The sequence below is a fragment of the Pan paniscus genome, chromosome 12 (genome assembly GCF_029289425.2).
Source record: "Pan paniscus chromosome 12, NHGRI_mPanPan1-v2.0_pri, whole genome shotgun sequence".
Lineage (NCBI taxonomy): Eukaryota > Metazoa > Chordata > Mammalia > Primates > Hominidae > Pan > Pan paniscus.
The window spans coordinates 61,312,983-61,452,587 of record NC_073261.2 but is presented as its reverse complement, the minus strand read 5'-3'; the positions used below and the strand labels follow the sequence as shown (position 1 = coordinate 61,452,587).

Here is a 139,605-nt window from a genome sequence, read left to right as displayed (position 1 = left end):
AGGGTCTTTTCTCCCTTTTTCTTGGAGGGCTGTGAACCCTTTTCAGGCTGCTGCTGTCTCCCCAGCATGGCCCATCTATCAGAGAGTTCAGATCCCGAGTGTGTGCCCGCTGGGTGAAAAGGTGGCTTCTGTGGTAACTGGGGAGTTTGGAGCTCCCAACAAACTCTCAGGCAGCCTCAAGTTGGCAGCACAGACATAATAAATTATCTGAACCGAATCTGCTCCTAAAAATATGCTGCATAGAACATTTTAGTGTGTTCATGAAGATCATGGCAAAAAAAAAAAAAAAAAAGAAAGAAAGAAAGAAAAAGAAAACTTTAGGATAACAAGCATCTATATTTCATTAAAATAGAGAAAAGGGGTGGGGTGTGGTGGCTCACACCTAGCCCATTAAACCCAGCACTTTGGGAGGCCAAGGTGGAAGAACTGCTTGAGAACAGGAGTTTGAGACCAGCCTGGACAACATATATTTGTATAAATTAAAATTTTAAAAAATAAAAAATGAAAAATAAATAAAATGGAGAAAATGATAATACATTGCCAACCTATCCAAACACTCCAATCAATATCCTCTTAATCACTAAAACACTCAAAACATTTATGTAAACATCCACCAAGGAGCTCTGAACAATAGAAATCAGTGTTTCCCAGAGTATGAACCTGGACCAGCAGCATCAGCATCACTTGGGAACTTGTAAAAAACTCAGATTATCAAGGGTGGGTATGGTGGCTCACACTTGTAATCCCAGCACTTTGGGAGGCCAAGGCAGGGGGATCATTTGAGCTCAGGAGTTCGAGATCAGCCTGGGCAACATGGTGAAATTTCATCTTTACAAAAAGTACAAAAAAATTAGCCAGGCATGGTGGCACATGCCTGTGGTCCCAGCTACTCGGGAGGCTGAGGTGGGAAGATGGGTGGAGCTGGAACCTGGGAGGCAGAGGTTGCAGTGAACCAAGATCTCACCACTGCACTCCAGCATGGGCAATGGAGCCAGAACTTTTCTCAAAAAAAAAAAAAAAAAAAAAAAAAAGCAAATTCTCAGACCCCATTCTAAACCTACTAAAGCAGGGGTTTACTCTGAGATGGGGTCCAGCAATCTGAGTTTTAGCAAAACCTCCAAGAGATTCTGATGCTTGCTGAGGTCTAAGAACCACTGATATGAAACACTGAACAATTACCTAATTATTTAACATTGGGTGAAGTCATCAGTGGGTACCTTTGTGTTCAAGACACTTTCATATTGGATTGAGTTATGAGATATGAACTACATTTTACTTCTTCATCACAAAAATATAAAAATAGTGACATCACTTATTAAGAATCCACAGTGAATGCATAGAGTGCACAGAAAGAATTGCACGTACACAGGACATGTGCATGCCTATGTTCATATCACATATGATTTTGCCTCTCACAATACACTTGATCACATTCAACATTTTTCTTTTTCTTTCTTTTGTGTGTGTGTGTGTGTGTGTGATGGAGTTTTGCTCTTGTTGCCCAGGCTGGAATGCAATGGCGCAATCTCTGCTCTCTGCAAACTCCGCCTCCCGGGTTCAAGCGATTCTGCTGCCTCAGCCTCCTGTGTAGCTGGGATTACAGGCACCCGCCATCATGCCTGGCTAATTTTTGTATTTTTAGTAGAGACGGGGTTTTACCATGTTGGTAAGGCTGGTCTCGAACTCCTGACCTCAGGTGATCCACCCACCTTGGGTTCCTAAAGTGCTGGGATTACAGGCATGAGCCACCACACCCGGCCTCAACTTTTCTTCTAATTTATGGGGGTTGTTTAGGCCTCTTAGTCTCAATTGCTTTATTCATAGGCTTTTCAACTTTCTTACAAGACATCTTCCCAATATGGCAGAACAACATAGACATGAGAAGCGCTTCTACCAGGAGGAGAGCTGAGATGTGCCTGTCGCACATCCTCCACCCTTCCACTAGGACCTGGAAGGTTGCTGGAGAGCAGATTATAATAGAATGTTTTGATTCATATAGCACATTTTTTTCTTTTCTTTTTTAAGCTACCAATTCTTGAGCCTGCATCACATAGCAAATTTTAAGTAAAAATGTTGCTAAGTCTCTATAACAAATGTTTGGAGAGTGAAAGTTCAGATGGTGGTTCTTACTCTTGGAGGAAATGCTGATGAATCAATGGATGCTGGCCTCAGTTCCCAACCTGTCTAGGCACAGCAGGGTGATTCAGGAGTGAATTCCCAGTCCCTGAGGGCTAATAGACATTCCCAGACTATTTGTTTACACAACTGTCCTGGGAGTTAACTTCAGCCTCATTTCAGATGCAAAATATCACAAGTGCTTTCTCTTTGCAGGTCCAGAAGGAAATGTCAGGCGAAGATTTTATCTGTTATCTTCATGTGAGGGCTCAAATGAAGAATCAGGAACCAAAAGAGATTAATTCGCCAAATTACTACGGAGGTCTGTCATGCCTGGGTGTGAGGAGGACAGAGATGATTAAAACAGGGGATGCTGACCTCTATGGGCTTACAATGTAGAGGAGTTGGAACTTGAGGTTGTAATGGAAACCGAAAATTCAAGTCTTTTATCTCCTGGGGAAGGCCGTACCCAGGGTAATGCTTCTCATTTATTTATGTGTTAAATAACGTATTTTATAAAATTGACCGGCTGGGTGCGGTGGCTCACGCCTGTAATCCTAACACTTCGGGAGGCCAAGGCAGGTGGATCACATGAGGTCAAGAGTTTGAAACCAGCCTGGCCAACATGGTGAAACCCCGTCTCTACTAAAAATATTAAAAAGTTAGCTGGGCGTGGTGGTATGTGCCTGTAATCCCAGCTACTTGGCAGGCTGAGGCAGGAGAATTGCTTGAACCTGGGAGGCAAAGTTTACAGTGAGCCGAGGTTGCACCACTGCACTCCAGCCTGGGTGACAGAGCAAGATTCTGTCTCAAAAAAAAAAAAAAAAAATGTGTTTAACAATAATGTATTGTACACTTAAAAATTTTTTGGGGTAGATCTTATGTTGTTTTCTTACCACAATAAATTTTTAAAAATAAAATAACTTAGTTAACATTGCATTCTTTTTGTCAAAAAATTCCTGTGATCACCATTTCCCATAGGAAGCTGCATAGCAAGGGGGTCTTCCACCTGACACTGCTGCTGTTGGCACAACCTCTGGGGATGAGGCGCTGTAGTGGGGTCTTCCTGTTCCAAGACGATGATGGGATCTGGGTGGATGCCTTCCTCTCCTTGCTGGGGTAGGAAACTGGGAGGTGTTGCAAATCAGTGGGTGTGGCAGCTTCTGATGAAGAAGTCAGTGGTGTCTGGTTTTCAAGGCCAACAAGGGGAATCATTAGTACCTACCTCTGTCCCCTCCCCCACTGTGCTATGTCACGTTAGTAGGAGCTTCACTTGCCTCATGGGACAATAAATGTTTTTTAAAGCCCAGTCTCAAACGTTGCAGAGGGATGAGGTAAGGCTAAAGATTAATGAGTGGGTATGACCTGTCCGAAGGGGAGACAGAGACTCTAGAGATAGGGGACCTAGGGGAGGAAGAGTGCCACAGAGGCAGAGACCTGCACACACCCCCTGCAGTGCCCCAGGGACCTTAAGGCCCATGGGGAGGTTCCCTGTGAGCCAGGGCAGCTGGGGCTGGGGAGCAACTGCACGGTTGGCTGTTTGCCTGCACCTAGGATCAGGTTCCTCACAGACTCTGGTTCCATGGAGATGGAGGCCTGCTCCAGGGATGGGGCTACACTGGGCTTCCCATCAGTTGGCAGGCAGGTGCTCACAGTTGGATGGTACAAAATTTTTTAAAAAGGAGAAATATGACATTTCTCATACCTGAATGTTGTGAAGCAAATTTATACCTGTTAGACTTGACTCTGGATAAACGCATCTCTGCAATCTCCTGGCAAGTGAGAGGCATTGAAGGATGCATCGAGAGTAGGGGCCTCTGGAGGGTTAGAAAACAAAGCCCTATGAGGGAGCCAAAGAGATTATCTCATTGGCCAAAAACTGACAAACAGGGAGTCGCATACAACAAAGGCAAAATGGAAAGGGCTCCCTTTACTACAAGAAAGTCTTCCAGTACCTTGTGGGGTCTGTGGGACCCAGAGGAAGTGGGGCAAGCAGTTGGGCTGTCGGCCAAGGCCTTATCGAGCACTTGTGGTCAAACACAGAGCATGCATTGTGCTCCCTTCAGAGCCGGAGCCCAAAGGAGGACTGGACTGGAGACAAAACACTACAGAAAGGACCCACATCTCCCGTCGCTGTGAAAATGGAGAATTTGGCCATACAGGAGGAGAGGAAGGGATCCTGACTTGTCTACTAACAATGCAATTCATATCACTGTGTATCTTTTTATGCTCGTCAAACGGAATGGAACTCTGTGCCAAGAGCTTCAGAGAAGAACATGATCTGGTTGAGTGTGATGAATGTTCCCAAATATTAAGGCACTGTTTGATGCTCATGCCCAGTCACTCCTCTCTCGGAATCCGCCATGTTTGTACCCCCAGGGAGGCCAGCTGACCCGGGACATGCCAATCAGCCTCGCTTTCCTGGGAATATGCGGTTAGGAGTGAGAGAGCATGCGTTCTTCTCAACATGGGAGTGTAACATGTTGAGTAAACTTGGAGCTAAGGAGAAAGCAGCAAGTATTTTCCACCCGGGGGACCAGGAAGAGAGAAACTAGGCTGCAATGAGAATGAAGACGAAGTCGAATTACAGAGAAAAGCCAAGACCAGGTAGAGTCCAAGTGGCCTTCCAGTTCCTAATTCTAGTCCTTCCTGAGACCTCTTAGCCTTCCTGCCCTGGGGTTCGGTGAGATACAACCCAGGATCCTTACAATTTACCTTTTTTTGTTCAAACTAGTTCTCACTGGTTCTGTAACTTGCAACCAATAAGTCTTAAGTAGCCCATCAAGAATAACACATCAGACAAACAAAGCAAGTGATTCACCATTTTGTGTTTATTTATATAGCACAATACACAGAACACTAACCATTTTTAAGTGTACGCTTCTGTGGCATTAAGTACATTCACATTAGTGTGAGTCATCACTAGCACGTATCTCCAGAACTTTTTTTTTTTTTTTTTTTTTTTTTTTCAGAAACAGGGTCTCACTCTATTGCCCAGGCTGGAGTGCAGTGGTGCAATCATGGCTGACTGCAATCTTGACTTCCTGGGCTCAAGTAATCCTCCTGCCTCAGTCTCCCAAGTAGCTGGAACTACAGATGCATGACCAACCATGCCTGGCTAATTTTTTTTTTTTTTTAAGAGAATGGTCTCACTATGTTGCCCAGGCTTTCAGAACTTCCTTATCCATTTTTAAAATCGGGGTCCTTCATGATGCCAGGGTTGGCTCATTGCAGTTTATGAGCATGAGCTATGGCAGAGACATATGCCAGCACTGTGAGATGCCTTTGGGATTTGTTGGTTTTAGTTACTGATCTTATTGTTGGGTGATTTGCTTCTTTCTGATAGTATTAGGGTTTAGGAAAAATTCATGGTTACTTCAAGGTTCCAGGCAAACCAGTGTTCATTATAAAAAATATGGCTGCTGTTCGATAAACTTTGTTGACAACCACTTTGACTTAACATTCTGTTGCTATACACCACAAAGAGCTTTACCCCTGGATCCACCCATGTAAGGTTTCCATTATTACATTTGAGAAGAGGAGGAGCTGCTTTTCCAAGGCAAGTGGGAGCCTCCCCAAGGGTCGCATGGCCTCTGCATGCTAGGCAGCATGTCAGTGAAGAATATAATCAGTCAAGGGCATGCCACAGTCATTAACATGCCCCCGCCAGCCTCACTGACTTACAATAAAGGTTCATTTTACACTCATGCCGTCTGTTCATCAAAGGTCAGCTTAGTTCTTCCCCATCTCATCTTCACTCCAGGATTCAAGATGATGGAGTAGCTTTCATCTGAATGTTGCCAACCAGATGGCAGGAGAAGAAGCACATCATGTGTCATGTACCAGCTTTTAAAGACACAAATCACTTCCATTCACAATTCATTGACCAAAGCAAGTACATGGCCGCTCTTGACTGCAACAAAATGTATTGCAGGGGAGGGTGCCATAAGGAGATACTGCAGTATGTGGCAGATAGTAATAAAACCTTTCCATAGCTAGCCTTCCACATTCAAATCAGATCATGCTACTAAAAAGGACATCATCTTCATTTCTTTAATAAGAAGTTATTGGGCATCTACTCTGTACCAGGCACTGTTCCAGCCACAGAAGATTCAGCAATGAACTAGACAAATAGCTCCCTTCCCTCATGGAGCTTATATTATAGTGAGGGGCATGGGTACTAAATAAGCAAACAAGTAAATACAAAGGATAATTATAAGTTGTAATTGATAAAGATTAAACTCATACGTTACGAAAGGGAGTATGAAGTTGTGATTTAGAGTACAGGCTCTGAAGTCACACTGCCTGGGTTCTTAACTAGGGTTACCAGATGAAATACAAGATATCCAGTTAAATGCAAATTTCAGATAAACAACGAATAATGTTTTTGCATAAGTAGGTTCCAAATATTGCATGGAACATATTTATACTAAAAAACTGTTTATCGGGCTGGGCACAGTGGTTCATGCCTGTAATCCCAGCACTTTGGGAGGCCCAGGCGGGCGGATCATGAGGTCAAGAGATCAAAACCATCCTGGCTAACACGGTGAAACCCCGTCTCAACCAAAAAAAAAAAAATACAAAAATTAGCTGGGCATGGTGGCACGCTCCTGTAGTCCTAGCTACTCAGGAGGCTGAGGCAGAATTGCTTGACCCCAGGAGGCAGAGGTTGCAGTGAGCCGAGATTGCCCCACTGCACTCCAGCCTGGCAACAGAGCGAGACTCCGTCTCAAAAAAAAAAAAAAAAAAAAACCTGTTTATCGAAAATATAAAATTAACTGGACATCTTGTAATTTTTATTTGCTAAGTCTACCAACTCTATTCCTAACCCAGTTCTGCCACTTTCCAGCTGTGTGATCTGGAACAAGTTATAGTTACTTAATCTCTCTGTGCCTCAGTCTCCTTATCTATGATATAGGACAGTAATACTACTTACCTCCCAGGATTATGTTAAAGATTAAAGTTAATATACATAAGGTACATAAATTAGTGTCTGGTACTTAGTAAACATGCAATAAATGACAGTTGGTGTTTATTATCTAATAATAAACCTAATGTTATCCAATAGAATGGTGAGCAATTATATGGAAAATAGAAAAAAAAAATTCAGTATTGCCAACTGATGAAAGAATCTCGCAGGGAATGAGAGAAAAAAATCAAGTTTTGCTTATTTTTCTACCTTTTTAATTAATAAATATTTATTGAGTACCTTCTATTGATAGAAGTTGTATCCTAAGTCTTGAGCAGGCATCAAGAATAAAAGATATATAGGATTATAGCAGACATGATTTACCATCTATTCAAAATCTATCTCACTTGTCTCTTCCTAATAGAATCTTAAGTTTGTTCAAAGCAGTAATATGGCCAAATAAATACTTGCTTACCCAGCCTCCCTTGCAGCTAGGGGTGGCCATGTGACATGGTTCTAGCCAATGAGATATAAGCATAATCTGGTGAGGTTTCTGGGAAAGCATATGCTTTCCCAATAAAATGGAACTGCAGCACTTTCTTCTTCCTTCCTTGAACGTGGATACAGCCATCATTTTGAAACCATGGGGGAAAGGCAAAGAGAATCACAGTGGTGTCAGTCCCAACACCACTGAGCTTCTGAACCAATACAAGCAGCCACTTACCTCCAGCCTTCTCATAAGATGAGAAAATTATGTCGTTATTTGTTCAGGCCACTGTTAGTCAGGTATACAGTTGTTTGCTGCCAATCTCATTCCTGTTATAAAGACATAACACCTTTCCTCAAGGAGTTTATAGGCAGTCCCTTAATTTTCTGCTCCTTAAAACTATACTGAAGTATAAAAAAATTGTGTATTTCCAAGGATTTCAAAATAATATACAAAAGGGGTATATTCCCAGAGATTTTAAAAGTATAATATTGCTTGCCTTTGGAACATCATTTTGAAGCTCTATTTCCACCATATGTGGTGGTTAATTTGTGTGTCAACTTGGCTGGGCCATAATGCCCAGATATGTATGTGATGGAAGATTTTCTGCATATTTCTGTGAGGGTGTTTTGGATGAGATTAACATTTAAGTAATTGGACTTTTTTTTTTTTTTAATGAACTCTCGCTCTGTCACCCAGACTGGAGTGCAGTGGTGCAATCTCGGCTCACTGCAACCTCCACCTCCTGGGTTCAAGTGATTTTCATGCCCCAGCCTCCTGAGTAGCTGGGATTACAGGCATGCACCACGACACCGGGCTAATTTTTGTATTTTCACTAGAAACAACGTTTCACCATGTTGGCCAGGCTGCTCTCAAACTCCTGACCTCAAATGATCCACCTGCCTTGGCTTCCCAAAATGCTGGGATTACAGGCTTGAGCCATCATGCCCGGCCAAGTCGGTGGACTTTGAGGAAAACAGATTGCCCTGAGTGATGTGGGTGAGCCTCATCCAATCAGTTGAGGCCTGAGTAAAACAAATCACTGACCTCCACTGAGTTAGAAGGAATTCTGTCAATAGGTGGCCTTTAGATTTGAAATGCAACACTGGTTCTTTCCTGGGTCTCCAGCCTGGTGGCCTTCAGACTGGACTGCAGATTTTGGACTTGCTGGCTCTCACAATCACATGAGCTAATTCCTTAAAATAAGTCTCTGCTGCTGTCTCAGGATACATATCTTGTTGGCTCTGATTCTCTGGAGAACCCTGACTATACATTATGTTCTATATATTTTGTTCACTTTATTCTTCCTTGTCACGGTTAAACACAAAAGTCACCCCTTATAAATAAAACAAACACCCAAATCAAGGTTCCATCCCTAACATTCAGCATGCCTAATGATCTCCATCTTTGCCTCAACTGCATCAAGTTTTATGAGGTCTTCATTCTTTTTGTCACCAGGATGAATATTTTCATTTTTCCACTTTACTTTTTTTTAATAAAACAATCACTGCAAATTTAATAAAGTATTTAAATAATTGTCCCCAAACTGCCATGCCAACGAAAGTGATGAAACCGTAGAACACAGCAGCTGGCTGGTAAGCAACTCTGCTGTGGGATAGCTGGGAATGTTCGTTTTTGCCAGCTGATGCTTGACAGCCTGAATTTGACATGTAACACTCAGTTTAGAAGTGTCAGTGTAGAGTGTGAAAAGGGTGCTTAGATCGTTTTAAAGCACAATCATTAAAGTTGAGGACTACCTATGCGATGCAGTAGTGGCCTATGAGAAGTCCACAAATGACTTTAAAGCCAGATTTGACAAGTGACTGAAAAGGAGATAATGAAAGGCAGAGAGAGGCTAGAGCAAAGACAAAGAATTTACATCCTTTTTTCCACCCTCCTGAGTTTTCAGCTATTCTGAGATAGACACAGGAGCTTGGCAGATGGAAATTACAATATCACTTTTATTATCTCTGAAGTTGTTAAAATAACAAGGCTAAGGTGTTCAGCCAACTGGGCTTATACAGGCTTAACTTACGAATTAGGCAGTCCCCAGTCCCAGGCCCAGCTGGGCGAATGCTTTGTACTGTACAGCAGAGACGTCAACCAGAGCATAGCCCATCTCAAAAGAAGGGAGGAAGGGGTTGGGCCAGCATGCCCAGATCGTTCTCTCAGACTCACCTACCAGATGTCACTTCTGAGAAGAAGATTGAGGGAGGTGGGGAGAAAGGCCAGTAGTAGAGTTCTAGGTAAAAGTTTCCACAGGAAACATAAGAAGTGGGGAACAAGCGTCCCCATAACAGCCTCCAGCTGTTTGTTCTCCCAATGCATTGGAGTCCTCTATCAAGTGTGCCACCAGCCAAGGATGTGGCAGCCCCCCTCAGGAAAGAAGAAATGGCAAACGACCTAGGAGGTGTTGCTCCCACCTTCTGACACTGAACGGCCTTGGAGTATCCTCCTGGGACTGCTGGCAGGCAGCATCCACTTTACCCCAAGAAGGCTCTTGGGGTCAGACGACCATAAAAATGAATGTGTTAGATGAAAACATTAGTTAAATGGGGCTGGGCCTGGTGGCTCATGCCTGTGACTCCAGCACTTTGGGAAGCTGAGGCAGGTGGATCTCTTGAGCCCAGGAGCTTGAGACCAGCTTGGGTAACATAGCAAGACCTCATCTCTACAAAAGAAGTTTTTAAATTAGCCAGGCATGGTGGCACGTGCCTGTAGTTCCAGCTTCTCAGGAGGCTGAGGTGGGAGAGTTGCTTGAGCCCAAGGGATCAAAGCTGCAGTGAAATGTGATTGCACCACTGCACTCTGGGTGACAGAGCAGGATCCTGTCTTAAAACGAAAATTAAATGGGCTGTGTTCCAGTTGTCTATTGCTGTATAATAAACTACACCAAATTTAGTGTCAGAAAAAGAATCTATGATTATTGTCTCTCACAGCTGTGGGGTTGACTGGGCTCGGCAGGCAGTTCTCACTTGGGGTCTCTCTGTCAGCGGCCAGGGCTGCAGTCAGTGTGATGCCTTCCTCACTCGCACGCCTGGCACGTGAACCAGGAAGACTCGCACAGCGGGGCTCCTTGGGCAGCTCTCTCTATCGCTATGTAACCGTCCCACATGGTCTTCCTGCAGGGTGGCTTCAGCTTGGCTCAGGGCTCCAAAGGTCCATGTTGAAATGAAGAGAGAACCAGGCAGGAGCCACGTCATCTTTCATGACTGGGTCTCAGAATCCACACAGTATCACTGCTACTGTCCTCTATTAGGAACAGAGACTCTTACTCCTAATGGGAGAGTGGCAAGGTTTTGGAAGAGCACGTGGGACTGGAAATATTGTTGTGGCTATTGTTTTCCTTTTTAAAATTGTGGTGAAATCTTCATGAAAGTTACCATTTTAACTATTTCTACCTGCACACTGCAGTAGCATTTAGTACATTTGCATTGCTGTGCACCATCACCACTCTCTCTCTCTCTCTCTCCAGAATTTCACCTGCCCAAGTTGAACTCTGTACCCATGCAGCAGTAACTCCCTATTCCCCCCGGCTCCAGCCCCTGGCAACCCCACTCTACTTTTTGTCTCTAGGAGTTTCGCTATTCTAGGTACCTCATAAAAGTGAAATCATACAGTGCTTGTCCTTTTGTGTCTGGCTTATTTCACCAAAGGCCAATTTCATAAAATACAATTTGCCACATGCTCTAAGGTCAAGTTGTACCAAAGCTTATTCTGTTTTTCATCTAAAATTACATCCAGCTGCACTATCTAATGCTGCCCATCATTGGTTCTGCAATGAATTAAATGACAACAAAAAGATGCTCCAATAATAAAATTCTAACAAATAGAGAGGGCCCAAATTTGAATATAAACATCCCTGCTGCTATCAAATGCCCAAGGAAAATTAAAGTCCTAAAAATTAACTTTTTAAATTCAGTCCAATGAACCCAAAGTCCAAAATTTTTAAGTTAATGTTTAATGGGAACTAGAGTCCAAAATAAAATTATCGGCCAGGCATGGTGGCTCACGCCTATAATCTCAGCACTTTGGGAGACCGAGGCGGGTGGATCACTTGAGCCCAGGAGTTCGAGACCAGCCTGGGTAACATGGCAAAACCCCATCTAAAAAAAAAAATACAAAAAAAATTAGCCAGGCGTGGTGGTGTGCGACTGTAGTCCCAGCTACTCAGGAGGCTGAGGTGGAAGGATCACTTGAGCCCAGGAGGCTGAGGTTGCAGTGAGCCAAGATTGCATCACTGCACTCCAGCCTGGGTGAGAGTGAGACCTTGCCTGAAAGTTATACACACACACACACACACACACACACACACACACATATATATATATCTTGCCCTATGAATTACAGTTTATATTTCTTTTCCTTTCCCCCCGCTTCCCCACTGAAAACTTTGTATTGGCCTTTTGGGTAGAAACGGGAACTTTTTTACCAGGAAGAATAATCCTATCACACTTCCGCTGGAACCAGCACATGGCCTCCTCTTTGCTGACTCTGTTTGTCCCCAGTGCAGTCTGTCCCACACTTCTTGTCTGCGATGCTAAAACCTCACCTATCCAGCACCACATTGAAGTCCAGGTCATAGATACCAGTGCTTGAGTCATATTTGATACCTATATCGGTGTGTTTCTGGATCCCAAAACCAAAGTTTCTAGTACCTGAGGGATTATTTTTTTCTTTTCTTAACTCATATTCCTGCACCTTTAGACCTTTCTCCAGGATTGTTTCTGCCTTGGCCCCTCAGAGTATGCAGTGGACAGCAATCTCTTCATTTCTCCTGATGCTGAAGGATCTGATGCTGTACTTGGCTTTGGAAAACACAGGGGTCTGGCCTGTGAGCTGCTCAGGTCAGTCTGTCTCTACCCTCCCCACACAGATATTGAGGCAAGTTTGTGGATGTGAAGTTCCCAAGTGGGGATCTTCTTTTCACCTTGATCCTGCACCATCATGGAGAATAGGAAGAGCCAAATTTCTTAAATAAAATTAAAATTTAAAGAAATCACTCCTGAATGTTAAATTCTGCTCAGAGTCCTTCAGAGAGGTCCTCGATACCTGGATAAATTTGGGGTTTCTTCAGTAACTTCAAGATCAGACATCTCTCCTAAGAATAAGTATGGTTCTTTCAGGACCTCAGAAATTAATAGGACACAGGAGATAATTACAACACCACCTATTAACACTTGGGGCTTTAAAAAATGTTCCCAGGCAAAACCATCTTCTCAGTACCCTGTATTTATAGAATTTAGACTCAAGTATTTTGTCAAAGCCTACAGGAGAAACAAGATGTTCTGAGGGAAGGAGGATAAACAAAGTGAAGGCCGTCTTGGATCAGCCTTGCCAGAGGACACTCAGTCTGTGGTGGGTGTCTGGAGCCTGCTCTCTGTGAATTTAAACTCAACTGGGAGAATTCTCTCACGAAAGGTCAATTATGGCACTTTAAAAAAAAATCCAGTACTCAGAGTAGTTCCAGAGGAGCAGAATCTTAGGATGATTTCTTTGAATTCGTTCTGGCTTATCTAGAATTGATTTTCTGATCTGATTAGATTTACAGGCATTAATGAGCCTATTTCCAGAGGTAAAGAGGGCACTGATACTTTATGGCCTGCAATGACAAGACAGTAATGTAAAATTATTACCTTTAGAGAAATGTAATCAAGTTTTATAGAAAGTTAGGCTCTAGGTTACTAAGCATTTGATGCTGTAGTTCCTTTTAATGAAAATAAGGAGGACATGCTTCTCATTGGGCTGGAGAATATAAGGAAAGAAAATGATGAGCTCAGGACTTCAAATTTCCAGCTCAAGGCTCACATTAAGAATCTGGAAGCTCCAATGACTACTTAAAGAAACGCTAATCTCCTGTAGCCACAGGGAAACTAAATCCAAAGTCTAATTTTGTGGGTGGCTGAATTACAAGGCAAATTGAATTTGCAGCCATGTAGTACCTCTTTTGTTAAACTAAGGGTACTGATTGGGAAGGAGAGGGGCCCTGAGAACTGGAAGGGGATATACGGGGAGATTCCAGTAAAGCTGGGAACTTGAACCCCAAGTTCTGCTGAATCTTCTTTGCTAATAGAAGCAACCCTTCCATCATCTGAGAGGACTGGTTCCCCCTTGTCTAAAGATCCTGTAATAATCCTCTGCAGAACCCATCCCCACCACCTCTCTCTTTCCTAGATTTATAACTAGACTCAAGTCCCCGAAAGCCCCAGAAGGTAAGGTACAAATTATGGATCATGAGGAAGTGTATTAGTCAGGGTTCTCTAGAAGGACAGAACTAATGGGATATATCTAGATATAAAAAGGAGTTTGTTGGGCCAGGCACAATGGCTCACACCTGTAATCCCAGCACTTCGGGAGGCTGAGGCGGGTGGATCACGAGGTCAGGAGTTTGAGACCAGCCTGGCCAACATGGTGAAACCCCATCTCTACTAAAAATAGAAAAATTAGCCGGGTTTGGTGGCAGGCACCTGTAATCCCAGCTACTCAGGAGGCTGAGGCAGGAGAATCGCTTGAAACCAGAAGGCAGAGGTTGCAGTGAGCCAAGATCGTGCCACTGCACTCCAGCCTCAGCAACAAGAGTGAAACTCCATCTCAAAAAAAAAAAAAAAAAAGAAAGAAAGAAAGAAAGAAAAGGAGTTTGTTAAGGAGAATTGACTCACATGATCACAAAGTGAAGTCCCACAACAGGACATCTATAAGCTGAGGAGCAAGGAAGCCAGCAGTGGCTCAGTCTGAGTCCCAAAACCTCAAAAGTTGGGAAGGTGACGGTGCAGACTTCAGTCTGTGGCCTAAGACCTGAGAGCCCCTGGCAAACCAATGGTCTAAGTCCAAGAGTCCAAAAGCCAAAAATCGTGGAGTCTGATGTTCGAAGGCAGGAAGCACCCAGCATGAGAAAAGATGAAGGCCGGAAGACTCGGCAGGTTAGCTCCTTCCACCTTCTGCTGCCTGCTTCTTCTTTTCTTTCTTTTTTTTTTTTTGATATATTTGTAATATATTTACAAATATAAAACTTTGACATCACCAGACATAGTACTGAATGTCATTTTCTTGAAAGCTTGCCAGTTTTTGTACATTTTTGCACAAATGTACAGAATTGTACATTTAGGCATCATAAGTAGTATCAACACCATAAAAGCATATATGAAATTTAAGATTAATATGCTTTCTGCCTGCTTTTTGTAGCCGTGCTGAAAGCCTATTGGATGATACCACCCACACTGAGGGTGAGTCTTCTTCTCCTGTCCACTGACTCAAATGTTAATCTCCTCTGGCAACACTCAGAAACACTCAGGTACACCCAGAAACAATACTTTACATCCTTCAATCCAATCAAGTTGACACTTAATATTAACCATCATGAGTCCACCCTTTGTCAACTTGAACCCATAAACACCTCCTGAAATCATACTTATCCTCCAAATAAAGACAATAATACGGTCATAATTATGTCTAACATAATACAGCTATTCTTTTACAACTGGAAACACACTAATCCTTAAATGCTATTACATAAAGTTAACAACACTTAAATGCAGATGTGAAGTCAATAAATTTCATGTCACATGATAAAGGAAAAAGAAAGGAAATAAAATGAAGATATTTTCTTAGTACAAGTGTATACATGCACAAACACGTTCTTAACACAATAAGGAGGAAATACTCATGACAATTACAGTTCTCGTTTCTGCAACTGGTCACGTGGTCGTAGCTGGTATTGATAACTACCTTCTTCTACTACCCACTCTGTATTCCCTTTGCCTTCAGCAAGCACCTCAGTGGGTTGTGGATTTTTACCTTGTGGACTGACTCAAACTTTCATTCCTGAAGGGTCTGGGCCATTTGTAGTCCTGTTTGGATTGGATTGTTGTAGTTTCCCGTTGACCTTAATTACAGACATTCCTGGGAGGAAGAGCTGCTGACTCAAGGGGTAAGGGCCTGGCAGTAGAAAGGGCATGCATGCAGCTACCGCATCCGTTTTACTCTGCCCTAGTGACACCCAGGTTCCCGCCTCTCAGAAAGCCTGGTCTTGTGACCTAGGGGACTTTGCTGGAGGTAAGGTGACTTGCTAAGTCACCAGCTCCTGGACTGACACGCTACAGCTCAGTTCCCGGCAATTATTAACAGTTGAGTCCCCAAGATGCAGGTGGTGATCAGCAGGCCCTAGGCAGCAGCCACTGGCCAGGGAAGCAGACTCAGAGCAGAAGAGGGAACAGGGACAGAGGGAGACACAATTCTGTCTGGCTCTAGAAGCCTCCACTAGATGGTGGTAGGAATGGATTTGCCCCATCCACTTTAGTTTGCAGGTGTTCATAAGCTCCCAGATAAGTTCTGCACATTAGCAGGAGTGGTTAAGAGTTTGTATTGGAGTCAGATGGGCTAGATTTAAATCCTGGCTCTGACATCTACTAGCTTTGTGATTTTCACAAGCTAATGATTCTCTCCAAGATACAGTTTTCTTCTCACATATAGAGTGATCTTAAAGGTGTCTATCCCATAAAATTGCTGGGGAAATTCAGCCATATAAAACGTGGTGCCTTGCACATGGTAAGCACCAGTGTAAGGCCCCAGTGTAAGGTAGTCATTATTATTATTAGCTTTGATATGTGGGACATATTTTAAAAGTGGCTAAAGGTTTGCTGTCAACATGCAATAAGGAATGTGATAAGATAATTAAGTAACAAAAAATAGGTTAAGATGAACCTTTATCCAAATCATCTTATATTATTACTAATAATAAGTGGATAATAGTTGAAACAATTTAAAAGATGGTTTCATAGAGATTCCTCAGAGGAGCTAAGAACCAAAACATCAATAATGGAATATAGAAACCTATTAGCTAGGCCAGGCATGGTGGCTCGCACCTGTAATCCCAGCACTTTGGGAGGCTGAGGCAGGCAGATCACTCGAGGTCAGAAGTTCAAGACCAGCCTGGCCAACATGGTGAAACCCCATCTCTACCAAAAAATACAAAAATTAGCCAGGCATGGTGGCATGTGCCTGTAGTCCCAGCTACTCAGGGAGGCTGAGGTGGGAGGATTGCTTGAACCTGGGAGCGGAGGTTGCAGTGAACCAAGATCTCGCCACTGCACTCCAGTTTGTGACAGGGTGAGATCCTGTCACAAACAAACATACCTATCAGCTAAAAATCCCATTGACATTTACAACTGCTAAGTAAAGAAATATAAGGCCTGGTCACCATAACACTCTGCTTGGAATTACATCCCATTACCAGAAAAGCCTGAATTACTAATGGTAACACATTAGATGACAGGAACAAAATATGAGGCTTTCTCTCTCTTCCTGCACTGAGTCCCCCACCACTGGACAGACTCCATTGACCTGGGCCAGGCAGCCACACAAGTGTCTGGAAGGCCCACAGAGCACAGAACACAGGGACGGAAGCCAGAACTTGACTAAGCCTCAACCCCAAACTAGACTGAACCCACTGATGTGTGGGATCACAAGCCCAACCCTAGCAAGCCTCCTTTGTCTCTTACTTGGAGGGGGATGTGATGTGAGACGTAATTTGGAAAACTGAGGTTTACTCCTTTTAAAGCCCTAAAGCTTAAAAATAAACTTATATCATTTTGGGAATGTCTTGCCTATTCTCTTGCCATCTTAAGTATACCATAAGAAACCCAGCACTTTGGGGGGCTGAGGCGGGCAGATCACCTGAGATCAGGAGTTCGAGACCAGCCTGGCCAACATGGTGAAACACCGTCTCTACTAAAAATACCAAAAATTAGCCGGGTGTAGTGGCGAGCACCTGTAATCCCAGCTACTCAGGAGACTGAGACAGAAGAATTGCTTGAACCCAGGAGGCAGAGGTTGCAGTGAGCCGAGATTGCGCCACTGCACTCTAGCCTGGGCAACAAGAGCGGAATTCCATCTCAAAAAAAGAAAAGAAACCTATTCAGCTCCTTTTTGATGTGGATGTATCATCACTTTGAATGTCCATGCCATAAATACAGCAGGCGAGAATGTAAGCCTATTTTCCCTGAAACTAAATGGCTCCAAAATACCATTTGTTCAGACATTCTTTCCTTTGTTTTTGCATACCGTTTTACTGTTTCCTCCTTTGCTGATATGCACCAGTTAATATTTTCTGCTTCTTTTAAGCAAACTGGCCAATATCCCTGGCTTTTACCCCATCGTGTGGCCATATTTCAATAAAATCATGACATCCTATTTATGCCTTTTCATTGTAGATGTATTTTCAGGACCACAACAGACCCTGCATCCTGATGCAGAAGGGAGGTTTGATTCCAATCCCACCCCCATAATCACAGCTGTGTGACAAGTGTTTTCAGCTGTTCAGTATTTACCTTTTTGTTTGGCAAGGTTTGACACAAAAGGGTATTTGGGGTTCTTAAATGTCATTTTTGCCTGAGTTGAAATTACATTCTTTCCCTACATTCATTTTCTATTGCTGCTGTAAAAAACTAACACTAAACTTACAGGCTTAAAACAACACAAATTTATTATCTTACAGTTTTAGATGTCAGAAGTCCAAAACAGGTCTCACTGAGCTAAAATCAAGGTGTGGGCAGGGCTGTGTTCCCTCTGGAGGCTCTAGAAAAGAATCCATCTGCTTATCTTTTGCAGCTCCTGGAGGTGCCCACACTTCTTGGCCTGTGGCCCCTTTCCAGCTTCAAAGCCAGCAGTGACCAGTGAAGTCTTCCTCCCGTTACATCGCTCTGACACTCACTCTTCTGCCTCCTTCTTCCTCATTTAAGGCCCTTGTGATTGCACTGACCTCACCTGGATGACCCAGGCTATGCTCCCCCTTTTAAGGTGAGCTGTCTGGCAACCTAGTTTCATCCACAGCCTTCATTCCCATTTGTCATATGAGCTAACATATTCACAGGTTCTTGGGATTAGGACTCAAACATATTTGGGGGACTACTATGCAGCCTACCATAGTCCCCTTTTTATGATAAGCATCTTAAAGTGTATTAATAAAAAACAACTAGAAAATACTGTGAAGCAGGCCAGGCACGATGGGTCATGCCTGTAACCCCAGGACTCTGGGAGGCCAGGGCAGGAGTATCACTTGAACCCAGGGGTTCAAGACCATCCTGGGCAACATAGGGAGACCTTGTCTCTACAAAGAACTTTTTTTAAGAAAAGGAAAATACAGTGAAGCAAAGTGGAAGGGAACAGTAATTTAACCTGCGTTAGAGCCTAGCTACACTCATTCTTTTAGGGGTCTGTGAAATCGTTTTGATTTCCATGAGGTGTATTTGCTGGCCATCTTTCAGAATGAACTTTAAAACAATGAGATACCCGTAAACCATTATACAGTAATTTGCTACTTTTATCGGAATGGTGCAAGTTAGGAAACCAGATCATTTATTTTGGACTCGTATCAAAACTTCGCATAACAAATATTTACACGATGCTCATCAAGTGTCAGGAACTGTCCTAAGAGCTTTTGTGTATCATTCCAATCCTCTCAGAACCTTCAGAGTATAGGTTTGCTAAGCTCCTTTTATAGATAAGGAAACCGAGGCTTGGACAGCTGCTGCTGCTAATTAGCATGGATTTCCTTTAAAGAATCAACAATCAAGGCAAAAAACACAAAAAACCCTCCTAGTTATCCCATTTAAATGAAGACCATAAGCCATAATATAACTGAAACACGACTTGAGAGAATTTGCAATTATATAACCCAGTAAAGTTTGGGGAGCGGTCCCATTGGCAAAAACTACTGGTTGCTTATCCAACAGCCCCAACCTCACTCTCACCTGGCACTTCCCTCCCAGCCACTTGGTTTTGTTCCCCTCCTCCCAGGCGCCATGTTCTGATGTTCCTTAAGTGAGGCAGAGGGTGGTTCTTGATTGGCTTGAGCCTATCACAGCTGTCTCATTCCTGGATTTCTGAGTGATGGTTTGGACAAACACTTGGATGTGAGTGGAGCAAATGAGATATGAGGGAAGTCTGCAAGAGGATTTGGGGGGAGAGTTTCCTCACTTTCAAAAGGGAACAGATGATAGACACAGTTCCTTTTTCTATGTGGGGATGCCATTCTATGAGTATGTGATGCTGCAGCCGTGTTATAACCAAGAGCCAATCACTGAACATGGCAGAGCAGAAAGATCGGGAGAACCAAGGTCCTTGATAGTATCACTGAACTTCTGAGCTAAGCCCAGGACTACCTTTACCCCCAGACTTCTTGTAATGAGAGACAGTAAAAATTCTTATCTTAAGCCAACCTGCAATGGGTTTTCTATTTCTTATGGTAAAAATGATCCTAACTGATACATTATTTAACTTGCCAAAACAAAGTTTTCTCTCAAGGGTAATTCTGAAAATTTTCTGACACAGAACAAAATGTTCTAAAACCAATCATTACCCAGAAAATTGGTGTGTTCTGATACCTGATGCTTCAAAATTAGGGAAGACCTAGATCCCAGCAAATTTATTTCAGGTTTAAAAGACTGAAAACATTTGTTTGGAGTGAGATGCAGGATTGGATACCCTGTATCCAGTGTGGCATCCGCAAATTCTTCCTTCAAACCCAAAGTCCCTGAGGATAGGACAAATGAAAGAGAAAGTGATGGCCGAAACTAAGGTGGAGGGAAGGCACAGAACAGCTCTGCCAAGGGAGGCTGAGGAGGACACTGCGTGTTAAAACACGAGACAGAGCCTCTGAGGGCTTTGTTTATTTTATGTATTCTTCTGCTTACTCAGAGATCACTTTATTATAAAATATTGACTACAAAGAGAAAAAAGAGTTGAGATCTGAGTGCTTATAGTAACTCTTCTTTTAAAACCAACAGGGAACAATATTGCTAACAAAAAGAATAGGTTAGTTTAATTTAAAAGTGTATCAATGAGGCTGGGCACGGTGGCTCACGTCTGTAATCTCAGCACTTTGGGAGGCTGAGGCGGGTGGATCACCTGAGGTCAAGAGTTGGAGACCAGCCTGACCAATATAATAAAACCCCGTCTCTACTAAAAATACAAAAATTAGCCAGACGTGGTGGTGGGCGCCTGTAGTCCCAGCTACTCAGGAGGCTGAGACAGGAGAATTGCTTGAACCCGGGAGGTGGAGGTTGCAGTGAGCCGAGACCACACCACTGCACTCCAGGCTGGGCAACAGAGTGAGACTCCATCTCAAAAAAAAAAGTATGTTAGTGAAATTGAGAGGTGACAGTGTGCTGGCAGTCCTCACAGCCCTCGCTCGCTCTCGGTGCCTCCTCTGCCTGGGCTCCCACTTTGGCGGCACTTGAGGAGCTCTTCAGTCCACCGTTGCACTGTGGGAGCCCCTTTCTGGGCTGGCCAAGGCCGGAGCCCACTCCCTCAGCTTGCAGGGAGGTGTGGAGGGAGAGGCGCGAGCGGGAACCGCGGGTGCAGGCGGCACTTGCGGGCCAGCTGGAGATACGGGTGGGCGTGGGCTTGGCGGGCCCCGCACTTGGAGCAGCCAGCCAGCCCTGCAGGCCCCGGACAATGAGGGGCTTAGCACCCAGGCCAGCAGCTGCAGAGGGTGTACTGGGTCCGCCAGCAGTGCCAGCCCACAGGCGCTGCGCTCGATTTCTCGCTGGGCCTTAGCTGCCTTCCCGCGGGGCAGGGCTCGGGACCTGCAGCCCGCCATGCCTGAGCCTTCCACCCCTCCATGGGCTCCTGTGCAGCCCCGGCCTCCCCAGTGAGCGCCGCCCCCCACTCCAAGGCGCCCAGTCCCATCGACCACCCAAGGACTGAGGAGTGCGGGCAAACGGCACGGGACTGGCAGGCAGCTCCACCAGCAGCCCCGGAGTGGGATCCACTGGGTGAAGCCAGCTGGGCTCCTGAGTCTGGTGGGGCCTTTATGTCTAGCTCAGGGATTGTAAATACACCAATCGGCACTCTGTCTCTAGCTCAAGGTTTGTAAATACACCAATCAGCACCCTGTGTCTAGCTCAGGGTTTGTGAGTGCACCAATGGACACTCTGTATCTAGCTACTCTGGTGAGCCTTGGACAACCTTTGTGTCTACACTCTGTATCTAGCTAATCTGGTGGGGACGTGGAGAACCTTTGTGTCTAGCTTCAGGGATTGTAAACGCACCAATCAGCACCCTGTCAAAACAGACCACTCGGCTCTACCAATCAGCAGGATGTGGGTGGGGCCAGATAAGAGAATAAAAGCAGGCTGCCCAAGCCAGCAGTGGCAACCCGCTCGGGTCCCTTTCCACAGTGTGGAAGCATTGTTCTTTCGCTCTGCAATAAATCTTGCTACTGCTCACTCTTTGGTTCCACAGTGCTTTTATGAGCTGTAACACTCACCGCGAAGGTCTGCAGCTTCACTCCTGAAGCCAGCGAGACCACGAGCCCATCGGGAGGAACGAACAACTCCAGAGGCGCCGCCTTAAGAGCTGTAACACTCACCGCGAAGGTCTGCAGCTTTGCTCCTGAGCCAGCGAGACCACGAACCCACCAGAAGGAAGAAACTCCGAACACATCCAAACATCAGAAGGAACAAACTCCAGAGGCGCCACCTTAAGAGCTGTAACACTCACCGCGAGGGTCCGCGGCTTCGTTCTTGAAGTCAGTGAGACCAAGAACCCACCAATTCCTGACACAAAATGATCCATCCAAAGGAATTCTATAAAGCCCCAAAGTAACAATATGGGTCTTTATATATTAATAGGGAAACACATGCAGATACATGTGAAATAAAAGTTGCAGAAGTATCTATAATGTAGGGGCAACAGATAGTCCAGGTTTTCTAGGGACTAACGGGGTTCCTGGGATATGGGACTCTAGTTTTGAGACCTGAAAAGCCCCATGCCAACACGGACAAACTGATCAACCTAGACAATGATATTTCACTTCTATAATGGTGACAAATATAGTCTATTGATTAAGATTTTTTCAGGTGCAAAACACAGAAAACCCTGGCTTATTTGACTTAAACAATGAGGATGATTGCCATCATGCCCTTAAAGAAGTCCATATTCAACATGTCAGCTTGGTTCTCTGGCTCACTCCCTCATAGACACAGATGGCTGTCATGGTTCTAAGTGTCCAGTTCAAATAAGGTGACATCCAGCAGAGGAAGACAGACCAGAATTGCATTGTGGGCCCTCTCTTAAGCCAGCCTTTGGCAAAGGAATTAGCTTGGATTTCCTGAACAAGATGGGGTTGTTTAGAAAAGAACAAAGGTAGATGTTATATAGACGCCAACGATGTCTTTTATGTATACATTTTTATATATCACATATATATATATGCATTGAAAAATTCTGCAAGAAAATAATTATTATTATGAGAAGGAACTTGTGCTAGTTGAGACATAAATGTTTGTGATGTTTTAATTTTTTTATAATAAGCTTGTATTATCTTGGTAAGTAACAGGCATTATTTTTTACATTTAAAAATGAAGTCAGCTGGGCATGGTGGCTCATGCCTATAATCCCAACACTTTGGGAGGCCGAGGCAGGAGGATTGCATGAGGCCAGGAGTTCAAGACCAGCCTGGGCAACAAAGCAAGACCCCTGTCTTAAAAAAAATTTTTTTAATTAGCTAGGCATGGCGATGCTTGCCTATACCCCTAGCAACTTGGGAGGCTGAGGTTGGGGGAGAGATCGCTTGAGCCCAGGTTCAAAGCTGCAGTGAGTTATGATCTCATCACTGCTCTCCAGCCTGGCCTGTGCACAGTGAGATACTTTCTCTTAAAAAAAAATATCATTTAGGATTGAGTGCAGGAAAGAGGATTAATTTCACTCCAGATGTGGATGAGTATAGACAGATAGAATAAAAACTGATGGTGGCAGGAAGAGGCCTTCATCTGTAAACCTAAGTCAGTACTGAGGTAAAGAAATACATTCCAAGATGCTATTTTTGTTCTCAGGTCAAATCATACACTGTTGAAACCATATGAGAATGCCAAAACAGTGAGGCAGATACTAAAAAGATTCAGGTGAACAAATTATCATTTTTGTTTTCAGAAGAGTTATCCAGAAAATGTACAATTGGTGCTACTTATCCATGTGGAATTTGGAAATGAAAATTAGTGGCCCTAAGTAGGATACAACAGGTTTGGTACTGAGATATATAAATAGGTTTTTCTTTTTTTTCTTTTTTTTTTTTTTTTGAGATGGAGACTCGCTCTGTCACCCAGGCTGGAGTGCAGTAATGCAATCTCGGCTCACTGCAACCTCCGCCTCCTGTGATCAAGTGATTCTCCTGCCTCAGCCTCCTGAGTAGCTGGGTCTACAGGCGCACACCACACCACCACGCCCAGCTAATTTTTGTATTTTTAGTAGAGAGGGGGTTTCACCATGTTGGCCAGGCATCTCAAACTCCTCACCTCAAGTGATCCACCTGCCTCGGCCTCCCAAAGTTCTGGGATTGCAGGCGTTGAGCCACTGCATACGGCCTATAAATAGATTTTAAATTTTAAAGTTAAATTAGATTTTTAAATTTAAGAGATTATTTAAAGAAATCTTTAAGTAAGTTTTGGCTGAAGTACAGTGGCGCGATCTCGGCTCACTGCAAGCTCCGCCTCCTGGGTTCACGCCATTCTCCTGCCTCAGCCTGCCAAATAGCTGGAACTACAGGCGCCTGCCACCATGCCCAGCTAATTTTTATTTTTTTTAATTTTTTTTTTATTTTTAGTAGAGACGGGGTTTCACCGTGTTAGCCAGGATGGTCTCGACCTCCTGACCTCGTGATCCGCCCGCCTCAGCCTCCCAAAGTGCTGGGATTACAGGCGTGAGCCACTGCACCCGGCCAGTTTTGGGTTTTCTTAATATAAAATACAGCTGTCATTTGGAATAGGTTATTTCTATGACTTAGGCTGGAGTTTCCTAATCTGTACTCTGAAGAAATTTAATACATGTTCCATGAAAATAACAGATGCCAATGCTATTTTTTCCTACCAAAATTTATTCTAGAATAGCACATATGTGAAAAATATTGTTATTTTAATTACGTAGTAGTCTGCCTATACCAGAAAGAGCTGGAACAATCCCCGCAGGACGTTTGCTCTGTACGCCAAGGACGGAGCAGTGTTTACCAAATGCCTTGTAAGCTGATGGCAGCAGGCCCTGAGAGGCACCTACACAGCATTCACTCTCTCTGCCTTCCTTTACAATAGAACCATGACTTTGTTCAAGGTACCCATGGGACCAGCTACAGGACTTGCTTTTTCTCAGCTCCTTTGCAGCTAGTAGTGGTCACGTAACAGCATTTAGGTCAGTGAGATGTAAGGGGACGTCTACTAAGTTGGCTTTCAGAGAAATGTTGTTTTTCTGGTGGATGAGAAAGGCACGTTTTGCCTCTTATCCTTGTCCTCCTTCCTCCTGCTTGAGATGCAGACTTGACACCTGGATGTGCAGTAGACAGCTGGTGACCATGAGGACAAAAGCCACACGCTAAGAATAGTCACCCAGGGATCCAGATGAAGCTGGGGTCATTGATGACATCATAGAGTTACTGCATCCGCCCTGGATTGCTCACCTCCAAATTGTTTATCATAGGAAAATAAACACCCCTATTTAGTTAAGCCATTGGTGTCAGATCCCTGTTACATGCAGCCAAATGCAATTCTAATGTATATGTACCTTGTCACATAATTTTAGCATGTGTTTTAGTATCTGTGATACTGAGCAATGCATATTGAGCACTAAACAAATATATGGCACTAACTTGTTCTCCTTAGATCTACGGCTAAAATAAGAAAGCTTTAGATGAAAAGAAGGATCTTCACTTGCTAGATGATATCTGAATCAAATGCAAATATAGAATACTTTAAAGTAGAGATGAGCAATTGAGCTTGAACTTTCTAAAAGGAAAAAAAATCTAGTTGTAAATTGCCCAAAATGAAACAATGAACAGCATTTGAAGTAGCCTAATTTAAGAGGGCACAAATATCACACAGCATGCAGCTCTCATCCTCGGTCCCTTGGCTGCAGTGTATCTGGGCAAAGTGGACTTTTCCCAACACACTGCACTGAAAGCGTAGATCCAAAGCTGTGCTTCATACACCTCTTAGCCACAATGATGCTGTTTCCAACATGGAGATAAGTGATTTCTAAAAGATAGAAAATATTTAAGAAATATATAAAAGACACAAAATAGATTTAAAAACTCATTTGAAAAGTTTTATAAGAACGTGTGAGATAAAAGATGTTTTGACTGAATTTTTTTCCTTAAGGAAATTCATCTAGGTGGCCCTTTTCCTAGCCTTCTTTAATACAAGTTTGCATTAGAGCATATGCATATCTGCTGTTGTTCTGTCAATATTGTATTATTTTTAATGTATTCTGTGGTCAAGGTTAAGTAAGTTTGGGAAACATCATTCTCAACTGACAGAACTCTAGTCTAGACCTAAAAAGAAATTTAAAAACCATAGTCCAAGAATAGGTAGCAGTGTGTCCAAGGAAATCTGCTAATTTTTTTTTTTTTTGATTTTTGGGGGCCCTGTGCTTCCCTCCCCACCCCTCCCCTCCCCTCCATTCCCTTTACTTTTCCTTTCCTTCCCTTTCCTTCTGACACGGTCTCACTCTGTCACCCAGGCTATAGTGCAGTGGCTTGATCGTGGCTCACTGCAGCCTCAGACTCCTGGGCTCAAGCCATCTTCCCACCTCCTCAGCCTACTGAGTAGCTGGGATTATAGACGTGTGCCACCATGCCTGGCTAATTTTTTATTTCTGTAGAGATGAGGTCTCCCTAAGTTGCCCAGGCTGGTCTCAAACTCCTGGGGTCAAGCAATCCTCGCACCTCAGCCTCCTAAAGTGCTGGGATTACAGGTGTGAGCTACCACACCCAATCCACGTTAACATTTATAAGGAGAATCTGCTCTTTCTCACTTGTATTTAGCTCTATGTTGTACCTTTTTTTTTCATAAAAAATCAGATTTTGAAAGTAGGTCATGTCCGTGGGAGAAAAATTCAAATATTATAGAAGTATCAAAAGCCCTTCCCTGCTGGACTCTAAACGCTGTGAGGGCAAGCGTGTGCCTTTCATTCTCCTCAATCTCTCCAGCCCCTAACCCTGCACACAGTAGGGGCTCAAAGTGGCAGCACCCCACCCCCACCCCCTTTCTACTTCCTGGAGACAACCTGGGTTAACAGGCTAAGGTGTATTGCAGACCTGTCTTATGCAAAGTTTTAAAAATAAACATTTTAATTTTAGAATCGTCTTAGACCTACATAAAAATTATGGCAATAATACAAAGAGCTTTCATATTCCCACACCCACTTTTCCCTATTATTAACATCTTATGTTAGCATGGTACATTTGTCACAATTAATGAACCAATACATTATTATTATTAACTAAAGTCCACACTTTATTCAGACTCCCTTAGTTTTTGCCTAATGTCCTTTTCTGTTCTAGGATCCCCTCCAGGAAGCTGTGCTACATCCGTCATCATGTCTCCTTAGGCTCCTCTTGGCTGTGACAGTTTCTCAGACATCCCTTGCTTTTGATGGCCCTGAGAGTTTTAAGGAGTGCCAGTCGTGTATTTTGTAGGGTGTCCCTCTATTGGGATTTGTCTGCTGTTTTTCTCATGAATAGACAGGGTGATGGGTTTTGAGGAGAAAAACCGCAGAAGTAAAGTGCCATTCTCATCACATCATTATCATGGTACATATTATCAACATGGCATCACTGTTGATGGTGATCTTGCCTCCTATGCAGACTTAACCATTCCTCATTCCTGCTAAATGAAGTCCTTTGCCTTTCATGTCAAGGTGGGGATCTTGTTACAGTTCCGATAGTCAGTCTCCCTAGTTAGCTTGGACACAGGCAGCCTAAACACGGGGATGACTCAAAAGAAAGACATGTGACCTTCACACTGGCCCTGGGCATGGGAGGAGGGTGTGGGGTGAAGAGGAGTCAGGATGACATGCCCACTTCTGCCACTTGCCAAACTCACAATGGATGCTTGCCAAGGGCCAAGATTGGCTGCCAAGCAGGGACGAATGCCCATTCCTTTTCCTGTTAACTAGTGATGACCTTTCATAGTGCCACTTGGATTTTTTAACTCCATCTCATCTACACGTGCCTTCTTGCAGATGGTGACTTACTCCCCAGCACTCAGCAACAGCAGCAAGAATCTAGGAAAGCTGCGCCAGAGTACAAGAGAAAGAAAAAAGAAAACAAGAATTTGATCTGAAAAATTCACCAGAAAATGCCTAACCTTCTCCCATGACACAGCAAGGTTTTGCTTGGATTCTTCCTTGCATTATTCAAACATATAGTGAACAAGAATTCAAATTCTTTTTCCTTAGATGGAAGTAGAACTTGGAGTGTGTTTTTTCTTTATTCTGACACATTAACTAATCAAAGTAACTGAACTAAACCACACACAACAATAACAAATTTTTTTACATAATTATTGTTTCAGTTAACGTTCATGAAGCATTTTATAATGTATCGGGAACCGTGCTAATTATTTTATGCACATCATTCATTTGATTCTCAGCAACACTATGATGTTGTTACCCCCATTTTATAGAGTATAAAGTGAGGCACAGAAAGATTAAGTAACTTGCCCAAGATCACAAGGCTCCTAAGTGACAAAAAAGACATATACACACGTCAGACTTCCCACTTCATACTGCAGAGCCGTTCAAAAAACTGCCATGCCATACTGCTATACCATTCAAATAAACCTGTACATCAGACTGATGCACCATTCAACAAACCACTACTCCATTCTGCTGCACCATTCAACAAACTATGCCATACCACTAAGCCACTCAGAAAACCCCTATAACATACTGCTGTACCATTCATTCAGCAAACCTCTGCACCATACTGCTACATCATTCAAGAAAACACTAAACCATACTGCTATGCCAGTCACACTACTCCATACTGCTGTCTCATTCAGCAAACCACTACTCTATACTGCTACACCATTCAAAAAACAACTGCACCACTGCTACACTGTTCAACAAACTTCTGTATCATACAGCAGTGTCTACAATGCTCCCAGCAACTTGCAAGGTGCTGAGGATAGCAGGGTAAATGAAACAGGGTCTGGGCAAAAAGGATCTCACTGTTGGTTCAGTTATCCCCAGAAGGGCCAGGGATCCGGAAGTTCCCACACAACCATGAGCACACTCAGGGGTGTGGGAGAGTTGGCTGTCTAGAGGAGTCCTCAAGTCAGGATAAAGAACTTCAGCATGTGCTAACTTTGAGACCAAAGGAAATGGCACAGAACATGATGACAATCCAAAATAACCAGTGATATTTAAAGTGTCTAGTAATTAGTTTGGTTCCAGCCAATCAGAAAAGACATCCATCCACCAGGATGAAGAACCAGACAATCTTTCAGTGACAGCTGTGGACAACTGGGAGGGCTGAACATTAGTCCTGAGGCAGCCCCCAGAGATGGAGCAGTAAGTGCCCGAGGGGCCTGTATCACCACAGGGTTACCTAGGTGCCTTCCCCATCCCATCATAAGGAGGATGGTTGGGTGGGTTTTCAGCATCCGTGGAGTGCTATTGTGTATGGAGAATGCTAGATGTTACTGTTTTCATTAATATCAAATTAGCTTATAAACTTATAAACCTCATCCCTCCCTCCCTCCCTCCCTCCCTTCCTTTCTTTTTACCCCTCCCTTCCCCTCCTCTCCTCACCTCCCCTCCCCTCTCCTATACCCTCCCCTCCTCTCCCCTCCCCTTCCCTCTCCTTCTGACATGGTCTCACTCTGCCACCCAGACTGTAGTGCAGTGGCTTGATCATTGTTCACTGCAGCCTCAAACTCCTGGGCTTAAGCCATCTTCCCACTGCACTCTAGCCTGGGTGACAGCGAAACTCTGTCTCAAAAATAAATAAATAAATAAATAAATAAAATAAAATAAAATAAATAAACAAAACAACCCAAAAACAAAGAGCTCTTGTTCCTTTTAGTAGAAAATAGAGATTGAAATCTAACTGCTATTGAGATCCATATCAGATTCTGCCCTATGAGTACAGGTAGAGGCAACATCACTACTGCACCACTTTGTTGACAAAGAAATGTGTATTTTTAAGAGGTTTCATTGGTCAGTGTCCAGTCAGGAAAACGGAAACCACACTAGGAATTTCCAACAGAAGAGATATGATATAGGTAATTGATTACAATGGTGTTAGGTATCTGGGGGAAAAAGCAAAAAGAGAATGCTGAGGCAAACCAGAGATTAATAACCGAAGGGAGAAGCTACCACCTCTAGGACTGGGGAGCGAAAGGGAAGAGGTGGTGTTACTAGAAACCAGGACTTCAGAGGGCTGATGCTCGGACACCTCCCCACACATCTGGTGCTCAGTCTTCCAACGAAGGGTGAAGCTCGGTGTGACCTTGGGCTCCTGAGGAAGGACTGTGTATAGATTGTTTTGTTTAATCATTCATCTGTCAGCAGATACCTGAGTTGCCTCTACTTTTTGGCTATTGCGGCTAATGCTGCTACGAACATGTGTGTACACTTCTCTTCTCTTTTATAATCTTTATGCAGCTTTTTGACCCCCATTCTACAGGAGTAGTTCTACGCCATGGGAGACCTAGCACCTTCTTTCATCCTAAAATGAAGTACTTAAGTAAAACAGCCTACCAACCACATAATTTCAAGAAAATCAATATAATAAAATTTGTTTCATTGTCAGTGCCCAGGAATGATCATGCAGGGCAATTTAACAAAAGAGCCAGGCCAGGAGCAGTGGCTGACGCTTGTAATCCCATCACTTTGGGAGGCTGAGGCAGGTGGATCACCTGAGGTCAGGAGTTCAAGACCAGCCTGACCAACATGGCGAAGCCCCCTCTCTACTAAAAAAAATACAAAAAGTAGCCGGGCGTGGTGGTGAGTGCCTGTAATCCCAGCTACTTGGGAGGCTGAGGCAGGAGAATTGCTTGAACCAGGGAGGCAGAGGTTGCAGTGAGCCAAGATTGTGCCAGTGCCCTCCAGCCTGGGCGACTGAGCGACTGATCGTGCTCCAGCCTGAGCGAGACTCTGTCTCAAAAAACAAACAAACAAATAAACAAAAAAGAGCCAGATGCTCCACATTGCATGTGGTGGCCACAGTCACAAATGCAGACTGTCCAGGCAGCACTGCATTGGTGACTCATACACCACAAGTAGTGATACTTACTGGCATGATTTCCTAAAATAGGTAACCAACACTTAATAAAGTTTCAAGCAAAGCACTCTTTTTTCAATATGCACAGCAATTACAATCTTAGAAATTCAGTGCATATTCATATTAAGCAAGAAATATTTGATGTTTCTATATAAAACAGAATCAGATTATTGGCTCAGATAATTTTCAACAGATTATTTTCCTTGTGGATTTCATACAGGATATTGGAAACCCGTGAAGGACAGATTTGCTGTGCAGGATGGTCCAGTGCATTGCAGGACATCTGACATCCCTGGCCTTCAAACATTATGACAGCTAAGAGACTCCCCCAGACACTTCCAAAATGTCCTTTAGGAGGCAGTACTGCTCATGTTAAGAAACTTCTACAGTAAGTAGTCTCTGCCTGTATCAGTTGTCTTCCCATAAATAATGCAGTGCAACTGTGGCAGCCATGAGAAAGACCTTGCAGACTAATTAGTCTAATTCACCAATTGGTGTGCTCTGAAATCCACTGCCATGTTTGTGTCAAGGCCATGCCTCCCACAGGCTGCTCCCAGCCAATGGCTGAATGCGGTGGGGATTCTGCTGTTCCTAGGAGGCTCAAGACTCCTCTGACAGCTGGCTTTCACTTGAGGTTCCCCAATAGCTTTGCTACACCTTCCTGAGATTGCAGGACAGTCTAGGACATTTCCATTCAACCTTCCTTCCCTCTTTCCTTCACCCGGGATCAGACTTGCATTGCCTTCTGACAGCATTCCTAGCTCACAGCTCCCTCTCTATTTTCTCTTACATAAGAAAGTCCCTAATAAAATCCCTTGTACATTTTATTCTATCTTCTTTTCTTTTCTTTCTTTCTTTTTTTTTTTGTAGAGATAAGGTCTCCCTGTGTTGTCCAGGCTGATCTCGAACTCCTGAGCTCAAGCAATCCTCCAGCCTCAGCCTATCAAAGTGCTGAAATTATAGGCAGGCATGAACCACTGCACCCAGCTGGCATCTGCTTCTTGGAGAACTTGGACCAATACATTAAAAAAAAAAAAAAATGAAACCTCTGGGGCATTCAGCAATAAGTGTTTCTTTCTCATGTTTCAGGAGGTGGGGTAAGAGGCAGAAACTAGACAGCTCTCCTGATCTTGGCTGGGTTTGCTGCCATATCCGCAGGCTGACTGGTTGGTCATTGGTCTGGAATGACCTCTACTATGATAGCTGGAGGACTCAGTCATGCTCCAGGTGACTCTCATCCTCCATCAGGCTAGTCCAGGCATGGTCTTATGGCAATGGCACAGGCACAAGAGAAAAGCTCAACATGTAAGCCCATTTCAAATCTCTGCTTGTCTCAGGTCAGCCATACCCACTGGCCAAAGGGAAGCACATGATTGAGCCCAGATTCAGAATTGGAGGGCCCTGAAAAGCAACATGACAAAGGGTCAGGACACAGGGAGAGGTTAAAAATGGGACTATTTTCATAATCTATCACAATATCCATGCATTTGTCTTACAAGTGAAGCACTCTTCTTTCTCAATTTTTAAAAAATTGTAACTGTCCTTACAACTTTCTATAATCACATCATTGTAGAGTCACTTGATAGAGAGGAAGTCTAAAACACTGTGTATTTACCAAACGACTCAGAATTATTCACATGAGGCTCTCTAAGCAGGAAAAGACTTCCTCTACATTCACTAGAGGGTTAAAGTCATTTTCTCTTCCATGCAATGACCCAGGGCCATGACTGCTTATGACAAAGATTAGATCAGTTACAGGTAGCAAAGGATCTAAATTTTCTTTGTACATTCAAATGATTTATTGTATTTCCAAACTTCTTCCACACAAATGTACAGAAGTTAAGACATTATTATTTTTTAAATGAATTTGAGTGAATTCAAAGTTATCCCTGTGATAACATCCTTTACTTGCAGGCCAACATTCTTCCTTAAGTGGAAAGAAAATCTGTTGTGTTACAGGCCGGTAGCCAGGAATTACCTCTAAACCTAGGTCCACCTATGGCTGTAGGCACTGTGTGTAAACATCATTTGTCATGTGTGCCCTTGGAGAAAACGAATGGCGAACCACAGTTCTGGGCCCCTGTGACGTCTCACTGCTCCGAGCTTCTGTGATACTTACCTTTCTACTAAAATTGCACAACTCTGCTGTGGAACAAAATCAAATGTGGAGTCTTTTGCTCTATCATTATTCTTTCCTGTAAAAACAATGTTTTATAATTTTGAAAATTTTGGGCCGGGAGCGGTGGCTCATGCCCATAATCCCAGCAGCACTTTGGGAGGCTGAGACGGGCGGATCACCTGAGTTCAGGAGTTCGAAACCAGCCTGACCAACATGGTAAAATCCTGTCTCTACTAAAAATACAAGAATTAGCCAGGTGTGGTGGTACGTGCCTGTAGTCCCAGCTACTCCGGAGGCTGAGGCAGGAGAATAGCTTGAACCCAGGAAGTGGAGGTTGTGGTGAGCTGAGATCGCACCACTGCACTCTAGCCTGGGTGACAGAGTGAGACTCCATCTCAAAGAATAATAATGAATAATAATAGTAATAATTTTGAAAACATTTAAATCTACTTAAAAGTTTCAAGAACAAAACAACACCCATATATCCTCATCCAGTTTTACCAGGTATTAACATCTTACCTCCCCCACTGCATCATTCTCTTTATATTTGTATACATTTCCTGTTTGCCAAGCCACCCAAAAATTGTGTGCAGACGCCATGACACTTCATCCCTAAATATTCCTTCATGGTCTGTCAAGAACGAGGCTATTGTCTTAATATCCAGAACACCATTGTCACCCCTTAAAAGAACTCAACATGAAGTTCAACATATAGTCCACACAAGATTTTCCTTAATTCCCTCAATATTGTACTTTTCTTTTAATCTAGATTCCATTGCATTTTGTTGTTATATCTCATTAATTTATTAACTGGAAGAATAAAATATATATAGATGTTTGGGTCCTATCCCAGAGCTACAGAAACAAAATTTCCAGGGTAGAGCCCTGGAATCTGGTCTTTTCAAATTCTTTCTAGGTGACTCTGATGACAGTTAACCCTGAGCTCTGAGCTCTACTTGTAAGATGAGTTATCTTTTTCAGGAGTCCATATCTTTTTCCCCAAATAGACTTTAGTCCACTCCAGTGAATTCTTACACCAAGCACAATAAATTCTTGTGAGAACTATAACTCATACTAACTGATACCCATTTCTTCTCCACCCTATCCAATCCCCCTCTCCTCTAATTCCACCAGCTTCTCACCTTATAGCATTGCACTTAGTTGGAAGGACTTGATTGGCAGGCTTTAAAGGCCTAACTCTAGATCTTATTTTGTTCTTTAATGCCGAATTCTGTTAATTCAATGCCCTTATAAATTATTCTTGATTGAATAATATGGTGGGGGAGGGATTGGCTTGTTGAAATGCAGGTTCCAAGGCCCTGCTCCAGGCTCAGGAATATGCATTTTATCAGCTGCTCTAGTAATTCTTACTCCCCAGTTTTGTATTCATTCTATGAGCCGTGCAGAGTGATTTATTCTTAGTGAGAAACTACATAAACATCTCATTGTGTTGTTGAATTAAATCCCTAGCCTTAGAACTGCCACCCACAAAACCCAGACACCAACCTAACTGGTGTTCCCATCTTCTAACTTGTCTTCTTCGGTGCTCTTATTTCACCAGACCCTTCTACAAAGAAAATGTCAGTTATTATATCTTTAGCTAGTCTCTAAAACCATGGAGACAGACACTTTACTTCAGTTTCATTCTGACTTTTACTCCCATTCTGACCAAATTCCTTTTTTAGTATTGACTCAAATTGTTTATCTGAGTCTGCACCTGACCTTTTGGTTCTAGGGGCATTTCTATGGCCCCTTTTTTCTCTTGTTTTCTTTTTGGTTTGTAGGGATGATACTGAGGGGAGCCTAGAAAAAGGATTACTGATTACAAAGTCATCAGTACTTTGATGCCAGTATGCCACTGTACACTAAGTTATTCACCACAGGAGAAAAAGAATTCATTTATTACTTTAGATTTTGTCTTTGCTTGCTCTGTTTGCTAAGTAGTCAGATCTATTTGGAGAGCAAATATTCTTTTTTTAAAAAAAAAATCACATCGTACTTCCCACAGAGTTGTGTTTTGCTGATATGGAAAGAACTAAACTGGCATTTAACCTTTTTAATATAATTGTTACTTAAACTATCTGGTATCTCTTAGGAAAAGTAAAAAGTACTCCAAAATCCAAATTTGCCTGTGATGAAGGATAAAATTTTCTTTTTTCAGTCCATTCATGGCAGAAAAATAACTCCTGCTCCATGATTTTGGTGATGTTCCTGGTGAATCTAGTGAAATAATGTGAAAAATATGTAAAGGTCATCAGATGTGAAGATAGAGCTGAGACAACCTCTTTGCTAGCAGAAGCCGGCGTGTGAGTACAATACACTATTCATGGGTACATAAGTATATTGGGAGTGGCAGTCACTTTGACAAGAAAGGAATAAAACTATTGTTATCACTCTGTAAGTAAAAAATCTATAGCCATTCTTTAATGAGGGAAACTGAGTCTCCTTCATGATGGATGATGCAGTCCTGGTTTTAAGAACATGACTAAATCATGACAAAATAACTTTCTTTTATTTTATAAAAAATTGTATGTATTTATGGTGTAAAACGTGATGTTTTGATATATGTATACATTGTGGAATGCCTAAACTATTTAACATACACATTTCTGCAAATACTTATTTTTTGTGGTAAGAACTCTTTAAAACTACTCTCTTAGCAACTTGCAAGTATACAATATATTGTTATTATCTACAGTCACCATCATGTACAATAGATCTCTTGAACTTATTCCTCCTAATTGAAATTTTGTTTCCTTTGACCAACATATCTCCAATCCCCCTAATCACCAGCCTCTAGTAACTACCTTTCTACTTTCTGTATCAGTGAGTTCTACTTTTGTATAATAAATTCCACATATAAATGAGATCATATGGTTTGTCTTTCTGTGCCTACCTTAACAAAATATCCTTCAGATTGATCCATGTGGTTGCAAATGACAGGATTTCCTTCTTTTTAAAGGCTGAATAGTATTCCATTGTGTTTATGTACCACATTCTCTTTATCCATTCATCCTTTGATACACAGGTTGTTTCCATATCTCAGCTACTGTGAATAGTGCAGCAATGAACATGGGAGTGCAGATATCTCTTCAACATACTGATTTCATATCCTTTGGATATACATCCAGGGATTGCTGTTTTCATTTCTAATTTTTTGAGGAACTTCCATACTGTTGTCCATAATGGCTATACTAATTTACATTCCCACCAACAGTGTGCAAGTGTTCTCCTTACTCCACATCCTCTATAACATTTGTTATCTTTCTTCTTTTTGTTAATGGCCACTCTGATACCTGTCAGGTGATATCTCATTGTGGTTTTAATTTGCATTTCCCTGATAATTAGTGATGTTGAACATTTTTTATATACTTATTGGCCATTTGTATGCCTTCTTTTGAGATATGTCTATTCAAGTCCTTTGCCCATTTTTTAATTGGGTTATTTGTTTTCTTTCTGTTGAATTGTTTGAGTTCCTTATATATTTTGGATATTAACCGCTTATCAGATGTCTGGTTTGCAAATATACTCTCCCACTCTGTAGGTTGTCTCTTCCTTCTGTTGATTGTTTCCTTTGCTCTGCAGAGCTTTTTAGTGTGACATAATCCCATTTTTCTGTTTCCCCTTTTGTTGCCTGTGCTTTGGGGTCATATTTTTAAAATATCATTTCCCATACCAATGCCATGATGCTTTTCTCATATTTCTCATATTTTCTTCTAGTAGTTTAACAGTTTCAGGTCTTAAATTTAAGTTTTTAATCCATTTTGAGTTGATTTTTGTATATGGTGTGAGATGAGGGTTTAATTGCATTCTTCTGCATATGGATATCCAGTTTTCCCAGCACCATTTATTGAGAGACTGTCCAAAGCAAATTTCTAGTAGAGTTGTCTAAAGAAACACCAGAGCTAGGGCAAGTAGTGACTTATGTGTACTGCGCTGGCCCACAAAACACGAGTATTTAAGCAGGAATGTTACTGTGGGTTGAAGATGGCTGCAAATTCTTAGTTATTCCCACCATGGAGTGATGGGATCTAATTCTCCTCCTTTGAATTTGGGCTGGCCTTAATGATTTGCTTGACTGACAGAATGAGAAAGAAGTAATGTTCTGGGACTTCTGAGGTTAGGTCAGAAGAAGTCTTGCAGCTTCTACCTACATTTCTTAAGACACTCACTTTGGGGGAAATCAATCACTACATAAGAGATTTGACTTCACCAAGATTGCCATACTGTGAGGAAACCCAAGCTACCCACACTGAGAGAGCAACAGATGCCCAGCTAGCCCCAGCAGATCCAAACCCACTAGCCAAGGTGCCAGTCGTGTGAATGAAAGAGGCATCTTGGACATCCCAGACTCAATAGATGCAATGTGGGAAAGAAATGAGGATCCTAATAGATAGCCAGAACCTAGGCCTCAGGCAGAGGACCCCAAGTGAGCTGTCCTAGCCATCTCTAGCCATTAAGCCACCCCAGCTTGGGGTTTCAGTCATTGTGAAACAGAAATGAGACCTCCTGTTATGCCCTGTCTGAATTTCTGGCCCATAAAATCATGAGCATAAAAAAATTGGTGGTTGTTTTATGCCACTCCTTTTTGAGATGGTTGTTGTTTTATGCCAGCGTGGTTTAGGCTGGTTCGTTATGCAGCAACAGATAACTGGAACAGATGCTGAAGTGAGCATTTGTATTACTCAATTATTGCTACAATAACGCAGTATAACACATGACTCCGGAACTCAGTGGGTTTCAATAAGCATTTATTTTTCTCACGCATGGGTCTGTGGGTTGACTGGGGTGTTCTTCTTTAGGCTGTGAGGCAGCTGGGTTTGATCAGGGCTGCAGGCTAAATTCAGGCACACTCCTGTCTTTGTTCTGGTGCCAGGCTGAAGGGGCAGCATCTACCCAAGGCATGCTGGGTCACACGTATGCAGGAGTCCACATGCGATTGTGTGAAAACATTTTGATGCCTCCGCTTGCATCACATCCACAAAGGCAATGGGGAAGGTAAACTCCTATCTAAGTGGAAGAAACAAGGGAATAAATTTTGGCTGAACAATACTTTAGCCTATCACGGGATCGGATGACAGTAGTGGTAACGCTGTCAGGCTGGATCACTTGTAAGGCGTTGCTATAATTCAGTACTTACGCATCCAGAAACCAGGGAAAACACATATAAGTACCGTGGGGGAAGGTGTCTAACACAGGAATCAACTTTTTTTTTGCACAAAATACCTACAAACAGGAGGCATGTAAAATTATCAAAAGACCAAAAAATGCAAAAGGAGAGGAAGAAAGAGGGAAAAAGGTGGCAGAAAGTGAACCCTTTCATAGAGAGATATAGTAATACCACCAAATGTTGCTGAGGCCAGAAGAGGACACCTGTTTCTTGGTTTGCCTCACAAGTAGGCAGAGTGGCTACAGTGCAGCCCTCTGGAGATAAAAGGCCCCAAGAGACCCTTTCGCTAATTCAATGACAGATATATGTAGCATAGTATAAGGCACCCCCAAACAGTGCTCTCATACTCAGCACCACATGATGTCTAGTAGTTCAGGGAGTTCTCCACTCCCAATTGAGGGTTGACTGACTGTTATTGCAGCTTTGGAGTGCACAGGTACAGCATAAAAAGCTGCAGGCAGCAAGCAGAGTTGGTGCAAAGAGGATTCAGAAAGGCTATGGGAGGAATGTGGTATCTGAACTGGGACTGGATGGAGAGGCAGAACAATGTGGAAGGAGCACACAGTGCCATTTTTGCAGGAGGCATAGAGGGCACATGGCTAGAGAGCAGGCTGAGGCCAGATCACGGTAGGCCTCGAATGCCAGGATGAGGAACACATTCTTAATTCACTGGGAGCCACTGAAAGCTTTTGAACAAGAAGTGATATGAAGGAGTTGTCCTCCAATATCATTTTTCTGTGTTTCCTTAGTAACAGAAACTCCAATTTTTTAACTGGGTGGATGCCTGTGTAAAACAAAAATTACATTCCCTAACGTTTCTTGCAGAAAAGTATGGTCATTTGACTAAATTCTTATCGATGAAATATAAGAGAAATAATGTGTATGACTTTTAGGAAGTTTTTTTAAAGAGAGAAGGCATGCCCTCATTGCTCTTTCTTTTCTGCTGGGTGAAAGCTGAACTTTATCCTAACATGTATATTATTCATTAGGAAGATTAGCCTGGGGCAAGGCAAAATACAGGATGGTTGGAACAAAAGGAGCATTGGAAGTGGGAAGACTAATTAGGAGAACATTTCAATAGCCCAGATAAGAAGTGAGGAAATAAGAACTGAGCCAGTGTGGTAGCAGTGGGAATAGATGGGATGGGCAGATGTGATAAATATTGTGAAAGGAATCTCTGTGGGACTTGGCAATTCATTAGATGAGAGAAGGCACCACAGAGGGAAGAATCAAAGTTCACTTTGAAGTTTCACACAGAGGTGACTGGGTCATCAATTATGTTTTAACCGAAGGGATGAGCAGGTTTGAGGAAGGCAACCATGAGTTTGGTTTTGAACATTTTAGTTGGGACGCCTGCAGGATATTCAGGTGAAGATGTAAAACAGGCAGCCGAAGACTCATTTCTGGAGCATGATTTGAGAGTCTTTTGCATAAACGTGGTAGTCAAAACAAAGGGAAGGGCTGATTGGCAAAACACAGTGTGTGTCTGTAGGAATTACTCTTTCTTCAGTGCACATAGAGAAATGAACTGCATTCTGGAAAACCAGATACAAATATGTGCAGCTCTTCATCTGACACTACCTCCCCCGCCCCCCCCCCCCACACACACACACAATCCTTACAAGTTCTAGCCAATAGCTGGCTGGCTCCAAGCAATAAAATACTCACTGTCTCAAAATTTGGACAGCTCCTTAAAGTTCCTTATGAAGGCATTTTGATTTGCACAAATATGTCATGACGTTTTAAGATGACTCCTTTTTAGCAAGAAATCTATAGTAAATTGCCTTCCTCCTTAATTGAGGTTAGCCACAATTAAGTCTTCCCTTGCCTGGCACAGTGGGTGGTGCCAGCTACCAAGGAGGATCCCATAAGCCCAGGAACTGGGAGACCAGCCTGGGCAACATAGCGAGACCTTGTCCCAGAAAGAGAGGAAAGAAAGGAAAGAAAGGGAAAGAAGGAAAGAAGGAAGGAAGGGAGGGAGGGAGGGAGGAAGGAAGGAAGGAAAGAAGGAAGGAAAAAGAAAAAACAAAAGACCACTCACGGAAGTCTTTAAAGAACAATTCACAAGCAGAATAAGAAAATATAAAAATATAATAACTGTGACACAGTAAAAAGACTCAGCAGAAGTTTCCCTTGTAACTCGCGTGGCCAAAGCAGATATCAAATAAAAGATGAAATAAACAGGAAATCCATAGAACGTGAACAATAAGGAACCGTTCAGGATGGTCAAACCGCCGTCTGCGCTGTTTTCTCGCCAGGGCTCAGGCCTGGGAACGGAAGAGGTTAAAATCCAGTGGCTTGTGTTTCAGCTTTGGTTACGTGGCAGAAACCAACTGGAAGTGGTGGCGTGAGAGCTCTGTTTCTTCTAGAAGAGCTTTGCGTCTTAAACGGCCATACCGCAGACAGCTGCCTGGCGGGCGACCCAGCCCCATCCTGATGGCCCCAGGACACAAGCCCAGGAGCGCCCCGGTGCGCGCGGTTCCGCGGCCCAGGGGCGCCGGGTTTGGTGGCACAGCGAGCCCCCTTTCTCTAGCGGTATGGCTGCGTTAGAGCCCTAATGAGCGCGTGCGAAGGCTCCCCTTATTCATCCATCCTCCGGTCCGTCCTTTGTCTCAAGGCCGGGGCCTTGCTGGGCACCATGGCGTGCTTTACCGCACAAGCCCCTGAGGACCCCTGGAACAAGGGATCTTCCGCAGGAGGGGACGCGGCGGCAGAACCGCCCCGGGCCCCCTCACCGCGCCCGGCCCCCTGGCGGGAGAGGCCGGCGAGCTCTGGAGAGGAGAGCGGGCCGCGCGGGGGCGAAAGCGCCACCCGGGAGAGAGGGACCCTCCCCTCTCCTCCCCTCTTCTCCCCTCCCCTCCCCTCCCACAGTCCTCAGGAGGAGGAACGCCGCTGCGTTCTAAGTTCTCCCGGGCCCTCTGGCCCCGAGGACTCAGATCCCGGCCGCGGGAGAGGGCCCGGCAGGTGCCAACGAGTCCGGGCGGTCCTTCAGCCCGCACTTCCCCGCGGTCGCCCGGAGCCGGCCTCCGTTAGCCGGGCGGGTAGGCGGCTATTGGCGCCAGGATTGGCCGGCGCCGCCCGCGCCCCCGCGGCCTCGGGTGGAGCCTCCCGCCCGGCCGCCCCCTGCGGCACCCGCGACACGGGTGGGGACCAGAGGCTCCCGGCGGCGGCTCCCGGGCTGTGATTGGCCAGCGCCGCAGGGGGCGGGACGGCGGGCGTGAAGTGGGCGGGCTGGGGCCGCTCGCGCTCCCTCCTACTTCCCCCTCTGCGTCCGCGTTCGCGGCTCCCGTTTGCATCATCTCCAGCCGGCGGCTGCTCCAGGGAGGCTGGGCGCGATCCTCTCCGCCCGCGGCTCCAACCCGCACTCTGCGCCTCTCCTCGCCTTTCTCGCACCTGCTCCTGCGCCAGGCCGGGAGACCCCCGGGGCGGCTTCCCAGAACCTGCGGAGCACAACTGGACGACCGACCCATTCATTGGGAACCCCGACTTTTGCCAGAGCCCACGTCCCCTGCCACCTCTAGCTCGGAGCGGCGTGTAGCGCCATGGAGAAGAGCAACGAGACCAACGGCTACCTTGACAGCGCTCAGGCGGGGCCTGCGGCCGGGCCCGGAGCTCCGGGGACCGCGGCGGGACGCGCACGGCGTTGCGCGGGCTTCCTGCGGCGCCAAGCGCTGGTGCTGCTCACCGTGTCCGGGGTGCTGGCGGGCGCGGGCCTGGGCGCGGCGTTGCGCGGGCTCAGCCTGAGCCGCACGCAGGTCACCTACCTGGCCTTCCCCGGCGAGATGCTGCTCCGCATGCTGCGCATGATCATCCTGCCGCTGGTGGTCTGCAGCCTGGTGTCGGGCGCCGCCTCCCTCGATGCCAGCTGCCTCGGGCGTCTGGGCGGCATCGCTGTCGCCTACTTTGGCCTCACCACACTGAGTGCCTCGGCGCTCGCCGTGGCCTTGGCGTTCATCATCAAGCCAGGATCCGGTGCGCAGACCCTTCAGTCCAGCGACCTGGGGCTGGAGGACTCGGGGCCTCCTCCTGTCCCCAAAGAGACGGTGGACTCTTTCCTCGACCTGGCCAGGTAACACTCTCCACCTCTCCCAGGGCCCAGTGGGAGACGCCAGCTCTCGGATGCCCTCCAGTTCATACACCCATATGCTTATACGCTCCTAAGAGTTAATTCTTAGCTGGCTGCTGGTGGCGTTTAACGTTTTAAAAATATCAAAATGACGTCTGGAGTCTTTGCGTGCTGACCACACCTTTGCAAACAGCTGGGGCGCACCGCACAATCGAAAGAGCAGGGCCGCATCTTTGAGCAAGAACCAGTCCCCACCGTTAGGTGGGCGTTTGTTAGGGAAGAGCCAGCCGCCCCGCCTGTTCTTTACTCCTTATACTCTCGCGCTGCTCTCCCCGGTAAAAATGTTCCGACCACGCCCCAATGGCTTCGCCTCATTTTCTCCCACATGGTGCCTAAAAGCTTCTGGGAGCATTGGTTAAGTTTTGCCTCTTGGGTCATCCGGCTTGCAATCTATGGCCTTCTCTGTTACAGTCCTTGGCTGCAAAGGAAGCTGGCAATTTTCTGCAGTTATCAGTGGACCCACGGATAATAGGGCTGGGGTTAGTTGAGTGAGACATATTGCCCAGAAATATGCCTCTCCTGAAGGCTTGGGGCTTGGGACAGGTTGCTGTCCACCCCAGTAAAGACCACGGCAGAGTGCTGTGTTTCAAAGGCCTTTCTTTGTGCGAAAGTGTTAGTTCTAGAGGGGAGGGAGAGAAGCATCTTCACTTAGTTTTGCCTGCTTTTTGTAATTCTTAGAAGTTGCATTTCATCCTTTGAGATGATGTAGTATCCTTTCTGTGACTTATCCAAAACCTTGGTCTCTCCTGGTTTCTCCATTAGCCCAAAGTTCACAAATGTGGAAACTGCAGCCTGGAGGCATTTACTGATCTAACCAGGTTCAGTTGAGTGAGGAGTCCAGCTGGCTCCTTCTCCAGATTTCTGATGATTTTGGATTCTGAGCCTTGGAGTTATTAATATATTTTGTCTTGAGTTATTGAGGCAAAGCTCCTCATTGCTGAGGTTGTGAAAAACAGCAAACCCTGGGCAAAATGACTTGCCTTTCCAACTGTTTCCATTTCTCCTTCTGGAAAATGTGATGGCTGTCTGCACTTAAGAGAGAGATTGTTCACTTAAAACAACAAAAATCTAGGACATCCGTATTTAAAAACAAACAAACAACAACAACAACAAAAAAAACACTCATGAGGGAGACCAAAAGTTCTTGCCAAAAGGGCAGATAGTGGTGGCCTATTAGGACTTTTAAGGGGATCACAGCTTTTTTTTTTTTTTTTTTTTTTTAAAGTCTGGGTCTTGCTCTTTTGCCCAGACTGGAGTGCAGTGTTGGGATCCTAGCTCACTGCATCCCCGAACTCCTAGGCTTCAGCGATCCTCCTGCCTCAGTCTCCAGAGTAGCTGAGATTACAGGTGCACACCACCACACCCAGCTAACTTTTTGTTTGTTTGTTTGTTTTTTGAGACGGAGTCTCGCTCTGTCACCCAGGCTGGAGTGCAGTGGTGCGATCTCGGCTCACTGCAAGCTCCGCCTCCTGGGTTCACGCCATTCTCCTGCCTCAGCCTCCCGAGTAGCTGGGATTACAGGCGCGTGCCACCACGCCCGGCTAATTTTTTGTATTTTTTAGTAGAGACGGGGTTTCACCATGTTAGCCAGGATGGTCTCGATCTCCTGACCTCGTGATCCACCCGCCTCGGCCTCCCAAAGTGCTGGGATTACAGGCGTGAGCCACCCCGCCCGGCCCCAGCTAACTGTTTAAATTTTTTTAGAGATGGGGTTTCACTATGCTGCCCACGCTGGTCTAGATCACAGCCTTTGTTCTGTGACTGGCAGCTTGATATTTGGAGTCCAGACACTTTTTAAGTTCGGAAACTAACTTTTAGGTGAGTGCTGAAAAGAAGTCTCCTGAGGTTGAGAGCACCTTTAGCCTATTACCTGTAGGAGGTCGGTCAGCTTTCTCAGGGAGGAAAGGCAATAATGGGGTTAAAGGATTATTCTTTGCAGGGATCTGTGGCCCAGGGAGGGAGAATGGATGTTCAGCTCTGCCCTGCTATGGTCCCGCACCGGGAGCCTCAATAGGATCTTTTAACTCCAGAAGAGGGGGCAGTGGTGGTAAGGGGTACCTCATTACCTCCAGCTCCAGAAGGGACTTCTTGTTTCCTGATCATGGTTTTCTAGTTTTAGACCCAAGCCCCTTCACCTCCTGCTTCTGACATGGATGGTGACCCAGCATCATAGCTTAGTAGTGTGGGTGCAACTTTTCAATGACTTGGGCTGCACCTGCATGGAGGGCTAAGAGAGGATTTGTTGTGGCTTGCTGGGGATAGGTAGTGCTTCACAATTCTTCCAACAGCCAACTTCATCTAATCCAGCAGCTCACGGATAAAGGTGGGGCAGGTGGTATATCCCATTTTATGACTGAGGAAACTGAGACAGAGATTAAGCGATTTGCTCAAGGTCATGGAGTGGCTTATAAAGAAGAGATTAGAAGGACTGTGGGTCTCCTACCCCACAGTGCAGGGTTCTCTCTATTTCTCCTAATCCCTCTTCCTCCAAGTTAACATGCTTTAGTAATGTCACCTGCCTAGTCTAGTGTGGCTATCTCAGAAATGCTTTCTCTGGGCCCAGAGAGGAACCAGGTAGGCGTATGACTGGGTAAAGACAAATGCCCCTTTCCTCCAGCCAGCGTGGAGGCTGAGCTCCTCAAGTGAAGGAAAGTATGTGTGCACCGCTGAGGTTTGGTCTCAGGCTGAGCAGCTTGTGAAAGGAAACTAAGTCCCAAGCCACCCGGAAACGCTTCCTGTGTCTGGAGAGTCTCTGACATCAAAATTAAAAAATTGCTTCCTTCAAGGAAACTTCATGGATGTGGATTTCATGTGACTCTGGGCATCTTCTTTGGAAAGGCAGTGCCCCATTCCTTTCTTCCTAGGGGCACGTGAATGAAATGAGACTCTGCCAGTAAACGCCTCAGTTATCCAGCAGGCCCTCTCGAGGTAGCTGCTGAGAACTTAAACACCTGGAAGAGTGGGAAAGGCCTCTGATGAGTCAGCATAGCTGCTGCTGAGGCTTTGTGCTAAAGTCCATGCCCTTTCCTGATGGTAAAGTGCCCCCAAATCCCCCAGGGTCTCTCTGTCATGATTTCTAATTTGGTTTTTAAAGCTGGAACTACAAGTCAGAAAGAGATGAAGCTAGTAGGTATTCATTACATGTGTATATGTTTTTTTTAAAATTCAGAATGTCATTGCTGAGTGGTTTGATTTCCCAGCACACAATGGATTAGAAATAACAATGTAGAATAGAGAATTGGGATGAGAAGGCTGGCGCTAGAAGCACTGAGAAGGGATGGCCAATAGTAGCTGGCAGGTGGAAGAATCATAGTCTTCCTGAGCAGCCCGGAGTTCTGTGCCTGGGAATCCAGAACAGTATAGGACTTTGAGAACCATGTGTGACCTAAGTGGTTGACTTGTGGCTTTTCATCCAAAATGAAATGGTTGGGCACCAAAGAGACAGAAACAGGTTATCAGGAAACTAGTCATTGTGGAACTTCTTGGTCCCTAACAATGCTTACTGGTTGTGGGACATGTCCATAACTTTTCCATTCCTTGGTTTCCTCATCTTTATCATGGGAATCATGATGGTACCCACCTCGCAGGATTGTTCTGAGGGTTAGCTGGGTTGTGTCTTAGAGCTCTAAAGCTCTTCTGGGTTCTAAAGCTGTTAGAACAGTGCTGGCCCAATACACCTGTGCTCTTGTTATAAATAGAGTGATTGGGTTTTCCAGTTCACCTGAGCTAATGGGGATGGCCCTCTTTCCGTAACCTGAAATAAATGAGGGTAGATGGGAAGAAGAGGAATGTTTAGGGGAACTCAAGATGACTTGAAGCTAATGTAGTCTTTAGGTGTATTGGGAACCACATGGCATCTGGAGGAGAAGTGAACAGTAACTGACTATGTTTTAGACTACTAATTAATAGAGTCACACTATGGAAAATTTGGAAAGGGAGAGAAGTCAAAACTAAACACAGAAGAGCCTTCCATTCTGAAATGGGACAGAAGTCCCCACAGATTCTCACTGACATTCCGGTTTCTTTTTCCCCTGCCTTACATGCTTATGATCTCCAGTTGACCTCTGCTATAAATTGAAGGGATTGAGGCAAATGGTTTCTAACATTCCTTTGGGCTCTAAAGTTTGTAGTTTTCAAATGGAGAACCAGGGTGTAACTGCCAAGGAGGCGGGTAGGGACAGAGCCTAGGCCCAGGGCTCTGGTCTGTGCTGGCAGCCAGAAGAATGGCCGAGGGCCACCATCTTGCAGTAGCATAGTAGGGTGTGGCCATGTATATGGTAAATACAATTAGGATTTTGTCTGTTGCCCAGTTTTCTAGGGTTTTTTTCACTGCTCGTGCTAATTTTCTTAATAGCAGACCATGCTCTGAGCCTTTCCCTTCACAGAGGGAGGTGTGCTGGACTTACCTCCTTCTCAAGGACTGGTGTGAATATGTATGATGCTTCTCAAGCTGCAAAGAACACATTACTTGAATAGGTGCAAAAAAAAAAAAACTATCAGAGACTGAGATTTAATATTAGCCCCCTGTGCTTGCCTTGGCAGCACATATACTAAAACTGGAACAATAGAGGAGACGAGCGTGGCCTCCGTGCAAGGATGACACACAACATGATGTCCCAATGTGAAGTGTTCCATATTTTTTAAATTAAAATAAATAGTAATATTAGCCACCAGATGGCAAAGTTGAGGAGTGAGTTGTGAACAATTTCTTTACATTATTGACTGTGGTGGGTTGTTGTAACTATGCCCATGTCTCTTCTATAGGCAAGATGAAGACAGCACATCTAACAAGGATCCAAATTAATGGCATTGTCTCAGCCTAACTAGTGATGAAAGGAAAATAATAGCAGCTTGTAATTTTTTTTAAAAAAAGGTTCTCACTCTTGACCATTTCTTTTACCACCCAGGAGGACACCTGAATAGTTTAGAGACAGAAAAAAGCATCAACCTAGGGAGGTGGGTAGTGATGAAGAGCAGACACTAAAGCCAACCACCTGGGTTTGAAGCCCAGCTCTATGACGTACTTGCTGTACGTGCACAAGTCATTTGTCCTCTCTGTGCCTGAGTGTCCTTATCTGTAAAATGAGACTAGTGAGACCTACAACCTAGAATGGTTGTGAGGATTAAATGAGTTAATATATGAGTGCTTTGCTAATATTCTAGTGTGTCCCACCCTCTCAGGGACAGCTGAGGGCTATTTGATATGAAGCATGAGTACTGCTCTTAACCTAATTTCCCCCAAAAGATCCCCACTCCAGGGGTTCAGCCTTACCCTTTCCAGCTGGAATCTAAAACTGGATGGAGGCCTTAAAGAGAGGATGGATTCACACCCCCATCATCAGAGTGCAAGTCCACCAGCCCCAGCCCTTCCTCAGCTCAGCCTTGTAGGGGGTACCAAGATCTGAAGGGTCACATCCCTGTTAACTGGCTCTGTTACAATAAATACTAGCGATAATAAATATTTATCAGGTGTACATACCATGTCATATCCTGTTCTGAAGAGTCTTTGAAATTTTAATAGATTTGGTAAAGAATTTTTGAACTTAAATAAAAGGAAATAATTCTGGAACAAAATATGCCCAAGCAAAAGTAAATTGTTTTACATTCTTTTCATATAGAACAGAGAAATGCATACCACCCTTGACAATAGGATCAGAAGAACAAACAGTATCAGATGTTACAGAAAGAACGTTTTTGAAGTTTTTCACTGTGTGAGCTGCATGGGTCTGCACAGCACCTCCCACAGTGGTTCTGCTTTGGCCAGTTCAACCTCATTTCATACCAGTTTTTCTGTTTGTTTTAAGTAATGTATTCAAAGAGTCTTATAGCGCTGGAAAAGCTTGTTCATTCATTATCTCCTGGCTTGGACTGACTTGGGCCTCTAGATTTCGTAGTGTAGCTTAGAGGTTTCACACACGTTTTTAATTTTGACCTACCATAAAAAGTACATTTTACATTATGGCATCCACACTATACCCGCCCCCCAACTCCCACATACTCAAACCAAAACACAGGTTCCACCAAACAATATTTTAAGTGTGATACATACTGATATTTTTGTCTAATGTATTTCATCTTTTATAAAATACTGGTTAAAGCCAATACATTGATTTAATGGTCTACTGATATTTGAGAAACTCCGGCCTAATACATATGTAATTCAAGTAGATCTCTCAGGATCAAACAACAGAAAAAGGAAATATTTGCAAACTTGAATAAGATGAGGAGCTCAGTGCTTAGAAGCCTCCTAACACCCACTGAAAGTGGGTGATGTGCAGAGGCGAACACAGGATGACCATTTGGTCCTCCTGACTTCTGGACTCTGGATTTCAGTACTCTACATCTGGGCTGTCCAATACAATAGACACTAGCCACATGTAGCTATTTAAAATTACTTCAAATGTAAATAAAACTTAAAAATCAGTTCCTTGGTGGCACTAGCTACATTTCAAGTGCTCTATAGTCCAACATGGCAGCACAAATGCAGGCATTTCAGTTGGACAGTGCTGGCCTAGATGGAGCAGAAATGGGAGATGCTCAGTGACTGGGCATTGGTGTCTCTATGTGCTAAATGAGGGGATAGAACTGGATCACCTCTAAAATCCCTTCCAGCTCAATGTCTCTGATTTCAAAAGCCCATGAAGCTACTGTGTGAACATGAGGAGTTGGGAAAAATGCCTGAAGACAGAGCTCTGGGAAGCAAAACTGTTTGCCAGAGAGGCAGCTGATCCCGGATTAGAAGAGAGCTCAGGAGTAAGAACCAGAGTTTACCGCAGCACCTGTGTCTGAAAGCCAAAGGAGAGAGGGAAAGTAGACGACAGAGAAACATGTTGCTTTATTCTGGCAGCCTCATCTCCTTGCCCTTGGTGACAGCAGGAGGGCACTGCTCCTGCTCCTGGTCTGTGGCAAGCAGAGGATGAAAGCGAAGGAAGATGCTTTCTATGGTGCTTCAGCTCACTGCCACCAGGAGAGCCCTTCCCAGAGATTGTTATCTGAGAAATGAGCTGTATAATCTAAAAAAAAGTTCAGCCCTCCCATTGAATGTACGTACTTTTTAGTTGGAAAATCTCTAACAGTTATTACCATACTTTTTTATATAAGTTTTTAAACAATTTCAAGGTATGATTTATATACAATAAATGCACCCACTTTAGAGGTACAGTTCAATGAGTTCTGACAAATGGATAACTCATGTGACCACCACCACAATCAAGATACTGAACTTTTCCATCACCTATGACTCTTCTCAGCAATCCCCATTCTCCACCCCTGGCCTCAGGCAGCTGACCTGCTTTTTATCACTATAAATTAGTTTGGCTTTTTCTAGAGTTTCATATCAACGGAATCATTCAGTATGCACTCTCCTTTGTCAGTCTTGTTTTGCTCAGCACAGTGTTGCTGAGATTATCCATGTTGTTGCGTATATCACTTGGCTCCTTTTTATTGCCAAGTGGTATTCCGTTGTATGGAGTTTTCATAATCTTTGTATCCCTTCATCTGTTGATGGACATTTGGGTTTTGGACTATTATGAATAACGCTGTTATGCATACGGTTCCCTTTTGCAGGCATATATTTTTATATTTCTTGGGTAAATATCTAGGAGTGGGCCGGGCATGGTGGCTCACGCCTATAATCCTAGCACTTTGAGAGGTCAAGGTGGGCAGATCACTTTAGGTCAGGAGTTTGAGACCAGCCTGGCCAACATAGTGAAACCCTGTCTGCATTAAAAATACAAAAATTGGCCAGGTGCAGTGGCTCACGCCTGTAATCCCAGCACTTTGGGAGGCTGAGGGGGGCAGATCACGAGGTCAGGAGATTGAGATCATCCTGGCTAACATGGTGAAACCCCGTCTCTACTAAAAATACAAAAACAAAATTAGCCAGGCGTGGTGGCGGGCGCCTGTAGTCCCAGCTACTCGAGAGACTGAGGCAGGAGAATGGTGTGAACCTCGGAGGCAGAGCTTGCAGTGAGCTGAGATCACGCCACTGCCCTCCAGCCTGGGAGACAGAGCGAGACTCCGTCTCAGAAAAATAAATAAATAAATAAATAAATTAGCCGGGCGTGGTGGTGCACACCTGTAGTCCCAACTATTTGGGAAGCTGAGGCAGGAGAATCTTTTGAACTCGGAGGCGGAGGCTGCAGTGAGCCGAGATCTGCCACTGCACTCCAGCCTGGGCAACAAAGTGAGACTCTGTTTCCAAAAAAAAAAAAAAAAAATTCTAGGAATGGAATTGGTGAGTCCTATGGTAAGTGTATGTTTAACTTTATCAGAAACTGTCAAAACACATCACATTTTTCTTAGGAACTTGATTTTTGGGGGGCAGAAGTTGCTCTTTTGCTTCTGGACCCCTCTGTTCCCATTGGATTTTGTAGACTAGATATTGTAGACAGTCTGAAAACAGGTCGGTGTGCCAGTGGCTGTTAGATGTAGAAGTTCTGGGTTAAAGACAGGGCCTGTTCTGGGTGAGATGTTACTGGGTTATTGCTTGTATGAAGAGATTGGGCAGGACAGATAGACAGAATAAACAAATAGTGTTGTGCTCTTTAGAAGAGAATGCATTCAAGGCTGTGGGAAAGGCTGTGCTTGTACCAATTGAGGAAACAGCTAATCCCTGAAGGATGTGAGGTATTTGCCGGGGGAAATTGTTTCCCATGAGGAAAGTGGAGGTCTTCTAACCCAACTCTTTTCTGAACTTCCCGGTCCTCATGGAGAGAGAAACTTAGAGCAGCTCAGTCTGTCAACAACTGAGGATTGTGTGGTGGATACAGAACAGAGAGACTTTGGCACAGGGCCCCTTGCTGCTTCTGACTAGGGCAGAAAATAGAAATGAAATGCCAAAGGTAGCCCCCAAGACTGAAATATGTAAGAAAGTTGCTTTGTAATGGAAATAATAACAAATGTAAGTTGTTATTCATCTATACTCTGAAAACTAGCCAATGTAAGTTGCTAGTCTGTTTCTACTTTTTAAAAAGTAAATATAGCTGTGATAAGAATCAAACTTCTGGTCACAGTTTTGCAACAATTTAATTCAGCTAAAGATTAATTTTTTCTGCTTAAATGCAGACATGTACTCTGGTATTCTCTAAATATGCTAAAAGCAACTCAGGTTCTATGGACAAGTTTGGGAAATGCTGTGTTGCAGGCTGTGTATGCTGGCCGTCCTGTGAGAGCACCCTAAGTGTTCTAATGCATTGATTTTTGCATCTTATTAACTTTGTTGGCTGATATGTTGCTGCATAACAAACTACTACACATTTAACACCTTAAACAGCTTAAAATCTCACATATTTACTATCCTACAGTCTCTCTGGGGTCAGGAATCTTGGGACAGTTTAGTTAGGTCCTCTGCTTCAGAGTCTCTTACAAGGCTGCAATCGGAGGTGTTGGTCAGGGCTAGGTTCTTACCCGCAGGTCCACCTGGGGAGAGATTCACCTCTGAGGTCATGTTGTTGTTGGCAGAATTCAGTTCCTTGAAGTTTGGACTGGGAGCCTCAGTCGGCTCTTGGCTGGAGACCACCTGCAGTTTCTAGTCTCGTGGGCCTTTCTAACATAGCAGCTTGCTTCATCAAAGTATGCAAGCAGAAGACAATAAGAAGAGTCAGCTAGCACAATGGAAGCTACAACCTTATGTAACCAAATCGTGGATGTGACATCCCATCACCTTTGCTGCATTTGTTCATTAGAAGCAAGTCGTAGGTCCACCCAGACTAAAGGGATTACCCAAAGGTGTGAATACCAGGAGGCCATCTTAGACTCTGCCTGCCACAGCTGGGTTGCAGCCAGACCTGCCTACCTCTGAAACCCAATGCACTGCAAATAGTTGCCTGGAGATCCTGGTGAGCAACCCAGCTTCTTACAGAAGTAAGAATTAGTGGATAAGTTTGACACAAATTGTTAAGAATGATCCAGAGTCTTTTGCTCTTCTAGACTTACTCTTCTTGCAGGAAGTGAGAACAAATGGACTGTCGGCTGGAATAGAATTTCTTGTATATCAAGACCAGCATCCTACACAGAGCCCTCAGTAAAACTACTTGCATGAACAGATTTTGGGCTCCATCAGCTCGATTGCCCTACTTTTATAACAAATGTTTATAATATCCTTAATTCTAAGATGAAATCCATAAATAAAATGTCCCTGCCCACGTAATTTCAAAATATCAATATGATGTAACTGTAATATACAAAACAAAAGGAAAATAATTATAACAAAAACAATGTGTCTCAATATATACATGCTCTAAAATAAAGTGGTTGAATGCTTACTCCTGAACTCAGAATCACTGCTAATGAGATAGTTATAAATGCAGACTGTTACTTGACACTGGGTGTGGAATTAGGGACTCAGATTCTACAATTTGCACTGGTGGTGTGATTTTCCAGGAAGACAAATAATATTTGGAAACATTCTGAACAAAGCAAAACAAAAACCACCCCATAATTTACAAGGAGTTACACTTCTGGAAAATTCAGTGTATGTTCAAATTGTGAAAAACAGAACCTTGTTTTGGAATTAGTTTAGTCTTGAGTAATTATAGGTAAGGTTTTTATCTACACGTATGTCATGCAAGACATTGGAGGGCCTTGAGATAATTCATTATACAGGACTCTACTGCATTTAACAGGACAAATGTGTGGGACCTGGCATTTCTCCCTACACACTCCCCCCAATTGGGGAATGCCTCAATTTTGCAACAACAAAAACGCCCTTGGATTTCACTAGTGAGCAGTGACACTTGACATTGCAAACCACTGCAATGGTGCCTAACCTCTAGGTGAGAGGAAAGCAATGCAGTTATAGACTTGGTTGGACACCATTAAGTTCAGATATCAAGGAGTACCATGAGAGAGATGGAAATGAAAATCAGTGGCTTCAAAGTATCTACTGTGGCCCAGCAGCACAGGCACAGTTACGGTGCTTAAATCAAGCAAAAGATGCAGTGTCAGCTAGGGGTGGAGAGAGAACACTGTGTTAGGGTTTTAGAAGTGGACATCTCAAAGCAGATACTTTACACACTGAATTTTAAGAATACTGATGAAGACAGGTACCATGGCTCACGCCTGTAGTCCCAAAACTTTGGGAGGCTGAGGCAGGAGGATCACTTGAGCCCAAAAGTTCAAGGCTGCAGTGAGCTGCAATCACACCACTGCACTCCAGCCTGGGCAACAGGGACCTCATCTCTAAAAAATTGTTTTAAAAGAATACTGACAGAATGCTTTCTTTTCCAACAGAAACCTGTTTCCCTCAAATCTTGTGGTTGCAGCTTTCCGTACGGTAAGGCTTGATACTTTGCTAAAAATATGAAACTTTGATGGAAGAAATGTATCAATTACTGCTATAGAGTTAGGTAAGGTAGAACAGGGAGAGATGGTGGTGTGAACAAAACTTGGTAAGATTGGCCTAAACTTTTATCAATGGGTACCTAGAGTTAAAAAACAACAACAATAAAATAAATAAATAAAGACTGAACAAACAAAACTTTCCAAAATGTCCCACTGGTTCCAAAATTTGTTTACATTACCTAAGAAATACCCTCAAATCACATTTTGGGGATGTCTTAAATATTGTACACTTTTAAAAAAAAATACACTTTTATCTTTTTTTCTGACTATAAAGATAATATGTGCTCACTGCAAAAAAAAAAAATAAAATACAAAGAAGTGTCAGAAAACAAAAATCATCCATAGTCACTGTCTAGAGCTACCCATTATTTTGGTATACCTCTTTCAGATATGTTTTTTCTATGCGTGTATACACATACATTTTAAAAATAAGCATACAGGCTGGGCGCAGTGGCTCATGCCTGTTATCCCAGCACTTTGGGAGGCCAAGGCGGGTGGATCACTTGAGGTCAGGAGTTCGAGACCAGCCTGGCCAACACGGTGAAACCCCGTCTCCATTAAAGATACAAAAATTAGCCAGGTGTGGTGGCGTGCACCTGTAACCCCAGCTACCCAGGAAGCTGAGGCTGCAGAATTGCTCGAACCTGGGAGTTGGAGGTTGCAGAGAGCCGAGATCACACCACTGTACTCCAGCCTGGGCAGCAGAGTGAGACTCCATCTCAAAATAAATAAATAAATAAATAAATAATAAAATAAAGATAAGCATACATAGTATGTACACACACTACACATGTTGCTTCATAGCCTGCTGTTTTTTTTTTAAGGCAGTATATTGTGAATATTTTCTCATGTCGGTAGCTACCCTTCTGCCTAACGCCACGGCTGTAGAGTATTCCATTGTAAGAGTATAACATAATTCTCCTCTACTAGTCCCCTACCGATAGATGTTCAGGTTGTTTCTGGTTTTCCCCTATTTTTTGGCAATGCTGCAAGTAACAGTCCTGTGACCATTCTTTTTTTTTTTTTTTTTTTTTTTTGAGACGGAGTCTCACTCTGTTGCCCAGGCTGGAGTGCAGTGGCGCGATCTTGGCTCACTGCCAGCTCCGCCTCCCGGGTTCACGCCATTCTCCTGCCTCAGCCTTCCAAGTAGCTGGGACTACAGGCGCCTGCCACCACACCCGGCTAATTTTTTGTATTTTTTAGTAGAGATGGGGTTTCACCGTGTTAGCCAGGATGGTCTCGATCTCCTGACCTTGTGATCCGCCCACCTCGGCCTCCCAAAGTGCTGGGATTACAGGCGTGAGCCACTGCGCCTGGTCTCCTATGACCATTCTTTACACAGAGAAGGAATATAAAGGCCTAGATTATATGGTCTAATCTGATTGCTTTTTACAATGAAAGACTTTTCTGTTTCTACTTAAACCTCTCATTTTTGTTTTGTTTTGTTTTTTGATCTGCATATAAGCACAGGAGTGACTTGTATATATAATGTGAGGTAGGAAAAAAATATAGGTATATGGGCCTTTTTTTAGTGCCTGTCACAGAGGAGGCGTGTGGGTTTGTTTGAACACCTCTGCCTTTCTGTAACACTGATAAAGCTGAGAGAAACCAGAGCCCAGCAAGGGCAGGCAGAAAGCAGGCCTTCAAGTCTATACTTCCTAATTGCCTCCTCCTGACAGTTCAAGGACCAGGTGCCCTTCGAAGGGGCCAGGAAGGACTGTACTGACAGATTCCACTTGTTAGTACATACTGCCACAGGCAGACACCTATGTAATTCCACTTGTTAGTACATACTGCCACAGGCAGACACCTATGTGCACCATGCAGAAGCATGTGAAATCAACCAGGGGACCAAAGCTAGAGAGACGTCTCACTTCTGATAACTGAATCCCCCTGAAGACTCAGTTAGATGATGCCATCTTGCCTCACATCCCTGGCTTTCAAGAGTGGAGGCTCAAGCCAGATTAGAAAGAGACGGTAGAAGCAGTCATGCTCAAATAAGTTCTAGAACAAAGTGGGGCATAAATAAATGAATGGAAATAAAATGATACAATGAAAAATGAACTTTGGCATTATGGAGTTAATGCCAAGGTTATTCAAATAATATGACATATAAGGCTGAGGAAATATCAAATTATCAGCATAAAATTGTGCAGCCCTCCTTCTCCAAACCATTGCCCAAAGAACATAAGGAAATTCTCCCTGTTTCCTTGGGACACTAAGCAACCCAGGGACCTCTTGAAGTATCTGCTGACTTGGTCCTAATGTAGCTTTTTCACAGTTCTCAGAGGCTCTTGTCAGGCCAGCCAAGTGAGGAATGCCCAGGACACTCAGTGTGAACAGTGACAGAAGTAGCGAGAGTGCAGCAGTGCCCTTGGTTCCTCTAGGTCGGTCTTCATCTGTGCACTAACAGTGGGTTTTTTTTCCTCTTGATCACAGTATGCAACCGATTATAAAGTCGTGACCCAGAACAGCAGCTCTGGAAATGTAACCCATGAAAAGGTAAAGCTTTTTATAAGGTCACTTGTAAAAATATGTCTAAAACAAATCTTATTTCTTCTTTGAAGGAGCATACAAGACGTGGGCTGAAAACTTTGGGGTTTGAATGGGCTATTGGAGCGAACAGGTTAGGTTTGCTCCTTTGGTTATTTACCAACATGGCCAAATACCATGTTGCTCTCAAAGCACTACAATCCTCGGAGGATCCGTAAAACATTTTGTTTGTTGATTTATTTGTTGTTTGTTTGTTTGTTTGAAACAGGGTCTCGCTCTGTTGCCCAGGCTGGAGTGCAGTGGTGTGATCATGGCTCACTGCACTGAACTCTTGGCCTCAAGTGATTCTCCTGCCTCAGTCTCCCAAGTAGCTGGGACTACAGACGTGTGCCACCATGCTCGGCTAATATTTTATTTTTTATTTTTTATTTTTATTTTTTATGTTTTGTAGAGACGAGAGTTTCACCATGTTGTCAAGGCTGGCCTTGAACTCCTGGCTTCACATAATCCTCCCACCTTTGCCTCCCAAAGTGCTGGGATTGTAAGTGTGAGCCTGTGCCTGGCCCCAGAAAACATTTTATAAAACCTTTTCTACCATCTAGAAATGTAATTAATAAGTGATTTAAACTACCCCTATACCTATTACATTTTTTAAAAATCAATATAAGGGCGAAATAAAAATAATTTCTAATAAAATAATCCATATTTTACCATGTAAATATACAACTATACTAGAAGACATAATGAAGTTTACAGATACTTGCATTTACTTAGAATAAATAAATTGAGATTTAAAAGCAGTGAGATAGAAGTCAACTAAATATTGTAGGCATATTTTTTGCTATTTTTCTGCACATTTTGAAATACATGCTAAATAAATATTTTTGTATATGTATACAGAATTACCCCAGACGCAACAGCTACAAGTGCAGACCAACATTATGTCTCATACTAGTGACCTGGGTATTATTCTAAAATGGCAAATAACACTTGTTGAAGTTCGGAACAAAATAAAGTCTTCCTTCAGTTTACATCCACTTGATATTCTTGGAAAATCCAGTGAATACTAAAACTATGCAGAAAAAATATTTATGGGTAAAATGGAGTTAATCCTAGCTCAGTGCATTTTAAACAGCTTTTTCTCCCTATATGACTGTCCGATAGGATGCTCTGAGGCCTGGGGGATGTAGGAAAGTCTGCATTTGGTTGCCTGAACATTTCAGAACGGATGGCATTCTTAGTACCCTGCCTACTATTTCCCAGTAAGACACCACAATCATTATGACAACCAAAGTGCCCACACACATTCCAACAGTCCCCTAGTGAATGATATCCCCCTGTTCATAAATGTGAATCCAGTCAGTGGCTCCTGATTTTAAAAAATGGAGGTCACTTCACTCTGTCTGGCCAGAGGACGTGGCTGGACGTCCAACTGGGCCCCTTCTGACAGGCCCTGGATTCCACAGCTGGGCTCACTGGGATGTGGGTGTCAGCTAGGCCTGCTTTCCAGGTAAGTGGCTCACTTCTGCATGCCACCCTCTTGGCACAGACACTTTCCGACGTTATTTCATTTGAGCCTTAGGACAACCTGATCAGGTAGGATTTAGTACCCCCACTATAAATTACTTGAAATGATGGTCTTCCAAGGTTGATCAAGGCCATTTTGACCAGTTTAAAAAAAACTAATTGTTGCCCAGGTGCAGTGGCTTACGCCTATAATCCAAGCACTTTGGGAGGCCAAGAAGGGAGGACTGCTTGAGCCCAGGAGTTCATGACCAGCCTGGGCAACACAGCGAGACCCCATCGCTACAAAAACTAAAAATTAAATAAAAGTTCGCCAGGCATGGTGGCACATGTCCATAGTCTCAGCTACTTGGGAGGCCAAGGTAGGAGGATTGCTTGACCCTGGGAGGTCAATGCTGTGGTGAGTCACGATCGTGCCACTGCACTCCAGCCTGGGCAACAGAGCAAAATTATGTCTAAATAAATAAATAGAAAGAAAGCAAGGGTGATGAGTAAATGCTAGAACACTAATTGTCTCTTCAATAACTTTAAGTTTTGGCAAATATGGCTGCTGTGACTTCTCCACTGGAAATACTGGTTACCTGTGAGCATCCACCTCAGCTGACATACACTTGCCTTCACTGTAAATTTCACCCAGGCATTTAAGGAGTCAGGCTTTAAGAAAGAGGCTGGTGCAGTGGTTCACACCTGTAATCCCAGCACTTTGGGAGGCCAAGGCAGGCAGATCACCTGAAGTCAGGAGTTCCAGACCAGCCTGGCCAACACGGTGAAACCCCGTCTCTACTAAGAATATAAAAATTAGCCAGGCGTGGTGGTGGGCACCTGTAATCCCAGCTACTTGGGAGGCTGAGGCAGGAGAATCACTTGAACACAGGAGGAGGAGGTTGCAGTGAGCCGAGATTCTGCCACTGCACTCCAGCCTGGGCAACAGAGCGAGACTCTGTCTCAAAAAAATAAATAAAAGAAAAAAAGAAAGAAAGAGAAGCAGTGTGTCCTCGCTGGTTCCAGGCTTTCCTAAACCCTGTGGCGAGAAGACTGTGTAAAGGCATAGCAGGTGTGGGCCTTGTCCCCAAGGTTGGGATATTGGTGACAGAATGAAAAGTCAAGGACCTAGCCAGGCATGGTGACTCACGCTTGTAATCTCAATGACTCAGAGGCTGAGGTGGGAGGATTGCTTGAAGCCAGAAATTTGAGACCAGCCTGGGCAACATAGATACGTATCTAAAAAAAAGTTTTTTTTTCTATACTAGCCAAGTATGGTGGCGTGTGCCTGTAGTACCAGCTACTTGGGAGGCTGAAGTAGGAGGATCCCTTGAGCCAAGGAGTTTAAGATTACTGTACTCTAGAGAGCAACAGAGGGAGACTGTCTCTAAAAAGAATTAAATCAATCAAGGACCCAGAGGCTTAAGGACACTTGGAAGGGTGCCTCTGACCCGTGGCTCTGTCTTCCATGGCCACTTTGATCCCACGTAATAACTTGCCACAGACACACTCCTCCTAGGCTTTAGTTGAATCATTAATTCATTAAACAGTGATTTATTTGGCAACAGCCAGGTGCCCTTCCCAGGTGCTGGACTCCAGTAGTGCTCGATACAGTCAAAGCCCTGCTCTTACAAAGCTCATGTTCTAGTGGAGGGAATCATGTAATAAATAAGTATATGTCAGCCAGTGATAGGCACCAAGAAGAACATTAAAGCAGGGCAAATAGATAGGAAGAGTGTGTTTGTGTTTGTGTGTGTGTGTCTGTGGTGATGGGTACTATTTTAGCAGGGTGGTCAGGGAGGTCTTCTGATCAGGTGAGGGAGGAGCTATGGGGAGATGTGGGGGAAAAGTGATGTAGGCAGCAGGAACAGAATCTGCAAAATCCCAGGGAGACTGGCCAGGATGTAACTCTGGTTGTTTGTAGTCCCCTAGCCCCATTCAATGCTAAGTTTGCCCAGGTGTGCAGCCAGCATACCTTGCTCCAAACCCACCTGCCACCAGCCTCCTCTACAGAAAGGGAGTCATTTCATTGGAAAAATTATTGTAATTGTCCTCAAATCTGAGAGTTGGTTCGAAAGCTGGAACTACCTGACCTCAAACACCACACTTTAGAATTGCAGACCTGCTAAAACCAGCTCTCTTAATTGTTAAAACAATTTTCTTACTGATTTAAGAAATTGAATAATAAATGTGCATAGTTTGGGGGTACATGTGATAATGTAATACATTAATATAATTTGTAAAGATCAAATCAGTGTACTTGGGATGTCCATCACCTTAAACATTTGTCTTTTCTTTGTGATAGAAATATTACAATTATTCTAGCTATTTTGAAATGTACAGTAAATTATTGTAAAATATAGTCACCCTACTGAACTATCAAACACTAAGTGTATTTCTTCTATCAACCTGTACATTTATATCCATTAATCAACTTCTCTTTGTCCCCTTTCCCCCCTACACCTCCTGGCCTCTAGTAACCACCAATCTACTCTTTGTCTACATGAGATCCACTTTTTTAGCTCCCACATATGAGAACATGTGATATTAAAACCAACTTTCAAATAATAATTGAATTTTCTGGTTTAATTGAATCTTGACCCTTAATTCCAGTTAGGACTTGGGACATTATCAAAAAGCGTGAGTTGACAGCCCCAAGATCATCACCAGGTGTTAGCCATCCAGCTCATAGAATCCTAGTAGGCCAGTAGCAGAGCCAGCAATAAATCCCCCAAATCATCTCTCTCCCCCAGCTTTCAGCTATACCCACCGCACCCAGCTTCAATAAGTCAAGTCCCAGGAGAGAGTAGTGATAGTCAGAAGTCTTGGCCAGGTGCAGTGGCTCACACCTGTAATAATAACACTTTGAGAGACTGAATTGGGAGAATCACTTAAGCCCAGGAGTTTGAGACCGGTTTGGGCAATTTAGGGAGATCCCATCTCTACAAAATAAATAAATAAACCTAGCCTGGCATGGTGGCACATGCTTGTAGTCCCAGCTACTCAGGAGGCTGAGGTAAGAGGATTGCTTAGACCCTGGAGATCAAGGCTGCAGTGAGCCGTGTTCATGCCACTGCACTTCAGCCTGGATGACAGGGTATAACCCTGTCTCCAAAAAAATAAATAAATAAAAACAGTCGTCTTATTGTCTATGGAATTAAAATAACATTTTAAGAGGAAGACACTCCAGACAGAGTGAGCCTAGAATGATATCCAAGATATTCCATTAACATAATAATAGTTCTTGTTGGTTTTCATTTGCCTGACACAGTCTAAGTACTTTACATATATTAACATATTTAATCTTCATAGCAACTTTACATATTAGCTATTGTGACTATCTCCATTTTATAAATGGGGAACTGAGTCACAAAGAGGTTAAGTAACTTGCCTAGACTCCCACAACTAGGAAGTAGTGAAAGTCAGGCTCCAAAGCCAATGCTCCTTAATTACTATTGCCGCTGCTCCTCTATAAGTGATATCTATCAACATAAACAAAAGCGCCCTATAAGGTGATCATTGTCCTCACAATGAAAAGTTGGAAGAAAGGCCAGGCATGGTGGCTCACGCCTGTAAACTCAGCACTTTGGAAGTGCTGAGGCGGGCAGATCACCTGAGGTCGGGAGTTCCAGACCAGCCTGACCAACATGGAGAAACCCACATGGAGAAACCCCTTCTCTACTAAAAATAACAAAATTAGCTGGGCATGGTGGCACATGCCTGTAATCCCAGGTACTTGGGAGGCTGAGGCAGGAGAATCACTTGAACCCAGGAGGTGGAGGTTGTGGTGAGCTGAGATCACCCCATTGCACTCCAGCCTGGGGAACAAGAGCGAAACTCTGTCTCAAAAAAAAAAAAAAAAGAAAGAAAGAAAGAAAGAAAGGAAGGAAAAAGAAAAGTTGGAAGGAAATGAAAAGCTACTCCATCACAATATTTATGATATATATGAATCCATGGCTTTTGGTACATTTCATGTGAATCACACCAGCCACCTACATGTCTCCAGTTAATGTGGAAATTAGAAAAGTATTTAGAAAGAAATTTGTGATGATTTTGAGTACCTATCATTTGCCAGACACTTGGGCTAGGGCCCAGCCTTTGCGCTCAAGCTGCAAGGGCTAGGGAACACCAACGATTATTTCATAACATGTGTTGGTGGGATAAAATGTTTGTCTAATATATGCTTGCAGTAAGGAGATTCAGCATTGCTGGAAAAAATTAAGAATACAGTATGTCTATGCATTTTAAGTCAGTCATTTGGGAAAGAGTATCCTGAAAAAGTCCATGTTGATCATGAAAATCTTCTGTGAAGTTTGTCGGCTAGGAGGTCACTGTAAGAGCCTCACAACAAAACTCTGTGGACATTTAGGAGTCAAAGTTACAGTCACTGATTTGTTATCTGAGGGAAATTTTTTTTTTTTTTTTTTGAGCCGGAGTCTCGCTCTGTCGCCCAGGCTGGAGTGCAATGGCATGATCTCAGCTCACTGCAACCTCTGCCTCCTGGGTTCAAGTGATTCTCCTGCCTCAGCCTCCCAAGTAGCTGGGATTACAGGCACCTGCCACCATGCCCAGCTAATTTTTGTGTTTTTAGTATAGACAGGGTTTCACCATGTTGGTCAGGCTGGTCTCAAACTTGTGACTTCAGGTGATCCACTCGCCTTGGCCTCCCAAAGTGCTGGGATTACAGGTGTGAGCCACCACGACCAGCCTGAAGGAACTTTTGACTAACCAGCTCTTCTTTTAAAAGCAGCCCTTTGAGGTGGCTGTCCAACCCCTACTTGAATATATCCCCATGACAGGGAGCCCACTACCTTCCACTTTAACCTATGCCATTTTGGGCAGCTTTCAGAGTTAACTAGAAGAAATTTTTGCTTGTTGGCTTTCTGTATCCTCAGACTACATCTCCCCTTAAGTTTCCTACCCCTTTATTTGCAGAATTGCTAATTGTTTAAAGAAAATATGAGCTTTTTCTCGTTCTGGGTACAGTGTTTCAGTCTGGTGGGGACACCAAGCAAATACATCTTTAATTCTCACTCATCTGTTGTAAACTTGTTCTATCCTCTCTGATCCTGCAGATCCCCATAGGCACTGAGATAGAAGGGATGAACATTTTAGGATTGGTCCTGTTTGCTCTGGTGTTAGGAGTGGCCTTAAAGAAACTAGGCTCCGAAGGAGAAGACCTCATCCGTTTCTTCAATTCCCTCAATGAGGCAACGATGGTGCTGGTGTCCTGGATTATGTGGTGAGTGCTGCTTTGCTGCCTACTCTCTCTCTCCTTCCTCCTGCCATCCAGAAAAGAGTCCACCTTGCTGTTCTAGGTACCTGTGTGGGACCACCTGGCACAATGCTGTGTATGTGGTTGATGCACCACGAGCCAGGCTTGGTACAGGGGATGATGGAAGTGGAGACAGTTTCTCCTCTTGTCCAGGACCTCAGAGAGCCAGGCATGCACCACACTTACCAGTCACTTCCTCAGTGTCCACACTGACCCCTTGGTGTTTCCATCACCGGGATCTGTTTACGGGTTCCTACCACCACCCAGTTCATGTGGGTTGCCCATGTCATCTTGTGGGAAAGTGAATTCCATTAGTTTGCTATCTGTTGCATGAAATAAGGTTCATTTATCTGAAAATGATAGACTTGAAGCTTCAAAGGGACCCTTTACTATAGTAGTTCACAGCATAGAGGACAAGGACAAGTCCATTTTCACCCCATGCATATATAAAGTTGGAATGCTCTTCTTTTATGTAGGCTTTTTTTCTGAAACAGAGTTTTGCTCTTATTGCCCAGGATGGAGTACAGCGGCGCGATCTCGGCTCCCTGCAACCTCTACCTTCTGGGTTCAAGTGATTCTCCTGCCTCAGCCTCCCGAGAAGCTGGGATTACAGGCGTCCGCCACCATACCCAGCTAATTTTTTTTTTTTTTAGTAGAGATGGGGTTTCACCATGTTGGCCAAGCTGGTCTCAAACTCCTGACCTCAGGTGATCTACCCACCTCAGCCTCCCAAACTGCTGGAATTACAGGTGTGAGCCACTGCGCCTGGCCCTTTTATGTAGGCTTTTAATTTGTAAATGTTTCTTTGTGTGATATCAATGAAAGCATGATTGTTAAGTAACAATTCTTAGATTATTTGCTGAAAGGTAAAAATTTGACCAGCTCCCTCACTCCAAAATCATACCAATTCCAGTATCAATCTCTCATAAGCTTTATCCTGCTGTTTTACCCAAACCAGACCTCTGTGGCTTCTACCTAATGTTTTTCTTTGAGACGGAGCCTCTCTCTGTTGCCCAGGCTAGAGTGCAGTGATGTGATCTCGGTTCACTACAACCTCCGCCTCCTGGGTTCAAGCAATTCTCCTGCCTCAGCCTCCCGAGTAGCTGGGATTACAGGCACCTGCCACCATGCCCGGCTAATTTTTGTATTTTTAGTAGAGACAGGGTTTCACCATGTTGGCCAGGCTGGTCTCTAACTCCTGACCTCAGGCGATCCGCCTGCCTCAGCCTCCCAAAGTGCTGAGATTACAGGCATGAGCCACTGCACCCAGCCGCTTCTACTTGTTTTTTTGTTTTGTTTTTTTGAGACAGAGTCTTGCTCTGTCACCCAGGCTGGAGTGCAGTGGTGCGATCTCGGCTCACTGCAAGCTCCACCTCCCGGGTTCAAGCCATTCTCCTGCCCCAGCCTCCTGAGTAGCTGGGATTACAGATGACCGCCACCACGCCCAGCTAATTTTTTGTATTTTTAGTAGAGACAGGGTTTCACCATGTTGGCCAGGCTGGTCTCTAACTCCTGACCTCAGGCGATCCGCCTGCCTCAGCCTCCCAAAGTGCTGAGATTACAGGCATGAGCCACTGCACCCAGCCGCTTCTACTTGTTTTTTTGTTTTGTTTTTTTGAGACAGAGTCTTGCTCTGTCACCCAGGCTGGAGTGCAGTGGTGCGATCTCGGCTCACTGCAAGCTCCACCTCCCGGGTTCAAGCCATTCTCCTGCCTCAGCCTCCTGAGTAGCTGGGATTACAGATGACCGCCACCACGCCCAGCTAATTTTTTGTATTTTTAGTAGAGACAGGGTTTCACCGTGTTAGCCACGATGGTCTCCATCTCCTGACCTCGTGATCTGCCCGCCTCAGCCTCCCAAAGTGCTGGGATTACAGGCATGAGCCACCGCGCCCAGCCTACTTAATTGTTAAGAACTAGTTTCTCCTTCCATGCACAAAGCATTTTCCTTATTTTCAACCCTGAAAGATCCCAGAACTTCTCTCTCTCAGGTAGTGCTGGATGACAGCTGGACTGATTTTAGAAGTTTGAAATTGAATGGGAGGCTAAGTTTAGACCCCCTACCAGTGATATTTCTCTTGTTCAATCTGAAAATTCCAGAGCCTGACTCTATCACTGCCAATGCCATTTCATGTGATTGTTGTTCTAGGGAGAGAACTGATATTTTCAGAAAAGAAAAGGTATTTAGATGTCAAGTTCTTTTCTTGGCTTTTGTTAAGTCTAAAATATTAATATTTTCCAAAGTTTAGACTAAAAAAAAGAAATTGGGGCAGGCGCAGTGGCTCATGCCTGTAATCCCAGCACTTTGGGAGGCCAAGGCCAGAGTATTGCTTGAGCTCAGGAGTTCAAGACCAGCCTGGGCAACAAAGTGAGGCCCTATCTCTACAAAATATAAACAATTAAATTAAAAAGTAAAAAAACTGATTGTAATAGTCCGTTCTCACACTGCTATGAAGAAATACCTGAAACTGGGTAATTTATAATGAAGAGAGGTCTAATTGGCTCACAGTTCTACAGGCTATACAGGAGGCATGGCTGGGAAGGCCTCAGGAAACTTACAAGCATGGCAGAAGGTGAAGGGGAAGCAGGCATGTCTTCACATGGCCAGAGCAGGAGGAAGAAAGACAGGGGGAAGGTGGGGGATTACAATTCAATATGAGATTTGGGTGAGGACATAAATCCAAACCATATCACTGATACGTCCATGTTAGGACATTTGCATTTTGTTTTGTTTTGTTTGTTTTTGAGACGGAGTTTCACTCTTGTTGCCCAGGCTGCAGTGCAATGGCACAAGTTCGGCTCACCGCAACCTCCGCCTCCCAAGTTCAAGCGATTCTCCTGCCTCAGCCTCCCGAGAAGCTGGGATTACAGGCATGCGCCACCACGTCCAGCTAATTTTGTATTTTTAGTAGAGACAGGGTTTCTCCATGTTGGTCAGGCTGGTCCCAAACTCCCGACCTCAGGTGATCCGCCCACCTTGGCCTCCCAAAGTGCTAGGATTACAGGCATGAGCCATAGCGCCCGGCCGGACATTTGCTTTTAATCTGGAAACCAGTTTAGTCATTCCTTCAATTTGATGTACCAGTCACATAAGCAGGTATTCAGTAAGGCAGATCCTGCTGAATGTCTAACTGCAGCAAGAGCGCGAGAGACCTGTTGCTCAGAAATGCATATTACACAGAATTGAAGTTTAAAATGCCTTAACTAGTTAAGGGATCTCAACCAAGTATGGGAGGCATTGTCAGTATTACCGCTTTCTGCAATCTTTCTTTTACTAACTACCCACTCCAAAACCCTAGTACCTGCCTACCCTACACTATTCACAGAAATAACTTTCAGATGTATTAAACCCAGAGTCAGCCAACTTTGCAAGCCACATGCTCTCTATTGCAACTACCCAACTCTGCCACTGTAGGAGAAAAGTACCTATTCACAATTTGTAAATGAAAGAGCATGACTGTGTTCCAACAAAACTTTATTTACAAAAACTCACGCTGCTAACTCCTGGATTAAACTGACCAGGGAGAAAGGAAGAAAAGAAGGAAAGAAAGAGAGGAGTCTTCTAAAAATATCAGAAGAAAATATAGAGGCAGGGAAAGTCTTCCTAAACAAGATATAAAAAGCAAAAGCCATAAAAAGCTGCTAAACTTAACCACATCAAAATATAAAAAGTCTGCATGCAAAAGATACTTTGAACAAAGTTAAAAGTCAAGACATTCATTTCTAAAAATTGATATATATATTTGCATACTGCATATATAGAAAAAAAGAGTTCTGATTACTGAAAAAGAAAAATCACTGAACAAACCATCAGAAAATAGACAAAGTATGTGAAACCTGAATTACCAGTAAACATTTTAAGGGATGCTCAACCTCATTAGAAATAAGGGAAATGAAAACTTGGTTTTATCAGGCATTGATAATGGTGAGGGTGAGGTTTCTCAACCATGACACTATTGACATTTTGGGCTGATCAGTCTTCGTGGGAGGCTGTCTCATGACTGTAGGATGTTTAGCACCATCCTGGCCCCCACCTGCATGATGCCACTAGCACCATGCCCCAAAAGTTATGACAACCAAACTGTCTTCCAGACAAAATCATCCCTGGTTAAGAACCACTGTTGCAGAGGGAAGATTATTCTCCTGGACTGCTGGTGGGAATGTGATATGGAATAACCACTTTGGAGAACAAAGTGGCAGTATCTACTGAAATTTAAAATATGCACATCCTATAACTTAGCAGTTCACTTCTTAGCATCTCTACCTAGAGAACAAAGGCATGTGGTTACCACAAGGTATGTTTGCAGTGTCGTTTGTAACGATAAACCTGGGAACAACTTAAACATCCACCAACAGGACGATGACAAAATAACCTACGGTATTTCCATTCTGAAGATAATATTTAAAGACAATGAGGTAAAGGTGGAAACAACCCAAATGTCCATCATTGGATGAATGGATAAACAAAATGAGATAGAGACATACAACAGAATATTATTCAGCCTTAGAAAGGAGTACAATTCTAGCTCATGCTCCAATGTGGATGAAGCCTGAAGACATCATAAGTGGAATAACCTAGACACAAAAGGACAAACACTGTATGATTCCACCTTTGTGTACCTAGAATAGTCAAATTCAGAGAGACAAGAAGTAGAACAGTGATTCTCAGGAACTGTGAGGAGGGGAAAGTAGGCTGTTATGTTTAATGATTTCAAAGTTTGGGATGATGGAAAAGTTCTGGATTTGGATAGTGATGATAGTTGCACAAGAATGTGAATGAACTTCATGCCACTGAACTCTACACTTAAAAATGGTTAAGATGGTAAATTTTATGTATATTTTACCACATTAAAAAATGAATGGGGTAGATTTCTATGTATTGATATGAAAAGATTTCAAAGATGTAATATAGGGTGAAAAAGAAAAAAACACATAGATTTAAATACATACCTATGTATCTAATTGCATAGGAGGTAGGAGTGGCTATTTCAGGAGGATCCTGGCTTGAGGATGGTACTTAAAGAGGATTTTGGTGTCATCTACGTTTTAATTTTTTGAAAGGAGAATGTATTCATGTATTACTATCGGGTTTTTAATTAATAATTACTGCTTAGAATATCTCTAGAAAGAAAACTCAAGAAACCAGTGACATTGTCTCCAGGGAGGGGAAATCTGGGTGCTTGGGAGAGAGATGAGAGGGAGACTTCACTCTGTTCACTCTTTTGTACCCCTTGAAATTTGAACTATGTGACATTATTACCTACGCAATTAAAATTTACAAATAAAGTCAGCAGTTAGAAAATTCTTCCTGAATTTATATTAATTCAAAACAACTGACTTTTGTTCTTTGTAGCTCCCACAGTCCATTCCTTCTCATCCTGCCTTTAAAAAACTCTCACGCTCCAGGCGTGTTCCCAGAGTGTCATTGTTAATGACTTTTTCCCACGGAATCATGTTGTCTAAGCCACAAAGAATTTAAAACTTCACAAAAGTCCTAGCTTTGGCTCAATTTTCTATCACAGCCACTCTGTGAAATAGGTGTTAGTCTTTTGTGTTTCTAAGTTCTCAGAACAAGCCTGAGCAAAGCCAAAAGTCAGGCTCACAGTCCTGGAGGCTTTGATCTCGATTTCCTTGCCTTTCCTCCTGGGAATCCCTGTGACTGGTAGCATCCTTCTGTTAAGGAAATACTGTATCCAAGGGGAAAGACGTCTGGGTTCTGGTCCTGACTCTGTTACCCTTGGTGAGTGGTCATCCTCATTTTACCCAGTCTCACAGGCTGTAAAATGGGGATGGTATAACCCTGACTGTTTCGGTTCCTCGGGGTTATCCTAGGGAGAGATGAAGACGGCCTGGTTGAAAGTCCCTGCATTCTGCCTCAGGAGGGACCTGCATCTCTCACCCCAGCTTTATCCCCCACTGATGAGTACCCTGTGCTTGTGCCCTAGGTACGTACCTGTGGGCATCATGTTCCTTGTTGGAAGCAAGATCGTGGAAATGAAAGACATCATCGTGCTGGTGACCAGCCTGGGGAAATACATCTTCGCATCTATATTGGGCCATGTTATTCATGGAGGAATTGTTCTGCCACTTATTTATTTTGTTTTCACACGAAAAAACCCATTCAGATTCCTCCTGGGCCTCCTCGCCCCATTTGCGACAGCATTTGCTACCTGCTCCAGGTGAGTGGGTTTTGGGTCTCTTCACTGCTCTGAGCCATGTTAACATGGAACCAGGTGAGCCCAGTGGTAGATGCACAACCAGTGTCTTGACATACTTTAATTCCTGGAAAACTCTATATTGGTCTTCTGTGATTTTTCTGTTTTTTCTTCTTTAAGAGACAGGATCTTCCCGTGATTGCCCAGGCTGGTCTCGAACTCCTGGGCTCAAGTGATCCTCCCACCTCGGCCTTCCAAATAGCTGGGATTACAGGCATGCACAGCCACACCAAGCCTCACATGATTTCTTAAACTGACCAGCCCCAAAGCTTTTCTGTATTCCCCTGGGGTGGGTTTCTGTTTCATTTACTATTCTACTGAAGTTACCTCATTCTCTTCTCCCTCTTGCTCCTTAGAGGTCAGCAGATCATTAGTTAGCCCAGCTGCGGGTCCCTCACCCTAATTAGGAAGACCTTTCCCTGAGTAAAAGAAGGCAGCCCACCTAACTCAAAATGCATTGCAGGGAAGTTTCTAGAATGGTTCCTGCCCAATTCTCCCTTTCTGGATATGTGAATTAGAAAACGAGTCTGAGGCACCGTGGTGAGGGATGGATGCTTAGCCCTCTAGGAGTCCACAATAGTGTGGGATTGTCTAATTTGGCACAAGAGATGCATCCTGTCATTCACTGGAAAACCTTAAAAAAAAAAAAAAACACTGGGTTTTCCAAATATGTTAAAACTTTCAAAGGATGGCAGCACGTCGTTTCATTCACACATTTAGTTTTGCCTCTACTGCTCACTTCCTCCCAATCTGGATGGCTATTTATATAACACAGAGGTGGGAGTAAAAAAAAAAAAAAAATTAGGGAAGGAAGTTCCTCTGGCCTAGACAAAAACCTGTTTCTCAGCTGCACCAACTAACCTCTGCAGAGCCCGCAGAGCCAGCTAGAGGGAGCAGGTACTGTTCTTATGGTTATCTACTTAGTTATTCTTTCCAAGCTCACAGAGCCATTTCTGGATTTTGGCCTAAAAGAAAAAAAAATCATAGTTTACCATTTACTTTTGGGAGGGGAGCACTCAAGAGAGGAGATGCACATGTAGAGAAACTAGTTGTTTGTTCTCTTGGGAACGTTTTGCACCGGGAGGCAATGTGCAGTTCTTAAGAAACTTGGAACACGTGAATCCAAGTAAATGACAGAATAGGTAAATGAAGGCAGTCATATTTTAAGTATCTTGGGAGTTGCCAAAGCCTCGTGTTGTGACGGAAGTTTTAAAGTGATTCTGTTTTTTCCCTTATTTCAAGAGAAGAAAGCCAGAAATGAAGATGGTGCTAATTGCTCTGTTCTGGGGTCTGAGACAAGACACATGTTAGCCTGCCTCGGACTGTTGTCATGTCTGGCGGTTTGTTTTTCCCATTTCTAGCTCAGCGACCCTTCCCTCTATGATGAAGTGCATTGAAGAGAACAATGGTGTGGACAAGAGGATCAGCAGGTTTATTCTCCCCATCGGGGCCACCGTGAACATGGACGGAGCAGCCATCTTCCAGTGTGTCGCCGCTGTGTTCATTGCACAACTCAACAACGTAGAGCTCAACGCAGGACAGATTTTCACCATTCTGTAAGTTTCTCATTCTTTCCCTGGCTCAAAACTGAAGGCCTTTCTTGTGATTTCCTTTGAAAAACCAATCTCACCACAACTTGGTGTCTCGCTCATAAAATGAGGACAGTGGGGATTCATTACTTGAAGAGCGTGTGTTGACTCTCAAGGGCGTAGCCAGCAGAGCCTATGGTGGGGCGGTTTTTAGTTTCCAGCCACATTGCAGCTGCATGGTCTGCATTTCTCTGTGTCCACTCCACGCTCTATGTTAATGGCTGGCCCTGCTCTGCCGTCCCTTAGAGTGACTGCCACAGCGTCCAGTGTTGGAGCAGCAGGCGTGCCAGCTGGAGGGGTCCTCACCATTGCCATTATCCTGGAGGCCATTGGGCTGCCTACTCATGACCTGCCTCTGATCCTGGCTGTGGACTGGATTGTGTAAGTAACGAGTCCTGAGAACACCAAAAAGAGTCTGCACTGAGTTCCCTAGGAGCTTAGCACTGCTGGGCCTGGGCCATGAAGAGAAACTTCAGACACACTCCAGCCTTGTGAAGGAGGCTACAGTGGAGCTAAAAGGGCAAGATTTAGAGCTAGGAAAAATTAAACAATATGAGAGTCACATGCCCCCAAACATCCAGGAATGACCATGAGATGTCATTACCAAGAACTTGCTTATAGCATCCAGTAAAGCAGGGGTCCACAGCTGAGGCCCTCAGCGCAGGCCCAAGGGACACAAGAGTCTATGGAGTTGTTGACTGCATAGGAGTAATAAGTCGATGGAGCAGTGATCCTTTGGGAATGATTGTCCCTGGCCTGGAAAATTCTAAGGAGTGATTTCTGTGAGGGGAGGGAGGATGAACCATGCTGATGTGAGTGACTTGGGCTTGGGCTCAGCAGAGGAGGAGGTAGGGAAGAAGGTGTGATCCAGACCACATCTCTGGGGCTGCTGTGAAGACACAAAACAGTTTCTGTGCATGGATTCCTTGAGTCACATGATACCTTTTGCAGGCATGAATAATATCTATTTTATAGGGAAGGCTGGCTGAGGTACTAAAGTTGAGACAGTAGAGCCTGTGGGTAAGAAAATGAGCCCTGGAGCCCAGGTGCCTGGATTGAAATCCCAGATTTGCCATCTAGTAGTTGTGTAATGTGCACTGTGTGTGCTTTGGTCTGCTCATCTGTAAAATGGGAATGATCATAGCACTCACACCAGGGTTGTGGGGAAGATTGAGCGAGTTAGCACGGGAACAGCACACAGAATAATGAACACGAGGTAAAACATTCAATTCATGTCAGCAAAGAAAGACACTCCAGACCAGGTTCGTCACAGGCAGGGCCTGGCACTGGGCTCGCGGACTGGCCTGCTGCAGGTGGGAATGGTGGTTTTTCCAACTTGAAGGGGCTTCTCAGAGCAATGAGGGTAAAATCTGCAAAAGAGACCTGCATTGCGCAGACACCTCATCAGAGGGAACTCCGTCCCTGAGCTGGCCAGCTGGACAGGACCAGAGCTGACCGAGGCCCCCTCTCCTTCCTCACCCAGCCACCTCCTGTGCGTGGAGAAGAGGCATCAAAGAGGTGCTTGGCCAGGAACAGGGAAACAGGGCACCAAGCCGGCTGCCCAGTGGAGACCTGAAGTCACACAGGCCTGCCAGCCACCCCATCCCCTCTGATTCTGCAGACAGCAGGACGGCACTCTGCATGGAGTCAGCTCCCCAGTGCCCTCAGGGAAGATCACATTTTTCCCTCTCTTCAAAATGTGCACAATACTTCCTCTGAGCTCCAGGGACAGGGGAATGGTATTGGCTAATCTATAACACAACAAGCCAGCTTCTGGAAAGGATAGTGATATTTTCTTTGAGATGGTATTTATATTTGCCGATGGCAATGGAACACATATGAAGATTAACATCCGCAGTAAAGTAGCGTTGAAATGAGAAAAAGAAGGGAAACTCCCACAGTGTATTATTCAGTGGAAGTAAAGCTAGACACAAAACCGTATCCACACTATTATCCCAATATGTTTGTTTATTTGTTTACTTATTAGAGTCAGGGTCTTACTCTGTGGTCCAGGCTGGAGTGCAATGGCATCATCATAGCTCACTGAAGCTTTGAACTCCTGGACTCAAGCAATCCCCCCACCTCAGCCTCCTGAGTAGCTAGGATTACAGGCACACTCTACCATGCCCAGCTAATTTGTTTATTTTTTGCAGAGATAGGATCTCACTATGTTGCCCAGGCTGGTCTCAAACTCCTGGCCTTAAACAGTCCTCCCACCTCAGCCTCCCAAATTGCTGGGATTACAGGCATGAGCCACTGTGCCTGGCTTATGTGTGATTTTTAATTATGGTGTCTAATACATATAAAATACATGTATAGAAAGGTGACTGGAAGGAAATAGATTAAAATGGGCATACAGATTCACTCAGTTGTGGACTAGGGGTGAGTGGCTTGTTTGCTTCTTTATGCTCTTTTTTATTCTTTCTATAAAAATAAAAAAGTGTTTAAAGAAAATTAATTTAGAATAAGGTAAAGCCAATGCCTTAGAAGCATGCTCTCCAGGAAGCAACAGGGCCCCTCACAATCATGACTTTCCCTCGGCATCCAGGCTGCCTGTGACAGGACCCGATCGCCCAGCAGTAGATATAATAGCTGCCTCTTCTTTTCCCACCAGGGACCGGACCACCACGGTGGTGAATGTGGAAGGGGATGCCCTGGGTGCGGGCATTCTCCACCACCTGAATCAGAAGGCAACAAAGAAAGGCGAGCAGGAACTTGCTGAGGTGAAAGTGGAAGCCATCCCCAACTGCAAGTCTGAGGAGGAGACATCGCCCCTGGTGACACACCAGAACCCCGCTGGCCCCGTGGCCAGTGCCCCAGAACTGGAATCCAAGGAGTCGGTTCTGTGATGGGGCTGGGCTTTGGGCTTGCCTGCCAGCAGTGATGTCCCACCCTGTTCACCCAGCCGCCAGTCATGGACACAGGGCACTGCCCTTGCCAACTTTTACCCTCCCAAGCAATGCTTTGGCCCAGTCACTGGCCTGAGGCTTACCTCTCGGCACTGGCATTGGGCTCCCCAGCCGGAACTGGTTACCAAGGACAAGGACACTCTGACATTCGGCTTGATCCATGTCCAGGTGCAACTGTGTGTACACCAGGGATCTGTTTGGAAACAACCCCTTGAGCTGCCAGGCTCAAGAAATCATGGACTCACAGGGTCCTGTGTGGTTACATCTTGGAAAAAATGCAGATGTATTTCACTCTCCCCGGTCAGCTCTGCATCAGGTGTTTTCTGAGCAAACCAAGGGGGTTTATAGTCATCTGTCGCATTGCCTCGAGTTGCAGTAATTGAAAAAATGCTCAAATTCTTAGCCATGGCTGGCCTTTGCTGAGCTGGGACTCAGGTGTTTAAAGAGTTTGTGCTATAGCTAGGTGTGGATAGCTTCTGATCCCTGGGTTCTGGGAGACTGCAGGTGCCGCACATTGTCAAGTTAGAAATACTCCAGGTGGGTGTTAGCACTGTGGGGGTCTCTGGTCCACAGCCTTAGGTAAACAACTTAGATTCTGAGGTCAAAGAAAAAAGGAGAGGGAATGCAGCCTTGTGGGGGTGAAGCGGGGCAGAGGGTTCTCTAATCTAATCAGGACAGGACAGGTTTCACACACAATTGTCCCAGTTCGCATCCCAGCCCTGGGGCACTTTTCTGCTTCCTTCCAGAGGCCTGGGCCTCTGATAACACTTTAGCTTTTTCTCCATTCACGCTGATTTGGCAAAAGGCCAGAGATGGGCCTCCTTCCCTGGGGAGGTGTGATGTAGTTATCACATTCAGGACCCTTGTTGATTTATCATCTATTATTTGAATTCAACTGGACACTCTGTAAAATGCTGCACTGCAGCAAAAACAAAACCACCACCACCCCAGAGAAAACCATGTACTAATTGGAGTGGGGTACCCCCATTCACAGGTTCCCAGGTCCCCTGGCTTTGGCTGATTTCAAAATATAGAGCCCTTTCTTGCCAGTACATCCAAGTTTAAAATTATCAGCGAAATGGTCCATGTTTTTCCAATTACCTGCTGACACGGTTCTAAGCTAAGTGAGGGGGAAGATCTGAGAGCGTGCTGTTTGTGGCTGTTGATGCATATTCGTGATGTAACAGGTCCTGGGGCCTCACTTTACCCCATTTGTAAAATGGGGCTAATGTCACCTGCCTCTTACCTACCTCAGAGGGATTTGGTGAGGCAAACTGTTAATCTTCGAAAACGACCATTTCACTTCTTGGATATCAAGTGCTAACCCAGTATGTTCTTCTTTTTTATGTAAGGGACAGCTTTCTCCACAGAGTCCTTCTGCTGGTGAGGACAGCATTTCTGAGCAGGGCTTTGTTCTCTATGTGCATTAGGACTTTATCATGCCCTTGTTCTGTGTGTAGTTACTTGACAGCATCAAATGCAGCCTCTTCCTAATGTCCTTCCAGTTTTCATGAACTAGCAACCCCACCTTCCACCATGGTTCTGGGCGCCTGATTTTGCTGTGACTCCCAGACCCAGCCACTGTTTCTGCCACCCTGTAACAGGCCATTAAAGCTCCCCAGTGTTCAGCCTCCTTCACTCCCTTGTTTTCCCTGTTGCTATGTGTCACCTGGGCCCTACAGACAGGGGCACATGCTTATGGATGTGTGTACCATTGAGATGAGAATGGGTAGATGGAACGGAGACCATCAAGCCACACCCCCTTCTTAAAACTGGGGACATGAGCCTGAGCAGAAAGGGTGAAGAAGAGCCATGGGACACAGAGTTGACCCAGCCAGGGGGAAAGCCCAGCTCTCTTTAAACCAGCTAAGCCATTCCAGTCTCCTGTGAAGCCAAAAGGGACCAGGAACCGTGCAAAGGAAACTGGAAACTTTTCCCCGCTGGGTAGAGCATGTTGCTGATACTCTTCTGTTTTCAAGGGAAACAATCACATTGTTTGATTCCAAATGGTAAATGAACACTCACTATTTTTCAGGCTTCAGTAAATCTTTTTTTCTTCCTTCATATATATATACACAACACACACACACATATGTATATCTATACACACATATGTGTGTTGTGTGTGTTGTGTATATGCATGTGTGTGTGTGTGTGTATAGTTTTAGCTCCAAGCCAAGCAAGTTTGTGTTTGGATAGAGGGGAACTTAACTATTAACTACAAGTTGTATGTCTGTGGTATCTTGATTTTCCCATTTCTAAAGATGAATTTCACAAAGCCATAAAGCATGAAATTAGAGCTGGACTTAAGACTCATTGGCCGACCATCCTGTGTCCTGGCCTGGCCCTGCAGTAAGAAGCGTGTCTGGGTCTGGAGAAGGGTGCTTCCGAGAGTGTGCAGGTGGCCCTTCCCCTTGGAGGCGAGAAGAGAGAATGTGCTGTGTATCTTCCTGGTTTTCAGTCCACAGAGTCGGTAGACCAGGGGTTACCTGACTGGGGAAAATCTCACATCTCCTTGTCTGAAAACATTTCCCCTGCTGTTCTCCTTCTAACATGTTGCGGTAAATCTGTTCAGATACTGTTCATCTGACTGTTTTGTACGTGTGACAATTGCCTTAAAACCTAGCACAGTCCTCAGAAATGAATACCGTGTTTCCACTGGAATCTGCAGTTCCTTTATTCCCTTCTCGTGTGTTGAAGCGGCACTTGCTGATGGAGGAGCTGTTGCTCTTCTAGGAGATGGGCTTTGGGTGACTAAAGGGATTTGTTTTCCTTGCTCCATTCATCAGGCACGAGCCCCTAAGTCAGGGCAGGCATGCTCAGGGGGCAGTGCTACCACCGGAGCTGCTGTCGCTGATCCTTTTGCGGCCACCTGCTTGCAACTGGGAAGCGTCAAGCTGCTCAGGGGCTTCCCACTCCACACCAGCAGGGCTCTTGTAAAAAGTGTGTGGTTTTGCCACATACCTCCATAAAGTTATGTCTTGTCAGAACGACTAGGTCAACAGGCCCTAACTGAGCATCTACTGTAAGGCAAGCATTAAGTAGGAACAACAGGAAGAAAGCCCCAGGCCCTAGAATTCTGGGAAAGTCCCTGAAAGAGAGCAGTTGTCCATGCCTCTACTATGGCACCACCACACCTCACCCATGCTTTTATATAATCTTGTTTTCAATGACACCACATTCCAGCAACATTAGGGAATCTAGACACCTCTTATAATAGGAATTATCCTGCAAACAGAGTGGAAGCCTCTGAAGAAACAGATCCCCTCTCTGACCTGAACATTTCCAGCTCTTCATATAATACAGGAACCGGTTTTCATTTCTGGGCAATCCCCAAAGGATGAGGAGAGAGTTCACACCGATCAGGGGCCTGATGGGGCCTGCTAGGAGTAACGATTTGGATTCTTACCCTGGAGTGTGGTTGCCTTGACTCTCTGTTGTGGAGAGTGTTTGGAGGTTGGGATTAGTACTTGATGAGTCAGTTTTCTGATGTAACCAGACCAAGAGGAGCAAATCTACACTCAAACCATCTCTTCCCTGGGGATCAGGAGCGCTGATCTGATGAGCCACTTGAACCTGTTCACGGGAACTGTAAATTGTGTCTGAATAGCACAGGCGATGTAGCAGGGAGGACCATGGGCTGTCTGGGTTCCACTCCCAGCTCTGCTGCTTGCTTGCTGCATGACCCTGGGCATGATAACCTCTCCATGGCTTAGTCTCATATTTAAAATTGGGAGACCGAGTGCAGTGGCTCACACCGTCATCCCAGCACTTTGGGAGTTCAAGGCAGGAGGATTGCTTGAGGCCAAGAGTTTGAGACCAGCCTGGGCAGCAAAACAAGACCCTGTCACTATAAAAAAAATTTAAAAATTAGCTGTGCATAAAAAATTAGCTGCACACCTATACTCCCAACTACTCCAGAGGTTGGGGTAGGAGGATCACTTGAACCTGGGAGGTCAAAGCTGCAGCGAGCCATGATCATGCCATTGCAGTCTAGACTGGGTGACAGTGAGAGTCTGTTTCAAAAAATATATATATATATATTTTTTTAAGTTTTTTTTTAAAAAAAGAAAAGCCTTGGCTGGGCGCGGTGGCTCACACCTATAATCCCAGCACTTTGGGAGGCCAGGGTGGGCAGATCACTTGAGGTCAAGAGTTCAAGACCAGCCCGGCCAACATGGTGAAACCCCATCTCTACTAAAAATTAAAAAATTTAGCCAGGTGGGGTGGCACGTGCCTGTAATCCCAACTACTTGGGAGGCTGAGGCAGGAGAATCACTGGAACCCGGGAGGCGGAGGTCTCAAAAAAAAAAAAAAAAAAAGAGCCTTTTACCCAAACATGTATAACTGATGAAGTTCAACATTGTAAGTTAAAGTGTGGTCTGAATCTAGGCAACTGATTCTGTTTACATTGGCGGGGCTGCCTCAGCATGCAGTTCCGCAGGGCACCATTCATGTATTCTGTGCGAATGGAGCTTGCAGGAGTTGTGCGGTACATAGCCTTCCTGGCCATAACATGGCAGCCCTGAACTGTGGGGTCAGTTGCAGTTAAAAGCTTTGATTCTCAACTCGAACGTAAAGCATGTTGAATCTGTCTTCCCTATAAATTGTTTCGCTTTTAATAGTTATGGGCCAATCAGTTTCAAAGCAATAGGGTTGCAGTCTAGAGGAACTTCCTTAATCAGCTTCACTAGTCATGATTTTTCCATTTGTGGTGTTCCTCTAACAAAGCATCTGTGTTTGTGGCTATGCACTTTGTGGTATCAATGAACCTTTTCTCTCTCTAGTCCTCAGAGCACCCTGGGTTGGCTAGCTGGATTGCTCACATGCCTTCCTCACCTCCAAGCCCCTCTAAGACAACCAATCTCATGACAAAAGCATGGCCCTGAGATCTTGTGAGTGGTAGCCCACTCCATTCAGTCCTTCCAGAAACACAGTACAACAATGGTCAGGCCTGAAAGAGCCCCGATGCTAAAGAGCACAGTGTTATAAACCCAACAAACTGATCTATAGGGGAGAAGTCAGTTTCGTAGTTTCCTTTAGGTGCGGGGAGAGCAGCCTGTGGAAGTGCTGGGAATGCTCTATTTCTTGATCTGGATGGGTGTTTGCTTTGTGATAATTCATTAAGCTATACACTTATGTGGCTTGTTTGCTTTTGGGGGATGGAGTCTCGCTCTCTCACCCAGGCTGGAGTACAGAGGTGCCCTCTCGGTTCACTGCAACCTCCACCTCCCAGGCTCAAGTAATTCTCCCGCCTCAGCCTCCCGAGGAGCTGGGATTACAGGCTTGCTCCACCACACTCGGCTAATTTTTGTATTTTTTTTAGTATAGACGGGGTTTCGCCATGTTGGCCAGGGCTGGTCTAGAACTCCTAACCTCAAGTGATCTGCCCGCCTTGGCCTCCCAAAGTGCTGGGATTACAAGCCATTTATGTTTAATAAGTGTACGCTTTTACTTTTCACAAAGTGAGAAGAAAAAACCAGGGGTGTAGGAGCGGGGTGGTAATTAGGGCCCAATGGAAGACTCTCTGTAGCGGTTACCAGTCACTTTGGATGACCATGTCTTTTCTTGGCTGTCCTGTGAGCCATCAGAAATTCTCTCAGCTAATTACACCTTGGTCATCTAGAGCAACGGTCAGCAAACTATGGCTCACAGGCCAAAGCCAGCCCACTGCCTGTTTCTGTACGGCCCGTGGGTAGTGCCCCAGCACATTAGCAGCATGAGCCACAGAGGCCAAGCGTGGGTGTTTTCCTCCACCCCTGTCAGGGCTGACTTGCCCATGAGGCACAGGACTCGCAGGACCTGAGGCCCACAATGCTTTTAGGGGCCCACAAAATTTTCTTTATTATTATTATTTTTTTGAAACAAGGTGTCGCTCTGTTGCCCAGGCTGGAGTACGGTAGCGTGATCACAGCTCACTGCAGCCTCCACCTTCTGGGCTAAAGCGATTGTCCTACCTTAGCCTCCCAAAGTGCTGAGATTACAGGCATGAGCCGCTGCTGCAGCCCTACAAAAATATTTTCATTTGCTTTTAAATCAGAAAAATGTCCCCAGGACATTGGGATGACATACGTGAACAGGTGCCTTGACACTCATAGCAGGGACGCATGGATGATTTTCCTATTATTATTTTTGGTCTGCAACAAAATGAGGTACTGAAATTCTGGCAAGTCTTTGCCGAGCCCTAGGATGACTTGGGCTTGTAGGGCTCCCCAGGGGAGCAGCCCCCATTAGCAGAACCTCCCCCCACACCCCACACCCCACACCCCTACACACAGAGAAAGTGGGCATAGCAGGGTCTCTTCCTCAATAAAGTGCTAGCTGAGGAGTCACTTGTCCAGGAATCCCTGATCTCACCCATTTCCACTTCACTAAAGCACACTGAAAAGCATTAGCCTGATACATACAAGATACCTGATGTATACATATCCATGGAGATTTAAGAAAGAAAGCAACCATCAACTGCTAAAATACTTCCCTGGAAGCTCAGCTCTTCCATCAAAACCCAAATCCAGTCTGTCCCTAAGAGTGAGAGTCAAGTACAAAAGCACACCCATTTTTAGTAAATCCGTGGCCTGCTGGGAACGTGAGTCATTGCCCCTGGGTACCCAGCACCACTTTATAAATATAGAAGATAGTATGAAGTGACAAATGGATGAAGAACTTTAAAAATCTTTAGAGGACTGAATCGTTATCATTCCTTATTTCTAATGTTTTACTGTAGCGTTTTCCTTCAGATAAAATTCCCTGTGTTCCACAGTAGGCCGCATGATGGGAGCAGGACCATGAGAGAGTGAGCCGGATGCGCTCTGGGGCTGACTTGGTAGTAGCCGTGTGTCCTTGGGCCGGCCACTTCCCCTTCCTGGCCTTGTTTTCCTCATCTGTGAACTGCGGGGTTGGACTAGATGGTCCCTGAGTTCTAAGTCTCTTCTACTCCACTGCTGATAGAATGTGAAGGAAAATTGGAAAGGAAGACTTTCCAAGAGGGACAGCAGACCAGGAATAAGAGTCCACAGTGGCACTTTTCTTGCCTGTGGTTCCCAATCTGGATGCATATTACACTACTCTGGGAACCCTGAAAAATCCCATGCCCAGGCCATACCCGAAAGCAAATAACCAAAATTTCTGGGGGTGGGACCCAAGCACCAGTATTTTCAAAGCTGCCCAGGGGTTTCAGCCAAGGCTGACAACTGCCGGGTGAGCAGCACTGTGGGCAGCCTAGGAATTCTGCATTTAACAAGCTCCTGGCAAATACTTGGGCATGTGAGTGTTTGAGAATCACAGACCTAGTACCCTCAGCATCTGTGGGCACCCTGGTTCATGGTCTTTTCTGGAAAACTCCATTCTAGGTAATTTCCCAAAAGCCCCTAACTACAGTGGCCATGGATGACCTCATTTGAGGGGAAATCTACTCTTGTTTACACCCTGTCAGCCAAGGAGATGATCTTTCCCCAGACAAAACTGAAATGCAGGCCAGGCATAGTGGCTCACGCCTGTAATCCCAGCACTTTGGGAGGCTGAGGCAGGTGGATCACCTGAGGTCAGGAGTTCAAGGCCAGCCTGACCAACATGGTGAAACCCCATCTCTACAAAAATTAGCCAGGTGTGGTGGCGCACGCTTGTAGTCCCAGCTACTCAGGAGGCTGAGACAGGAGAATTGCTTGAACCCAGGAGGCAGAGGTTGCAGTGAGCTGAGATCACACCATTGCACTCCAGCCTGGGCAATAGAGCGAGACTCTGTAAGTGCCTCTATTGGTGTCTTGCAATACAATGTCTCAAAAACAAAAAACAAACAAAAAAACTGCAATGCAATTCATACTCTGGTTGTTGTAACATGGACAATTACAGAATCATCATTTCCATTTTTCATCTTGCTGACTACCTGTGGTTCCATTAAGAATCAAGAATTCTTTTTTTTTTTTTTTTTTTTGAGATGGAGTCTCGCTCTGTTGCCCAGGATGGAGTGGAGTGGCTCGATCTCAGCTCACTGCAACCTCCGCCTCCCAGGTTCAAGCAATTCTTTTGCCTCAGCCTCCTGAGTAGCTGTAACAACAGGCGTGCACCACCACACCCAGCTAATTTTTCTATTTTTAGTAGAGAAGAGGTTTCACCATATTGGCCAGGCTGGTCTCAAACTCCGGACCTCATGATATGCCCGCCTTGGCCTCCCAAAGTGCTGGGATTACAGGTGTGACCCACCAAGCCTGGCCAAGAATCAAGAATTCTTTAAGAAGAGACAGTCTTTGAATGGGAAGCTGGCCTCCAGCCACAAATGCTACTTACTACAAAAACCCACGAGGTTACTTATTTGAAAGCCTCAGACAATGCCTGTGGAAAGAGGAAGAAAAGCCACATTCACAAGGATAAATAGGGCAGAGTAGAAACCCTATCCACTGGTTCTCAATGTTGAAAGCTCATTAGATTCATCCACGCTAAAAAAAAAAAAAAAAAAAACCAACCCACCAGCACTCCACCCACAAAGATTCTGATTAAAATGGTTTGGGTTTGTGCCTGAATACTGGGATTTTCTTTTCTTTTTAAATTTTTATAAAGGGGAAAGTGGCCTGGTATGGTGGCTCGCTCCTGTAATCCCAGCACTTTGGGAGGCCAAGGCAGTAGAATCACTTGAGCCCAGGCGTTCGAGACTAGCCTGGGTAACATAGTGAGACTCTATCTCTACAAAAAAATTTTAAAAATTAGCCAGGTGTGGTGGCACGTGCCTGTGGTCTCAGCTACTCGGGAGGCTGAGGTGGGATGATCATTTGAACCCAGGAGGTTAAGGCTGCAGTGACCCACATTCATGCTGCTGCACTTCAGCCTAGGAAACAGTGAGACCTTGTCTTAAAAAAGCCAATACACCACTAGGGTCAGTAAGGTGAGTGGAATCCTGGGGTCCTCCAAACTTCCCTGGCCTTCTCCCCACTTTCCTCTTTATTTTTGTTTTGTTTTTTGCCATATATTGGCATTTTTAAAAAGAGCCCAGGCCGTGTGCAGTGGCTCACACCTGTAATCCCAGCACTTTGAGAGGCTGAGGCAGGCGGATCACCTGAGGTCAGGAGTTCAAGACCAGCCTGGCCAACATGGTGAAGCCCCACCTCTACTAAAGATAAAAAAAAAAAAATTAGCCAGGCATGGTGGCACTCGCCTGTAATCCCAGCTACTCAGGAGGCTGAGGCAGGAAAATCGCTTGAACCCTGGAGGCAGAGGTTGCAGTGAGCTGAGATTGCGCCACTGCGCTCCAGCCTGGGCAAGAGAGAGACTCCGTCTCTAAATGAATAAATAAATAAATATTTTTTAAAAGAGCCCAGGCGATTCTATAGTAACACACAAACAAGGCTGCAAATCCTGGACTGGCCGCTTCACGTCCCTTTCTTAGCACAGGTGCCTTCTCTTCCTAGTTAGTGCTATTTACATGAAGCATTTCCAGGTGACTTTCAACTTCCCTATATTCAAACGTCCTGCCATCTGCTCTTTTGCATAATAAAAGTACATATGCCACACTGAGTATTGTTCTGTGTAAAGCTGATGGTGCTGTTCACATCAGAAATTGCAGCACTGAAGAACAGAGTTCATGCAGATTTTTACAACATGCATCAGCTACAGTGAGTATTCTTGCATGCTTTTGGCCAATGCAAGCTCTCATGGCACGCTGTACTGTAAGCTCCAGGTCGGTGTGCATTTCTGTTTTGTTCCTGCATTTCAAGCCATGAGAATTGACATGTTTTCTTCCCCAAGGCATTTGTTTGTTGATGGTACCAGCTGTCAAAAACCAAGCAAGTGGCAGTGCTAGAGGTGCCACAAAAGTGCAAAGGAAGTGTCAGGCTGGATGTCAAAATGAACACCTTGGAGAACTGGATGATGGAACAGACGGTAAAAATCAGCTAAACATCAGAGAAAATGGAGGAAGAGGTCAAAACTGTGAACAGGAACTAGAAGAAAGTGTAGCAGAAAAAGACTTGTCACAAACTTCGAGAGATTTGGAGAAAATGATGTCAAAACACATCTTCCTCAAGCCCATGCTGAGTATCTCTGATTTGGTTAATTTCTTGGTAAGTGTTCCAAGTACAGACAACAAAGCAGAAAAGCACTGATTACAGGGAAGAATTAAAGAATGTACAGAATTTCTGGGACGTATAGGGAAACAGGTGGGTGGCTAATAGCCAGGAACAATGTAGTTAAGAGTGCTGAGTTTCCACAGCAGGTGCTTGCCCACACCTGTGACATTAGGAACCGGGCAGTGGAGCCTCCCTCAGAGCTACCCCAATCAGATCTCCCAGAAAGCTCTACCCCATACGGCCCATGCCCACCTTCCCAGCTGCAGCTTCTGAGTTTCACACAGGTGCTCTGCTTGGCAGACCTGCAAGGAAGTCTGAAAAAGCAGTTTGTGGTTTTCCGTCTGTGCAGCTCAGGAAGGTACACCTGATGGGAGTTAGCTGGGCTTTGGCTAGCCAACCTGCAGGGTCTTGAACTGCTTCTGTTGGCAGGACGCATCCCCCTATTCCAGACAAGCTCTGGATTCCCCTAAGTGCCTATTACATGACAAAGGCAGGCTTTGTGAATGAACGAATACATCAAACCCTCTCATGGTGCTGCTGCCTACCAGCCAGTGGGTCTGTTTCTGTGCTGCCACCAACTTTGTTGAGCATTATTTGTCTTACAGCTATTTTGAGTATTTTATTGCACTGCCTTTGTTCTTTTATTCCACCCCTCTTCCTCTCTCTCTAAGTGAAAGAAGTGAAGTAATGATATTTGTGATAAGAAGTGTAGGTCTCATACATTTTATGAAACTGAAACAATTAAAATTACCAGTAGTATCCGAAGCAGCCTATCTATATCCTCAATGAGACCTCAGTGGGAAAAAAGATCTACTGCCTCTTCACCTGTAAATAACACGTGAAACTGCTAAGACCGTGTTATTGAAGAATGTGGCTAGTGGGCAAAGTGCCATTTGGAATTTTATAGTCGTCATTATCTTTCTGGGAGTGGAACCTCCCTTATAACGTGGAAGGCTATTTTCAACTTTTGCATGTTTTTACTTGGATGCCTTTTCCAGACTCTGTTAACGTTTAGAATTGGGTTTCACTCTACAGAGAAAGAGAAGCAGGAGGACAGGTGTAGAGGGGAGGAGAGGGAGGACCGTGGGTCGCAGATTGGGCCTATTCCCCTGCACTCACCACTTTGTCTGTCACTGCCAGCCCGCTCCCCCCTTTTCAGATAGCAACACCAGGCCAGGGGTGACAGCCCAGGAAGGTGGCATCCACAGCCTTCAGCCCTCTGTCCTTGTCATTCACTCCTACCAGTCCTCAGCCCTCTTATCTGTCTGGGAGTGAGACGAAGGGCAGCTGGAAGCGGGAGGAAAGGTCCTCTCCTCTCCACTACAGTGACAAGAGGTTTGGAGGAGCTTCTGGGTGAGGCTTAGGGGGTGACCCTCCTGTGCAGAGCGGCATGGGCTACAAAAGAGTGGATGTTTGTCCTGTGTGTGGGTCCCTCCTGGGGGCTAAAATGAAATCTCCTTTCATTTTCTCACATCATGTCATCTCCGACTTACAAACCTACTTTCCTGTGCCATTTCTATCTAAGACAACAGTCGCTTCTAACAGAGCCAGAGTCCTACATTACTGAGGAAACCACCACCATATCCCATGCATGAAAGGGCCGGCCTGTTGTGAATAACAAACTAGTGGCCTTAGAGCTACATTTAAAGACAGAAAGGTTGGGGGGGGGGGTGGGGGGAGTGGGGAGAGAGAGAGAGAGAGAGGCCGGGCACAGTGGCTCACGTCTGTAATCCCAACACTTTGGGAGGCTGAGGGGGGCAGATCGCTTGAGGTCAGGAGTTCAAAACCAGCCTGGCCAACATGGCAAACCCCGTCTCTACTAAAAATACCAAAAAAAAAAAAAAAAAAAAAATTACCCAGGCATGGTGGTGCACGCCTGTAATCCCAGCTACTTGGGAGGCTGAGGCACGAGAATCGCTTGAACCTGGGAGGAGGAGGTTGCAGTGAGGCTGAGATCGCACCACTGCACTCCAGCCTGAGCAACAGAGTGAGACTCTGTCTCAAACAAACAAACAAGCAAAAAAAAAAAAAAAAGAGAGAGAGAGAAATGGCTTGGAAGTTCTCCAAATAACAAAAGGTGTTTTAATGCGGTGGGAGTGGGGGCTATGGAGTAATTATTGGAGCTAGGGGGCCACCCTGTGGCTAAGTATCAAAAAATAAAGTTCAGAGTTTTTTTCCCCAAACCCATCTGCAATTAATCTTTTCACCCAGAGAGGCAGAAAGGAATACCAGGCCAAAATCTGTCAAATTTCTCCTCAGAATGGCCAGTTGGCCTAGAATCATTAAGCCAAAGTGTATGCCTGACCAGCATCACCTAGAAACCTGTTAGAAATGTAAATTTTTCTGGAGGTAAGGCCCAGCCATCTGAGTTTTAACAAGCCCTGCAGATGATTCTGATACCAGGTAAAGTCTGAGAACCACGGGTTTACACCAGTTGGTAAAAGAGCATCTCTCTGGGCAGGGCTAGCATATAGCTGGTACTAACTGTAATTGATTATAATTATCATAAAATTCATTAATTCACTTAGCAACCATTGTATTCCATTCATACAAGAAATATTTATTTATTTATTTATTTTTTGAGACAGAGTTTCACTCTTGTTGCCCAGGCTGGAGTGCAATGGTGCGATCTTGGCTCACTGCAACCTCTGCCTCTCGGATTCAAGCAATTCTCCTGCCTCAGCCTCCTGAGTAACTGGGATTATGGGCACCAGCCACCAGGCCCAGCTAATTTTTGTATTTTTAATAGAGACAGGGTTTCACCACGTTGGCCAGGCTGGTCTCTAACTCCTGACCTCAGGTGATCCACCTGCCTCAGCCTCCCAAAATGCTAGGATTACAGGCGTGAGCCACCACACCCAGCCAAGAAATATTTCTTGTGTGTTTAAAGAGCAGAAAGAAGGCTTATGTGACGGGTAGAGTGGCTGAGGGGAGCATGCAGGAATAAGTCCTGAGAGGTAGGAAGGGCCAGAGGGCATGATGAGGACTTGTGTATCACAAGAGCCACTGGAAGATACTGAGCAGGAAGAGATGTGATGAGACCGTCTACTTATAAACAGTTGCTCCAGCTACTGGATACAGAACAGACAGTGATGGAAGCACGAGATCAGCTAAGAGGCTAATAAAAAGAGAGTGGTGACTTGGATCGGGGTGTAGCAGTGGAAGTATTGAGATGGCTGGATTCTGGATAGATTTTGAAGGCAGAGCTAACAGGATTTACAGACAGATAGGATGTGAGATGAGGCCCAGAGGAACCTAGGATGACTCCAAGGTTTTATGCCTGAGCAAAACTCTATTTAGTGAGAAATAATTAACTGCCCACTAAGGATGCACTTAAGATGTATCTCATAGTTCAACTTCAGTAGTTTTTGTAACATAGTTAAAATGTGTCAGTAGGAAAGACCAATAAAATTAAGATTATGGGTCAATTTTGCTTCCACCCAATTTACCTGTTTCTGTGTTTTAAATATGTCACCTTCGTTTATAAAAATGTGCTTGTATTTCAGCAAATAGCTTTGAATTTCATAAACAATCCTTTTTTTTTTTTGAGATGGGAGTCTCGCTCTGTCACCCAGGCTGGAGTGCAGTGGCATAATCTCGGCTCACTGCAATCTCTGCCTCCCAGATTCAAGCAATTCTCCTGCCTCAGCCTCCCAAGTAGCTGGGTTTACAGGCATGCACCACCATGCCTGGCTATTTTTTGTATTTTTAGTAGAGACGGGGTTTGCCATTGTTGGCCAGGCTGCTCTCAAACTCCTGACCTCAGGTGATCCACTCACACCCCTCACCTCAGCCTCCCAAAGTGCTAGGATTACAGGCGTGAGCCACTGTGCCTGGCCTCGACAATACTTTTATATCCTGGTATACTACAGTGAAGGTAGGGGTTGTACTTAAGGTAATCAAGGGCTATTGTCTTTTAAATTGATATATAATAGTTGTACATGTATGGGGGGTAAGTAGTCTTCATTATAGAAGTAGAAATAGGTCTTCTTTATCAATTTGCTACTTTTATTCTTCCTGTGGTACAAATTAGCAGCAATTATGTGTGCCTGCAAAGACATATTTTCATGTATAATAGAGCCATACACCCCGCTTAATTCAGCAGCCAAGATCCCTGACAACCTCAACCATTTGGAACTCAGGTATGATTTCCCAAACTATACTCAGGAGCATAAGGGATGTGTCTAAAATTAAAGTTAATGAGTTAACAAGCTTAATTATTTTGTTTCCTCTGGCAAACTTCCAGTCTTCCTGGGTTTAATCCAATAGAAGAAATGGTTATTGAGTGCCTACTTGTACAGGGCACCGTGTTAGGCTGTGAGAGGGGTACAGGGAGAGCTGAGAACAGATCATAATTCCATGGGAAGAGAGGAAGCAGACATGCTGACCGCAGCAAGATGGAAGGAAACAGAATGATCGCCAGCTAGAAAAGAATAAAAGCCTCTGAGCTCTCGAATTAGCACTAATAACACCAGAAAATCAAATAGCCCCCAAGGCTGGAGTACAGCCACGACAGTGCCTGGGGTTTCATAACAATGACTGAGTCGGAAAATTAAAAGAACAGAAAAAGTTAAGATGTTACTAACTCAATTTCCTATGGCACAGAATGATATCAGACATTTTAGAAAAAAGTCTAATCAAAACAATTGGCATTTAATTTCAAGGGGTCATTTTAAATTGCCTGAATAATTACTTACATCCAGACTATCTTCTTTTTTTTTCTTTTTGAGACAAAGTCTCGCTCTTGTCCCCCAGTCTGGAATGCAATGGCGCGATCTTGGCTCACTGCAACCTCTGCCTCCCAGGTTCAAGTGATTCTCCTGCCTCAGCCTCCCGAGTAGCTGGGATTATAGGCACTCACCATCACATGCAGCTAATTTTTTGTATTTTTAGTAGAGACAGGGTTTCACCATGTTGGCCGGGCTGGTCTCAAACTCCTGACTTTAAGTGATCTGCCCGCCTCAGCCACCCAAAGTGCTGGGATTACCGGCATGAGCCACCGTGCCCAGCCCAGTGAATAATCTTTTAAGATAGAGGGAGAAAACTGATAAATTTTATATATTCATTATTCATATATATATATATCTATATCTCTAGTTAGCATAGAGGCAGAGAAATAATTTACACCAGTAAATGAGTAGACATCAGTATACCAGAATACTCACAGCCCTGTCTGGTTCATAAACAAGGGTTGCAGAGAAGTTTCCAACAGAGGGCTTATCAAGTAGGCAAAAAACTTAAATACACACGAAGTAACTTGAAAACCATTTTTTTTTTTTTTTGAGACAGTCTCTCTCTGTCACTCAGGCTGGAGTGCAGTGGTGCAATCTCTGCTCACTCTAACCTCCTGGGTTCAAGCGATTCTCCTGCTTCAGCCTCCCGAGTAGCTGGGATTACAGGCACGTGCCATCACGCCCGGCTAATTTTTGTATTTTTAGTAGAGGTGGGGTTTCACCATGTTGGCCAGGCTGGTCTCGAACTCCTAACCTCGAATGATCCACCTGCCTCAGCCTCTCAAAATGCTGGGATTACAGGCAAGAGCCACAGTACCCAGCCTTGAAAACCATTTTTAAAAGCTGTCTAATACGTGGGGGGAGAAAACTGTATAGATTAACAATATAAATGATAACTTGGAATAAATGAGAAATCAAAGCAGGCATATCACGAAACTCATTTTGGGGTTGTAAATTCTTTGGGCACAAAACCATACTCCATCTTTGTCCATTTGTTGCTGTTCTTTCTTTTATGTGTATGGTGTTTTATAGCAGAATCTCTTTCTGCCTGCCATCTACTGCGGCTGGTCCCTACCCTGGGGTGGGTGGAACAGGTTCTAGAGAAAGGGAAATGACTGGGGGGCTGGGATGGCACCCCAGAAGGCATCTGCCCCAGGCCTTAAAATTCTTTGGATTCTAGTTATTCACATGCTTCTTTTCTCCATTCTTGTAGGCTGCTAGCAAGTTTAGGCAGGCCCTAGCACACCCATCCCTGTGTGCTCCCCCAACCTCAGCCTAGCTAATGAACCAGGTAAGCATCTGACTCAAAGGAAGCCAATTAAACTTCTGTTGGAATTTGCCTTTTAGACCCAGAGATGCTGGGTGGCCTCTGGCCGCTGACCTCCTGATTGCCATCCCTCCCCCATCACCACAACTCAATAATCAAACCAGCAACTGAGGAGTTACTCTACACTCTTCTTTACCTCCCAACCACCCCGTTCCAGCTGCTAATCATCATGCTGATTCTACCTGTAAAATACAGCTCGATTTGTTTGGTTTTCTCCATCTCCACAGCTGGCACCCTCTCTACGTCTCTGCCATCTGTCACCTAGACAACACAGCATCTTCCAAATGAGTGCCTCTATTTCCAGGGTGATCTTAAAACAGAAATCAGGTTTTCACCCCTGCTGAATATCCTTCAGGGTCTCTTCTCTGCACCCAGCTGGAATCCAAACACTGGTCCAGGAAGCCCCGCCTGCCTCTCCTGCCTCACCCAGATGGCTCTACCCTTTGCCCACCTCACTTCAGCCACAGTGGCCTCATCTAAGTGCCTCCACATTTGGTATCTATTCATTCTCTAGCCAGTGCACCTCAGAATGCCTGGAATTCAGCTGGGCATGGTGGCCCATTCCTGTAATTCCAGCACTTTGTGAGGCCAAGGTGGGTGGATCACTTGAGGTCAGGAGTTCGAGACCAGCCTGACCAACATAGGGAACCCCCGTCTCTACCGAAAATACAAAAATTAGTTGGGCATAGTGGTGCGTGCCTGTAATCCCAGCCACTCTGGAGGCTGAGGTAGGAGAATTGCTTGAACCTGGAGGTGGAGGTTGCAGTGAGCCAAGATTGTGCCACTGCACTCCAGCCTGGGCGACACAGCAAGATTCTGTCTCAAACAAACAAACAAACAAACAAATAAAAAGAATGCCTGGAATTCCTGTCCTTTCCCATCACTTGTTGTCTCTTTCTCATCTTTTCAGCCTCAGCTTAAATGTCACCTCCTCAGGGGAGCCTTCCCTGGTCACATGATCTTTAATAGGTCACCCATGTTTTTCTTCCCTCAGCACCTCATTTGTTTCCTTCCCAGTACTTAATGTAATAGATCATTATTCTTTGTGTATTTAATTGTCTCCCCATGGTGGGTGCAGTGGCTCATGCCTGTAATCCCAGTACTTTGGGAGGCTGAGGCAGGAGGATTACTTGTGTCCAGGAGTTTGAGACCAGCCTGGGCAACATAGTGAGATCCTGTCTCTATAAAAAAAATTACAAATTAGCCAAGTGTGGTGGTGCAGACCTGCAGTCCCAGTTACTCGGGAGGCTAAGGCGGGAGGATCACTTGAGCCTGGGAGGTCGAGGCTAAAGTGAGCTGAGATGGTGCCACTGAACTCCAGCTTGGGTGTCAGAGTGAGACCCTAAAAAAGAAAAAGTTAAATTAAATAATTGTTTCCCCAACTACACTATAATCTCCATCTTGGGAACTACACCATCTTGTTGGCCATCATGTTGTATCCTCTTGGGGGAATAAGGACAAGCTTCAAAGAAAGAGATGGCACTTGGGAAGAAGGTGCTGAATTTTCTCCTTCTTCCAGTTAGCACTGCTGCATCTTGATTCTGTTCTGGGGGAACCACCCTTTGCCTATTTCAGTCATGGGGTTTGGCTTGAAATGACCCACCCTTGGCACCAAGAAAGTCTCTTATTAGTTTAGGCAGATTACAACTGAGGCCAAAAATAATCAAGATGTTTGCTGGGGCCAGGCACAGTGGCTCACGCCTGTAATCCCAGCACTTCGAGAGGCTGAGACGGGCAGATCACTTGAGGTCAGGAGTTCAAAACCAGCCTGGCCAACATGGTGAAATCCCGTCTCTACTAATAATAGAAAAAAATCAGCTGGGCGTGGTGGCGTGCACCTGTAATCCCAGCTACTCAGGAGACTGAGGCAGGAAAATGGCTTGAACCTGGAGGGGGAGGTTGCAGAGAGCTGAGATCACACCACTGCACTCCAGCCTGGACGACAGAGCAAGGCTCCGTCTCAAAAAAATAAAATAAAATAAAAAAGAATTTAAAAGTTGTTTGCCGGGCAAGAAGCGTACTCTCTTTCCTGTTAAAATGGCCACAGAAGAGAACCTCTTTCTCCCGCCTTTCTACCACTGAGCAGTGTAGTGTGAAGATGTGTGATTCGGGATTGCTATATCAGTCAAGGTCCCAGCAGGAAGCAGATGGCACACTCAAACTGGACAATTTGAGGAGCAATTAGTAAGTGGACTGTTGGCGGTGCACACCTGTAATCCCAGCTACTTAGGAGGCTGAGGCGGGAGGATCTCTTGAACCCAGGAGTTCGAGGCCACAGTGAACTATGATCTCCAGCCTGGGTGACAGAGTGAGACCCTATCTCTATTTAAAAAAAAAAAAAAAAAAAAAAAAAAAAAACATGGACAGTTTGCAAAAGTGTGAGCATGTGTAGGGAAAACTTAAGGAATAATGAAATATCTTGGGGCCATTACCACCCTAGGCCTACAGAGGGTGGTTGCTGGAATGCAGAGATAGAGATATGGAGACTGTCACCTCATAGATGAGGGATGAAGGCAGCCTGTGCTGTGCACCATGGAAGACAGAGATTTAATTAATAGCCCAGCCATCCGTGGAGCCCATGCTGGTGCTCCTCACTGGCCAAACCCAAGTGGAAGACAGAAGGCAAGGAAGCCCGCAAATCTAAGCCAGGTCATCCTCCAAGGGCACTGAGCAGGGAGGAGAAGAATAGAGACGTTAAGAAGCAGAAGGAAGATACGGAGCACACCTACCTGCTAGGGGAGGACTGAAAGAGCCACTAGGGGTTCTGAACGCAAACCGACACAGCAAAAGGCAGAAGACAAAAATGGAGTAAAACCAAGTCACCTGTGGTGCTGTCCAAGCTGCTGAACAGACGTCACCTGAAGCTAACTAGATACCTCGGTATTTCTCAGTATAGGAGCCAATAGAGTCCCTTTATTGTCCAGGTGTTACTTGAAACATAAAGAGCCCTCACAGATGTAACGAGTTCTTCGAGTATTACTGAGGTTTCAATAAGCAGAAATGGAGAAATCACTTTCCAGAAACAGGGAACAGAACAAGCAAAGGGCAAGGTGAAAATGAGGGGCATTTTTGGGGATCCGTGAGTAGGCAGTTGACTGGAGCCTATGGGCCAAGTAGAAAAGTATTAGGAGAAGATTCCAGAAAGGTAAGTGGGGTCTCATAGACTGGAAGTCCCAGAACTGAAAGTCAAGGAGTTGGGAGCTCATCCAACTGGCAATGGAGAACCACCAAAAGGTGAACTGTTGTGCTTGTGATTATTTTCTTCATGGTTTCTTTGGGGTCCTGGGAGTGTGTGGTGGCTGTTATGTGTAACTGTGATTAACTTTACATCGTGAAAAGTCAGTCACCAAAAGGCAGAAGAGGCTAGATGGGACTCGCCTGCAGAACTGGACCGAGGGCTCTGCGGCTGCCACCGAATCTGCTCCAGGATCTGCCCAGTCTCCTCCCACGCAGTTGGTAAACCATTTCCACTTACTACGGACTCCACCTTGTGGTCATGCTTGAGAACTGCACCACTGCCTCCGCAGTCCTTACCCACAAGGGCAACAGGATCACCACCCTCTCTTTCCTTGTCCCTATCATACCTTTAGGTCTCTTAAAAAAAAATGAAAGCAGCAGTGTACAGAAAGAAGTATAAAGGAAAAATTATTTCAAAGTTAAAATTAAAAAAATAAAAGCATACCAAGATAAAGTCCATTTCGTGAGATTTCATGCATCTTAAACAAATGGATCTCAAACCAAATATATTCTTTAACCCTCTGTACATCCTCTTCTATTAGTATTATCTGTTTTCATTAATTTCTTCAAAGTCCCAATGGGCCAGGCGGTTAAAGGCATTTTCACACTTATGGCCGGGCACTGTGGGAGGCCAAGGGGGGAGGATCGCTTGAGGCCAGGAGTTCAAGACCAGCATGGCCAACATGGTGAAACCCCGTCTCTACTGAAAATTCATAAATCATCTGGGCGTGGTAGTGCATTCCTGTAGTGCCAGCTATTTGGGAGGCTGAGGCAGGGGAATTGCTTGAATCCAGGAGGTGGAGGCTGCAGTGAGCCGAGATCATGCTACTGCACTGCAGCCTGGGCGACAGAGCAGGACTCTGTCTCAAAAAAAAAAAAAAAAAATTCACATTTAATCCTTACAGTTCTTTGGTAGGCATAAACGCTACTATCCTCATTTCACAAATAAGGAAATCTAGGCATATGCGCTCAGAGAGTTTTAACAACCTGCCCAAGGCCATGCAGCTAATTAGTTGGGACAGTTGGAATTTGAACTTGGTCAGTTAGATCCAAAACACAGGCATTTCCCACCAAGCCACATTGCCTCTTAGTTGATAGGATTTTCATCTACTCGATTTTCAACTGGAAATTAGTAAGGGGATCTTGATTGTTGCCTCCCCTTCACTTCTTCACCCATATGCAGAGATGGGTTATTGATAGCACCTCCTGAATGATACGGGATTTTATCCCTTTCTCTCTCCCCATGGCCATAATCTCAATCTGGCCCTTCCTCGCATTTCATATGAAATATTGCAACTGCTTCCTATGAGGTTTCCAGTGTTTCCCCCATCCCACCCCACTGAAGAGAGGGTTCTAGTTTTAAAATCCAAACCTGAAAAGACTCAATCAGTTTAGGCCATACATGTGGCATTTAAGCCACATGTATCAAGATGCTTAAAAATGTCTATACCCTTTCAATCAGTAGTTCTACTTCTGTGAATCTATCTTTAAAAAAAAATTCCTGTATATAAAAAAGTTATATGTACAAAGATGGTCAGGCAGTATTATTGATGTAGTATAGCTATTCCTTACAAAATTTTTTAATTTCCATTACGAGGCTGGGAATGGTAGCTCCCATCTGTAATCCCAGGCCTGTGGGAGGCCAAGGAGGGAGGACTGCTTGAGGCCAGAAGTCTAAGATCAACCTGGGCAACATAGTAAGACCCCATGTCTAAAAAAAAAAAAAAAAAAATTAAATTAAATTATAATAGCCAGGCATGGTGGCATACACCTGTAGTCCTAAGCTAAGGCAGAAGGATCGCTTGAGCCCAGGAGTTTGAAGCTGCAGTGAGCTATCATCATGCCACTGCACTCCAGCCTGGGACAGAGCAAGACCCCCTCTCTAAACAAAACAAATAATAAGACCGGGCGTGGTGGCTCATGCCTGTAATCCCAGCACTTTGGGAGGCCGAGGCGGGTGGATCACAAGGTCAGGAGTTTGAGACCAGCCTGGCCAACATGGTGAAACCCCGTCTCTACTAAAAACACAAAAATTAGCCAGGCGTGGTGGCGCGCACCTGTAATCCCAGCTACTCAGAAGGCTGATGCAGGAGAATTACTTGAACCCAGGCGGCAGAGGCTGCAGTGAGCAGAGATCGCACCACTGCACTCCAGCCTGGGCAACAGACTGAGACTCTGCCTCAAAAAAAAGGAAAAAAGAAAAACAAATAATAATAATAATAAATTTAAACCAACTTAATTTCTACTCCAAACCCAACAGGATTTTCTACTTCAGGCCATCCTTCAAGGTCCTAGGAAGACCCTGCAGTTATAGATCATTACTGGTCACTGTCAAGGCCACCAGGGCCCAATTTATCTGGTTCCCTCAGTTCTAACAGCCCACTAGCTTTCACGCCACCCTTGGGACATATGGATATTTGGTGAGGCTGGGAGCCCTGTAACTGTTCCTCTCTGAGATCTGACCACTCCCCTGGGGTGTTGTCAGAGGGCAGGGCACAGGTCCCAGCTATTGCAGGACCCTGGACCCCTCCCCTGGCTTGGAGCAATCTTTTACCCTGGGGGAAATCCACCACTGCCTGCTAGGGTTTCCGTCAGAGCTGCTTCCTGTCTCCTCTCCCTCCAGTACACTGTACACTCAGACACATCAGGGGACTTAGGCTTTTGAAAACAAAGCCAGGAAAAGAAGTGTTTTGCAGGCAATTTCTGCCTTCAGCCTGCCAGCTCCTGAGGAAAGTAAAATGAAGCCTGCCTGAGGAGGAAAAGTGGGGAAATACAAGAGGAAATTCCACATTTGTAGCTCAAAAAGTTATCCTACCTCAAGATGCTTAACAATAAGACAATGTCATAAGATGTGAATGTTGGACATGAAGTCTGTGGGTTGCACATAGATGTTGATGCAGCCTGCACCATACAGTTGGCAAATCTAATTCACTTCACCTACTCATTCCAGATGCAAGTTTCCAAAGTTCTGGTGAAAACGGTTGAAGGAATAGTGTTACAGCAACTGCCCTTGGCTTTTCCAGCTTTACACTTCCATGCCTATGGAAATCTCTTCCCTGTCTGTAGCTTTAAGCATTATATCTATATGATCGACCATCCCATCTTCATCTCCATCCTTGACTTCCTAACTTGAGCTCCATGTCTCCAACAAGAGAAAAGGCAGGGCCGGGCGCGGTGCTCATGCCTGTAATCCCAGCACTTTGGGAGGCCAAGGCTGGCAGATCACGAGGTCAGGAGATTGAGACCATCCTGGCTAACACGGTGAAACCCAGCCTCTACTAAAAATACAAAAAATTAGCTGGGTGTAGTGGTGCTCACCTGTAGTCTCAGCTACTCGGGAGGCTGAGGCAGGAGAATCACTTAAACCCTGTAGGTGGAGATTGCAGTGAACCGAGAACATGCCACTGCTCTCCAGCCTCGGTGACAGAGCAAGACTCCGTCTCAAAAAATAAAAATTAAAAAAAGACAAAAGGCAGCACCATCTGGGAATCTTACTTTCACTTTCATGCCCCAAATCAACTCATTGTCTTTACCCCAAATCAGCTTCCTCTGCAGATGTCTCATTCCATCAGTGAGGCAGGAGGGTAAGGTCCCAGCCAAGTTCTTTCCTCTACACTGCTGTTAGAAATGCTTGTTCCCCAGTGCCACGAAGAAACAGCACTCAAACATAAATTTAATTTTCTCAGCAAGGCAATTTTTACTTCTATAGAAGAGTGTAACTCGCGAATGGAGTAATGGCAACAGCACACCTGGACAGGGAAGGGGAAGGAGTTCTTATTCCTGAGGCAGGTAGCCCCTACTGCTGTGTTGTTTCCCTATTGGCTAGGGTTGGACCGCACAGTCTAAGCTAATTCCAACTGGCTATTTTAAAGAGAGCAAAGGTATGAGCCAGAGTGGCAGGGTGAGTAGTGTGGCAGGAAGGATGGTTAGGAACAGGTAACTAAAGGTGACTTAGGTCACAGCAGGTGACCAGGATGAGTCAGGATGGAGCAGGTGACCAGGGGAACAGATGTGAACTACTGATTAGGACTGGCGAGAAAGTTGTTTACTGAAACTAGAAGCAAAGGGGTGAAGAGAACCAGGAAGTTAAACTTTAAAATGGAGAATCAAAGAATAAGAGAACTGAACATACTGACATACTGATTCTTTGAAGAGAAACTTGGGGTTTACTATATTTAACAATCCCCCTTCTTGAATTTTTATAGTTCTTTCTCTTCAAACTTCCTCAACATGTCTTGGCTTAGCTGTTCTGTTTGATTCTCTAAAAGAAAAAGCTTCTCTGAATAAGGTGGAGGAGAATTAAGGGAGGTTTTAGTAAGTGCTGCCTGTATGAGTTTGTACACCAGCCCACAGATGCATGGTATGACACAACACCCAACAAGAATGAGTACACCTACTACGGCTGCGAGAGAAGTAAGAATCGAGGCTATGATTCCTTTCCATTTACCAAACCATTTTTCTAGCCACCTTGTAAAGGGATCATTTACCCCTGGGTTTTTGGCTAACTCACTAGACAGAGCGGTTAGACCTTGCAATGCCTTTGTTATATGTCCATCAGGGGCGGTGGTGTTTGGGATGAAGGTACAACCTTGAGTTTTAATCATGACGCAAACTCCTCTTTCTGCTAATATCATGTCTAAGGCTCTTCTATTTTCCCAAGCCATCTGGCTAGTAGCCCCTAATTGCTCACCTATTCCTTTAACAGCATCTCTAATGTAGTTAATAAACCGCTGTTGGTTGTAATAAATGTAATTTACCTAATCTATGTTCTTATTAATTGTCACCCATCAAAATATTGACTTAAATTCTGCAGCTATTTGATCTCGGGCTTTAAATTCATCTGGTACTCCTCGTGGAGGTCTAATAGCAGTTATATAAACATGGGAGTCAAAGGACCCATGTGAGGCACTTCTTTTTTTTACGCTTTTCTCTTTTTTTTTTTTCGTGTTGACGGAATGCTAGGGTAAAAGGGATGGCCAGTTGGACTAGGGCACAAGTGCTGCTCTAATTACTTGGCAGAGCAGAGTACCCAGCAATAGTTCCTTGCAATACCACCACACATCTGCTTGGAGATGAACAAGGGCAGACTGATTGGTAAGCTCTTGAACAGGCTTGGTTTCACTGCACCCTGTTAAGTCTTCAAGGAATGCTAACTCCCCCCCCCACCCCCTGCAGAGAAAGGCAGGAGGTGAAGTTAACATCAGGGGCTGGTGGCAGCATGGCCCTCGGGGGCTGACCCACAGGGCTTTTAACCTCAGTGAACCGCAGAGAAAGAGTCTTGCATGACTCATCGCCCCAGGCTGTGGGGTTGTGGAAGAGAGCTACCATACAGCTCATGCCCAGTCCATGAGAGGACCACCCAACTGGAAAGCGGACAAGCTGGGTCTCTGGCCTGCCTGTCGCATAAGGGTTAACAGTCGCTTTTGTTAAGCGTGCGAACAGAATATTTAATCCATTCCAGCCAAGCATTTGCATCCCGATACTCTGTTTCAGTTGCTACAGTTTGTTTTAAATCTTTAACCTCTACAACTACTTTGGTTTCATCATTGGGTAGATAACAAGAGGTTTGGTTAGCAGAGAAGTTAGGAGAGGGAGAAGGGGGTGCAGGAGGTGACAAGGCAATGAAGTGCATTTCAAAGGATCCTGAGACTTCTGCTCCTATGCCATAGAAGAACTCTGGGGAGCAGGGATGGTCATCTGTCCTCAGTTACATTGGTCTAGCTGACAATGGGGAGGGGTAACTCCTTTAGTAAAATGAATATATAGTTTTAAGAAACTGCAAGTACTAGTTGGGGCAGCCGATCCTTGCTCTTTAATATTTTATAGAGCATTGGACCAACTTTGGCAGAGAAGCTCTGCTCTAGGAGGACAAGATTTCCAGTTTATACTGGAATCTTCGTCAAACTCTTCTCAAACTAATTTATCCCAGTTAACAGATTTTTAGTCTGCAGAGTGCTAGGAAGGATACTTTCCTGAAGTGGAGAGTTGCCTCTGACTTGGCAAGTCTCCATAGGGTATAACAAGGCAAGCATCAAATGTAATAGTTTGAGGCAAAATTGACTTGGTTACATTAATAACTAGGTGGTCAGCAATAGAGCGAGGAAAGAAGTCATAATCAAATGGATGAAAGAGAGTTAAATTTTTCTTAGCTTCAGTTTGGGAGGGTTTTCCCCTGGGACCGTGGCCCATGACTCTGGAGGGGGTGGCACTTTCCTGACTCGGGTGTGATGGGTCAATCCTTTTTCTGCTGTCCAGACTGCAGTTTCAGTAGTTAGGATCACTAGGTAAGGTCCTTCCCAGGCCGGTTCGAGCTTTTACTTCTCTCCAACTCGAGAGCTATTTCTTTGCAGCACCAGGGAACAAGCGTTTCTAACACTGCCCCCTTATAAAAGCCTCAAAATGCCTGTACAAGTCCATGACTTAGGGGTCTTAGGGGCTCCTCTGTGGAAGTTTCTCTGTTTGTTACCACCCCGCAGGTAAATAAACAGATTGGATGGAGCCTGGCCCCAAGGGCATCCAAGCTATTGGCCAATCCAGACCTTCTGACGTAGCCTAGAGTGAAAATCCAGACCAACAAGAACACCCTCTATTAAACAGTGACCAGCCAAACCATCAGATCATCTCTCTTGGGGCTTTAAAGAGACACAGACAGAGGGGGTTGTTATTGGCAGGAGGGTAAAAACGGAGACAGGAAGAGTCAGTAGTTGAGCTACCCTAATGAGTCTCCAGGCAAGTAAACTAGGTCATCAGGAACTCTGCTGATCTGATTCTCTCCTAAGCAGGGGAGGTTTCTGGGCAGTTGGGAGTAGAGGAGTAGAACAAAGTATAGCAGATGTTTCTCTTCTTTTCACTTTCTCCCCCCTCTTTTCCTTCTTTTTCTTTTCTTATCCACCGTCCCCGCCCCCCACCTTTTTTTTCTTTTCTTTTTTTTTTTTTTACATCTACTCAGTGTCTGAATACCTCCCTATTTGAGAGACAGGGCCACAATTCTCACTATGGAAGCTGAGAGGGTCAGGTACTTTCTGGCCTCACACCTTGGAAGCTGGAGCTTGGGCACATGATCCTGCTAGTGAACCAGAGACTCAGAATCAATTGAGAAATAACTTACTGCTGCAGCATCAAATGTTAGCATGACAGCACGTAGTATGCAGTGGCCATGGTGCCAACAGCAGTGTGTTCACCTGTCAGCACATAAAACTGCAAATCTACACAAAAGTTGAAAGATTACAATGGATATAACCTTTACCTAGTGAATTAGTTATCTATTGCTGCAAAACAAATTACTCTAAAACATAGCTTCATAGGAAAAAACATTTATCATGCCAGTTGCCATGGGTCAGGAGTGCAGGCACTGCTTACCTGACTCTTCTGGCTTGGGGTCTGTCACAAGCTACAAATCAAAGTGTCAAGTGGGCTGCAGTCTCACATGAAGGCTTCACTGGGGAAGGACCTGCTTCCAAGCTCATTCATATGGTTGTCAGCAGGATTCAGTTCCTCATAGGCTATTGGACTGAGGGTCTCAGTTCTTCACTGGCTGTTTTCTGGAGGCCTCCCTCAGTTCCTCACATGTGAGCCTCTTCCCCATGGGGCAGCTCACAACATGGCAGCCCATTTCCATCTGAGCAATTGAAGGAGAGAGAATTCAATTACAGAAGGAACCTCCCACATGCTATTTGCTAGAAGCCAGTCTCTAAACCCAGCCCCTACTCAAGGGAAAGGGATTACACAAGGTGTGAATTCCAGGAGGGAAGGTCAGAATTCACTGAGTGCCAACTTAGAGTCTGCCAACCACAGATTCATCAGTTACTAACATTTTATCACATTTGCACGTGCTCCCCCTTGGATAGATAGCTACAAATACAGATATACAGTTTTGTTTGTTAAACAACCAAAATTAAGTTAAAGATTGATATGGCTTGGCTGTGTCCCCACCCAAATCTCATCTTGAATTCCCACATGTTGTGGGAAGAACCTGTGGGAGGTAATTGAATCATGGGGGCAGGTTTTTCCCATGCTGTTCTTGTGGTAGTGAATACGTCTCACAAGATCTGATGGTTTTAAAGAGGGGAGTTTCCCTGCACAAGTTCTCTCCTCTTGTCTGCTGCCATGTGAGACGTGCCTTTCACCTTCCACCATGATTGTGAGGCCTCCCCAGCCACGTGGAACTGTAAGTCCATTAAACTTCTTTCTTTTGTAAATTACCCAGTCTCAGGTATGTCTGTATCAGCAGTGTGAAAACAGACTAATACAAAGATATTATAACATTTCACCTCTAATTACTTCAGCATGTATCTCCTAAGAATAAAAATATTTTTCCACATAACCACAATGTCATCACCGCCCCTCAAATTTAACAATTGTGCTATAATATCATCTAATATCAGCCCAAATTCAGCTCTCTCCAGTTATCCCCCAAATACCTTTTATAGCTCTTTTTTTTCCTGCTCCAGTATCCACTCAAGTTTCCTGTATTGTTTTTGGTTATTATCTATTTAGTCTCTTTTAATCTAGAACCATTCCTTCCAATACCATTTATTACTGGGTATTTTTTTCCATACTGTTGACATTTTTTAAGAGTTCAGGCCAATTGTTTTGTATAACTGTTGCCCACACAACAGGTGGGCTAGGTCACTTGGTAAGTGACAACCAATGGCCACAACCAAGGAGGATTTAACAAGAGGATTTTATTACTTACAACTAGTAAAAAGAACACTGGGTATAGATAGCTCCCAAAGCAATGCCTCCCTGAGCTCCAGGCTGTGTCAGGTTTTATAAGCATAGGGTAATGAGGCATGATCTGACTGGATCTTGCAATGAGGTAATGCCAGGAGGCATGATCTCACTGGATCCTGCTAATGAGTGATGCCAGAGCTCAATCTGATTGCATCGTAGATCCAGCCATGCAGTGTCAACTTCCTAATTCAGTCCCTGCTCCTCTGAGCACTTAGGTTCCCCCCTGTGGCTACACACTTGGTTCACCTGGGCCTGCTCAGGTTACATGACCTGAGGCTCCATTAGCAACTGAAAAACAACTCATAACTTTTGTTACGTAAAAGTTGAACCAAACTGGTCTGGTGCAGCTACATAATATCCCATATTCTGGAGATGATTACTTCCTAATGGTGTTCATCTTATACCAGTATCTACTGTATTTCCTGTAAGCAGGAAGTTAGGTTAAATATTTTTGGAAAGAATTCTACTTAGGAGGCACATGTCTGGTAGTCCCATTATTGGTGATGTTTGATCACTTGGTTATGGTGGTAACTGCTTGATCTTTCCATTATAAATGCATAATTTCCCTTTTGTAATTAGTAAATAATCAGTGGGGCAATACTTGGGAGTCTGTGTGAATACCTTGTTCCCAGAAACTTTTTTCCCAATCGTTTTAGCATTCATTAGTAATCCTTACCTTGGTTAATTGGTTAATTATTACATTTGAGTTTCCAAAAGGGTAAATGTCTAATCTAACATTCCTCTTACAGTTATCACTCTGTAAAGATGAGCTTTTCTTTTTCTCTGTTTTCTTATGTTTTGTTTGAGATTGACTATGGACCATGATTTTCAAAAAATTATTATATTATAATCAATTATAATTATAGATTACAAATATTTATTTTACATTAACATTTAATACATTTATTATATATTTATATATGTTAAACATATTTATTATATAGTACTATATATTAATATACTTGTTAATATATTTAATATATAAACATATTTTAAATATAATCATATATTAAGCATATATACTTAACTATATACCTAATTATGTTGAAGTTAATTATACATTTAAGTATATAATTATCTCAAATATACTTACATACAAGTATACTTAAAATGTAATTAAATCGTAATTAACATTATTTTTTATTTGCAGATTGTCCCAAATTTGGCCAATGAAAAAGTCCTTCAAGGCCAGGTGTGGTAGCTCATGCCTGTAATCCCAGCATTTTGGGAGGCTGAGGCAGATGGATCACCAGAGGTCAAGAGTTTGAGACCAGCCTGGCCAACATGGTGAAACCCTGTCTCTACTGGAAAAAAAAAAAAAAAAAAATTAGCCGGGTGTGGTGGCAAGTACCTATAACTCAGCAGGCTGAGGCAGGAGAATCACTTGAACCTGGGAGGCAGAGGTTGCAGTCAGCTGAGATCATGCCACTGCACTCCAGCCTGGGAGAAAGAGCAAGACTCTGTTTCAAAAAGAAAAAAAAGAAAAGAAAAAAAAAGTCCTTCAAGTTGACTTCTATATCTTTTTTAAAAAAAAAACAGCTTTATTGAGATCTAATTTCCCTACCATACAGTTCACCCATTTACAGTACACAGTTCTATGGTTTTAGTTTATTCACAGAGTTGTGCAAGCATCATCACAGTCAATTTTAGAACAATCAAATTTAGTTCATTACCCCTAAAAGAAACTGTTACCCATTAGTGGTCACTTCCTATTCCCCTCAACTCTTGCAGCCCTAGGTAACTGCTAATCCACCATCTCCATAGAATTGCCTATTCTGGATGTGTCATACGAATGGAATCATCTATGTGGTCTTCTGTGACTGGCTTCTTTCACTTGGCATGTTTTCATGGTTCACCCACATTGTATAAAAATGTCCGTCTACATTCTGTAGCATTGATTTTACTGCCATTTTAACATTCCATATTATGGATATACTGTATTTTACTTACCCATTCATCAGTTGATGGGTATTTGGGTTGTTTCCACTTTTTGGCTCTTGTGAATAATGCTGCAATAACCAATCATGTACAAGTTTTTGTATGAACATACGTTTTAATTTATCTTGCATACATATATAGGAATGGAACTACTGGGTCATATGGTAACTTTATGCTTAATCTTTTGAGAAACTTCCAGACTGCTTTCCAAAGGGGCTGTATTATTTGACATACTTTTTCTTTTTCCTTTCTTTTGAGACAAGGTCTCACCCTGTTGCTCAAGCTGGAGTGCAGTGGCACGATCACAGCTCACTGCAACCTTGACCTGCTGGGCCCTAGCGATCCTACCATGTTAGCCTCCCAAAGAGTTGGAATTACAGGTGTGAGCCACTGTGCCCAGCCTCCATTTGACATTCTTACCAGCCATGTATGAGAGTTCCAGTTTCTCCACATCTTCATCAACACGTTACCTTTTTTATTATAGCCATCCTAGTGGCTATAATTGTGGTTTTGATTTGCATTTCACTGAGGCTAATGATACTGAGTCAGTTTTTCTCAAGGTACCTTTGGTCCCAAAAATTCATGTTTTATTTTATATCCAGAAAACTATCTTCAGTTATAGCTTTGTTTCATTGTTATGTTTCTTTTCTTTGGAGACTTCAATGATGCATATGTTAACTTCTGTCTATCTTCTATATCTCTCACTTTTTTTCTAATATTTTTCCTTCTTTTCCAAATTTGTTTTGGGTTCTCTTGGCTGTTTTAAATTTATTTTCAATGTTCCTTCTTGACTTTTAAGGCTAACCTATTTTCCCGTGGACACAATGTAATTTAGTTTCCATATCTCAAGATTATTTTGGCTTTTTCTTCTACTTCTTTCCTGAATTTCATCAGTTCTCATTTTATAGTTTTCTGCTTTGTGTCCATTTCTATTTTGAATTTTTTAATGTCTGATTTTTGGTATTCTTTATAGCTGCAGCTGCTTACTAAATGATATTTAATTCATATGAAGAGTACTGTTAGTTTTCCTCTGCTTTTTGGCTGTTGGACGGAATTGTGGTTGGTGGGAAGAATTTTCATTAGTTAAAACGGTTTTTAATTTTTTTCTTGTAGTTACTTTATATGGATGTTGGTTGCTGTTCTGTTTAGTTCAAAATACCTCGGATCTGACCAGGTGTGGTGGCTCACACCTGTAATCCCAGCAATTTGGGAGACCAAGGCAGGTGGATCAACTGAGGTCAGGAGTTCAAGAACAGCCTTACCAACATGATGAAACCATCTCTTCTAAAAATACAAAAATTAGCCAGGCGTGGTGGTGGGTGACTCTAATCCCAGGTACTTGGGAGGCTGAAGCAGGAGAATCCCTTGAACCTGGGAGGTGGAGGTTGCAGTGGGCCAAGATCGCGCTACTGCACTCCAGCCCCAGCTGGGTGACAGAGTGAGACACTGTCTCAAAAACAAAACAAAAACAAAAACAAAACCAAAACAACCTGTCAATATCACTGGGGAAAGAGTTTGTCAAACTCCAAGGCAATTTTCAGTGAGAATGACACTAAGTTTCAGACTTCAGGGCAATAGGAATGATGTCAGACTTCAATTACATTCCCCATGAAGAACCAGACAGCTAGAGTGTCGCTATGTACTTTTAAAAGATGACTGAGGATGGAGACAAGTGAGTTGGCAGACAGTGGCAACCTCTGGAAGACGGAATCTTCTCTGCTGGTTCCCAGGCTGCTGCTCTGAAAGTCCCAAAACACGCACCTGGCCTCTCCTGCATTCCCACTGGCTGCGCCTTGCTCCTGCCCAGAATGAAATCTGGCTCCTGGCCACCAAGCAAGAAGCCACCAGCTGACCAAAAATTTTAATTAAAAAAAAAAAATTAGTTCAAGTGCCCACTGGGAGACAAAACTCTGAACCAATGACCAATAGTTTCTTCCACAGCAGAATATCATTGCTGGTAACAATGGGTGTGATATTTCTCAAATCATACCTAATGATTCTTCTCAAAATTTATACTTTGCTTTTCCTCAAACTAGCTGGTTTAGATATTTTAGTACAATGCTTTAACCAGAACCTACAACAATGGTTCCTATTAACTGAGAACTGAAATTGATGTGGTCTCCTCATGCCACAGGTCACATGTTGTTTGGTGACTGATTTTGACTCTCAGGAGGAAGTGGGGTTGCTGTTACACCACGGAGGCAAGAGGAGCAGTAATAGAACACAGGAGATCTCCTGAGGCACCTCATCACTCTCATGCCAGGGCACAAGTTGATGGCAATGTACTGTACCACCTACAGACAAACTACAGACAACCTACCTACAGGCAACCTCCTCAAGAACAAAAGCTTGCTTAACCCAACCAGGCAAAGAATCCTGGCCAGCTGAGGGGTTGCGTGAAGGAAAGAGGGACCTGGAATGGTTAGCGGAGAAGGAAAATTGTAAATGACAATAAAGCTTCATTACCAGTTACAAAAATGAAGATCGTAACCTCTAACAGTATTTCCCTTCTTGCTGTATTATATATAAATGGAGTTTTTAGCTATTGTCCTTTTCTTTCATTTCCTTTCTTTTCACAATTGTATCTAAAGTCTATCAGTGATGCTTAACTTTACAATTTAGTCTACACATTACAACGATGGGATGGGATGATGATGAAACTGAAAGGAAGAATGGAACATCACCTACAGAAGTTGGACTTGGGCCAAATACAGTAAATGAGGAGATTTTGAGATGCCCTGCTTTGGGGAAGGGATAAGTAAATTTTGTTATAGGAGAGATGCTCGCATTTTGTTGGATGGCAGCATTTTCATTTACCTTTGAAAGCACTTCTGTGAATGTTGGGCAGCCTAAGAGACGGACTATAGTGAAGCAACTTTTGGCAACCCAGCGTCTCATTCTTCTTATTTGAGGGGAGGCCCCCACACACTGAGTCTTGGTATGAGGCTAGGCCTCCCAGACTAGAAGCCACAGTAGAAATCAGAACTCTCTTTGCCTATTGGCAATTAGAACACAGACACATAACCTAGACTAGGCCAAGTAAATGGTCCTTCCCAAAACTTGAATCTTAAGTGAGAAGAGTTGAAAAATAATTCATGTCACCACCAAAGGAGCTGGTACGCACCCTAATCAGAGTACCAAAGCAGGATGGCTTAGCTGGTTCCTAACATTTCCAGGCCTGGTTCTCCAGCATTGCTGGTGCAAGGAGTATAACTACAGACAGCTCTGGGCCTACTTTTCCCACGCTCAGAAACACCAAAAGAAAGAGCCTCTTTCTCCCAGCCTCATTCTCTAAAATCCCCGACAAGGGCTCAGATCATCTCAGGTTTGGTCATGTGCGCATCCCTGGGGAAATCTGAAAACAAGAGGAGGGAGACTATAGCTGGCCAGGCCTGGGTTCCACACCTCCCCTTCTCCACACCCATCCTGCCTTGGGAGACCAGAGAAGTGTGGTGCTAAAGAACCATCTGACCCAGCGGACTGCAGACAATTCCCCAAAGGAAAGTTTTCCCGTCAGGCAAAAACAAAAGCTGCTCACAACACAAAATTACAGAACATCAGAACCAAAAGGAACCTTGAGACTCCTTCATCCTATCCCCTCTCTTTATAGATGAGGAAACCATACAGGATATGTACGCCTGTTTGGACTTTGTACAGTTCTCTGTCCAGCAGGGGTGACTTGGCTGTGGGATTAGGTGACTCCACTGGAGGTCTTCTGTGTATAGAAAAGATCAAGGGTCACAAACACAAATGCCTTCAGGTAGGCAGCAAATGTGTGAAGGCTGGCTGTTACTTAATGGACCAGTGGTGTTGGTGGGATTCAAATTCTTATTAAAAAACAAAAGCAAACAAACAAAGAAAAGCTATGCGATGCCCAAATAAAACCATCTGTGGGCTAGCTGCTGCTGTTGTCAAAAGTTTGTGGCCCCTGGGTTAGACAAAACCTCTGAGCTGTCCTGACAGGTCTGGGAAAACCAAACAAGTCCTTGTCTCCTAAACTACCTGGGACTCAAGAGCTCTGTAGGAAAAAATTTGTACCCTGCACCCAGCTGGGGTTGACATTTACAGACGCCTGTTTTATGAACTGGGGAGATATTCAGTTGAAGCCAGATTGCTGAAAGTGCTGCTGAGAGAAAATCATCAGAAGGGAGGGCCCCTTCCCCACGCCACCCTGGTGGTAGTTCCTCTATGCCTCCGGATTCTAATAAGCAGTAAAAGCTAAAGGGCAGTGTCATTAAGCTCCTAGGGGATGGGATGCAGTGGCTCACACCTGTAATTCCAGCACTTTGGGAGGCCGAGGCGGGAGGATCGTCTGAGTCCAGGAGTTCAAGCCCAGCCTGGGCAACACAGCAAGACCCCATCTTTGCAAAATAGATAGATAGATAGAGATGTATGAAAGTTACTAGGTCCCATGCTGGCAGGGGAGAGAGTGAGCATCCTGGCCTCCCAGAAGCTGCCTCCGACTTCCCTCCGACTCCATCACCGATTTCCCATCAGAGCAGGCTGCTCAGAGTCGCTAAGCAGCTACCAGTTCATTTTCCACACCCTTCCCATTCTCCACGAGCCAGAGCTCCACCTCCCCCCAGAAGCTGTCTTCAACCACCCGGCCTGGGGAGCTCCCCTCAGCACTGGCTCCCCGCCCCTCCTCGCAGCACCTGTTCGGGCCTCGGTCGCGCCGCCGGGTCTTGCAGACGCGAATGTAAACAGAAACACAGTGAAAGGCGTTCGGAGAGCCTCGTGACTGCGGCGCGGCGGCAAGCCGGGAACATCAGTGCGTCCAGAGCAAAATGAACGAATGTACGCATGACTCCTGGAGCGATCTTCACGCGGGAAAGCGCGCCCCCCGGCACCCACCCCTAAGCGCCCCAAAATGACCCGCCTTTACACAACCCAGCTCGCAGGCGAAGCTGAGGTCGGAGCTCCAAAAGCGAGGGAGGACAGCCGCTGAAGAAGTCCCGGCTTCCCATAGGCCAGGACGAAGTAGGGGGCGGGCTCATCTTGCAGAAACGTCCACGTATTGGTGGAGCCGCGGACTTAGGGCTGCGATTCGCTGCGCGAAATTGCCGAAAGCCCTCCCGCGGAGGGAGAAGGGGCGGGAAGAAGGGCGTGGTCAGCGCGGCCGAAGGGCGTGGTTGGCGCTCGGTCCTGCCCTGCGCGTTTTGGGCTCCGGTTGGAGGGCCGCAGTTGCAGTCAGGGTTCGCAAGCTCGGGGCCAGCGCATGGGGCTGCTGAGACCGCTCCGGACGTGCGAAGCGTTCGCGGTGCGGTAGGTAGGCAGTGTCCCGCGTGCGGGTGCTGGTGTCGGGGGTGCCCGCGGCGCTGGGGGCGGTGGCCCGGGCTAGATCCGCGCGCGCGGCCCGGCCCCCTCCCCCGCGTCTCTTCGGTGCCTGCGGAGCCCTTGCGGTGCGGGCCGTCTGGCCTCGCGTCCCCGCCGGCAAGGGCACAAAGGCTCCCTGGGGGGCGGGGGCGCCTCGTGCCTTCGCCTCCATCTTGCGAGCGGAACGGCGTGTGCTGTGGCGGCCGAGGGGTCGGGGCCGAGGCGGGCGGCTGGGCTTGGGAATGCCCGGGCGCGGCGAGGGAGCGCGCGAGTCCGCGCATCTGGCGGCCGAGCAGCTGCGCCGCTGGTCGGCCTGGGCCCCGGGGGAGGTCACTTTCCCTCAGGCCTCTCCCGGGCGTGGGCTGTTTACCCAGCTCCCCAGTCGGGGCTAATGCAGCTCGGGCCTTTTCCCCTGGAAAGATGGAGACCAGTGATGTCTTCTTATCGCCGTGGATGCAGCAGCGCCCAGATGCGGAGAGAAAAAATCAAGATGTCTCATTTTTTTTGCCTCGGAGGGCTCCCCTTTCTAACTGTCATCACTAGAACAGTTCTCAGCAGCCTGGGGACGAATGTCCAAAACCTGTTCCAGGCCCTTGATGATTAGTAGGTTGGGTTTAGTGTATTGTTTGTAACAAAAATGAGCGGAAACCTGCCAGGGCAGATTGGACCTCACTGGGAATTCATCAGGACCACGAAGGGAGGTAGCGTTTGTAAATAATCTGGTAACAGTTCTCAGATCTAGGGTATGAAGAGTGTTGTGTTAAAGTGTGTAACAAAGGTTGTTGGGTCAGTTTGCCTTGGGTTTAGTTGAAAGATCTAGAAGTCACCACTTTTTACTTTGTTCCCTCCATTCCCCTTTCCCACCCTCTGTTGAGTCAATTCTGGCCCACTTAGAAAACAACAACAACAAAAAACCCAAGGAATTCAGTTTAACCTCTTTTGCGCAAAGCTTTTTAAAGCACTTCCCCACCCTGCGACTGATAACTCCTCCCTTTTTTGGGCTACCTTCTGCAGCCTCTGTTTTTACTCATCACACTGTATTGTGGTTTCCCCAGCCCCTAGCACAATGCTTGGAACATAAAAGGCACTCAGTGATGGAAGGAAGCCAAAAGGAAACAAAATCAGCGTGGTAGTCTAAAGGTGACACAACAGAAACATTTATTTAACTTCTTGAGCGAGTTATTCTTACAGGTTAGGAAGGCAGCTAAGCTCAGGCTCTCTAAGTCAAACAGGCTTTAGCTCTGCCATGTTACTAACTCTGATTTTTTTTTTTTAATGGTGATGGGGGTCTTGCCATGTTGTCCAGGCTGGTCTTGAACTCCTGGGCTCAAGCAATCCTCCTGCCTCTGCCTCCCAGAGTGCTGGGATTACAGGCGTGTCATTAAGTTATTTAACTTCTCTGTGCCTTGGTTTCCTCATCCTTAAAAATGGGAATAATAGTAATACCTGTGTGGTGAGTTATTAGGATTAAATAAGATATTGATGTATAGTGCCTAATATAGTTCCTGGCACAAAGAAAATGATCAGTAGCTGTTAGCTGTTAGCAGTCGTTAGGAGAAAAATAAATGGATACTTGAATACACTCACCAATATGAAATATCTGTATAGTACTTGACCCTTCAGGATCTCTCTGTTTTTTGGTCCTTATCCGATCCCTTTTTTTGAGACAGGGTCTCACTCCATCACCCAGGCTGGAGTACAGTGGCATGATCTCAACTCACTGTGGCCTCAACCTCCTGGGGTCCAGTCCCTCTCACCTCAGCCTCCCAAGTAGCTGGGATCACAGGTGCACATCACCAGGCCCAGCTAATTTTCTATTTTGTTGTAGAGATGATGTCTCTCTATATTGCCCAGGCTGGTCTTGAACTCCTGGGCTCAAGCGATTACAGGCATGAGCCACGGTGCCTGACACCTTATCCGATGGCTGATTTTTTTCCTTTTTTTTTTTTTTTTTTTTTTTTTTTTTTGAGAGGGAGTTTCACTCTTGTTGGCCAGGCTGGAGTGCAATGGCACAATCTCAGCTCACTGCAACCTCTTCCTCCCGGGTTCAAGCAATTCTCCTACCTCAGCCTTCCGAGTAGCTAGGATTACAGGCACCCACCACCGTGTTCCGCTAATTTTTGTATTTTTGGTAGAGACGGGGTTTCGCCATGTTGTCCAGCCTGGTCTTGAACTCCTGACCTCAGGTGATCCGCCCACTTCAGCCTCCCAAAGTGCTGGGATTACAGGCGTGAGCCACCATGCCCAGCCTGATGTCTGATTTTTAAACATCCCTTTAGCCTTTCCTGATTCTCTTTCCACAGTGAAAGTATTCCGTAGAAGATTATCTGTTTATGTGTCTGGAGTCTCACCACCAACTAAAAATTGATTTGGTGCCAAATAGCAATTTGGCCAAGAGTTACAGTAGTACTTGATACATTCTTAACGGGGTCTGTTATCTGAAATGGTCATGTAAAATCAGAGGAGCTAAATAGATGGGGGCCTCATGTGGCTGACAAAAAATCTTTACCTGGTTGATCCATCCAGAAAGAAGCAGAGCTTATGGAGGTGGACTCTCCTTATAACTTAAATCTGTTCTCATGAAGAAACTGTCTCCTATCTTTAATGTTGTTCACCAACATTGTGAAAAGCCCAAGAAATGTTCCTGTTAGCTTTAGACCTGTCTGCCAGCTAGAAGTGTCAGATACAACTCCTGGGGGACACTGCGTCACTTCCAGGTTTTCCTGCACCACTTTCTGGTTACAGGAAACAGGTTAAGTTGCACATTTCCTTGTAGCTGTAAGCTCCCTTGGCATATTGGTTTCTCTTAAATTATTTCCAGTTTCCAAAACAAATACCTTTCCCCTCCTCACTTGTAACTGGCACAGGAGAAATTCAGGTCTGTGATTCTGTTTTTAACATAGCCATCATGAATCTCAAATTCTTTCTAGGGAATACTATTATTTCTGGGGACTCCCTTTCAGCTGTGGTATTCTATAATTAGCCATTAAAAACCTGCCACAAGGTGTAAGCCTTTTCTAATGTCCTGTTGCAAAGGCCTTGAAGACAAGGGCCATAAATTTTCTTCTTGTGTGTGGCTGGCATATAGGCACCCAAGGAATGGTTGTAAAGCTATTTTAGTTGTTCCTTCTCAGGGTGCTGAAACAGCCTTAGTTACCAACCCAGTGCTTCTGAAACATTTTTCTTACCAAGTCATCTGGAGATATTGCTAAAATGCAGGTTCTCATTCCAAGGTTCTGGGGCAGGACCTGAGAATCTGCATTCCCAACGAGCTCTGAGGTGATGCAGATGCTGCTGGTGCTGGATCACACTTTGATAGTGAAGTGCTAACCCCTAGTATCTACATTTGCTTTTTAGAAGTATTGGGTAAATGGGTTTTATTTTCTTATGGTATTGGAATAAAATCTTGGGTTTAGGAGCTTTTTTCTATTTTTTGTTTTAACAATTTCTCTATCTTGTTAAAAAAAAAACTATTTGAGGAATTGTTCCAACATACTTTGATGTAACAAGATTTTTAATAACAGCAATTGAGGCACATGGAGTGAAAAAAAAATAGGAGAAAGTCAAGGAAGAAATTAGCACAAAAAGGCAAGTACCTCTCTGTCCTATGCCTTTTACTCAGGTGAGATTGCGTATTTGGCCCTGAGCTTTGTAGCAGCCAAAGCAAAGAGGGAAATTTTTTTTTATCAGTTTTGCCAGTATTTATAAAGTGAAAATGTCTGCTGAATGGAGACAGCTGTTTCTGTTATTGAGGCCAGAGAATTCTCCCATGGCTTCTCCAAAGAGAATGCTACGGTACAGTGAGTGGCAATCTTAATAGTATCTCTTGAGAGCGGTAAGATTCTTCTCAGTCTTCATACGTGCAGCCTGATGACCTCACAAAAAAGTGTCAGGGCCGGGCACAGTGGCCCATACCTGTAATCCCAGCATTTTGGGAGGCCAAGGAGGGAGGATTGCTTGAGTTCAGGAGTTTGAGACCAGCCCGGGCAACATAGCGAGGCCTCGTCTCTTAAAAAAAATAAATGAATAAAAATAAAAACTGTCAGTATAGTAAAAGCAGTGGTCTGTGGAAATGCACCCATGTGGTCCAGGTATAGCCTCTTCTGACAGTGATTTTTGTTATAAGGAAGGTGTTTTTCTGCTTTGCTCTTTAGTGAGAAAAAAGGTGCTGTTGATTGACATATTCAGCCCTCAGCATCCTTGTACGTTGAGCTTTGTTACACATGGACACTCTGCTGACTGTTGAGGAGGCCAGAGAGCTTGGGGTTGAGGGGAGGAGTAGCTGGGACTCAGTCAAGCTCCTTGTAGATGTGACTTACATCTCTTTAAAGGCTATCTAGGTTGGGCGCAGTGGCTCACGCCTGTAATCCCAGCACTTTGGGAGGCTGAGGCAGGAGGATCACATAAGGTCAGGAGTTTGAGACCAGCCTGGCCAACATGGTGAAACCCTGTCTCTACTAAAAATACTAAAATTAGCCAGGTGTGGTGGTGGGTGCCTGTAATCCCAACTACTCAGGAGACTGAGGCAGGAGAATTGCTTGAACCTGGGAGGTGGAGGTTGCAGTGAGATAGCACCACTGCACTCCAGCCTGGGCAACACAGCAAGACTCCATCTCAAATTAAAAAAAAGAAAAAAAAGGGCTACCTAAAGACCTTGCCTTGTAAATGAGAACATTGGCCTTGCTGGGAGGCTGTCTGGTAGCCCTGGTCAGTCAGCCAACAGATAAGTGAGTGAGAAGGCGAGGGAACAGACAGCCAAGCAGCCTAGCCCACAGCCCTCCCTACCGCGTCGATGTACAGGGACCCACTGGCTCCTCCTAGGGCCCTGGGAGATTCCTTCTGTTCTTTTGACTCTAAGCAAAACTTCCAGAAGCAGCCCTGGGGAGAAAAGAAGGGGCTCCCGGTGCCCAAGGATCCTGGGGATGGCCTCGGCCCATGGCCAAGCCACAGCAGACACAGTCTACCCTCCGTAGCTTTGAGTCTTTTCTTCATTTTCACTTTACTTTGATTTTACCTGCAGAGAAGGGGGACAAAGTGCTCAGAGTGACCTATCCCACAGTGAAAGACAGGGCTGGTGTGGGGGACTGTGGGGCTCCAGGGGGACTTCCCAGCCGGGCGGGAGCAGGTGGAGCAGCAGTTGCTCTTTGCTGCTGGCCTCCCAGTCTCAGGCCTCCAGCCACAGTTTTCCTGGCACCCACGCCACCCTGAAGCAGGCCTCAGTCACCTTTTGTGACTGGCCCCTTTGTTGGCTTCCCCTACGTGTCTTTACCTCCTTTCATGTGACCTCCCATGCCTGCTTGGCCTCTGCCTTTAAGCTCCTTTATTCCATAAATCTAGTTCCCCCAGAGTTCTTCCAGCAAGCTCTGCTGGGTCCTGCCTTCTGTTTCCTTGTGCACAGTTTCATGTTATTGGAGAAAGAGCAGCATGGAAAGCCTCTTTGGTTCTCTGGGCAGGTTCTGCCACTGTGTGTTCATGGCAATTATCACTTATTCCTGTGGCCTCCTGTGAAAACAAGTTTGGAGGTTTTGGCCCTGAATTCATAGGGCTTGCTCAGTCTAGCAACACCTGGCCTCTGTGGCTGGCACAGGTGACTGTGCGCTCAGGTAAGAGACGAGCCCTTGCCAGAACAGAGCTCCCTGGGCAAAGTTGGTATAAATGAGATTGTTTCAAAGGGAGCTCACGACTTAGAGTCCTGGCCAGGTGCGGTGACTCCCGCCTGTAAGTCCAACACTTTGGGAGGCCGAGGCAGGCAGGTCACTTGAGGCCGGGAGTTCGAGGGCAGCCTGGCCAACATGGTTAAACCCCGTATCTACTAAAAATAGAAAAATTAGCGGGGATGGTGGCACGCGCCTGGAGTCCGAGCTGCTTTGGAGGCTAAGCCAGGAGAATTGCTTGAACCCGGGAGGCAGAGGTTGCAATGAGCCAAGATCTCGCTGCTGTACTCCAACCTGGGCGACAGAGTGAGACTCCATCTCAAAAAAAAAAAAAAAAAAAAAGAGGCGGGGCGTGATGGCTTATATCTGTAAACCCAGCACTCTGGGAGGCCTAGGCGGGTGGATTGCCTAAGCTCAGGAGTTCGAGACCAGCCCTGGCAACATATTGAAACCCTGTCCCTACTAAAAATACAAAAAATGAGCCACGCATGGTGGTGCATGCCTGTAATCCCAGCCATTTGGGAGGCTGAGGCACAAGAATCCCTTGAACCCGGGAGGCAGAGGTTGTAGTGAGCCAAGATCGTGCCACTGCACTCCAGCCTGGGCGACAGAGCGAGACTCTATCTAAAAAAAAAAATAGTCCTACGGGAGGTCCTTTTTTGTTGAAAGGAGGATTGCTCTCTAGTTGGTCATTGATCTGTTTGAGGGGTTTAGTCAAGAGCAAGAGCAGAGCCTCACCCCTCCCACAGTTCCCAGTCCTCCTCTCTCCATCTTGGACAGAAGTGAGTGGGAGGAAGCCCGGCAGCTGTGACAGGAGTGTCCTAGGGTGATGCAGCATATACGAAGAAGGGTCAGATGTCCAGGCTTAGAGTTTGTGTTACCACATGCATGATTTGTGGGCGTATTTTTACTGTAGGGCAAGAGTAAGCCAAGCCTACATCACTCCTAATTATATCTGGTGGATCATACAGCCTCTTCAGGTTCTGGAAACTAACAGAATTTTAATAGCAAAGTCCAGATGGTCCCTAGAATATCCTGAAGCTTATGTGGCTTGTCTCTTGGTTTGACAAAGGACAAGGCAGTTCTGGTGTGTACAGACCTTTCTCAGAGGGTAAGGTTGAGTTCACTGTCTGTGCTCTGATGTCTCCTGTCATTCAGTCCAACCTCCTGGCACTTCCTTCATTTGGGAGGAGACGGGGGCCTGTGCCCCATCATGGAGCTGCTAGCCTCCAGGAACACTGTAAAATGTGTGATCCGAGAACGGGAGGCCCCACATTAGGAAATTGTTTAAAGCTGATGACCTGGGAGACTGTGTGGGTCCAAGACAACAAGTGCTATTCACCAGTCTGAGAAGGATAAGCTGTCTCTTATTAGAAGGTGCAACCTGAATCTGTCGCCCCCACCCCTACCCCAGAGGGTTAGGAGGAATGATATGTAAAATCTCGGTCTATGGAAATGAAGACCAGACCTTCATGCAGTGTTACAGATGGCCACCTGACAGATGCAGACAGGGTTGAGTCCTAGGAATCCAAAACTTGTGCGTTTATCATAGCCTGGGCCAGTGTTTTCTTCGGCATGATTGCTGTTTTAAAAGAGGTTTGTCTTCAGTCATTACTTCAGGAAGTTTTCCCCTATTATTTTTATCCCAACTGATTTCTCCCTTTCGTTGCATTTTGGTAACATTTCATAGACAGTTTTGAATGCATTATAGATTGGTTTTTATTTTCTTTCACATGTGTCTGTCTTGGTTCTCATAATAAACTTGTATAATGGGGAAAAGCATGATTTGTCAGGCAGATTAATAAGATTATGAAGGGACTGTTTATCCAGTCTAAGAAAGTAACTACCTTCATTCCGTCTTTACAGACGTACAATTTCCTTGAAAATCATTGAATTTCAGATCTTCTTACCTGGTTGCTGAAGGGACTTTGGCCACACTACTAACCTAGTTTAGGTTTGTGTGTATCCTTGTAAGTTACTTAGGGATGTCAACTGAATAGTTTCTAATAGCTCACCACTCCCTATCTCTCCAGGCTAAATAGATACCTTCTTTTTTGAATAATGAGATCTAGACAAGATAAATAAAAAATACATGATCAAAACAAAGGGATAATTTGTTTGCACCCCTCCCTTGCCCCATCATCACCTTATTCCAGCACCTTGTCTCAAGATCGCACCCTTTAGTGAGGGGTGTGGGGGATCTCTAGCCATTGAGAGAGTTTTTAGAAATCGAGCAAGAGGCCGGGCGTGGTGGCTCACACCTGTAATCCCAGCACTTTGGGAGGCCGAGGCAGGCAGATCACGATGTCAGGAGATCGAGACCATCCTGGCTAATGTGGTGAAACCCCATCTCTACTAAAAATACAAAAAATTAGCTGGGTGCAGTGGTGGGCGCCTGTAGTCCCAGCTACTCGGGAGGCTGAGGCAGGAGAATGGCGTGAACCCGGGAGGCGGAGCTTGCAGTGAGCCGAGATAGCGCCACTGCAGTCCAGCCTTGGCGAAAAAGCGAGACTCCGTCTCAAAAAAAAAAAAAAAAAGAAATGGAGCAAGAAGTAGCAATTGGGAATTATGGGCTATACCCAGCCTTCACCCTGGTTTTTCTAGCTCACGGGCGCAGCTGTTCCCCTACTTATGAAAACAAAACTTGCCTGTAAACGTCTTCATGTGCAGTTTCTTAATGAGCCACAAGGTGAGGATGTGGCTCCGTAAGATCTCTGTCTCAGCAAGACTTGTCACTCTTCTCTTTGTCCTTCCACCAGTCTTCTCTCTCTTCTGCTTTGTGGCTTAACTGTTTGATCACTTATTCCCCAGTTGGCTCATAAACAGCTTGGGCTCTGGAGTTGGGCAGTCCTGGACTTGTCTCACTCAGAGCCTTCGTTTCCCCATCTGTGACGTGAGGATTAAAGACCCTGGCTCCCGTGGGAACTGGCCCTCACATGTGCTGGTGGAGTGTAGAGTGATACCACTCAGCAGAGGGCCACTTGGCAGTGTGTGCCAAAAGCACCCTTCGCCTCAGCAGCTCTTCTTCTGCAATTTATGCTGAGGATGTGCCAGCACAAATGTGTGTGCATAGTGACTCATCATAGCATTGTTTGGACTAGCAAAAAAGACTAGAAATAACCCAAATGTCCACTAATAAGGGACTGGTGAAATAAACTAGTGCGTCCTTACACCAGAATACAGTACTGGTCAGTAATGAAAAAGAAAGAGGAAGCTGTCTTTGTACGGTAAGTCCTCACTTGATGTCGTCAGTAAGTTCTTGGAAACCGTGACTCTGCCACTTGAAAGGACATATAACGAAACCAATTTTACCGTAGTCTAATTGATATAAATAAGAGTTAAGCTCCTATGGCATATTTCTGGTCATGAAAGCATCACCAAACTTCTAAATAAAGACTAAAACACTTTTAAATTAAATATTGAAATAAATGTGAGCTGTACATACATTTATGAAAGATGAATAAAAACAAGTAAGATGAGCCAGGCGTGGTGGCTCATGCCTGTAATCCCAGCACTTTGGGAGGCCAACTAGGGCGGATCATTTGAGGTCAGGAGTTCCAGATCAGCCTGGCCAACATGGTGAAACCCCATACAAAAATTAGTCAGGCATGGTGGTGAGTGTCTGTAGTCCCAGCTACTCAGAAGGCTGAGGCAGGAGAATTGCTTGAAGCCAGGGGCCGGAGGTTGCAGTGAGCCAAGATCACGCCACTGCACTCCAGCCTAGGTGACAAACCGAGACTTCATCTTAAAAAAAAAAAAAAAAAAACACAAGATTATGATTTACCTGCTTACTCAAATGGGTTCAAGTTCGCAGGTAGCTGGAGCCTGTCCCAGCAGCTGAGGGTGTAAGGAGGGAACCAATCATGGGCAGGACGTCATCCCATGGCAGGGCACGCTCACTCATATACCCACACTCAGACCAGGACCATGTAGTCAGCCCCATTCACCTAAGTATATGTTTTCAGGATGTGGGAGGAAACCCGAGTATCCAGATGAACTGGATATCATCCAGGCAGACATGGGGAGAATGTGCACACTCCATACAGACAGTGACCTCAGTCAGGAATCAGGGTTTCTTATCAATGATATAATGAAAAGACATTGGACCGGCTGGGCGGTGTGGCTTACACCTGTAATCCTAGCACTTTGGGAGGTTGAGGCGGGTGGATCACGAGGTCAGAAGTTCAAGACCAGCCTGGCCAAGATGGCGAAACCCCGTCTCTATTAAAAATACAAAAATTGGCCAGGCACGGTGGCTCACGCCTGTAATCCCAGCACTTTGGGAGGCTGAGGCAGGTGGATCATAAGGTCAGAATTTCAAGACCAGCCTGGCCAGGATGGTGAAACCCCATCTCTACTAAAAATATAAAAATTAGCCAGGTGTGGTGGCGGGTGCCTGTAATCCCAGCTACTCGGGAGGCTGAGGCAGAGAATTGCTTGAACCCAGGAGGCAGAGGTTGCAGTGAGCCGAGATCACACCACTGCACACCAGCCTGGAAGACAGAGTGAGACTCTGTCTCAAAAAAAAAAAAAAAAAAAAAAAAAAAATATATATATATATATATATATATATACACACACACACACATACATACACACACACAAAAATTAGCTGGGCATGGTGGCACATGCCTGTAATCCCAGCTGCTTGGGAGGCTGAGGCAGGAGAATTGCTTGAACCAGGGAGGCGGAGGTTGCAGTGAACTGAGATCGCACCAGTGCACTCCAGCCTGGGCAACAGAGTGAGACTCTGTCTCAAAAAAAAAAAAAGATATCGTACCAAGTGATGTTACTGAAGGACCTGCTGTATTGCTTAGGAATGAGCCCCTAGATATTTTTTGTAGAGAAAAGAAAACCAAGGTTCTGAATAGTATGACCTATACAGTTTGCTACTTTTATGTAAAAAAAAAAGGGAGGGAAGGATAAGCCTGGTACAGTGGCTTATGCCTATAATCCCAGCACTTTGGGAGGTGGGTGGATTGCCTGAGGTCAGGAGTTCAAGACCAGCCTGGCTAACATGGTGAAACCCCATCTCTACTAAAAATATAAAAAAATTAGCCAGGCATGGTGGCGCACGCCTGTAGTCCCAGCTAGCCAGGAGGCTGAGGTAGGAGAATCGCTTGAACCTGGGAGGTGGAGGTTGCAGTGAGCTGAGATCACACCGCTGAACTCTATCTAGCCTGGGTGATGGAGCAAGACTCAGTTTCTGGGGGAAAAAAGGGGGGGGGAAGGATGAAAATAGATATTTGCATCAGGAAACAAGGGTCATACACAAAACTAGTAAGGCTGATTCCCTGATTTTGTGGGAGTATCTAGTAGTAAATATTTTATTTGATTTGTATTTAAAAATGGGCTGCTTTTTCTCCCATTTGGCTCCTTTGTCCTTCCTTGTAAGGTGACCTGTTACACTGATTCTGTCCATGCCTCCCCATGACACTAATGACAACAGCCAACACTTAGTGTCCATACCATGCCAGGCACTGTCATAGATGTTCTGCCTGCCCTGGCTCATTTTAGGAAAGGAATGGGGGACAAGGGCGGAGAGAGACTTACATCTGTTGTGCATTTTACATTTGAGCTGTATATTACCTGTCAAAAATAATCTTCTGATTAGTTCCTGCCCCACCTGGTGGTTGTGGGAACTAGACGAGCGTCCGTGCGAAGGGCATGCTCTTCTCCAGGGTCACTTCTGAATCAGGCTGGAGCCTGGCATGCCCCATCAGGCAGGGTAGGGAAGGGCCCTCTTGGATTCCAGTGCAAGGCGTCCTCAGTGTGTGCAGTGCCCATCTAGGTGGTATTTCCCAGCATGTGAGCTGAGTAAGATGAGCCCGCAGCCATTCCCCCTTTGCAGGCTCTCCACCAGCATCTCCTCTTACCATCTCTTTGCCTCCTGACTAAGGAAACAAGGCCATTTCTGCCCACGTTTAAGCTTTGAGGTTGGCCCAGTGCACTCCGGGTGGCTGCCGACATCCTGGGCATTCATGGTTCCGTTACCTCCCCTTCCACGTCCTCCAAGCATTGGTCTTCCTCCTGTTGGCTTTTTGGCCCCCTACCCCATCCCACCAGGGCTCTCAGCATCAACTTTTGCTGGCATGCTTAGGCTGAGGGTGATGTCCCTCTGTTGTTCCTGAACCTCTTTGTGTTGGAATGGTCCTGTTTGCAGATTCAGCTCCCAAATCATCATCCTTCCCTGAGTGCTCGGCCTGTGCTCCCTCGCCTGCCTGCCTGCTGATTGTCTCTCGCTCTCATGTGCACACATGCTGTGTTACACTTACCCTACCACTGTTACCCACCAGCTTTCCACAGCTTCCCTCCATCACCAGGTGCAGCATAACCCAGGCCAGCCTGAGGAGAGTTGCTGATCTCTTTCTCTTTGGTCACTGGCCATCCTTGGAACAAGTAGCTCTCACCTGTTCCACAGCCTGGATGTGGTTTCTGTGCTTTGAGAGGGTCCCAGCCTGGGCAACATGGTGAAACCCTGTCTCTACTAAAAATAGAAAAATTAGCCAGGCGTGGTGGCATGTGCCTGTAGTCCCAGCTACTCAGGAGGCTGAGGCGGGAGGATCACCTGAGCCCAGGGAGGTCGAGGCTGCAGTGAGCTGAGATCATGCCACTGCACTCTAGCCTGGGTGACAGAGTAAGACCCTGTCTCAGAAAAAAGAAAAAAAGAAAAGAAAAGAGAGGGTCCTGCCTCCTCTGCCAGGCAGAGCCAAGCATCTTGGAGGGCATTCTTCCAGTGCCCAGCTGAGGCCTGGGCATGCCCTGACTTGCTGTTCTCTAGGATAGAACAGTCAGAGCCAGGCCTGAGTTGCTTGCTGAGGGGACCGTTACGACAACAGAACCACTATGGGCCTGTGCACAGGAAGGGACCCACCAGGCCTCTTACCCAGTGGGATTGGGCTAAAAGGGCAAAAAGGTGACTTAGGCAGGACCCCAGCCTTGATTGGACTTTGGACCTGTGTTGACCCTCCTGGGTTTCTGCTGGTGGGGATGGCACCATCCACCATGAAAGCAGAGGGGAAATGGTGTGCTTCTGCATCCCCTTTGGAAAGGTCTGGGGCCAGGGAAAAGCCGGAACTCGGTGCTCCTCTGAGGAAGTAGTCACCATTTGTTTCCTTTTTTCTTTGACCAAAAATATGTTTGCCTTAATTGTTAAAGAGCAAGACTTCCTGAACACAGATGTAGAAGATTTATATTTTTCTCTCCCTTCCCCTGTTTTGTAGGAAGCTGAAGTCTTCAGCAGAACCCTGACCTAGGTAGGGAGTCTCAATGGCCCTGGGTGAAGAAAAGGCAGAAGCGGAAGCATCTGAAGACACAAAGGCCCAGTCCTATGGGAGAGGGAGCTGCAGGGAGCGGGAGCTGGACATCCCAGGGCCCATGAGTGGGGAGCAGCCCCCACACCTGGAAGCTGAGGGAGGGCTCATCTCCCCTGTATGGGGGGCAGAAGGGATACCTGCCCCTACTTGCTGGATTGGGACTGACCCTGGCGGCCCCTCTAGAGCCCACCAGCCACAGGCCAGTGATGCCAACAGAGAGCCCGTAGCTGAGAGGTCTGAGCCTGCACTCAGTGGCCTGCCTCCTGCCACCATGGGGTCTGGAGACCTTCTGCTCTCCGGGGAAAGCCAGGTAGGTACTAAGGCAAGACTGTAGATGGACCCATTGCTGTCGTTTGGGAATTTGTTCAGGATTTCCTCACCATCTTGCATCCTTTCCTCGCTACTGTGCAGGGTGAGGAATTGGAGGGGCCTGAGTATGATGATTTCTGTTTTGCGGGTTCAGCTAGAGAGCTGGGCCTCAGGACCGGCCGGGGGGACTGTCCACGGTTATCTCCTGTTCCTCAAGAGTGACTGGTGACTTTTTAAGGACCAGGGATTATAGGCCAAGAGGCTGCTGCCCAGAGGTCTAGGCCAGGGGAATTCTGGCAAGGAGAGCCCTGTCGTGTTTCTGACTTGGTGATTAAAGGCTTTAGGGGTACCCTGAAGAGACTTGGGAAAGGAGTGTCCAGGGCTTTGGGCTCCTGGGGGCTCTGAACCTAAATCCTCTTCAGACCCAAGGGACATGTCAGAACCTTGGAGCCCTGTAGTAGGCAGCACTGTCCCTGGTTAAGGAGAATTCCTTGGGCTTCTCTGACTGCCAGGCAGCTTCTCCTAGTGGGAGTCACATGGGGCGGGGAATCCTACCAGGTTCTGTGACTGCAGGCAAATCACCAGATCTTTCAGGCCCTCAGTATCATTGGGAGGTGACCGGAATGATCTGTTCTGCCCAGCTCTTACATTCTTTTCTGTTCTGCTTGCCAAGGCCTTTCCTGGGAATGGCTTTGATCTTCTCGGTGTCATTGTAGCCTTGGCTGCTGCAGGGTCCCCTTGTGGGGCTGCATCCTGTGAGGAGGCTCTGAGCGGGACTGGGAGAGAACAGAGGCTGGGCCCCACCTGCCTGGGAGCAAGGGGCAGTGGGAGGCTCTGGCACCTGTGAGTCAGAGATTCGGTGAGGCAGGAAGCGAATCATAAACAGACACAGAAATGGCCTTTCACGGGGATGAGTCCGGTGCTTATTATTAGAATTCCTGTTGTTCGTTAAGCTCTTCCCATGTGCTTTGCACACATGGGTGTATTTAATCCTTACCTTCTGAGGAGCTGGTGCTATGAGGGGAGGAAAGTGAGGCTCGAAGTCATACATCTGGAAGGTGGCAAAGTTAGGGGCTGGCCTCAGGTTTGTCTGGCTCCAAAACCCATGTCCTTCAACACTGTGCTGTCCTGCTTCCCTCGGGGGTGAGTTCTTCATCAAGCAGATAAAAAATTCAGTGAAGAAGCTGAGATGAACCAGTCATTCTGCTAGTGTTCAGTTACCACTGGCGTGTGAACTGAGCAGGATGGGGTCTGGGGCGACCTCCTGGGTTTGGACGTGTCCTGTTAGCGACAGAGTGATTGAGGGTTTCGTCTGCCAGGAGACGCTTCTCAGAGGTAAGGGACTGTATTCCAGCTTCAGCATGACAGAGCTGTCTGAGTTCTGCTTGCTCACACCCTGGATACCTGTGGAGGAAGGAAGAACCTTGGAGAGGACTGGAGATGGGAGTCATCTTGCTTCCCAGACAGGCAGGGTCTCAGTGCTGCTGCTGGCAGTGCATATTGCCTGGTTCTTGCCTCAGGCAGCAGACTTTGCATTTTAAGGTCTTTCCTAAATACTGTCTAGACCCACAAGGAAACTCCTGGGTTGTCATCTAAGAAAGAAATTGGGTTTGATTTTTACCCAAGTGCTTTTTGTCCCTTTGATCATTGCAGGTGGAGAAGACCAAGCTTTCTTCCTCCGAGGAGTTCCCTCAGACTCTGAGCCTTCCCAGAACAACAACTATTTGCTCAGGACATGATGCTGATACCGAAGATGATCCATCCCTAGCGGATTTGCCCCAGGCACTGGACCTCAGCCAGCAGCCTCACAGCTCAGGTCTCTCTTGCCTGTCACAGTGGAAGTCCGTGCTAAGCCCAGGTTCCGCAGCTCAGCCTTCCAGCTGCAGCATCTCTGCTTCCTCCACAGGCAGCAGTCTCCAGGGTCACCAGGAGAGGGCGGAGCCTCGTGGTGGTTCTCTGGCCAAGGTCTCCTCCTCCCTGGAGCCGGTCGTCCCCCAGGAACCCTCCTCTGTGGTGGGGCTAGGACCTCGGCCCCAGTGGTCACCACAGCCTGTGTTCTCTGGGGGTGATGCTTCTGGGCTAGGCAGGAGACGCCTCTCCTTCCAGGCTGAGTACTGGGCCTGTGTGCTGCCAGATTCCCTGCCTCCATCACCCGACCGCCACTCCCCTCTCTGGAACCCAAATAAAGAGTATGAAGATCTGCTTGACTATACTTACCCACTGAGGCCCGGGCCTCAGCTTCCAAAGCACCTTGATAGCCGTGTGCCAGCTGACCCTGTCCTGCAGGACTCCGGGGTAGACCTGGATAGCTTCTCTGTCTCTCCAGCAAGCACCCTCAAATCACCTACTAATGTCTCCCCCAACTGCCCACCAGCAGAGGCCACTGCCCTGCCATTTTCTGGGCCCAGAGAGCCAAGCCTTAAGCAGTGGCCCTCCAGAGTACCCCAGAAACAGGGTGGCATGGGCTTGGCATCTTGGAGCCAACTTGCATCTACCCCCAGAGCCCCAGGCAGTAGGGATGCTCGTTGGGAGCGCAGAGAGCCAGCCCTGAGGGGTGCGAAGGACCGGCTGACTATAGGCAAGCACCTTGATATGGGCTCTCCCCAGCTAAGGACACGGGACAGAGGGTGGCCCTCGCCCAGGCCAGAGAGGGAGAAGAGGACCAGCCAGAGTGCCCGGCACCCTACCTGCACAGAGTCTAGGTGGAAATCAGAAGAGGAAGTGGAAAGTGATGACGAGTATCTTGCCCTCCCCGCTCGGCTGACACAGGTTTCTAGCCTGGTTTCGTATCTAGGATCCATTTCTACCTTGGTTACCCTGCCCACTGGGGATATCAAAGGGCAGAGCCCCTTGGAAGTGTCAGACAGTGATGGGCCAGCTTCCCTCCCTTCAAGCTCCAGCCAAAGCCAGCTTCCCCCTGGAGCTGCCCTCCAAGGATCTGGGGATCCTGAGGGCCAGAATCCCTGTTTCCTGCGCTCCTTCGTCCGTGCCCACGACTCTGCAGGGGAAGGCAGTCTGGGGAGCAGCCAGGCCCTCGGGGTCTCCTCTGGACTGCTGAAAACACGCCCCTCCTTGCCAGCTAGGTTGGACCGGTGGCCATTCTCAGACCCAGATGCTGAAGGGCAGCTTCCCAGGAAAGGAGGAGAACAGGGAAAAGAATCACTGGTGCAATGTGTGAAGGTAATGACACTCAGCGTTAGGAAGCTTTGTGTACAGGTGTCTTGTCTCTTCCCCCAATCCACTAACATCATAATAAAACATGTTCATGTTGACCAGGCACTTTTTATGTGCCAGGCATTGTGCTGTACCTTATCTTATTCAGTCCTCACAACTTTTACCAGGTAAGCACTGTTCTCATTTTACTTTTTGGAGGAAAGAGCAGAGAGAGGTTAGGTAACGTGCCCACTTATAATTAGCAAGGGCTTGAGCCAAGAATCAGACCCAGGTAGACTATTTGCAGAGGCTGAGCTCTTAGCCACTACCCTTGGCTGCTTCCTAACTCAGAGGTATTCTGAACAAAAAAGGTTTTGTGCACAGATGCCTTTAGGAAACACTGGGCTAAACAAAGGTAAGTATGACTGCAGGACTTCTCAGAGCTTCATTTGCCACAGTGGTTTAAGTGCAAAGTTAGGGGCATTGGATGTACTGTTGCCTAGACTTTGTGGCCACCGGACCATCTTGTGAACCAAATGACTTAATATCTGGAGGTATAAAGAACACTGCGTGGAATAGGGTTATCGGTGTCAGGCATCTGAATTTGAAACATGGCACTGCTGTCTTTGGAATGTTGGCTCAGCCTCTTGAGTTTGCTCATTTGTAAAATGTGGAGCCCTGCCTTCTTAGGATGTTGTGTGCATTAAATAATTCATGTTGAGGGCTTCGGTGCATTCCCAGACATGTTGAAGGTTCAGGAATGTGCCTGTCCAGGAACGTGTCCTAGCACTTGCGGGGGGCTTTCACCTTCCCAGGAGGTGACGTGGTTATTTTGTCTTGTGAGGTAGGTAGGACACGTTATCATGGACCCCTCTTTACTGATAAAAGATTGAGATGCCATGAGGTAAAGTTGTTCTTGGCTATAGCTTCAGGTTAGTCATGATTTTAGTCATTTATTTTACATTCACTTTTCCAGAGAAACATGGACGTATCTGGCTCCAAGATGCTGATTCTAGTTAGTAATGGTGCTGATCCAAGAATTGGTTTCCATGGCAGGCACGCCTCTTCTGGGCTGCTCCATTCCTACCTGCAAGGCTGGGTTTTCTCAGCCTGTCATTTTTGATGTCACACCAGGCTGTGGTTTTCATTGCTTTGGCAGAGGGAGGTATAGAGTCATGGAGTCGGGACAGGTGAGCAAGGAGAGAGGAGACTGAAGGTGCACAGTCTGTCTCCAAGTCCTCCTGATATTTTTAGCCTTTTGATAACATAAATAGCTGTTCGATCAGTAACACCATGTGTCCTTTTATTTGTCTCTGCAGACATTTTGCTGTCAGCTGGAAGAGCTGATCTGCTGGCTGTATAATGTTGCAGATGTTACTGACCACGGGACTGCAGCCAGGTCCAATCTTACAAGTCTCAAGTCTTCTCTGCAGCTTTACCGGGTAATATGCGGTCCTGGCTCTGGCTTGTTCCCTCACAAGAGTGTGGCTAAATTACTCGATTACAAAGTAAAATCTCAAATAACCAATGTCTGGTATGTTATAGCTCAGTTGACTGTTATACTTGAAATCTAATTAGAGCTTCACATTCTTAAAGCGGAACGCTTTGTAAAATGCATGAATTATTTCCCAGGCCAAATGGAGCTTGAAGATACAATATATTTATCTCAAATCAAAAATACTTTAGGTTTTGGGCTGGCAGGTGCAGTGGGACAAGTCTTTTATCCCAGCTACTCTGGAAGCTGAGGCAGGAAGATTGCTTGAGCCCGGGAGTTCGAGTACAGCCTGAGCAACATAGCAAGACCCCCCCTCTCAAAAAAAAGTTTTTTCTTAATTAAAAACAAAAATACTTTAGGGTGATGTGCAATATAATTTTCCAAATGTCTCAGGGATTATAAAGACAGACTTGCACTATTATGACGCCTCTAGTTATGTATGGCTATTGAAGTAAAATTAAAGACTCAGATTTTTTTATTTGCACTAGCCACATTCTGCATGTTCAACCATCACATTTGTCTAGTGGCTACCACGTAGAACAGTGCAGATGTAGAACACTTCCATCACCACATAAAGTCCTATTGGACTGCACCACTATTTAAAGATCTGAGCTGAAATTGTACTGACTCCAGAATCTACAATAGGGCATTTTGATGGTATTTAAATAGAAATCTAGGCCAGGCACCTTGGCTCACACTATTAATCCCAGCACTTTGGGATGCTGAGGCTGGAGGATCGCTTGAGCCTGGGAGTTCCAGACCAGCCTGGGCAATATAGTGAGACCTCGTCTCTACAGAAAAAAAAAAAAAAAAAAAACATAAAAAATTAGCTGAGTGTGGTGGCATGCACTAGCAGGAGGATCACTGGAACCCGGCAGGCAGAGGCTACAGTGAGCCAAAATCACACCACTGCACTCCAGCCTGGGCCACAGACTGAGACCGTCTCAAAAAACAAACAAAAACTCTGACGTCAGTTTGTGTGCGTGTGTATGTATTTGGGTTTGGTTTTAGTTTTCTTGTTTCTTTTTCATTAAGATTTTGTTATTTGGAAATACTAATGTGGATTTTTGTTAACTTGGTCCTAGATTTAGGATGACTGCGTCCCAGTTTGTGCCTGTTGTTCTGGCATAATAATAGGTCCCCTTTCAGTCTCAGAAGTGTCCTGAATTGGAGGATAAATTATATAGTTGTCATCCCTAAGTCTAACGTTAACCTTGGCTGAACTCCTGCCTTCTAGCATATCTGGTTGGCTGCACCTTTCTAATCTCTTCATGAAGAAGCAGAGGGATATCCATGGTCTGAGCCTGAGGCTAGTCTGGAAGGAGTTTTCTAAAACAATTCTTTGAATTCCTACAACCTTATAACCTGACCATATCTTCAGCAGCAGAGGACACAATTTACATGTGCTTGGGCCAGGGCTGAGCTGACTGAGGGCCTTCCTGGGACCATACTCCAGCTAGAGGAAGGGAGGGGCTTTGTTTTCCAACTTGGGGCCAACTAAAGTGTAGGGAGGAGCCTTGCTTGACCTGGGCAGGCTGGGCCAGCTGCTCCACCCTACTGGGAATGCTGTTTCCTGCAGTGTGGAGAGAGGTTGCTTTGAGTTCCTCACTTTGAGGAACTCCACAATGAGTTCCTCTCCACACTGCAGGAAACAGCATTCCCACTAGGGTGGAGTGAGCTTGAGGAAGGAGAGAAAGGCTGACTCCAAGGGTCCTGTATGCAGACTCCACGTGCATGCACGCAGCTGTGCAGGGCCCAGGACCAGTACCACTACAGAGAGAGGAAGCTGCCCTGGTAGACCTAGCTTAGTGGCCTTTCCTGGCTTGTCAGAGCAGGTGCAAACAGAATAATTCCATCCCTCCGTCTTATCCCTCCTGCCAGCCTTCTGTACGTCACCTTCTAGGCTAGACGGAAACAACCAGCTTGCTTTGTAGGTAGAGCTGAGATTTGAGCTGGGAGTCACTCGTGCAGGTCAGTGAGGCATAGGCCTCTTGTGTCACCCATACAGCTGTCACAAAGTGGGACTGTACTGCTAGCCCCTTGCCCGCACAGAATTGTGCATGGCTCATGCGTATGTGTGTGCTATCTTGACTCCTGCTTGGATTAAGACCTAGTATAAGCGAGCGTGTGTGTGTTCACATATTTTAACTGTGATTCATTTTCTTATATACTTGTATTTTGTCTTAACACGGGGTTGCAGCAGCACATAAACCACACTACAGTACTAGAGAATAAAATAATAAGTATAGGTATCAGGGTAAAGGAAAACTGAAGACAGGAAAATAGTAAATCCAAGGGTAAAACTATCACTTCAAAATGGTAAAACACCAAGTTCTGGCTGGGCACGGTGGCTCATACCTGTAATCCCAGTACTTTGGGAGGCTGAGGCAGGTGGATCGCTTGAGTTCAGGGGTTTGAGACCAGCCTGGGCAAAATAGTGAGACCCTGTCTCTATTTCTGTTAAAAATTTAAAAATTTATAAAAATCAGTCACCAAGTTCTACACCCTGTACTAAAGGTGGTCATGGATTTGACTTTACCTTTTTTTTTTTTTTTTTTTTTTTTTTGAGACGGAGTCTCTCTCTTACTGCCCAGGCTGGAGTGCAATGGTGTGATCTTGGCTCACTGCAACCCCTGCCTCCCAGGTTCAAGCGATTCTCCTGCCTCACCCTCCCGAGTAGCTGGGATTACAGGCATGCGCCACCACACCCGGCTAATTTTTTTGTATTTTTAGTAGAGACGGGGTTTCTCCATGTTGGTCAGGCTGGTCTCAAACTCCTGACCTCCGGTGATCCGCCCACCTTGGCCTCCCAGAGTGCTGGGATTACAGGTGTGAGCCACCGCGCCTGGCTGACTTTACACTTCTTAACTGCTAAACGAACATCAAGAACACCAGCTCGGTAGCCAAGAGGGGAAAGCAAATGAGTTGCTTGGGAAACTCACAGCTTCCCAGATGTTGAGGTAGTTACCCTTGTGGTCTGCACAGAGCAAAGACATGGAGGGAGGAGCAGAGGTAGAGACAGTGGCTCCCTGCGGTCAGTTTAATGGCAGATCTCCTGTGGTCCATTAGAATGGAATAAATTCTGAGACTCCCATAGCCCTGAATTAAAAGAGAACCCCATGAGGTGAGGGCGGTAGGAGGAGACCCTAACTCCAAGCTGTTTGTGAGCCAGCCTCTGTCAGGGAAGATGCTTCTGATGTCAAACTAAACAGGAAAAACTACTGACTCTATTTACCTTGGGTTCAAAGAAGCTGAAGTTAAACTGTTGCACTGTTTACTTGGGGAATTCTGCAGACCTGATGGGGTGAATCTTACACATTAGAGGGGAATAAGGCTACCCTGCATGCTGTGCTTTTCAAATAACGTTTACAAAACAATAGTAACGAAGCTTCTTCCTTTTCTTTTTCTGATACGCCTTAAGCAATTTAAGAAAGATATAGATGAACATCAGTCTCTGACGGAGAGTGTCTTACAGAAGGGGGAGATTCTTCTTCAGTGCCTGTTGGAGAACACCCCAGGTGAGATGCTTAAGGTTTTGGATTTAGCCAGAGCTTAATCCCTGTCAGCAGCAGGCCCAGGGACCGCACTATCCCTGGTAAGGAGCTGGTACCACAAGAGCCCCTGCCCACACCCACTGCCCGAGATGCCCCATGCCCCATCTGCCAGCTCCACGCGTCGCTGCCCATCACTGCCCCTACACACCTGCTTAGAGGCAGTCATGGTTATAAAACCAAGCCCATTACAAATTAGGCATTGAGCCTGCAAGAATGACACTGTCTTTTGCTTCTGCTTTTGTATTTTTCTGGTGGTAGTCTGGGTAGGAATCCTAGTATTAATCCACCATCCTTAGTTTGTGGCTAGGGTATTTAGTGGGTATCCCTTTGGTTCCCTACCTTACCTAGCCCAGGTTGAATTCCTCTCTGATTATCTGCCTTGTGTCCTGCTTTGGGGAAATATTTGTTTCAGAAAAGGATTGTATTGCTCAAAAGTATCTGAGGACAGTCAGTCTGTCCTCAGGGAACAGACTGAATAAAGAACTTAGGGGACAGGGTGGCAGTAGTGTGCAAACCAAGCTCAAGCCCCTTTTTGTTTTGTTTTGCTTTTGAGATGGAGTTTCGCTCTTGTTGCCAAGGCTGGAGTGCTGTGGTGCCATCTTGGCTCACCGCAAGTTCACCTGCCTCCCGGGTTCAAGTGATTCTTCTGCCTCAGCCTCCTGAGTAGCTGGGATTACAGGCATGCGCCACCATGCCCGGCTATCTTTTTTGTGTTTTTAGTAGAGATGGGGTTTCTCCATGTTGGTCAGGCCTGTCTTGAACTCCCGATCTCAGGTGATTCGCCTGCCTCAGCCTCCCAGAGTGCTGGGATTACAGGCGTGAGCCACTGCACCCGGCCACTTGAGCCCATTTTGTAGGATGGGTTCCCCATTTAGGAAAGTGAAAATCACAGACCTCAGGCATGTATCTAAGCATGCTGGGTGCCAAGGATTTACAGTTTTCATTGTCTTTACAGGACGAGGGCATGGGGGATGAGGATATGATAGGGAGGATGAGCTAAGAGAATGGTAGGGTAAAGCCTTGAACTGATGGCAGCCCCTAATTTCCTGCAAGACTGTAAATCAAGTGCTGACAGCCTGCCTATATTATGCCTCATTTTACATTTTTGAGTGAGATGGGATTTATACTGGAATACAACCGCCGAAGCAAAGCTGGGCAGGTCCCACGGGCTTGAGAGGCAATGAGGAGGCACTTTCCTGACCAGCATGGTGGGCAGGTGCATACCGTGAAGGGTGTACAGCAGGATTTCTCAGCCTTGGCGCTTTTGCCATATTGGCCGCATGATTTTGTGGGGAATTGTCCTATGCATTGCAGGATGTTTAGCAGCACCCCTGGCCCCAGTAAATCCCTGCTTCCCCACAGTTGTGACAACCCAAAATGTTTCTACACATTGCTAAGTGTACCCTGGGAAGAAAAATCTCTAGGGTTGAGAGGCATCAGTGGACAGGGACCACTGAATAGTTTTCAGCAGGTAAGTGATTCTCTAGTGTGAATTATATGAGCTCTTTGCAATCCCCTGCCCTTTTAAGGCCTTTGTTTTGGCTCTTCTGGCATTTTCACTAGGGTTCTTAGATTTTTTATTGGGGCAGAAATTCCATGTGCCAAGCTCCTTTGCTGCATGTAATTTACACCAGCATTTTACTGAAGCAGTTGGCACATCAGTGTTCTCCATTTAATCACAGCCCTGTGAGATGGATAGTTGTGGATTTGCCACAGGCCACAGGAGAAGTGGCAGCCTGGCAGAGCCCCTGGGCACTGGCTTTCCGCAGCTTCCCAGTGTCTGGAGGTGCAGAGGCCTGAGCGGCTCCTCTCTTCACAGAGGCCATGTGTAAAAGTAGGCCTCTAGTCCGGACACGGTGGTTCACGCCTGTAATCCCAGCACTTTGGGAGGCCAAGGTGGGCAGATCACCTGAGATCGGGAGTTCGAGACCAGACTGACCAACATGGAGAAACCCCGTCTCTACTAAAAATACAAAATTAGCCGGGCGTGGTGGGGAGCACCTGTAATCCCAGCCACTCTGGAGGCTGAGGCAGGTGAATCGCTTGAACCCAGGAGGTGGAGGTTGCAGTGAGCTGAGATTGCGCCATTGTACTCCAGCCTGGGCAACAAGAGCGAAATTCCTTCTCAAAAAAAAAAAAAAAAAGGCCTCTTAAAAGCTTCAGGTTTTTTGACCTTCATTTTAAAATCAATTTAATAATACTTTTCTGTGGTTAGTCCCACTTTGCTCTATCAAGAGGTTTTTTACTGGCTTTGGGGTTTTCTTTGGTTTTCAGATATGTATCCAGGCTCTTTCAGATTGACACACAGCCCTTCCCCATCCATCTGCTTGAAATAATCAGGAATGTGGCTGTTTCCCCCTTGAGACGTCAGTGTCTCTCTCCAGCGGGTGCAAAACTTAACTTTTCTTCCGCCAGGAGCACGCTGTCAAAAGTCCATAGAGCCAGCCTACAAACATGTTTGTTCCAGTCCTTCCCAACTTCTTTTATTTGGCCCCAACCAAACATTCTGACAGTCTAAATAAAAGTTCAAAAGCGTCCGTGCGCGGTGGCTCACGCCTGTAATCTCAACACTTTGGGAGGCCAAGCGGGCAGATCACCTGAGGGCAGGAGTTCAAGACCAGCCTGGCCAACATGGCGAAACCCCATCTCTACTAAAAGTACAAAAATTAGCTGGGCATGGTGGCGGGCGCCTGTAATCCCAGCTACTCAGGAGGCTGGGGCAGGAGAGTCGCTTGAACCCGGGAGGCAGAGGTTGCAGTGAGCCGAGATCACACCACTGTACTCCAGCCTGGGCAACAAGAGTAAGACTCCGTCTCAAAATAAATAGGTAAATAAAAGTTCAAAAACATAAAGGTCCCTGAACCAATGTTTCTGTGACATCGCACAAGAAGACTGGGCAAAGGTCTAATGAAACCAGAGGGGTTAGCCAGCTGCGGTGGCTCATGCCTGTAATCCCAGCACTTTGGGAGGCCAAGGCGGGTGGATCACCTGAGGTCAGGAGTTCGAGACCAGCCTGGCCAACATGACGAAACCCTGTCTCTACTAAAAATACAAATATTAGCCGGGCGTGGTGGTGGGCGCTGGTAATTCCAACTACTGGGGAGGATGAGGCAGGAGAATCGCTTGAACCTGGGAGGCGGAGGTTGTAGTGAGCCGAGATTTGTGCCGCTGCACTCCAGCCTGGGTGACAGAGTGAGACTCCATCTCAAAAAAAAAAAAAAACTGGAGGGTAGAACCCAGCCCAGCCACCCTTACAGCCAAGCTTTACCGTGCGCCTGACTGCAATCCTCTGCCACACTTTGCCAACTCTCTTTGTGGACAGCACTTTGCCCTGATGACACCGCACTGATGTGGCTTCCCTAGGAGATCTCAATACAGCCAGCCTGTGTTCCTTCTCCTTCCACTCATCCAGTCAGCATTGTCTGCAGATAAGCAGCTTCCCCTTTCCCTTCCTCTACTGACAGATGTTACAGCTGTGGCAGGAAACTAGGGAGAGTATAAGCACAGCTGATAAAGGTGCAGGAAACTAAGACAGCCTTTGTGCTTAACAAAAATAAATTTTTGAAAAAAGAAAAAAGCCTGCTGTGTGAGATGCACTCTGACTCTAGCCCATCCCTTCCTCACATGAACAACAATTCTGACACTGCAGGAGTGAATCTTCCCTTAGACTGCTTTCGGGTCATTTTTTTGTTTTGTTTTGTTTTTGAGACAGAGTTGCACTCTTGTTGCCCAGGCTGGAGTGCGATGGCACAATCTTGGCTCACCACAACCTCTGCCTCCCGGGTTCAAGCCATTCTGCCTCAGCCTCCCGTGTAGCTGGGATTACAGGCATGCGCCACCACACCCGGCTAATGTTTTTATATTTTTAGTAGAGACGGGGTTTCTCCATGTTGGTCAGGCTGGTCTCCAACTCCTGACCTCAGGCAATCCATCCGCCTTGGCCTCCCAAAGTGTTGTTGGGATTACAGGCGTGAGCCACTGTGCCTGGCCAGGTCATTTTCTTTTTCAGTCTGTTCACTGAGGCCTACAAAACAAAGGGTCTCAAGCACTCCCAAATCTATTACAGACCACCCATGTGAAATAACATTCTTCCCAGCCAATAGAAACTGATAGACCTGGTAGCAGGGGTAAGCATCTGAACCTTGGCATGTCGTTTTATTTAAGCCTTATGCCCAAGAGGATCTGGATGTGCCCTTACAGAGATACCTGTCTTACCTCTAAAGTCAGGTAATACCAGCCATCAGAAAACCATAATATCTCTGTGCCCTTCTGTGAATTACGTAATTTCAAAGTGGAGTCAGTGGGTTCTTTTCTTAGCTTTAATCAGAAGTTAACAACATAGGTTCTCCAGTGCAACAGAAGTCCCTGGAGAATCACTGTTAAAAAAGGGCAGACATTCAGAAACTACTGCCAGGTCCTACTTTGTGTAAAATACTATACCCTTGTATGTTCTTTTGAAAATGCTTACTGGACAACACTTGCATGGGTTTTATTTCTGGTTTAATTTCTTTGAACCTCATTGTTAGTTTTAGAGGATGTCCTTGGGAGGATCGCAAAGCAGTCTGGTGAGCTGGAGAGCCACGCAGATCGCCTGTATGACTCTATCTTGGCCTCTCTGGACATGCTGGCTGGCTGCACCCTTATCCCTGACAAAAAGCCCATGGCGGCAATGGAGCACCCATGTGAAGGGGTTTAACCTGGTAAGTAGAGGAACTCAAAAAGAAAATTTGCCCACCAACCCTGCTGTAACAGTTGGCCACTACTCAGAAGCTTGTTGAGCCAAGAACTATTATTTAAACAAATGAGATACTGGAAGAAGACAGCCAATGGTACTAAAAAAGGAGTTGCTGGTCTTCCTATGATGATGAAGGCTCACTGTGGTGCTTTCCATTACTGTTCACCCCTGCTGCCTGCTGAGGATGAGGGTGCCTCTGCTGCCATTTCTATGGCACTTTCTTCACCACCAACCCTGCCATCCCAAGACAAGAGCAGCACAACTTATCTGTACACCTACTTTATTTCTGCATAGGTACACTTTTCCAGTATGGGGCCATGACCTGGCCACCCCTGTTCTGCAGGATCTTCTCCCCAGCTCATTTGGTACTCCATCTCCAAGCATCTCTGACAGCACCAAGTGCTTAGAGAAACCCAGAGTTACTGATAACTTTGCACCACCACCCCTGCCCTGCACAAAGGGTCTCCACATATCTCCCACACCACTCCCTTCCAAAAAGGCTAGGGGGATGGAGGGGTTAAAGACACCTTGGAGACTTAACAGGTAGTACAACTTTCTTTTGCTCCCTTGAGAAAGTCAAACAGAATGACAGAAAAGGAGCTAGGAGAGCAAGGGTGGGTGTGTCCACCACAGAGTTGCTACTGCCAATGCTTTTCATAATTCTGCAATTGGACTGTCGTACGTCGCTCCTACAACAAAATGTTTGTAGTGCTTAACTCGTAGATTTTCTAGGTGAGCACTATAGGTATGCTAAGAGCAGGGAGTCCCTGTGTTTTTATCAGAGCAACTGTGAGACGTCATCTTGGTTCTAAAATGAATGCAGGGGACTGCTGTTGTCGTTTCTTCCTCTACAACATTATGCCTGTAACAAATGCTGCCTTTTCTCTTTCAGGCATCTTCTCAGGCAGAGATGCAACCTGTCGGCCAAACACTGGCTAGTGAGAAAAAAAACCTTCAAGAAGTCCTTGCAAGAGCCATTCAACACTGAAGTCAAGGGGGAAACCTTCAATATACTAGCTTTAAAATGCCTTTCTCCTCCCTGAATGGAGGGCTGAGTTACTATTTTTATTTACAATGAATCCTTCCAAACTAAGGTTTTCCTTTTGGTGCTTCTCCACAAAGAGCGTGTAGCTTTGCAGTTTTTGATAAAATAAGACGTGTTGCCTTCCCCTCTATCCCATTAAAAAAGAGCAGATAAAGCTCAAACTATTCCACCTGGTAGGGTCATTTACCAAGGGCTGGTGGGAGATTCCGAATACTCAATATTCTCAGGCATGCAAGAGGACCTAAGAGACTGAAAAAAGTGAATTGTTGGCCAGAAACCTTGGGTCTTTTCATAAAAGGAAATTTGGGCTTGTCAATCCCTCTTTGAAGATATAGGTAGAAAGAAGAGATTTTTAACCCTTTGTCTGCAAAAGAAAAAGGGTTAAATGAAGCATCTATACAGATGACTTTGGGAGATTATGACACCTTTTGCCATCTTCAGGGCTTACGTCTTTACTTTCTTGGCTAACCAGTTTCTTAGAAGAAAATGTGTCAGGGACTTGGGGATCTACAGTCATGCTTTAGCATGGCTATGGAGCTAATTATCAAGCTTAAAGGGTAACTTTGGGAGGACTCCTCCCTTCTCTCCTAGTCTCCCTTGGAAGAGCAGTCCAGGCTCAGGGAAGGGAATGGATAGGATGACACATTAAGTACAGAAACTGAAGCTGTCAATAGTGAAGGAAAAAGGGGAATTCTTTGTTGCTTTGGCATTGACACATAAGTACTTTGATTAAAAAAAAAAAAACTATGGATCAACCATTCAAAGCATCAATTCTATAGCTTTTTGCAGCAAGATGATCAGTTATTGCTGGTAACTGCAGATTCTACAGAAAAGCACTTTTAAAGTTCTGTTGGGCCATGAATGAACCTGGAAGGAGGAAAGCACAGTAACAATGGAAACTAAAGTCCTATTATTAATGTGACTTTTCTGCTTCAGAATTTCTGAGACTTTATAGTCACTGGAAAATAGCCATTAAATTCTTTAAAGATTAGCTCTTCAACAGTAGCTACACATAAAATGCAGTATTTCAAGTGCCTGATGCTGCTGTGGTATGCTCTATCAATGCTTAAGGGCATGATCAAAATTAAAATGGCTTATGAGTTTGCCATATTAATCATCTTAGTTCCATACACACTGAGACTTTAAAAGGGAAAAACCACTCTAGCAAATAATTGTCAATTATAAACCTGTATGTAAAACATTCTTGAAAACCTAGAGTTGGTTAAAAAGGTAGAGATGTCTGACGGCCTCTTCTTAAATTGATATATTTTACCTTCTCTTAGATGTATATTTATAAGTAGGAACATGTCCTTCCACTGAGTATGTTACTGAATAGCCCTTAGGAAATTAAACCCATTTATTTACTAATATTTGACAGGCATAGAAGTGTATTAATTAGCATAAAAGTTGGAGATGAAAACCCTATAGAAACAAACTGGCCAATATTATACTAATTGAATGCAGAATGTGGCATTCTATTCCCATTCAACTAATAATCAGCTTCAACTGACAGGAATTTGCACAGAATGTTACACAATACCCTGTTTCCCAAGAAAGTACTACCTTACCTAGAGATGATCTAAGATATTTTTGTTCATCCTCTGAATAAGGTGAGACTAAAGGGTGCTAACTCCCTGGACCTGGCTGTGAATGCTACTGAAGAGTATCAACACAACTGTTAATTATACCGCCGTGCTTTAAGTTTAAGACTTACCTTAAAACTCAAGCTGAAGGCTGGGCACGGTGGCTCATGCCTGTAATCCCAGCACTTTGGGAGGCCGAGGCGGGTGGATCACAAGGTCAGGAGATCGAGACCATCCTGGCTAACACGGTGAAACCCCATCTCTACTAAAAATACAAAAAGAAATTAGCCAGGCGTGGTGATGGGCACCTGTAGTCCCAGCTACTTGGGAGGCTGAGGCATGAGAATGGCATGAACCCGGGAGGCGGAGCTTGCAGTGAGCTGAGATGGCACCACTGCACTCCAGCCTGGGCAACAGAGTGAGACTCTTGTCTCAAAAAAAAAAAATCAAGCTGAAATTGTTTCAGCCTAGTAAGATGCTGCCAGCAGCATTTCTATGAGCAAACATGGCCAAATTAGAGTCAAGTAGCTGAGCTTGCTAACTGCACTGTGATGCCACACTGGAATAACTTAGTAGTCCCTTAAAATTAATGGAAGTTAAATCCACAGGGAAGTGATGATACTCAAAGCTGGATCAGCAGTTTCAAGATCTGGGTTCTTGGAGATCCATAGGTAAGCTCAGCAAATGGAAGACGACATCAACACAGGGCTCTTTTGAAGCTTAGGTGGGAATGGAACACAAAGAAGGTTTGAGGTAAGATATGCTGGAAAGGCAAGATATAGGCTAAGGGAAATTCAATCCAAGGTCGAAGAACAGGAAATTACTGCTCAGACCACAATGACTATCATTCTGAAAGGATTTCACAGAGTGTGCAGCTGCTTAGATTTAAGAACACTCTTCTTCACTATGTAAACTAATCTATGGCAGCACCTTATATTTAGAACAAGTGGTAATTCCCTTTACTAAGTGAACAGATTATTAAAACCCGTAGTAGCTTTGAACCGTTTGTACTTGAAAATGGGGGTATAAAGGCGTATATATTTTTTCCAGAACCACATTTATTGGCGTATACATAGAAGCAAATCTTAAGGCATGCTGAAATTTGTTGTAAATCCCAATCTTTACTGCCATGGGGAAAAGAATGCTGGAATTTTCCAAACTTAAGTCTGTAAATATGCTCATCTTAAGTTCATGTAATGTTTCCGCTAACTCACCAAGAATAAGCTGACAATTTAAACAACTTTTACTGTGTAAAAATGAAGTGCACGGCATGGCATCACAGTATCTTGACATTTGTTTTGTGTCATTTAGCTACTTTAGAAAATAGTTTCTGAGCTCTTTCCCCCTTTATACTGTATTAAGGCAAAAACAAAACTTTTGAAGCATTAAAGATCTTCACCAAAATAACTATTGGTAACTTCAGGAATTTGTCAGTTGCCTTATGTGAGGATGAATAGATCCACCAAGCACGCCTATAATACAAAGTAAACTATGATTTTTATTGTGAAATTTTCATAGATGGAAAATTGAATATTCTGTCCATTTCATTTTACAATTATCTTACCACTTATTTTTGTACCATGTATTTCAATTGCCTGTTTAGTGAAAAATAAAAATTTAAAAAACCTATTCATTTTTGGCTTGTGTTTAGCTTAAATTTTATCATTAAATTAAGGAGCCCACAACAAAATGTGTTGCCAGCAGCCATATCCCAAGGCCCTGCGTGAAGAATGTTTTGGCTGCTATTTCAACCTAAGGAAACAACGTTTGACCTCAGTCACCTTAAAATGCCAGTGTGGGCAGAAGATTTTTTATTCCTCACAATTAAAAAACAAACAAAACCCCCTAGGATCTTGAAGGTCCTATTTCAGAAAATCTTCATATATGCAAAATGTCACCAAAATAAATACAGTTGCCTCAATTATCATTACCACCCAGTATTCATGTTTTAATTTTTAGGGATATAATTTCTAAAATTAGAGCAGTCAAATTTCCTGCTTCCTATCTTAATGCTTAAACCCTCCTCCAACACCAAGTTAAGCAACTGTGGAGGGTAAAATAGTTGAATCTGACTGAAAGCATGGAAGAAAAACATTGGCACACATTAGTCTGATCAT

The 139,605-nt window shown here is 45.2% G+C and overlaps 3 protein-coding genes, 1 long non-coding RNA gene and 2 pseudogenes across 8 annotated transcripts; 3 read left to right on the top strand and 3 right to left on the bottom strand.

The window, feature by feature from the left end:
• Nucleotides 1-4,928: 4,928 nt before the first annotated feature.
• LOC129397159 (large ribosomal subunit protein uL5-like) lies at nucleotides 4,929-14,993 on the bottom strand (annotated as a pseudogene).
• A 22,424-nt stretch (nucleotides 14,994-37,417) lies between these two features.
• Nucleotides 37,418-41,324, bottom strand: LOC134728647 (collagen alpha-1(I) chain-like). Its single transcript, XM_063594908.1, has 2 exons — nucleotides 39,892-41,324; nucleotides 37,418-37,690 (listed from the first exon to the last, which is right to left on the bottom strand). Exon 1 carries the CDS (start codon nucleotides 41,322-41,324, stop codon nucleotides 40,839-40,841), a length of 486 nt encoding a protein of 161 aa, XP_063450978.1. The 3' UTR covers nucleotides 37,418-37,690; nucleotides 39,892-40,838.
• SLC1A4 (solute carrier family 1 member 4) lies at nucleotides 40,247-74,943 on the top strand. Of its 2 annotated transcripts, none has more exons than XM_034953273.3 (8): nucleotides 40,247-40,385; nucleotides 53,209-53,251; nucleotides 55,759-55,821; nucleotides 62,394-62,560; nucleotides 68,538-68,771; nucleotides 70,169-70,363; nucleotides 70,643-70,777; nucleotides 73,011-74,943. In XM_034953273.3, exons 4-8 carry the CDS (start codon nucleotides 62,421-62,423, stop codon nucleotides 73,243-73,245), a joined length of 939 nt encoding a protein of 312 aa, XP_034809164.1. In that variant the 5' UTR covers nucleotides 40,247-40,385; nucleotides 53,209-53,251; nucleotides 55,759-55,821; nucleotides 62,394-62,420; the 3' UTR covers nucleotides 73,246-74,943. The 2 variants fall into 2 exon arrangements, with proteins under 2 accessions (XP_034809164.1, XP_003830948.3); XM_003830900.5 differs by lacking the exon at nucleotides 40,247-40,385 and adding an exon at nucleotides 41,393-41,919.
• Nucleotides 41,926-108,276, bottom strand: LOC129397160 (uncharacterized). Of its 3 annotated transcripts, none has more exons than XR_010109267.1 (4): nucleotides 107,984-108,276; nucleotides 103,341-103,399; nucleotides 100,017-100,275; nucleotides 41,926-47,908 (listed from the first exon to the last, which is right to left on the bottom strand). It is a non-coding gene; the product is annotated as an uncharacterized LOC129397160 (long non-coding RNA). The 3 variants fall into 3 exon arrangements; XR_008624348.2 differs by lacking the exon at nucleotides 41,926-47,908 and adding an exon at nucleotides 79,586-93,517; XR_008624347.2 differs by lacking the exon at nucleotides 41,926-47,908 and having other exon boundaries at nucleotides 79,587-100,275; nucleotides 107,984-108,275.
• On the top strand, nucleotides 46,503-46,617 carry LOC112438954 (U6 spliceosomal RNA; annotated as a pseudogene).
• Nucleotides 108,277-108,420: 144 nt separating the features above from the next.
• On the top strand, nucleotides 108,421-139,117 carry CEP68 (centrosomal protein 68). 2 transcript variants are annotated; one of them, XM_003830903.5, is made up of 7 exons: nucleotides 108,421-108,597; nucleotides 121,522-121,924; nucleotides 123,577-125,103; nucleotides 126,396-126,518; nucleotides 129,993-130,089; nucleotides 134,652-134,825; nucleotides 135,753-139,117. In XM_003830903.5, exons 2-6 carry the CDS (start codon nucleotides 121,568-121,570, stop codon nucleotides 134,819-134,821), a joined length of 2,274 nt encoding a protein of 757 aa, XP_003830951.3. In that variant the 5' UTR covers nucleotides 108,421-108,597; nucleotides 121,522-121,567; the 3' UTR covers nucleotides 134,822-134,825; nucleotides 135,753-139,117. The 2 variants fall into 2 exon arrangements, with proteins under 2 accessions (XP_003830951.3, XP_034809166.2); XM_034953275.3 differs by lacking the exons at nucleotides 134,652-134,825; nucleotides 135,753-139,117 and adding an exon at nucleotides 132,400-132,666 and having other exon boundaries at nucleotides 108,425-108,597.
• Nucleotides 139,118-139,605: the final 488 nt, after the last annotated feature.

What these genes read in the sequence shown, in the direction of transcription:
- SLC1A4 (XM_003830900.5), top strand. Translation starts at nt 41,393, where the DNA reads ATGGAGAAGAGCAACGAGACCAACGGCTACCTTGACAGCGCTCAGGCG. An exon ending in TGGTTGCAGCTTTCCGTACG is followed by an intron (nt 53,252 to 55,758) that starts GTAAGGCTTGAT and finishes TCTTGATCACAG; the next exon opens with TATGCAACCGATTATAAAGT. An exon ending in GCATTTGCTACCTGCTCCAG is followed by an intron (nt 68,772 to 70,168) that starts GTGAGTGGGTTT and finishes TCCCATTTCTAG; the next exon opens with CTCAGCGACCCTTCCCTCTA.
- CEP68 (XM_003830903.5), top strand. Translation starts at nt 121,568, where the DNA reads ATGGCCCTGGGTGAAGAAAAGGCAGAAGCGGAAGCATCTGAAGACACA. An exon ending in CTTCTCTGCAGCTTTACCGG is followed by an intron (nt 126,519 to 129,992) that starts GTAATATGCGGT and finishes ATACGCCTTAAG; the next exon opens with CAATTTAAGAAAGATATAGA. An exon ending in CCTGTTGGAGAACACCCCAG is followed by an intron (nt 130,090 to 134,651) that starts GTGAGATGCTTA and finishes CCTCATTGTTAG; the next exon opens with TTTTAGAGGATGTCCTTGGG.
- LOC134728647 (XM_063594908.1), bottom strand. Translation starts at nt 41,324, where the DNA reads ATGAATGGGTCGGTCGTCCAGTTGTGCTCCGCAGGTTCTGGGAAGCCG.